At 42.8% G+C, this 144,179-nt stretch overlaps 5 protein-coding genes across 16 annotated transcripts; 1 reads left to right on the forward strand and 4 right to left on the reverse strand.

Annotated features, from left to right (window-relative positions):
* Window positions 1-5,872: 5,872 nt before the first annotated feature.
* si:ch211-114l13.9 (uncharacterized protein LOC796649 homolog) lies at window positions 5,873-15,568 on the reverse strand. Its single transcript, XM_060899604.1, has 3 exons — window positions 15,425-15,568; window positions 11,189-11,482; window positions 5,873-8,009 (listed from the first exon to the last, which is right to left on the reverse strand). Exons 2-3 carry the CDS (start codon window positions 11,469-11,471, stop codon window positions 7,828-7,830), a joined length of 465 nt encoding a protein of 154 aa, XP_060755587.1. The 5' UTR covers window positions 11,472-11,482; window positions 15,425-15,568; the 3' UTR covers window positions 5,873-7,827.
* A 3,525-nt stretch (window positions 15,569-19,093) lies between these two features.
* Window positions 19,094-20,242, reverse strand: nxnl1 (nucleoredoxin like 1). Its single transcript, XM_060899605.1, has 2 exons — window positions 19,840-20,242; window positions 19,094-19,409 (listed from the first exon to the last, which is right to left on the reverse strand). Exons 1-2 carry the CDS (start codon window positions 20,235-20,237, stop codon window positions 19,094-19,096), a joined length of 714 nt encoding a protein of 237 aa, XP_060755588.1. The 5' UTR covers window positions 20,238-20,242.
* Window positions 20,243-29,246: 9,004 nt separating this feature from the next.
* colgalt1b (collagen beta(1-O)galactosyltransferase 1b) lies at window positions 29,247-63,985 on the reverse strand. 7 transcript variants are annotated; one of them, XR_009650583.1, is made up of 13 exons: window positions 59,782-60,217; window positions 46,161-46,271; window positions 45,943-46,060; window positions 43,996-44,130; window positions 43,020-43,224; window positions 41,593-41,712; window positions 41,373-41,449; window positions 40,730-40,836; window positions 39,900-40,032; window positions 39,469-39,596; window positions 39,045-39,251; window positions 37,093-37,204; window positions 35,161-35,247 (listed from the first exon to the last, which is right to left on the reverse strand). XR_009650583.1 is itself a non-coding variant. In XM_060899272.1 (12 exons), the coding sequence occupies exons 1-12, from the start codon at window positions 63,615-63,617 to the stop codon at window positions 35,031-35,033; spliced, it is 1,602 nt and encodes a 533-aa protein (XP_060755255.1). In that variant the 5' UTR covers window positions 63,618-63,985; the 3' UTR covers window positions 29,247-35,030. The 7 variants fall into 7 exon arrangements, 4 of the variants coding, with proteins under 4 accessions (XP_060755255.1, XP_060755253.1, XP_060755254.1 ...); XR_009650582.1 differs by having other exon boundaries at window positions 35,173-35,247; window positions 36,950-37,204; XM_060899272.1 differs by lacking the exons at window positions 37,093-37,204; window positions 59,782-60,217 and adding an exon at window positions 63,611-63,985 and having other exon boundaries at window positions 29,247-35,247; window positions 46,161-46,308.
* A 15,557-nt stretch (window positions 63,986-79,542) lies between these two features.
* Window positions 79,543-95,266, forward strand: LOC132866482 (nuclear factor 7, brain-like). 6 transcript variants are annotated; one of them, XM_060899275.1, is made up of 7 exons: window positions 79,543-79,612; window positions 79,908-80,536; window positions 89,358-89,453; window positions 89,728-89,949; window positions 91,774-91,796; window positions 94,160-94,278; window positions 94,391-95,266. In XM_060899275.1, exons 2-7 carry the CDS (start codon window positions 80,138-80,140, stop codon window positions 95,041-95,043), a joined length of 1,512 nt encoding a protein of 503 aa, XP_060755258.1. In that variant the 5' UTR covers window positions 79,543-79,612; window positions 79,908-80,137; the 3' UTR covers window positions 95,044-95,266. The 6 variants fall into 6 exon arrangements, with proteins under 6 accessions (XP_060755258.1, XP_060755259.1, XP_060755260.1 ...); XM_060899276.1 differs by having other exon boundaries at window positions 79,549-79,612; window positions 80,029-80,536; XM_060899277.1 differs by having other exon boundaries at window positions 79,576-80,536; window positions 89,734-89,949.
* A 6,256-nt stretch (window positions 95,267-101,522) lies between these two features.
* LOC132866831 (uncharacterized) lies at window positions 101,523-123,935 on the reverse strand. The gene is made up of 7 exons (XM_060899606.1): window positions 123,787-123,935; window positions 123,330-123,626; window positions 122,309-122,641; window positions 121,340-121,399; window positions 117,223-117,324; window positions 113,407-113,444; window positions 101,523-102,415 (listed from the first exon to the last, which is right to left on the reverse strand). Exons 1-7 carry the CDS (start codon window positions 123,824-123,826, stop codon window positions 102,044-102,046), a joined length of 1,242 nt encoding a protein of 413 aa, XP_060755589.1. The 5' UTR covers window positions 123,827-123,935; the 3' UTR covers window positions 101,523-102,043.
* Between the last annotated feature and the right edge of the window lie 20,244 nt (window positions 123,936-144,179).

Consider the following 144,179-nt stretch of genomic DNA (forward strand, 5'->3'; position numbering starts at 1 on the left):
GCTAGAATAGTCATTTAGCACATTAGCAATGTATAGAGTGGATTTCTGATTAGTTTAAAGTGATCTTCATTGAAAAGAACAGTGCTTTTCTTTCAAAAATAAGGACATTTCAGAGTGACCCCAAACTTTTGAATGGTAGTGTAGGTTCTCTCATTACAGTGGCACCTGTCAAGAGGTGGGATACTGCATATGAGACAGCAGGAGAACAGTCCGTTCTTGACGTTATTGTGTTGGACACCTTTCTGTTTTATTCAGCATTTTAACCTTTTCAGCAGTTTCTGCTACAGTCGTTCTTCTGTGGGATTAGACCATATGGGCTAGCCTTCGTGCCTCATGCGAATCATTGAGCCTGTGATGCCCGTGACCCTGGCGCTAGTTCACCCGTTGTCCTTTCTTGGACTGCTTTTGGTAGGTAATAACTACTGCATACCGGGAATCAGTGTTGTAGTCGAGTCCAAGTCATGAAAGAAACTTTCGAGTCCCAGAACAAGACTTCAACTGCACTGTGACGGTGTCTGTTACTGCCTTTATGTGAAAGCGTCTCTGCGACGGTGTTGGACTAACGTTACTGCTCGACTGCCACATTTTAGTTAAGAGGTTGCAGATAAAAAGCTTGTTCATCACTCAGCAAGCCCCGCCCACTATCAACAGAGCAAATAACATGAGAGAGGGTTAGCACCAGCTACTTCATTGCTCAACAAGCAAGCCCCGCCCACTACCAACAAAGCAATGAACATAGCATGTCATGACGTTGTCCCTGTCGTCTCTTCGATAGTTCTTCTACGTATGGAAAAAACAGCAGTGCGTGTTTTTGTTTTTTTCCCCACCGTACGAGAAGTCTATAAGCAAAGCGGACAATCCTAGCAGCGTTCTCTCCAGGCATTTTAATGCTATTAACGTTAGTTTGTTCCTGAACGTGATGTATGAACAGGTGAACGTGCATTCTCTTGCACAAAATTAGTATAAAAAATTTAATGTAGATGTAAATATCTTACACCAAATTATTATGGTATATTTACAAAAAATCCCAGTCATCGTCTTCAACTTGCGAGTCCGAATCACAAGTCCTTAAAATTAGGGCACAAGTGGGACTTGAGTACTACAAGCCCGCCGGGAACACCTCACAAGATGTGCCGTTTTGAAGAGGCTCGGACCCCGTCATCTCGCCATGGCGATTTGTCAGCGTGACTCAGATCCTTACGCTCGCCATTTTTCCAACACATCAGCTTCAAGAACAGAACAGACTGTTCTCTTTCTTGCTGCCTAATAAACCCCGCCCCTCAACAGGTGCTGCTGTAACGAGAAGATCAATGTTCTTCATATCTGTGAAGAATCTCAGTCATCCAGGTACATAGTAATCTGTGGTTGGTTGAAGAGAGCAACTGGACTTGCTTGAAGATTCTTGAAGACGTTTCGCTTCTCATCCGAAAGGCTTCCTCAGTTCTGTCTGACTAATAGGGAGTATCCGGTATTTATCCTCTCATGGATCATCATAGAATCCGAATCAGAATGCTGATGGCTGCATTGTAGGTGGCTGATAAAAGATGTCACAGACACCCACCTCTGTTCAGTGATGGTCGTTCCAGGTTGACAAAAATGAACGATCCTCTCTGGCTAAGATGTCTGCCAGTTTTCTGGAAGTCCTCTCATACTCCCGCACCAGTCGAAGGGAACTCATCCCAAAGTGCATAGAAACATACAGTTGTGTTCAAAATAATAGCAGTGTGTTTAAAAACGTGAGTAAAGCTCAAAATCCTTATAATAGTTTTTATTTCCATGCATTGGGAACACTGCACATTATATCCTACATCAAAACATGAAGAAAAATGTATCAATATTTTAATTACTTTACAGAAAATGAAGAAAAATGAACATTGGGCTGTTCAAAAAAATAGCAGTGTCTGCATTTTTCATTACAAACTCCAAATATTTACTGTATAAACTGAAAAAATCTTAAGGATTTAGTATTCCTGTGAATCACTAAACTAATATTTAGTTGTATAACCACGGTTTCTGACAACTTCTGGCACCTGTGAACAGGTATTCCAGCCCAGGATGATTTGACAACATTCCACAATTCCTCTGCATTTCTTGGTTTTGCCTCAGAAACAGCGTTTTTGATGTCACCCCACAAGTTTTCTATCGGATTAAGGTCCGGGGATTGGGCTGGCCACTCCATAACCTTCATTTTGTTGGTCTTGAACCCTGATGCTGCTCGCTTACTGGTGTGTTTGGGGTCGTTGTCTTGTTGAAACACCCATTTCAAGGGCATTTCCTCTTCAGCATAAGGCAACATGACCTCTTCAAGTATTTTGATATATGCAAACTGATCCATGATCCCTGGTATGCGATAAATGGGCCCAACACCATAGTAAGAGAAACATTCCCATATCATGATGCTTGCTCCACCATGCTTCACTGTCTTCAGAGTGTACTGTGGCTTGAATTCAGTGTTTGGGGGTCGTCTGAAAAACTGTCTGCGGCTCTTGGACCCAAAAAGAACAATTTTACTTTCATCAGTCCACAAAATGTTTTTCCATTTCTCTTTAGGCCAGTCGATGTGTTCTTTGGCAAATTGTATCCTCTTCAGCACGTCTTTTTTTTAACAGTGGAACTTTGCGGGAGCTTCTTGCCGATAGATTAGCTTCACACAGGCATCTTCTAATTGTCACAGTACTCACAGGTAACTTCAGACCGTCTTTGATCACCCTGGAGCTGATCGTTGGCTGAGTCTTTGCCATTCTGGCTATTCTTCGATCCATTCGAATGGTCGTCTTCTGTTTTCTTCTACGTCTCTCTGGCTTTGCTGTCCATTTTAAAGCACTGCAGATCATTTTAGCTGAGCAGCCCATCATTTTCTGCACTTCTTTACAGTATACGTTTTACCTCTCCAATCAATGTTTTAATCAAAGCACGCTGTTCTTCTGAACAATGTCTGGAACGACCCATGTTTCTCAGGTTTTCAGAGAGAAATGGATGTACAACATGTGCCGGCTTCATCCTTAAATTAGGGCCACCTGACTGACATCTGTTTTTTCACAGAATGAATGACCTCACTAATTAAACTCCACACTGCTATTATTTTGAACACGTCCCTTTCACTTAATTATTCGATTACACAGACTCAGGAGCATGCATATCATGAATGTTGGGTCTGTTGGTTTTCTATGACTCTACTACACCTACTGGTAAATTATTTGCCATGTAGTAATATAATTTCCACCAAAAACAGTGATTGATCTGGTTAGTCGTGTTGGACTGCTATTATTTTGAACACAAGTGTATCTGTGAAGAATGGATTTGTCAACCTGGAACGACCATCACTGAACAGAGGTAGGTGGGTGTCTATGACATCTTTTATCAGCCACCTACAATGCAGCCATCAGCATTCTGATTCGGATTCTATGATGATCCATGAGAGGATAAATACTGGATTCTCCCTATTAGTCAGACAGAACTGAGGAAGCCTTTCGGATGAGAGGCGAAACGTTTTCAAGAATCTTCAAGCAAGTCCAGTTGCTCTCTTCAACCAACCACAGATCAATGTTCTTCGCCTCTCAGTGGATTTAATGCCATGGTTGATCAGTGTATATTTGAGAGAGGAGTAAGCGGTTTAGGGTTACTACTACTGCTGTTTATACAGTATGAGCGTATAATCTACACCATATATTTGTCAGATTCTTTTATACAAAGCAACTTCAGAAATACAAATACAGAATCCAGTCCAAGCGTAGAATTTTGTTCTGATAGTGAAACGTGAGCTACAGAACCAGGCGATATATCAGGTGTGTTTTCAAGAGCCATGAGATTATTAAGTTGATTAGAAAACATAAAAGAACATTTAGAAAGTGACCAGTAGAATGAAAGTTTACTGAATACCAAGGTAGGTTGTTGTTTGTTAATCTTAACCTGATCCTAATTAACGCTTCATACAAGACTTGGGACACTAACGCTACGTTCACACTGCAAGGCTTAATGCTCAATTCCGATTTTTTTGTGAAATCCGATTTTTTTGTGAGGTCGTTCACATTAACAAATATATGCGACTTGTATGTGATCCTCAGTATGAACGAAAAGCGACCTAAAAGTGTTCCGCATGCGCATTGCAGGATACGACGACGTCACACGCAGTGAGCATGGCCAGTGTTTACGGAAGTAAAACCGCCCGGTTGCGGTATGACCCATCCAATCTAGCTTGAATAGCTGCATCCCCCCAAATGGAAATCAGCTCCCTAACCTCTGCATCCTTCCATTGAGAAGATTCAGAACCTTCACAGCCCGAAGCGTCCCTCGCATTGATGTCATGCGCAGGGGCGCAGATACGTTTTTTGAACTGGGGGGGACAAAGCTGCCAGCAAACCAACCCCAACCCCGATATGCCTGTCAAACTTGTTGTGGGTTACCATAGCAACCAAGCTCGAGCTCGCAACTTGTGCAGTCTGCGCAGCTCAACCAACCGAATATCAGTCTTTGTTTTGTTTTATGTGAGTTGTTGCAACTATGTATGTACTGCTGTGCACCTCAATAAACCGAATGGTAATTAGTCTTTTGATTTTTCCGTGAGGTTTGCCTTATGCAAAGAAAGACAGCATAGACGTTTTTTCCTCCCTATAAGTGGGGGGGGACCGAACGAAATGAATTTAAATCTGGGTGGGACGAATCCCACCCGTCCCACCCTCTATCTGCGCCCGTGATTATGCGCCATGTTGTTGTAACTTTTTTTGAGAGACCCGCCGCCTACTTCAGCGCAGAATAGTGATGTTTGTGGCTTGTTGATGACGTGTAAGTCGGATGAATGCGACCTGGCGGTTCAGACTGAAGTCGCATATGAAAAGAGCGGATAGGAATCGGAATTAGGACCACATATCCAAACGGCCTGGGTCGGATTTGAAAAAATCGGATCTGTGTCGTTCATATTGTCAATAAAAGATCGGATACAGGTCACATATGGGCGAAAAGATCGGATTTGAGTCACTTCAGCCTGCAGTGTGAACGTAGCCTAATACACATCACATCTAGGTATATAGATTATAAAGCCACCTTTATTTTATTTTTAACAATTATTTAGATATTAGATGTCAAGTCCACCACACTTTGATTGATATCTAGCTGCCAGAACGCAACCGCATCTGCTGTAGTTTCGACTGGATCTCAGACATGCTATGGAGCCAAACTTACATCTGGACCACAAATTAAAAAGCAGCACAGGCTTGGTTCCCTCTGGGCCTCGTTTTGTCTCAATGTACACAACATTTACAAATGTACATAAAAACGTAATGATATGGCTGATACAGGGGTCTTTATCAGCTAGATGGTATTTACTGGACCTTATGTCGCAAAACTCAGGCCCTATTTGTCCTGGACATCTCTGTTGTACCAGTAGGTGGCGCTACGAACAATTCTGCTTGACGAGTCGATTATTTAACCACAAAAGAAGGAAAGTGGAACAAATAAACCATGAACCACCACACATATTAATTTACACTGACCAATCGGGCCTGTTTAACGCCAGAAGATATTTTGCTAATAGTGTTAAACGCAGTCATATAATTGTGGAAATATTATTTTATCAGGAACACTGATTGTGTATCTGAGAAAGCTGTGTTAGTTTGAGCAATACGTCAGCCTTTATTACTGACTGTTAGTGTGAATTTAAAAATAAACAACTCGGCCCTTACTGCTAAAACATCTTGAAATTGAAAAGCGCGGCGCTCAGACTGTTCCTGAATTGTTCTTGTCCTTTCAAATCCATTTATTTTTCTTTGTTGAATCCTTCATGCTTCTGTTGGCTTGTGTCACTGATTAAATAAAGAAAATCTCTCTCTTACACACCAAAGGACTGAATCACAGACCAAGCAGGCTACAAGTGACGTCTTTAAGAATGTAGGATTTTTTATTATTTTTATTTTAGCTTTCCATAATACACCAGAACATCACAAAACATCTTTTGCTGGTTTATTGGGACATGATCTGAAAGGGGTATACTGTACAAGCTGCCATTTTATTGATCGTTTGCTGCCGTATTTTATTTCACAGCGGGTTAGCGCTGTCGCCTCACAGCAAGAAGGTCCGGGTTCGAGCCCCATGGCTGGCGAGGGCCTTTGTGTGCGGAGTTTGCATGTTCTCCCTGTGTCCGTGTGGGTTTCCTCCGGGTGCTCCGGTTTCCCCCACAGTCCAAAGACATGCAGGTTAGGCCCCGGTCACACCGCCCGAACTTTGCTGGAGCATTCCTGGAGCGGTGAAAAAAATTCATCACCGCTCGTAACCGTTCACCACCGTTTAACAAAAGTTGGCCCCCGTTAAAGCAACGCCGTATACGCTCAGCCACCGCTGATGTTTCTCAAGGGGCCCTCCTACCGCTCCGAAAGTTTTGAGCTGCACAAAATATTGCGAGCGGTGAGGAGGGGGCAATTTTCTGCCCCGGCAAAGTTCACCCCCGCTCCACCAACACCCAGTCAAAGTTTGGCACCGCTAGACACAAGTTCGTGGACACTTGGGTCCGCTAGGCCAACGCAGAAATCTTGAACGCTGGACCACCACTGCTTCGCCAGCGTTGCCCGGGCGGCGATTAAACGTTGCACAAACTTCGGTGTAGCGGTTGTAAGCGTTTTACGAGCGGACACGGGGTTGCTGGAACAGTGTCGGGCGTTGAAGCAGCTATCCATGGCGGCGATGAACTTTGGTTTGGCGTTGGTATAGAGGTGTCGGAGCGGGACCAGAATTTGGCTATAAATACGGGGAGAAATGGACCAGGAGCTCATTTGGAATCGAGCTGCCGTTGAGTTCAGACCTCATCTATATCGAATTTGCTCAAAGTTACAGTAAAACTGTATCACCATGGATGCTGAGAGACTTGCTATGATTGGTGCACTAGTCCAGCAGCAGAATCAGAACCTCCTCAGATTGCAACAAGCTGTTGACAGAAGGAGAAGAGAGAGAAGAAGGAGAGACAGAGTTGTGTGGGTCAGACAGTGAATACTGAGAAGGCCTGAACATGGACTGTATGACAAGCTGATGGTGGAGCTTCTATCAAAAATCTATCAGAACTTGTATCAAAACGATCCGTTCAGCTCCGTAGTCACAAGCGGTATGCCGCTAAACCAACTTTATACCCCCGCCGAGCCAAAGCCCGCATGCACAGAACACCGCTATACCAACACTCGCGTCACCGCTAAACCAACGCTCGCTACCGCTAAACCAACGCTAAAGCAACGCTGGCTTCAGCGGTGCACCGCTAAGCCAATGCCCGTGTTTTCGATTTTTTTCCCATTTTGTGCGCGGTGACGAGCGTTGTTGAAATTCGGCCCCCCCTCCCTACCGTTCAAGGAACGCTCCAGCAAAGTTCGGGCGGTGTGACCGGGGCCTTTGGTTAACTGGTGACTCTAAATTGAGCGTAGGTGTGAATGTGAGTGTGAATGGTTGTCTGTGTCTATGTGTCAGCCCTGTGATGACCTGGCGACTTGTCCAGGGTGTACCCCGCCTTTCGCCCGTAGTCAGCTGGGATAGGCTCCAGCTCGCCTGCGACCCTGTAGAAGGATAAAGCGGCTAGAGATGATGAGATGAGATGAGAACTTTCACAGCACCGTGTTTGTGGTTCGATGTTCTGTGCTGCTGGTGAAGTAAGTTCAGTTTGGAATGTATCTAAAATATATCATAGTTTAAAAAAAAGCAACTAAACAGCAGGCAATGAAAACATGCACACAAATCTAAAAATTACAAGGAATGTTACTCGTTATAAAAATAAGAGTGACAGAAAATTATTTTTGGTCACACTGTCACCTAATAATCTTTTTTCTCCTGAATTAAAAACACACCAGATGAAGACGTTCACTGTGGAGTGCTGGTGTAGTTTATGTTCACTGGACCGTTAAATGTTCCTCCAGACAGAACAGGAGCAAGAAGGGTGCTCTGGCCATCAGCTGAGATGTTCAGTGAGACTCCACCAGCCTGAGAGGAAGAGGATGAGGAAGCCACACCCACACCGCCCGCTGTTCCTGCCTGGACTCCGCCTGAGCAAGAAAACGTACATGAGTTTTATTCATTTAGAATTTTCTGGAGTAAATAAAGGGGGTTGGAGTTTGGGTTTTTATTAGCAAGTTTTGTAAAAATGTATTGATAAATTACCATTTATTAAGAAATGAGTTTTAGAAAGTTACTCAGGCCGTCAGTGTAATATGGAGTCAATTTTAATCCATTCAATTTTTCAAGACTTGTTTCTTTAAAGCTCGACTGCCTTTTACGGTGGATTCAGACCAGGATAGTTCGATAGTTCACTTGCTTTGGTCCGAACCAAATGTTTTTTTTATTTTTTCATTTTGGTGCGGTTCGCTTTCACACTGTACATTTTAGTAAGCGGACCAAAATCTGTCAACAAAGCCACGCGCCCTGAGGTCGTTCAGCTATTGGTCAGAGACGACACGCGCACAAAGCGTCAAGTTCAAAAGTAGCCATGGAGGCTTTCCGTGCTGTTATTCTTTTTAACGTCATCAAAGCTAAATGTTTTTTCCAGTTTTTACTGTTTTCACAATTGTGCGATTACTATGCTGTTGTACAAGTAATTTATCAACGACGACTTCAAAGGGCAAGGCGGCTACGGAGGATAGCGCTGATGAGCGCACATCATGTTGTGACAGTTCTGGCTCTTCACGCAAGTCGCTAGTACCGCCACTTTTTGAAAGAATGTCCCTGATTTTAATGTAGGTCTGACGGAGTTTCTTCACTTTTAGCCGACATTGTTCTGGGGAGCGCGTGAACCCCTTCTCCTTCATTTTTTCACTGAATACAGCAAACACGTCGGCATTTTTGTGTGTTCTCTCCAAAAGCTCAGATATGTGGACATCTGCCCATATATCCACAAGGGTGCGCGTTTCTTCCTCGGCCCACGTTTGCCCCCTACTCATTTTTTGTACTTTGTAGTCGAGCCTACCACTGGTCTGAATGGCTGAACGACTGTTGTAAGGTTCCCTTGACAACCAAAACAGTGTTTGCACTTTGCGGTGGAGTGTCAAGACTCTGTTTCCCATAATGCTCGACAAACGACGGAAGCTCCCGAGGTACAAAAAAGCAAAACTGTCGGATTAGGTCCGGTCTGCTTTCACACCTCCAAAAGATCCGCACCAGGGTTCCTTTGGTCCGGACCGAGTCTGACCTTGCAGCTCGGTCCGCTTGTTTGGTCCGGACCAGAGTTCGGTGGTTTGTATTCAGACCAACCCAGAAGGTCCGGACCAAGGGAAATTTGGTTCGTTTGGTCCGGACCAAACAACGTAGGTGTGAATACGCCCTTAGATTTTTCAAGTGTAGGTCATAAAAAGAATTTTCCCGACACCCAATTATTTTTGTTTAGTGACCAAAAGCTACTGAATTCGATTCACAGACTTCCAATTTTATTAGTTTTTTTTTTTAAATAGAACAATTTATCTCCACGTGGCCCTAAATTCTCAGCTGTTTTTTCCTGCTTCACCATGACGCAATTCAAGACACTACGTCATGCATCACGTGGTGGGCTTTCCCCGTTCACGCAAGGCATTGTGGGATACAAATTTGAAACAGGAGAGAAAAATAGAGGACGTGAGTGTGCGAATGAACCCCAAAAGAAGAAGAAGAAGGTAAACCTGCGCATGTGCAATTTCATGCACATTATTTGCTTTAATCCCCTCAAATTAAATAACTTCCCAGCCACAGAATGGCCTGATATTTTGTGAGATATTACAGAAATAAACAGATATCACAATCACCACATTTCAGATGGAACTAAATTTCACTGGTTTTATGAAATCGAAAGGCCGTCTCGCTTTAAAAATAATTAATGAATTAATGCGATGAATAAGTAAGTATAAGGCATCCGTGCTTCATATTAAACATTTGTTCATTATGCCTATTTGGTTGCCACGAAGTTCTTAAACCTTTCTCATAAAGACTGTAAAACACTCCGAGCTGCATTTTGGGGGAGGCCGTGCAGAGAAGCAGCTTTGGGACCAAAAGGTTGCTGGTTCGATAGCTGAAGTGCCCTTGAGCAAGGCACCGAACCCCCAACTGCTGCTCTGGTAGTGTTTTACATTGCTCCAGATAAGATACGAGCATCCGCTAAACACCTACAAAGTAATTTTACGTGTATAAAAGGTGCTTTACGAAGAAATGTAGTATTTGAAGTATTATTGGTGTATTAATACACATCTGGCAAGCCTGACTCACGGTTATTATTCAGAACATCCAGAAAGATTAAAAAGAAAGAATATCAAAGCTGAATTATCCATGTACAAGACTTTTTTACTGAGTCACTTCTTTCTGACTTCACATGCTTTAGTAAAAATAAATAAATTATTAAAATAGCATCTTTAAATGGACTGGATGAAGTGGTTTACACTCCAAGTCCATCTGCGTTTCAATAAAGAACCATCTCCAGTCCTTAAACACAGATTTATGAACTGGCAAAAACACTTGTGAAATATAAATAACAAAAAAATAAATAAAATACAGTATAATGTCATTATTGTTAAAGGCAGGGTAGGTGGAGGTTGTTTTTTTTTTTAGAAACACTTTTTGTTATATTTCTTGAAATTCTCTTTACATCCTGAGACCAGTGAATAAATTATGTTCTGACAATAAAAAGAAAAAAAATCGATCATGTTACTCGGCCTGAAAGAAATGATTGGATGGCCTGCCTACCTGCCTGTCTACCTGTGTGAACTCTACCTGTGCACTGATTGGGCGTGACTGGAGTCTTCCACAAGGTGCGGTAGACGCTCTGCTAAAGCTAGTGAGCTAGTCAACAGCTGGGAGTATGAACACGAGCCATGTTCATTGTTTACATTCATGATGTTAGATGTTCTACATGAGGTAGTTGGATATGACAGTGATACACAAAGCTCCTCCCCCAACACTCTCTCTCTCTCATGGACTCATCCTGCAGCAGTAGTCAGGCAGTGCACGTTCATATGTTTTGGAGGGAAGCCTGAAGGGAGGGGGTGGGATTTTTCGAGGGGATACTGTCAAAATCTCGCTTAGTCTTGCTAAATCACCTACCCTGCCTTTAAAATGATGACTACGCAGTTCACTGCAGTTCAGTCAGGAAATGTCAATCAGAGATGCACTAAACTCTGCAGTGATCAGATGGTCTGATGCAGAATATTACATGCTTTGGACATTATCTGCTTAATCAGCTGTATTTATATCACAGTAACATGATTACCTCCTGACCCTTGACCCTGCAGTTTCCTTTGCAGCTTACTGGCGAGGTCATTCTTTCCTAAGCTTTCAAGAACCTGTACAGTGATGTTGGCAGCTTCTGGGTCACCATACTGATCCACCATCAGGTCCACAAGATCTTGTTTATCAGCATTCTCCAGTCTGCCGCGGGGAATAGATGTAAAACCCTGCACATTGTTTTCCATCAAGGACCATTTAAATTTCTTAAATTCATTCTTGAACAGCTCATCCAGGCAATTCAGGATCAGGTGGCTGATGCGGCACATTTCTCTTCAGTCTGAGATGAGAAGAGAAGAGGAGCGGTGAGGTGAGGTGAGGAAAGGTCAGTGTATACGTCAGGAATAAAACATGAGGAGGCATGCTGTTGATCAAAAAGGTGATTATTTTCTTATAACAGTGTTTTATTCCTCATATACAGTGTCTTGCAAAAGTATTCATCCCCCTTGGTGTTTGTCCTGTTTTGTCGCATTACAAGCTGGAATTAAAATGGATTTTTGGAGGGTTAGCACCGTTTGATTTACACAATATGCTACTACTATAAAGGTGAAAATTGTTTTATTGTGACACAAATAATAATTAAGATGAAAAATCAGAAATCTGGAGTGTGCATAGGTATTCACCCCCCTCCAAAGTCAATACTTTGTAGAGCCACCTTTTGCTGCAATTACAGCTGCAAGTCTCTTGGGGTACAGTATGTCTCTATTAGCTTAGCACATCTAGCCACTGGGATTTTTGCCCATTCCTCAAGGCAAAACTGCTCCAACTCCTTCAAGTTAGATGGGTTGCGTTGGTGTACAGCAATCTTCAAGTTATGCCACAGATTCTCAATTGGATTGAGGTCTGGGCTTTGACTCGGCCATTCCAAGACATTTAAATGTTTCCCTTTAAACCACTCCAGTGTAGCTTTAGCAGTATGTTTAGGGTCATTGTCCTGCTGGAACGTGAACCTTCATCCCAGTCTCAAACCTCTGGCTGACTCAAGCAGGTTTTCCTCCAGAATTGCCCTGCATTTAATGCCAGCCATCTTTCCTTCAGTCCTGACCAGCTTTCCTGTCCCTGCAGATGAAAAACATCCCCACAGCATGATGCTGCCACCACCATGCTTCACTGTAGGAATGATGTTCTCAGGGTGTTGGGTTTGCGCTACACACAGCATTTCCCATGATGGCCAAAAAGATCAATTTTAGTCTCATCTGACCAGAGAATCTTCTTCCATGTGTTTGGGGAGTCTGTCACATGCTGTTGGGCAAACTCCAAACGTGACTTCTTAAGCAATGGCTTATTTCTGGCGACTCTTCCATAAAGCCCCTCTCTGTGGGGTGTACGGCTTAAAGTGGTCCTATGGACAGATACTCCCATCTCTGCTGTGGATCTTTGCAACTCCTTCAGTGTTATCTTTGGTGTCTTTGTTGCATCTCTGATTAATGTCCTCCTTGCCCGGTCTGGAAGTTTTGGTGGGCGGGGCCTTCTCTTGTCAGGCTTGTAGTGGTGCCATATTCTTTCCATTTTGCTATAATGGATTTAATGGAGCTCTGTGGGATATTCAAAGTTTGGGATATTTTTTATAACCCAACCCTGATCTATACTCTACAGCTTTGTCTCTGACCTGTTTGGAGGCTCCTTGGTTTTCATGTTGCTTGCTTAGTAGTGTTGCAGAGTCAGGGTCCTTCCAGAACAGAGTGATTTATACAGACATCATGTGACAGATCATGTGACACTTTGATTGTACACAGGTGAATCTTAATCAACTAATTATGTGACTTATGAAGTGAATTGGTTGGAGCAGCTCTTATTTAGGGGTTACATGTGAAAGAGGGTGAATACCTATGCACACTCCAGATTTCTGGTTTTTTTTTTTCAACTTAATTATTGTTTGTGTCCCAATAAAACAACAATTTTCACCTTTAAAGTGGTCGGCATGTTGTGTAAATCAAATGGTGCTAACCCTCCAAAAATCCATTTTAATTCCAGCTTGTAATGCAACAAAACAGGACAAACACCAAGGGGGATGAATATTTTTGCAAGACACTGTACAACAGCAAGCTACATTCCCTGAAATGTTTGTTTTTCACTTGAATGTTGTTCATTTGAATTTATCTCTGTTTATTTTTTTCCATCACCAAAAGTTGGCATTTTAACAGGGTAAACTTTTTCCTCTGTATGATGCGAGTCAGAACAGGAACAAACTTGTTTTGTGAACATACCACAACATAAAATCTCATCTCATCTCATTATCTCTAGCCGCTTTATCCTGTTCTACAGGGTTGCAGGCAAGCTGGAGCCTATCCCAGCTGACTACGGGTGAAAGGCGGGGTACACCCTGGACAAGTCGCCAGGACATCACAGGGCTGACACATAGACACAGACAACCATTCACACTCACATTCACACCTACGGTCAATTTAGAGTCACCAGTTAACCTAACCTGCATGTCTTTGGACTGTGGGGGAAACCGGAGCACCCGGAGGAAACCCACGCGGACACGGGGAGAACATGCAAACTCCGCACAGAAAGGCCCTCGCCGGCCACGGGGCTCGAACCCGGACCTTTTTGCTGTATTTTATTTATAATTAAAAATTGCATTCATTGCTAAATTTGCTGTGCTATAAGAGGAATAAAACAACTCTGGATGTGCTTTTATAGGAAAATAATCAACTTCAGGTGGTAACATTAACGTGACCAGACGTCCCGATTTGACCGGGACAGTCCCGATTTTGAGTTGCGTGTCCCCAGTCCCGACAAAGGTCCGTCGGGACGCTGAAATGTCCCGGTTTACACCAAACACTAACAAACTGTCCCGGTTACAGCGATCATATATAGCCAATGAGGTGTCAATAAAGCTTCTAGCAATTCAGCAATGTGCGTGTGCGCAGTCAACCTTACAATGTATCTATTTGTACAATGTTGCAATATAGAGGTCGCATTATAACGTTTTTTTTCGCTAGCGGCTGTCAACTACTACGCGACAATGCTGAACGGATGAGCGCTGGGCGGAGATGTTCGTGCACTTCAAGAGTAGGGAGATTCCTTACAGCAATGTCAGCCAGCTTTGCCAGTTTGCCATGTGCCTACCTGGCACCAGTGCTCCAGCTGAGCGAATATTTTCACTCATGAGCAACACCTGGACTGACAAGAGGAATCGCATGACCATGCCTACTCTCGAAGCCTTGCTCATTACCCGGGCCAATTTCAACAATACTTGCTCGCAGTTTCCCAGCAGGCTCTCGGGCAATAAAGCACTACTGGAGCAAATTCACTCATCATGTAAATATATGCAATAAAATGGCGTCTTCTTTAGGGTGGGTGGGTTGGGTGGCTGTGTTTCTGAAACATTTTTTGTTGTCTTTCATCTGTTTCATCTGTCTTTAATCTGTATCACAGATTGTCTTGACTTGTTCGATGCTGTTGTCAACTCAGGGTTCACGTTTTCAAAAGAGTTAATAGCCGACACTGGTTAAAATTAAACAGAGACATTTTGGGTAAAGGTTCGGAGGTGACAACGATTAGGCTCATGCGCTCAATCCTGTTACAATGCATAGCCTATTGTTTAAAAAAAAAGTTCATCACATGAAATGTTGATGTTAATATGCAAGCAATGCATTTTCTTGGCGTTTTCACAAAGGTGAAATAAATCAGTTGAAATGTAGGCTATTGGCCTATTCCCTATCATCACATCTGTTGTCTGATTTTCTTACTTTAACTGAATTGTGATAGAAGCACATGTAGATAACAAGAAAATACTTGATTATTCTCTGAAATGTTGATAAAAGTGAGCTTCTACAAAATGATGAAAGCACGTGTCTGAGCCGGTTTGAGCCGCGCATGCTTACATCAAAACGCGTGTGCGTGCACGAGTATCACGGTCACGCGCAAAGTGTCCTGGTCGGGAAATCTGGTCACCCTAGGTAACGCAGCTTCACTCGTCGTTGATTATTTTCCTTTAACAGCAGCACACAGTGTTTATTACTCACATCTTTCATATTTATCTTAATGTTTTTTTAAGTTGTTTTTAAGCAGATGGTTGTCAAATTATCAGTATAATGAGTAACCTAACCTGTACAAAGAGTTAAAATCAGTTTCATTATGGATCTTAATCACAGCAGCTGGAAATCTCTCTCTGATAAAATGCATTATAAACTGTCTATAAAGTCATAACTTTAGAAAAAGATACGATACTTTTCCAAAGTTCCTGTGAATAACATCACTGCAGGCTGCTTACCTCAAAAACCGGGGAGCCAACTGGCTTAAAGAATACTTTCAGTTTCGCTTTCTTCGCCAGGTATACTGACGCCATGGGCTGCGTTCCAAACAAAAGGCTCCTACCTTGTTGCCTCAGGTATGTTTATCATCAGGCAGGTCTTTCTCTTTTGGAACGACCGTTTAGGACAGCATTTACGGTAACGCGTGACGTCAGCACGCCGTGCAACTAAACCAAAGGGTTAGCCTCTTCGGCTAACAAATTATACATCACAAATCATGTCAAACAAATGTATCTGGTTACATTCACAGGGTGATCATATAGTACAACGTTTATTTATCGGAAACTTTTCAAAAATCGAAGACAAAAAAGCCCAAAACCTTTTATTTATTTGTGATTATTAATAAATCACTTTTCTGTGGTGTTCAGTCCGCCATTTTGTTTCCCCTGGTTGCTTGAGAGAGCTGGCGCACAGATTTATGGGTAATATAAAAGGGGCGCGTTCATTTTGTTTGGTCATAAAAGTAGCTGTTAGGAAATGCTAAAATAATAATAATAATAATAATAATTGCTTGAAAGTCGAGTTATAACACGACTTCTTATAAAGACAGAGTTCTCATTATATATATGTTATTTGCCAGCTGGGAGGTCCGTATGGTGAAATACGGTGACCGAGGTGTTGACAGTACTGAGCGAGGCCCTCTGGGCCGAGGTCACGGTATTTCACCATACGGACCGACCTTAAGCTGGTAAATAATATATTTATTTTTTTCTTTACCAAATTCTAGCAGAAAACGAGAGCGCCCGAAAGGGGAAACCGAGCCGAGGCGGTCGCCATTTTGAATCCTCATTCACGACTGTAATGCAAACTGCTTCCTCCTCGGTAAGCCTCGGTCACAACCAGCCGTAAGCGCTCCTACGGCCGGTCTACGTGCAAAAAATGCAAGAAACGCACGAAGGGCGCGCGTGTGACATGCTGATTTTCGAGCTGCAGACCGGCCGCAGAGGTTCTTTGTCATGTCAAACAAACTCTACGGGTGCTTACGTTTTTTTCAGGTTGCAAGACAAACTTACGGCCAATGTGCGTCTTTCTCCACAAACAAAAAAAACCGCAGCGATTTGGGAAACGCCAAAAATCGCACGGCCAAAAAATCGTACGTCCGGTTGTGACCTAGGCTGTATACAAGTGCACTTCCATGGCAGGAAAAAAATACATTTTGCCGCCTATGTCGTCCCCTATTTATACAAATAGGAGTCATTCAGGATTCAGCAATGTTTTTGCTTGGCGTTAGCAAGTTACAGGTTTTTAGCTTTCTCCTGAAATGTTTTCTTTTATTTCTTCTTCCTCAGGGTAGTAAAACTCGCATTCACTGTGAAGACTGTCGTTATCGCTATCCATGCTGTAAAATTAATGCTATTCTCCTGAGAAATGCAGGCAAAAATTTATAAGGTTTTTGATAATCTTATAAATAAATCTTATAAAAAAGATAGATAAATGTTGACAACAAATGCTACTATGTTTGTTGTTGTTATGAATGAGCGAGTTGCCAGAGGTCTGTAACCGGGGTCTGTACCGTGGGATACGGACCTGCTCGCCAGCCAATCAGAGCGCAGGATTTGATGGAAACTGCACCGTGAAAAAAATAAAATGATGTATTATCATGTTTATGAAGTGTGCTCTCTGCCCTTTTAATTTGTAAAAAGCTCTTTTCAGCCGTAAGCAACGATAACTAGCATGTTAGCATCATTAGCTAAAAGCTAAACCATTCAGATGCTTGAAACCCAAGTTATAACCCTATAAACATGTAAAATTCAAGTCTTTATGATTCATGAAGATCTTCATGAGGATTATCACTGTGCTTCTGACTTTTGTAATAATAAAAAAAAATGTGCTTGATTTATTATATTTTATACAGATCGCCTTTATCGATATGTCCAGGAGTGACGTTGCTGAGTCTGCGTCAAGCTTCATTTCTTCACCAGTAATGGATTAACCATCCTGGAAAATCACCGCCAGTGTTTATTCAGGTTTCACTGAATTTCTTGTTAAGATTTTTCGATGCACATAGTGATCTGTTTGTTTTTGTTCACAGGAGAATTACCCGGCTGCGCTGGCTGGGTGCTTAAGCCGGTATCTCACTAGGCTGCGACAGCTTGCGACAAATTGCAAACGTCATTCGTGAGAGAGTTTCAAAAGTGTCTTGAAACATTTACGGGGATTCTCAGTTTCCTCACATGAGTCGCAAAGTGCCGCTCCTTCGTCACTGAAATTTTGAACATGTTCAAAAAATTTGTGCGACAAAATTTCTCTCAAAATAGCTGCAAATGCGTCGCTGGTGTCGCAAAGCCGTCGCGAACCCTTCTCAAGTCAGTTTCCGTAAGACTTCCTCTACTTCCCTGCCTGCCGAGGGAAAGCCGTGCTGCGACAGCCTGCGACTAGTTGGAGACACAACAATTGCGGTAAAGTATGCGAATATCAATTCAGTGTGATTCCAAGTGAAAATTGTCGCTAATTTGCATATTTTATCGCAATTGTTGTGTCTCTAACTAGTTGCAGCCCAGTGAGATACTACCCTAACATTTTTATCATCTCTAAATATTTTTACTAGTAAGAAATGAAAAAAAGAAAAGAAAAATACCAGACTATTGGACCTTTATGTTATGTGCTTGCTTCAGCTTGGGTCAGAGTAATTTCCTGTTACCGTATAATCTTGTTGTTATATTTATATTATTTATCAAATCCTTGTGTAATAAAGAAATTAAAGTTCATCACTGCTTACTGCTTAAAAACCCTCAATAAAAAGTTTGCGTTGTGTTCATAGTTAATGTTAACCAGTCTTTGGTGGCGATGGAGCATTTTCACACAGAAAAGCAGGTTAGATATTTCTGTATTTATGTTACTCTGTCTAATTTCTTTGCATTTTATTTTCTATTTCATGCTGTTTATTTTGAGATTTAAATATTTGTGGAGTAAATGACCTTAGCAATACAACAAGCTTTTCAAATGTACACGTGTATCATTAACACAATGCATATTATATTTCATTCATTCATTCATTCATTCATTCATTCATTATTTAACAATTATTCTCTGAAGATGAAATGAATATCGGTGAATAATAACTGAGGTGAAGTCGAGGTTATAATTCACCGATATTCACTGGGCCTGAGGCAGATAATTGTTTTAGTAGAAATACACAGGTGATTTTTTTTAATCATATTTAAAACAGTTATTCATTTCAAACCTCAAAATCTTCATGTGAATGTAATAACAGCACAGCGCAAGCTTGTGTCACTTCTCTACGCCGAGTCGCATAAAATACCTTGTTTTGAAATTGATGAAATAAACCTCAATTCCACCTTACCTTTGAATAGTTTTAGACCAAACTTCAGAGCATCTTTAATGCTTTTAGGAACAGCGTTTTCTTTCATCATTTGGAATCCTTCCTCACTTACAGTGACAAAGTGATCGGCCGCCATCTTGCCGAGTTGCTCGAGGTGATTATCGAGAAATAGTCTGAATCTCTCGACCAATCAGAGCGTGCAATTTTTTATAATCACCTGCATATTTATACTAATTTCTCTTAATATCTGAGCACAAATTCTAATGTCGCACAAAAGCTTCTCTGTTCATCAACCAATCAGCAGCTGAGTCCAGTGTGAGGCTGTTAATCTGCAGTTTTTATTCCATCAACCCCAAGGTCCTCCTCCATCATCATTATCATCGTCTCCATCCTGCTCCTTTTTCTTCTTCTTCTTCGTGTCCTCCACTTTGTATTTCTGGCGGCGGATGGCATCGGTGAAGCTGCGTCTCTTGCTCTCGTCATACTCCTCGTTCATCAGGAAGTTGCGGTCGATGAGCTCAGCGGCTTCCTGCCAGTTCTGGAAGCAGTGTGTTCCCAGAGAGCAGATCTCCATCACGGCATTGGGACAGAGAACCGAGCAGTCAGGACGCAGAACCACCACCGTGGGAACGTCCTCCACCTCGAACATCACCTCCAGCTCTCTGTCAAAGACAATACACACACACACACTTACTCCACTTACACTTTTTGGTTTACAAATCTAAAAACCATTTCAGCTTAAAAACATTCTGTGATTGTTGTTGTGAGGTTATTTTTATAATAATGGAAATTTAGTTGTGCTAAATTGTGGGTGAAGTCACATGACTAGATTTTGTCAGCAATCTGCAGAACATTTGAATGTCGCGTGACTTCATGCAAGTCTTCATACAACTTGTACATTCAGCAATTTATTGTTAAATGTGTAAGACTCATTTGTAAAAAGCATCGCCGGATAAAGATTATTGTAAAATGGAAGAACAAGCATCACACTGAACACTTGCTCTACAACTGAAAAGGATTTAAAACTGTATGATGTTTTCAGGAAACACAACTCGTGCACTCCATACTAGCAGGTACCCTAGGCACCCGTACTTCCTGTAAGGGTCCTGGAAGGATAGGAAGAGGCAGCGTTTGGGAAGTTCCTTCAGGAACTTGTCCTGCTGCTCCTCTGAGGCATCGAGTGAGATGTAGAGCAGGACGAGCTGAGCTGAGCGCTCTACGTAGAACTCGTCTGTCAGCTTTTTGAAGAAGTCTTTGAGTGTGGGGGCGAATTCCTGACACTTCTCACAATCCCCTGAACCGAAGAACAGCATGAGGATTCGGTTCTGCAGGCGCAGGATGATCTCACGCTCAGTGTCCAGCTCATCACGGTCTTTATTGTTTTTCACCAGAACTTTGTCGAAGAAGAGATCCACCATGATGGGACCTGACAGGACAAAATGACAAAAAGGAGAAAGGTTTTCATTTAGAATTCCCACCTGATTTTGCATGAATTCTGACCACTTACCTCTGCTCTCATAGGAATTCTAGCCATTATCACCCACTTCCCTAGGAATTCTAGCCACCTGTCTGCTCTCACAGGAATTTTGACCTTTCCCACCCACTTCCTTAGGAACTCTGACCACTCCCATCTACTCTTTCAAGAATTTTGACCGCTCCCACAGTCTCTTGCAAGAATTCTGGCCACATCTACCTGCTCCCACAGGAATTCGGGCCATTCCTACCTGCTCCCACAGGAATTCGGGCCATTCTTACCCGCTCCCACAGGAATTCTGACCATTCTTACCCGCTCCCACAGGAATTCTGACCACCCCTACCCGCTCCCACAGGAATTCTGACAACCCCACCCGCTCCCACAGGAATTCTGACAACCCCTACCCGCTCCCATAGGAATTTGGACCACTCCTACCCGCTCCCACAGGAATTTGGGCCACTCCTACCCACTCCCACAGGAATTCGGACCACTTCCATCTGCTCCAACAGCAATTCTAACCACTCTCACTTGCTCTCTCAAGAATTCTGACTACTTACATTTGTTATGACAGGATGTTGACCACTTCTACCCACTTTTGCAGGAATTCTTTCCACTCCCACCCACTCTTGCAGGAATTCTACCTACTCTCGCCCTCTCCTGCTCACTCCTGTCGGTATTTTGATCAGTCCCACCTGCTCCCACAATTATTTTTGTATGTACCTGTTCATGATATTTTCTGATGAACCAAGTTGCTTTTGTTTCCCAAAATGAGTAATTTATACCATATTGACTCTTCCCAAGATAAAGCAGTTACTAAAGATGAATAAATCAGGTAAATGTGCCACACGGAACCGCACTAACTCCTGATACACTTTAATGTTAACGACCGTGACCTTTCTTTGTCCCTGAGCTTCATATCTGACCACATGGAAGTGAAAACCATGAACTCCTGCTACTTTTATCTCAGGTCCTGATGCACACCTCTATAAGGTACGTCACTGATCAGAGCCTAATTGATGTATTTTCATCATAATGATCCTGGTATCAAAGTGCTTGTTTGGAGCTTGACAAAATAATCATGCACTGTCTATGAAGTATTAAACTATGTGGTGACAGAAACTGTTGAATTACTGTTTACTTCAGTTAAGAATCGCTCAGCAATATTTTATGAAAACAACACTTTTCTCTGGGCGGCACGGTGGTGTAGTGGTTAGCACTGTCGCCTCACAGCAAGAAGGTCCTGGGTTCGAGCCCCGGGGCCGGCGAGGGCCTTTCTGTGCGGAGTTTGCATGTTCTCCCCGTGTCCGCGTGGGTTTCCTCCGGGTGCTCCGGTTTCCCCCACAGTCCAAAGACATGTAGGTTAGGTTAACTGGTGACTCTAAATTGAGCGTAGGTGTGAATGTGAGTGTGAATGGTTGTCTGTGTCTATGTGTCAGCCCTGTGATGACCTGGCGACTTGTCCAGGGTGAACCCCGCCTTTCGCCCGTAGTCAGCTGGGATAGGCTCCAGCTTGCCTGCGACCCTGTAGAAGGATAAAGCGGCTAGAGATAATGAGATGAGACACTTTTCTCTTTGAAATCTCTTTATAAGGGGCTTTAAAAACAACACTCATTGCAATGTCATTATCTATTACTGACACAGCATGATGTTAACAGTGTAATAATTATTTCTTGTCACTGTCATACCAATACATCGACACTCCATTAGTGTTAACACACATCGGAAGTAAGTTTCCGACCCTGAATAAGAGTAGCATATACAGTAATTGTGATTGTTGTGACATTCTGCTTTAGCAGTATATCACACATTCCTGTTGCTGAAGTGACCTCATGTTAGTTTAACACATCTACAGTACGTTATACACACCTGCAGTAAACCAGGCAGGGTGTTAGACATGGTTCTAGTGCTGTAGTCAAGACCACCGAAACCGAGACCAAGTCATGACCGAGACAAGACCAAGACTTTGAGGGGCGGAGATTAACTCAAGACCAATGCAGGGCGAGACTGAGTCAAGACCAAGACCAGAGCAGTGTGTGTGTGAAGGGGTAGCATACATGTCAACCTATACGGAATGTCCGTATTTTATATGGATTTGATTCAATAAACGTAGTATACAGGCGTACAAATAAAGTTATATGGATTCTTTAAAAAAACTTCAATATTGATTTAGAGCTATAATCAATTCCCACGATGATAAAAGAGCGCATAACATTTACAAACGTACTGTACACCACAGACAGCCAGTAAAGAATCTTATGAAATCACACGTTATCTTGTGGTAGCGAGACTTCGTTCCACTTTTGATCATACGCACACCGCATTGCGAGAATCCCGCCAACCGGGAAGTAACATTTTGTTTGAAACGCGTATTTCCACCTGAGCAACTTTCACTAGCGACTGAAAAAATTCTGAATGGGCACTCCGGCAAGATCAACACAGACACTTGCTGTGACATGCAGCCTCGTGAGGTATTGGTGCAGAGTGCTAAAAAAGCTGTCATGGAGTACAATTCAGAACATTAGAGTGACACTTTGTGTTTTTGTCAAACATTGGAGCTTTGTATTCATTCTGAAGGTTTGTTGTTATTAATATTGAATAAAAAGTAACTGGGATATATCATTGTTAATTATCATTCAAATTTTAGGTAAATTATTTTAATTTGCATCTTATACAGATTTTATAAGGGAAATACAGATTTTGGAGGTTGGTTATACAGGTTTGATTGACCAAAGGTTGACATGTATGGGGTAGAGAAGGGGCAATGTCCGTTGACAGTAATGAAAGTTTCGAATTAGCAATGAGTCATGTTATTGGTCACATTTGAAGCAGAAGTTTGACATCCAATCACAGTAATGATGTTCACAAATAAATCAGACCATGTACAGGCAGTTTAGTGAAATCCCCACAGTTGTGGTCTTGAAATAAAATCCCAAGTCCTCTTTGTCCAAGACCGAGTAAAAATGTGGTTGATTCCGATACAAGACTGAGACCTTCAAAAAGTGGTTTTGAGATCAAGACTGGCCTTGAGTACTACAGCACTACATGGTTCCTCAAACACTAATCTGATTCACAACAAGCAGCTTTGTACCAGCTACGGCTCCTAATGACAACACAGATAGCAGCCAGGACATTTTAGTGAGCTGTAGATGAGAAATACATTCTCAATTGATCTCTCTCTCTCTCTCTCTCTCTCTCTCTCACCTTTTATATATGTCGATCAGTGGAGACGAGTGTTCCTCACAGCGTTGATGAAAAATGTGCTTTTTCCTGTTTTGAGGATTAAACACGATCAACAAGAAGTTGGTTCAATCAAGGCAGTGGACAAAGTTCATCATTACCCATATTCTCTCTCTGTGTGTGTGTGTGTGTGTGTGTGTGTGTGTGTGTGTGTAAATCTCTCAGTGATGAGCTGTCCCTGTAAGCTGCAATGGCTGAAAATAAACACAGCTTTAATCCGAGAGAGAGAGAGAGAGAGAGAGAGTTAATAATAAAGGAAAAGAGAAGACAGAGGCTGGTGAAGGAATGGCTGTTTATAGCTGCTATAACATAAGTGAGAACAGTAAGTTGAATGTAACTATAAACAGATAAAAATGACATTTCTTAAATAAATTTAAAAAAATGTACAACCCCGATTCCAAAAAAGTTGGGACAAAGTACAAATTGTAAATAAAAACGGAATGCAATGATGTGGAAGTTTCAAAATTCCATATTTTATTCAGATTAGAACATAGATGACATATCAAATGTTTAAATTGAGAAAATGTATCATTTAAAGAGAAAAATTAGGTGATTTTAAATTTCATGACAACAACACATATCAAAAAAGTTGGGACAAGGCCATGTTTCCCACTGTGAGACATCCCCTTTTCTCTTTACAACAGTCTGTAAACGTCTGGGGACTGAGGAGACAAGTTGCTCAAGTTTAGGGATCGGAATGTTAACCCATTCTTGTCTAATGTAGGATTCTAGTTGCTCAACTGTCTTAGGTCTTTTTTGTCGTATCTTCCGTTTTTTGATGCGCAAAATGTTTTCTATGGGTGAAAGATCTGGACTGCAGGCTGGCCAGTTCAGTACCCGGACCCTTCTTCTACGCAGCCATGATGCTGTAATTGATGCAGTATGTGGTTTGGCATTGTTATGTTGGAAAATGCAAGGTCTTCCCTGAAAGAGATGTTGTCTGGATGGGAGCATATGTTGCTCTAGAACCTGGATATACCTTTCAGCATTGATGGTGTCTTTCCAGATGTGTAAGCTGCCCATGCCACACGCACTAATGCAACCCCATACCATCAGAGATGCAGGCTTCTGAACTGAGTGCTGAGAACAACTTGGGTCGTCCTTCTCCTCTTTAGTCCAAATGACACGGCGTCCCTGATTTCCATAAAGAACTTCACATTTTGATTCATTTGACCACAGAACAGTTTTCCACTTTGCCACAGTCCATTTTAAATGAGCCTTGGCCCAGAGAAGACGTCTGCGCTTCTGGATCATGTTTAGATACGGCTTCTTCTTTGAACTATAGAGTTTTAGCTGGCAACGGCGGATGGCACGGTGAATTGTGTTCACAGATAATGTTCTCTGGAAATATTCCTGAGCCTATTTTGTGATTTCCGATACAGAAGCATGCCTGTATGTGATGCAGTGCCGTCTAAGGGCCCGAAGATCATGGGCACCCGGTATGGTTTTCCGGCCTTGACCCTTACGCACAGAGATTCTTCCAGATTCTCTGACTCTTTTGATGATATTATGCACTGTAGATGATGATATGTTCAAACTCTTTGCAATTTTACACTGTCGAACTCCTTTCTGATATTGCTCCACTATTTGTCGGCACAGAATTAGGGGGATTGGTGATCCTCTTCCCATCTTTACTTCTGAGAGCCGCTGCCACTCCAAGATGCTCTTTTTATACCCAGTCATGTTAATGACCTATTGCCAATTGACCTAATGAGTTGCAATTTGCTCCTCCAGCTGTTCCTTTTTTGTACCTTTAACTTTTCCAGCCTCTTATTGCCCCTGTCCCAACTTTTTTGAGATGTGTTGCTGTCATGAAATTTCAAATGAGCCAATATTTGGCATGAAATTTCAAAATGTCTCACTTTCGACATTTGATATGTTGTCTATGTTCTATTGTGAATACAATATCAGTTTTTGAGATTTGTAAATTATTGCATTCCGTTTTTATTTACAATTTGTACTTTGTCCCAACTTTTTTGGAATCGGGGTTGTAATTACTGGAAAATGCATGTGATATAAAAGCATTAAAACACTTGGGGCATGTTCTATCAGAAAATAATTAACATCGGGGTGGTAAGTAACATCCACTTCACTGATTATTTTACTGTAACAGCAGCACACACAGTGTTTTATTCTTTATGTGCATTATATCTAAAAGCAATCACTTCTGTAATGTGTACACTGATAAAACCCATCCAGTTGTGGTCAGAAGTTTACATACAGCGACATGAATGTCATCTTGGATATGAATGTCATGGCAATATTTGAGCTTTCAGTAATTCCTTTGAACTGTTTTTTTTTTCTGTGGCAGAATGATTGTACAGCAAACAGCTTTCATTAAAAAACACTTGAATTTGGTGCAAAGTTTTAATTTATTTTGGGTTTTCTGAAATCAACACAGGGTCAAAATTATACATACAGGGTCAGAAATTTACATACTGTACGCTCACTTAGATTATTAATTCAGAGGTGCTGAAACTTCCAAAATGTCTTTTATCTTGCCAAGGCCGAGGTCTCTTAACTTCCTGTTAGTGATCATGATTGACTACAGCTGGTAGCTTCTCTGTGCCTTCATAAAAAGGGTTTGTTTACAGCACTCATTGGATTGACCAACACACAATACAATGGGGAAGTCCAAGGAGCTCAGTGCAAATCTGAGAAAGAGGATCGGATCACAGATATACACAACTCTGGAATGTCTCTTGGAGCCATTTCTAAACAACTGCAGACCCCATGATCAGTTCAAACAATTGTCTGCAAGTTATTGAAGAAGACGCCTTTATTTGTCACATGCACACTTCAAGTACAGTGAAATTCATCCTCTGCATTTAACCCACCTGAAGCAGTGAACACACACACACACACTCAGAGCAGTGGGCAGCCACACCAGAGCGCCCGGGGAGCAATCAGGGGTTCGGTACCTTGCTCAAGGGCACCTCAGCCCAAGGCCGCCCCAAGTCAACCTAACTGCATGTCTTTGGATTGTGGGGGAAACCGGAGCACCCAGAAGAAACCCATGCAGACACGGGGAGAACATGCAAACTCCACACAGAAAGGCTGTCACCGGCCACTGGGTTCGAACCCAGACCCTTCTTGCTGTGAGGCGACCGTGCTAACCACTACACCACCGTGCTGCCCATATTGTGAGGTGTAGTCACTTTGCCAAGCTGCTTTGCTTCAAGAAAACCCAAACTGTCACCCTCAGCTGAAAGGAAACCACCATGGCACAGCCCTGCCATGAACTGGAAGCTGATGGATCACTGTCTACAGTTCAGTATATTTTATATCACCATGGAATAAAAGGCTGCTATCCAATAAATAACCCTAACCCTAACCCTGCTCCAAAATTGACATCTTCAAGCTTAACTAAAGTTTGAAGCTGACCACACGGACAAAGAAAAAGCCTTCTGGAGGAAAGCTGTATGGTCAGATGAGACAAAGATTGGCCACAATGACCACCATGTACAGAGGAACACTGTACCAGCTGGTGGTGGTGGTAGGATCATCATGCTCTGGGACTGTTTTGCTGCCAGTGGAACTGGTTCATTGTGCAAAGTGGATGGAATAATGAAGAAGGAGGACTACCTCAGAATTCTTCAGCATAAACCATCAGAAACTTGAACATGACTTGGGAGTTACAACAGGACAATGAACCCAAACACGCATCAGAGCTGGTTGTGGAGGATAAAGCAGGCGAACATTAAGCTTAAAACAAGTCCTGACTTCAACCCTATTGAAAATATATGGAGTCGATGCAAAGGAAAAAAAATTAATTGAACTCTGCCAGTTCTACCATGAAGAATCATGAAATATCCAACCAGAATTCTGCCAGAAGCTTGTTCATGGTAAACAAAAATGTTTGGTCAAGGTGAATCTTGTGAAGAGACATTTTACCCAAATATTAGGTGTGCTGTATGTATAATTTTGACCCTGTGTTGGTCTTCTCTTCCTGAGGCGGGGCTTCACTCGGTGCTCAAAGACACACAGGGAAATTCTGATGTGTGTCTTCATGTCTGAGACTGGCCTTAACCGTCTCTGTGGAACATACACTCACCGTACACTTTATGAGAAACACCTGTACATTTATTTATGCAGTTACCCAATCAGAATCAGCCAATCATGTGGCAGCAGCACAATGAATAAAATCATGCAGATGCAGGTCAGGAGCTTCACTTCACATCAAGCATCAGAGTGAAGTAAAAGTGTGATCTCTGTGTAGGTATCATGCCGCCATTTTGTCTCTGGGGACTACAAGTCCCAGTCCTCTTCCGCGTGACCTACGTCACGCGTGGGCGGGATCATCTACGTCATCCTCCAGGAAGGCATAAACCGCCTGGAACTTCTGCTCTTTGTCTCTCGCGTCCGGTTTCCGAGGAGTCTAGATGCATAAAGAGATGCTCTCAAACCCGAAAACACTTCTTTCTTGCAAGATTCACCATCCAGCGCATTCTGTGCCTAACCACTGGCCAAGGTAAAAGTCCAGAATAGCGCGATCTTTAAACTCAACCTGAGTTACAACCAGTTTATTCGTATTAGAAGTGACGTCACGACTGCAGCCCAGGCAGTTAAAAGTTAAGAAGCGATTGAATCCTTTTTAACTCAAAAGCGCTGTGCATCTTATTCTGATCAGAGACTTTTCCTCACGAACACTGAAGTTCGAATCAAGAATCCTCTGCCTTCACGGAAACGACCCAAGTGCTCCACCGGACCCAAGAAGACTCTGCACTTTCTACACGGGCGGCTCACGTGCTTCATGAACAGCGAAGCTCTGCAACGGCGAACATCTTCTTCATATCTTGCTAAAGGCAGGATTAAGTAAGATTTTGGCATTTGGGCATAATTAAGATAGTCTTAGGAATTTGCTTTTATTGGAATAATGTGAATTTAAACCCAGGTTTATCTGTTACACTGTTAGACACGCAGCGTGTTGATTTATTTTGGTTCTATGTTCTCTCAATTGTTTAATAGATAGGCTGTGCATGCTCCTCTCTGACTAACACTTTGATTTCCTTATCATACATTTTGACCTTATCAAGGTTTCAGTGAGTTTGGTAATGTTATGAGTGTGGAATCTTTTTGTTACTGAGAAAACACGTGCTCAACAGGCCTGACCAGGCCTGATACACTTTAGACAGCTTCCCTTTGTCTTTAGCAATACGTGCTCAGTAGGCCTCACCAGGCCTAACAAACACACTTTAGCTAGGCCATAGGGCCTTTCACAAACACACACTAGCAACACAAGGCTAATCTAGGCCTCCACCACGTGTAGTTAGCTACACGAGGCTAAACACATGGTCAAGTCCTTCCCACACACACACACACAAGCACACATTAGCAACAGAGCTAATCCTTTGTTCTATTTAGATAACATTCCCTTGTTTTAGCTAGCAACAAGCTAGGCCATACACACACCCACACCATATCATATTTGTATATATTGATTATCCATTTTTATCTGTTATAATAAATCCATTTATTATCAAAGCTGTGTGTATTCATCTTGTTGGTGTGAACAATATCTGAAGTCCCCAATCTCTCAAAGAATTCAAAAAGGTGCATACAAGTTATGTAATATGGTAAGTGATCGTAATAATTTGGAAATATACCATAATCTAGCTGTTTGGTAATTTATCCAGGATTAATGGTATGATTCATTGAACGATTCACTGAACGATTCACTAAATGATTCACTGAATGATTCACTAAATGATTCACTGAATGATTCACTTCAAATGAGACTGATTCTATGGTATGATTCAATTCAAATGAGTCAAAGTAAACGATTCAATGGGATTGATTCATTTTAATTATTAACCTTCAAATTTAATGAGACTGATTTAATGAGCTTGATCACTTAATTTCAATAATTAACTGATTGCACCTACATCTGTGACATGGCTGTTGGTATCAGATGGGCTGGTAAGAGGGTTTCATAATTATACAGAATTACATGGAGCTTTACACAGTCTTTACATTTTTTAAATAAAGATTCCCACCATTAATTCCTCGGCCCTCCAATATATGGTAAATCACACCATGGGGTTGAGAAAGATTTGAACACTCACACACTGTACAGAGACACTGAACACACCGTTAGCTGAAACGAGCAATAAATTAATCTACAAGCAGAAAAAAATTTCACATGCATATTTCACATGACGCTGTTGTTCTCAACTGATCATCAATTACACCTTATACACCTTTATACCTGGGTCATGATAAGTAGAATAGAATAGAATGCAATTATTTTTATATCATAATAAATGATGAGAAAAGGTAAGTGATTATATTATGAGCTTGTGACAAAAATGACAGTCCATGTCTTGTTTAATTTATCCTTAAAAGCCTATAAAACTGACTTCAGATCAGCTGAAAACATCACCATCGGCCGGAACCATTTCTCACATCATCACTGTGTAACACGGCGTTCATCAGAAAGTCATGTTTTAAAGGCACTTCTCTGAAATGATGATAAATCTAAAAAAAAGGTAACAAATGAAAAAAAACTGAACAAGTTAAAAAGGAATATAACATACATCAAATACATCAGCCAAGTTTTAAAAAAGAACTTTAACTAACGTTAATAAAATATTTGACAAATGCAAATAGAAACACATCTGAGAAGTACTGAAATGTTTTTACACTTGAACTTTTTTAAAAAGTTTTTTTTTTTTTTTGGGGGGGGGGGGGGGGGCAAGAACACATCGAACCTGCTGATACTCAGTTTCCTCTCTGAAGTGACATTTTACTTAAGAACCTCTGAATTGATGAAGTCACAAATGTAATTAATTACAAAATAAGGAATTCAATCATAAAATTCAAACAATTGGGTTCAACAAAAAGCAATAAAAAAGAATCAGAGTAAACACAAAGTTGTTTTACAAACATTAACAATCATCAGTTATGCGGAAGTTTTATAAAAAGTACATTATGGTATTCTGTTAGCCCTGTGATGACCTGGCGACTTGTCCAGGGTGAACCCCACCTTTCGCCCGTAGTCAGCTGGGATAGGCTCCAGCTTGCCTGCGACCCTGTAGAACAGGATAAAGCTGCTAGAGATAATGGATGGATGGATGGATGGTATTATGCTTTCACTAATAGCTGAATTTTGGTTAGTAAAACAGCCGAGCTCTCCAACAGCCAACATCAAGCATCTGAGAAATTTTGAAATGTTTCTACACTTAAAAATTTAAGTTTTTTTAATGTTTTTTTTGGGGGGGTCGGGGAGACCAAGAACACCAAGAACAAGAACACACTGAACCTGTTTAAACGCCATCATTCTTACTCTCTTAAAAAAAAAGTTAGCATATGAAGACACCGAGGAGCAAATTCTGACCAATAAACTGCATCAGCTCCCTCAAGACGAGCTCCTTCAGAAACCACAAACGTAACGGTTCTGAAAAGCGCTTCAGTACACGAGTGGATCACGCCTGAGCTGTATGTCAAGTATTTCACTTCAGTCCTCAAACAAGTCCAGTCCAGAAACAAGTTGTGACTTATAACGAGATTTTTTTTTTTAAAACGAGCTTTAACGGGATTTCAACCCAATCCACCTGAATACCCTGTTAACATTAATCCTGAACACCAGCAGATCTTCAGTTCTGGACCAGCAGCATACTTGAACTGTAACAGAACTGAAAGGGGGGTAAGTCCAAGCCAAAAAGACCCAATATATAGAAAATTGGTTGCAGCAATATTTTTATTTTAATGGTGGAAGTTACTGATGAAAATATATGTAAATCTAAATTAGTTTTCAAAATTTCAGCTTTCTAGATCCAGAGGTTTTTTATTTATGCAATTTTGAAAAATTAATAAATTAGACTTGAATGTACCCCCTACTGTAAATCCTCGCCAGGGATTTTTGGGGTTTTAAATGCATTTTTCTCAGCTTCTCGGCTACACAGAGGTTTGAAATTTGGTAAATTAACTCTCTATATGTTGCTAATCTGGTAGGAAAAAACAGAGCCTTCTATCTAGAAAATCGTAACCATAGGTACTTCCAAAAAATGCTAAAAATTAAGAAAAACGCACTTGCAAGTGGGGTTTAGGGCCCTAAAAATACTCGGAAAAAAATGTGTTCATCTCCTATCACTACCTGGTCTTATTATAAACCAGATTGCCTGGTCACTTCTATAATGGGAGCTCTCTAGATAGAGTATTTACAGAAATATGGCAGATTCACTTACATACCCCACAAACAGTATCATATCTTTAAGACCCTGAATGGAAACGAAGCCCAGGAAGCCCAGGTCTGCAACTTGGTAAATAGTTTCATTAATTCAATCACTACAAACATGTGAAGTGTCATCTTGTTGTTATTTATGCATCGTTCTCTTTTTTCAATCCCTTTTTCAATTCTGGTCTAATTTCAGTAATTTTCAAAATGACCTAGTTCATTAAATACACAGAATAGGGCCCCGGAATTTATCAGTTCATATTTCACCAGTATCTATTACAATAAGCTCTCACAAAGAAAATGAATCTGGTGCTGCAACCACCATCTGGTCATCTGCATGGACCGACCCAGGAGCAACAGTCCTGATCTATTTTGGATCAAATCTCAAAACATTTTTGGAGGTTTATGATTCGATACAGCATATAAATGATACGGAGCTCAGAATTCATGACATGCTTTCAATTCTGACTGATCTCTCATACAGAAATAATTATATTACAGCTTTTTATATTTTAAATAAATTATCCCATTATACACTGCAAACCTGCTCCCATTTCAACAACATCCTTATTTAGTGTCCCATCAGCCCATTTTAACACGTATGGTCGCCACATTTACTACCTTACAGGTGCACTAGGTAGGATTTAGTAGATCTGTTAGCAGAAATGGAATATAATATTGATAAGTATGAGAACGAGTCCTTTATATCCACATGGAGCACAGGTCCATGTCCACGGAGCCGCCCTGTTGCACCACTACAGTAGCTCAGAACAGACAAAGCTCCAGAGAGTTGCTTCTACATTTCATGTTTTTACAAACCTGAATCCAGAAAGGAAGATGAGGAAGAAGGATGAAGAGGAATCAGTGCTTTCTGGAGCTGGTGACCAAGTTTGAGATCCCAAATTATAAAAAATGGAGGATCGTGTTTATTATTTAGCATGAGAAAACGCAAGAGAGAGTGAATGTAAGTACTGGAGCACCTGACAGCCACAGTACGGTCTGATACACACTTGGAAAGGGAAGGGTGAGGGCGGGGCATTCGGTTGGTTGCGATCAACTGAATCCTACATAGTGGACCTTTAATGAGTCACCTTAAATATACACGACATCTCGATCCCAAACACAGTGGCTCAGCCTGAACACTTGAACATGTTTAATGTCTGAAGCTCGGTTCATTACTTTTGCATGAGAACTAATTAAGTGAACATGAAACAAAAGCGCTTATCTGCTTGTTAACTCGTGACATAACGACTGCATTTCCGGGTCCATGCTTTGTGTTTTCAACATGCTGCGGTGTTGTAGGCCTCGGTGTTTGAATGGCATCCAAAATACGATACAGTTGTCATTCTACTGCTTCCCTTACTCTGAGATTATAAGGTTGATGAGATTGATTACACCACCTGGGAGAAAAGAAGAAGCTAAAGCAAGCGCAAAAAGTCGCTGGGCGACTTGTACATCAGTGGCTCATCAGATTGGAAATGAGGGCACATGAAGAAGGAAGATGTTCACTGAGAATATAAAATAAGAGTATTATTAGAATAGAAAGTAAATAATAATATACTCTCATTTATTTCTTTCAGATTTTTCAAGTGTAGGTCATAAAAAGATTTTTCCCGACACCCAGTTATTTTTGTTTAGTGACCGAAAGCTACTGAATTCAAATCACAGACTTCCAATTTTATTAGTTTTTATTTTAAATAGAACAATTAATGAATTTATCTCCACGTGGCCCTAAATTCTCCGCTATTTTTTCCTGCTTCACCATGACCCAATTCAAGATACTACACCATGCATCACGTGGTGGGCTTTCCCTGTTCACGCAAGGCATTGTGGGATAGAAATTTGAAACAGGAGAGAAAAATGGAGGACGTGAGTGTGCGAATGAAATGTGAAAGAGTGACTACAGTAACGGAAAGAAAGTGAGAAGAAAAGACGTTATGTTCTATACGAAGGAAAGGAAACGCAGGACCAAACTAATAAATATGGCACTCAGCGAGCACCTCGGTGTGATCAGCTGTTCGTTTAGCGACAGAATGATGGAACTGTCAGTGTACGCTCAAAGGGAAACCTGTAGATGGCAGTAATGCAACACTGTGGATGCCAGCTGCCGTAAAACCCAAAAGAAGAAGAAGGTAAACCTGTGCATGCGCACACGGACTTCCTCTGTCTGCCTGACTGCGCCAAGCGAGCGATTTCATGCACATTATTTGCTTTAATCCCCTCAAATTAAATAACTTCCCAGCCACAGAATGGCCTGATATTTTGTGAGAGATTACAGAAATAAACAGATATCACAATCGCCACATTTCAGACGCAACTAAATTTCACCGGTTTTATGAAATCGAAAGGCCGTCTAGCTTTAAAAAATTAATTTCTTATCATTTCTTTGGTCACAGCACCATGAACGAAGCTTTTACGCATTTTACAAGATATTAAACTTTCTATCAAGAATGCAGACAAAAAGAAGCAGTGACAGTGAGGAGGCTTGAAGGAAAGCATTGACTCACTTTTCATATTTATAAAATACAATATCTCCAAAAGGAGAGTTTAAAATGGAAACCAAAGTGGCGGGAAGGTGGGACACAAACAGAGGAGATCAGTGATTGGTTATAAGCATAAGCCAGGTGTTACACGGTGATGGTGAATGGAGAGAACCTGCTTTCTAAACTCGTATACCAGCGGCTGTGATGTGAGCTGGAGAGCCGGATGGAGTTCAAGTGTGCTGAAAAAGTCGCTAGATTTGTTGCTAGGCTCTTTTTGAATAGAAGTTTCTAAAGGGGACTAAAAAGTCGCCAAATCTAGCAACAAAGTCTCTGTTGGCACCACTGAAGCAGCGTCTGGACCCGGAAATGGATTCTGACTTCAGACTTAACAAGAAGATTGAGCCAAACATTATATTTTAAGGTGAAAATGTGTACTAGAGGCTTTACTTGCTAGCGGCATTACGCAGGAACCAACTTCAGACATCCAACATTGTGTAGACTTTTTTTTAAACTATTGCTGAAAAATATCTCCTTTTCTTTTGGTCCTGAAATTTTGGACCCTCTACATCTCCACATTCACAGCAGAACTCTCTAAACCACAGAAATCAGACTTTTCATTTTCGTTCAAACATCTGAACATGTTAAAACTGTCCTGTCTCACATTTAGCAGGACTGTGAATAAAAAAAAAAAAAACTTTTAGCAAACAAACTCGTGAGTTACCCGATGAGATTCCGTTAGTAAACAGTATCTGATTTTCAGCGCAAAATCACTTCAGTTCCATTGTTTATGCTACACTGATTTTGCTGTTGAGGTGGAATGTGTTCCTCACATACACACTCCTATCCTTGTGCGTTTTGCTCACTAGCACCATCTAGTTGTGGGGAAAAGTTGTAAAGGTTTCCTTATTCTGTGTCAGAGGTCAGAGGTAGCGTGCGAGTGCATGGCGCGGTTCTTTTTTGAATTTTCTCGGTCCCAGTCGGTGCCTACGGTCTCGTTGTTCCATACGGTAGACGTCTCCGTGTCGCTGATGTAGCCCGGATCACCCGTGTAGTGCGTGGGGTAGATGAGTAAAGGCTCAACGGAGAACGCCCGGAGATCTCTCACCTCATAGTGAGACATGTAGTCCTCCCTACAGAGACAAGTTCATTTATTAATAAATTTAAGATCTAATGAAAAGTGATAATAGAGAAAAATAATGCTGTCTGAGACCTAGCGATAGCAACAATCAAATAATAGTGTCGTATATACAGTGCTGCTTGATATTTCTGCATAAATATGACCTAAAACATCATCAGATTTTCACACAAGTCCTAAAAGTAGATAAAGAGAACCCAGTTAAACAAATGAGACAAAAATATTATACTTGGTCATTTATTTATTGAGGAAAATGATCCAATATTACATATCTGTGAGTGGCAAAAGTATGTGAACCTTTGCTTTCAGTATCTGGTGTGACCCCCTTGTGCAGCAATAACTGCAACTAAACGTTTGCAGTAACTGTTGATCAGTCCTGCACACCGGCTCGGAGGAATTTTAGCCCGTTCCTCCGTACAGAACAGCTTCAACTCTGGGATGTTGGTGGGTTTCCTCACATGAACTGCTCGCTTCAGGTCCTTCCACAACATTTCCATTGGATTAAGGTCAGGACTTTGACTTGGCCATTCCAAAACATTCACTTTATTCTTCTTTAACCATTCTTTGGTAGAACGACTTGTGTGCTTAGGGTCGTTGTCTTGCTGCATGACCCACCTTCTCTTGAGATTCAGTTCATGGACAGATGTCCTGACATTTTCCTTTAGAATTCGCTGGTATAATTCAGAATTCATTGTTCCATCACTGAATGCATGATACTACCACCACCATGTTTTACAGATGGGATAAGGTTCTCATGCTGGAATGCAGTGTTCTCCTTTCTCCAAACATAACACTTCTCATTTAAACCAAAAAGTTCTATTTTGGTCTCATCCATCCACAAAACATTTTTCCAATAGCCTTCTGGCTTGTCCACATGATCTTTAGCAAACTGCAGACAAGCAGCAATGCTCTTTTTGGAGAGCAGTGGCTTTCTCCTTGCAGCCCTGCCATGCACACCATTGTTGTTCAGTGTTCTCCTGATGGTGGACTCATGAACATTAACATTAGCCAATATGAGAGAGGCCTTCAGTTGCTTAGAAGTTACCCTGGGGTCCTTTGTGACCTCGCCGACTATTACACACCTTGCTCTTGGAGTGATCTTTGTTGGTCGACCACTCCTGGGGAGGGTAACAATGGTCTTGAATTTCCTCCATTTGTACACAATCTGTCTGACTGTGGATTGGTGGAGTCCAAACTCTTTAGAGATGGTTTTGTAACCTTTTCCAGCCTGATGACCATCAACAATGCTTTTTCTGAGGCCCTCAGGAATCTCCTTTGTTCGTGCCATGATACACTTCCACAAACATGTGTTGTGAAGATCAGACTTTGATAGATCCCTGTTCTTTAAATAAAACAGGGTGCCCACTCACACCTGATTGTCATCCCATTGATTGAAAACACCTGACTCTAATTTCACCTTCAAATTAACTGCTAATCCTAGAGGTTCACATACTTTTGCCACTCACAGATATGTAATATTGGATCATTTTCCTCAATAAATAAATGACTAAGTATAATATTTTTGTCTCATTTGTTTAACTGGGTTCTCTTTATCTACTTTTAGGACTTGTGTGAAAATCTGATGATGTTTTAGGTCATATTTATGCAGAAATATTGAAAATTCTCAAGGGTTCACAAACTTTCAAGCACCACTGTACATTAACTGGCCACTTCATTAGGAACACCCGTACATCCACCTGCTGTTTTATTTTCTGCAGTTCTGTAATCAGCCGATTCCTCGACAGCAGCACGATGCATCAAATCATGCAGATACAAATCAAGAGCTTCAGTTAATGTTCACAATGTTCAAACATCAGAACGGGAAAAATTGTGATCTCACAGTGAAGCGTGACTTTCTCTCACTGTGGTATGGGTGTTGGTTTGATCCAGATGGACTGGTTTGAGTATTTCAGAAGCTGCTGATCTCCTGGGGTTTTCACACACAACAGTCTCTAGAGTTTACACAGAATGGTGCAGAAAACAAAAAAAACACTGAGTGAGCGAGCGACAGTTCTGTGGGTGGAAACAAATGCCTTGTTGATAAGAGAGGGTCAGAGGGAAATGGACAGATTGGTTTGGGCTTTTTGTCAGGAAGGATATAGTAACTCATATAATCACTCTTTATAGCCGTGGTGAGCAGAAAAGCATCTCAGCATGCAACAGCAGAAGAACACATTGGGTTCCACTCCTGCAGCCAAGAACAGGGATCTTAGAATCAACAACAAGTTCCTATTAAAGTGGCCGAGGAGTGTATTTATATACATTTCACATTTTTTTTTGAGAACTTCATTAACCCTCTGGGCTCTGAGGGTATTTTCTGGCACTCTAATGATTTTGGTTTGCTTTGATTTTGTTGTCAATTTCAACAAATCTAAGCAGTGTTTTCAAAGTCATATGACTTTTTTGTTTTCAGCACAAGTTCAGCTACAATAATATCTCTGTAGTCTGTATGTCATGATTGTACTTTTTAAAAAATAACAGATAAATGAAGATGTTGTAAAAAGCAGTTTTAGAACTGTGTTGGAATGTGTGAAAAAAACATGACCTTACCCATTGTGTTGAACCGTTTTGGTCACTTGAGGTGATTCTGTTCAGTCTGAGGAATGGATCAAGCACAAAAACTTAAAGCTGCTCCTTTGATTTGGACAATTAACTGGCTGTCAAAAAAAATACGTCCTATTGTTTTGGGATAAAGGGTTGGCAGTGGGAGGGGTATTCAATGAGAAGGGTAAAAAAAATTCCATTCCATTCAATGAGAAGAGTGAAAACCCCTCCCACTGCCATCTCTTAATCCCACCAGGTCAAGTCCCAATGGGTAAGGTCATGTTTTTTCACACATTCCAATCCAGTTCTAAAACTGATTTTTACAACACCTTCATTTATCTGCTATTTGACTTTATTTTGGTATTTGACTCTATTCAGTCCGTCTTGAAATTAACTCTTGTACTATTTTACTCAGTTCAGAGCCACAGTCAACTCTGTTACACAATTACTCTGTAATTTTGCTCCCAGTCCAACTCCAAATTTTACTCTCTAAAGAGCAAAATGAACTATTTTGAGGAAAATACTTTTAACTCTGGAAAAATTGCTCAGTCATGTTTCCTGTATATGCACTAGAGTGCACAACATATCAGCCGATCTGCTCATCAGAAATAGAAGAAATATTTACACTTGAGTTGATCTGTGGCGAGATTGAGTCGAAGTTAAAAAAAAGGCACCGTTCATCATCAGTATTGCAGTTCTCAAGATTGAACTGAATCGCTGTCCTGAATCATGAAGCGCATAAAATCCGTGTGCCATCTCGAAACAAGTTTTACCTCCAAATAAGCTAAACTATGTCTGATATATTTTATCCTGTTTACGCTGGGCGTTCCCACGGTGAAAGAGAAACCAATCAAAACCGAAAGAGTGAAAGTGATTATCATGCCGTTACCATGTGAAGTCTTTTTATGAATGCGTAATTGCGCGCTCAGCGCTCCGACTCCGGTGTGACTGAGGAAGGTGACAAGTTTTACATTTCATCTAATTTAGGTCATTTAAAAACTATAATATTATTTGGCAGTGGGCACATAGGAAAGTGTAAAGAATAAAGGTTCTGTCACTATGTTTATCATGCTTGTATGATGACAAACTTGCAAAGATATTTATCTAAATACATGACCTACTCACTCTAAACCTGCTGAGCTTCACCGGAGAAGCTCTCGACCCCAGAGGGTTAATACTCATTACAATAAGCTAAAAAACTCATCCCTTTTCACCATGACACAAACAGCGAGTGTGTTAAACTCTTACACTGGGTGCTTGTCGTACATGATGGGCAGAAACTCGTCTACAGGAAGCATTTTACTCAGAGGCTCCGCCCTCAGCAGCTTATTGGCTCCTTGTAATGAGATCATGTAGCCCAGTGTCCAGTAGGAATAGTCGGCCTCAACCAGGTTGCGGATGTTGGGAACTGGTTTCTCCGGATCATCCACTTGCATCCTCTTCCTCCCGATGTAACTGTGTGTGTGTGTGTGTGTGTGTGTGTGTGTGTGAGAGAGAGAGAGAGAGTTTACTGTTCATCTAATTAGAAGATAAGACACTCATTTTCTCTCATTATCTCTCCATTTCCATCCCTCTAATTATTCAGCACTGTGTAATTTAACTCAATTGCACACTCAAGTGTCATCAGTTCCAGTGTGTGTGTGTGTGTGTGTGTGTGTGTGTGTGTACTCACATTAAATCCCAGTCGAGTCCTTCTGCCTCCACTTCCTGCATCAGTTTCTGCAGTTTCCTTTTAAAGAAGACCTCAAAGCGCAAATCGTCTTCTATAACCAGAGACTTCTGTAGTCTTCTCTCTAATATCTAACACACACACACACACACACACACACACACACACACACACACACCTCTAGTGTTGGAATCCTTACTGGAAAATAGCCGAGCTCTGCCCTGTACATTCCCTTCCTGGTGGAAATGATCCCATAATCCTGTTCACCAGACTGAAACTAAAGCAGCTCAGAGTCTTTTCTGTAATTCTGGAGACCAGGACTATTTTCATGCGGGTCTTATTTCCCCCCCCTCACACATACACATTCTAAAAACCATCAAAATCTCCTCCCCATCAGTAAACACACACGCACACACACACACACACACACACACCTCAGTCCAGATGTTGTAGTGGGACAGGAAGCAGCCAAGTTCTCCTTTAGTCAGCGGCCTGCCATGATACGGATCACTGTAACCCGGCAACATGCTGATCCCTAACGCACGGATCTGACTGTCATTCAGCGCCCTGACAGAGAGAGAGAGAGAGAGAGAGAGAGAGAGATATCAGACATGATATATACACTACTGTTCAAAAGTTTGGGGTCACTTTGAAATGTCCTTATTTTTGAAAGAAAAGCACTGTTCTTTTCAATGAAGATCACTTTAAACTAATCAGAAATCCACTCTATACATTGCTAATGTGGTAAATGACTATTCTAGCTGCAAATGTCTGGTTTTTGGTGCAATATCTCCATAGGTGTATAGAGGCCCATTTCCAGCAACTCTCACTCCAGTGTTCTAATGGTACAATGTGTTTGCTCATTGCCTCAGAAGGCTAATGGATGATTAGAAAACCCTTGTACAATCATGTTAGCACAGCTGAAAACAGTTGAGCTCTTTAGAGAAGCTATAAAACTGACCTTCCTTTGAGCAGATTGAGTTTCTGGAGCATCACATTTGTGGGGTCGATTAAATGCTCAAAATGGCCAGAAAAATGTCTCGACTATATTTTCTATTCATTTTACAACTTATGGTGGGAAATAAAAGTGTGACTTTTCATGGAAAACACAACATTGTCTGGGTGACCCCAAACTTTTGAACGGTAGTGTACATGTGAAACATTCCACATGGACACTTATAAGATGCGAGACAGATTCACACGAATGAGACAGGAGATTTAGCAATCAGCTGTGTGTGTGTGAGACAGAGAGAGACAGACGTACTTGCCATCCACTGCATTTACGATCTTGCAGGTGATCTCCTGCTCCCACAGCGTCCTCAACATTCTCTCTCTCCGATCCGGACGCCTCAGCAGGTTAATCATGAACACCTACAACACCAGTCCTGTAAACATCTCCAAAATACCCCCCACTCCCACCCCACCCCTCCACACACACTGAAAAAAACTGAAAACTGAATTTGAGGAGAAAATTACTCAATACTAGTGAAATTAACTTGCTGCACGGACAGATATTTTAACTTGATAAGTTGGATGCAATCTAGAACTGGGTTTAATCGTCTCAGAATTGACGTCTTGTATTCTTCTAACAGGAAACACTAGATCGTTTCAACTATTTTCAAGATATTTTCACTTGCTAAGATAATTTTTTTGCAGTGCACAAAAAAAAAATACACAGCCTTTTATGTTTCTGAGAAACTGCAAAAGCAGACACCATATAAACAATTACATGTTTTTTTATGATCATCTGCTGTACAAGTCCCTGTGCATGAGCCGTTACTATAGAAGTGATCATGTATTAGAGCGAGTGCGTTAATATAAACCTGCACTACTGTCAGAGCTGCTGTTCTAGAGAATTAATCAACACCTTCTGACCAATCAGAAGTGAATCAGAAACTCAGTCTCACCTCATCGAAGCCCAGTTTATCAGGATGTTTAGGAGGGACGGAGAGATGTGCCGAGGGTTCCACCGGAGAACCACGCACTGAGAACACAGAGACGGAGCACTGTATATACCGTACGGCACACAGTTACAGGAAAGTAAGACCATTTACGTGTTTAATGTAAAAAAGGAGACAGAAGTCTTGTTCCTCTAAACCCATGAGACAATCCTTCACATGGACTCACCCATGACCTCGAGCAGAGTGTGCAGGAAGTTCTCAGCCTCGTCTCGCAAGGAATTACGGCCGTGCAGCGGGACAGGGAAGTGGCCGTAAGTCTCTCGGTTACACAAGTACATCTGAACATCTGGAGAAGGAGAAGAAGTTTTCCAGAGTTTTCCAGATTGGCTTCAAGTAACAGAACACTGATAGTAGAAAGTGTGATAATGAAACAGAATCATAAATTCTGCCACAACGGAGAAGCCGAGAGACGCAGCACTGCATCCGAAACAGAGGAATGAGTAAATAAACACGTTCATTAATAATTCTGGGAAATAAAGCATTAAGTGTCAGCTTAATGCTGAAGTGTACCTTTAAGGTGAGGGACTGGAGCTAATGCTGATGTGACAGGGTGTGCTGTTGTAGGAAAATAATCAATGCCAGGCTGGTGTCACATGACCTGACATGAAGCTGGTAGAAAAGCACACTTCAAGTGTTTTATTCCTCTTATATCACATTGATGCTTTTGTGGAACAGTCAAGAAACATGTAAGTTCTTGCTCTTGCTGACATTACAGCAGGCTTTCTGTCTTTATTCTCTCACATGAATAAGACAAAAAATAAAAACAAAAATGAATAAATAAATAAAAACCCATGCAGCTTGTTCCTCATGTTACTGAGAACCTGCAAAGAAACATAGAGTCCTCTCTCTCTCTCTCTCTCTCTCTTTCTCTCTCAGCATTAACACACTTGTGGTATGTTTCAAAATGGAAATCCTCATCCTGATGTAGTGACACACCCAAACAGACATTTACACACACACACACACACACACACACACACACACACACACACACACACACACACACACACACGTCAAAACTTTATCTTTCATAGTAGGCATCATAACTCGTTGTGTTTGACACATTTATCAGTAGCAGTCCTCTGTAATATCACACGTTAGTATAAAACATTCACAGACGTAAAGAACAGGGCGGGGTGTTGGCACAGACGCCCCGATTCCATTCCAATCCAATCCAGTTAACAAGCTAATGATTTGATTCAGTCCGATGCTATCTGATTCCGATTCAGTCAGAATGAGATGAAGTGCTATGTAGAAAAAGGTAACCAACAGAGTGGCATTTAAAGGGGGGATATGCGTATTGGGGAAGCCATGGCCTAATGGTTGGAAAAGCAGCTTTGGGGCCAAAAGGTTGCCGGTTCGATTCCCTGGATCAGCAGGAATGGTTGAAGTGCCCTTGAGCAAGGCACCGAACCCCAAACTGCTCCCCAGGCTGCTCTGGGTATCTGGATACGAGCGTCTGCTAAATGCCATGAATGTAATGTAATGTTTCGTCCTGAAGATGTCAGAAAAGTTCCAGCTTCACCTCCGATACTCGAGACTCTTTCCAAACAATTCTTTCACAATCTTGCGCAGACACACACACACACACACCTGCCATGCGGGCGGAAAAGGCGAACACGATGACATCATCAAAGGCCCAGGTGTAGTCGGGGTGTGGGGGGTAGAAGGCCAGCTCGCTGGAAGCTTGTTTCCTCAGATCCAGCAAGAAGGTGGAGTGAACCATGGGGACGGGGAAGCAGCCACGCCTCTCCCGATGCCTTATGGGCATGTAGTCTGGGGTGCGTCTGTAGTAGCCCTGTACACACACACACACACAAACTTGTACTTCTATCTTTGTAGGGGCTCATTAACATAACACATTCCCCCGCCCCTTACCCTAACCATCACAACTAAATCCCTAACCCCGCCCCTTACCCTAACCATCACAACTAAATCCCTAACCCCGCCCCTTACCCTAACCATCACAACTAAATCCCTAACCCCGCCCCTTACCCTAACCATCACAACTAAATCCCTAACCCCGCCCCTTACCCTAACCATCACAACTAAATCCCTAACCCCGCCCCTTACCCTAACCATCACAACTAAATCCCTAACCCCGCCCCTTACCCTAACCATCACAACTAAATCCCTAACCCCGCCCCTTACCCTAACCATCACAACTAAATCCCTAACCCCGCCCCTTACCCTAACCATCACAACTAAATCCCTAACCCCGCCCGTTACCCTAACCATCACAACTAAATCCCTAACCCCGCCCCTTACCTTAACCATCACAACTAAATCCCTAACCCCGCCCCTTACCCTAACCATCACAACTAAATCCCTAACCCCGCCCCTTACCCTAACCATCACAACTAAATCCCTAACCCCGCCCCTTACCTTAACCCTCATTCTAACCTGAACCCTAAAACTGACTATTACCCTTCAAACAGCCCTTTGAAGAAGTGAGGACCAGACAAAATGTCCTCACTCTGTTAGTAAAAAAAATGCTTTCTGGTCCTCAATATGTAACAAGTACACACACACACACACACACACACACACACACACACACACACACTACCTGAGAGGTCATTCCACACCAGAAGTTGGAGTACGCAGCTCTGGACTCCAACATTGGTGCCACAATGGTTTTATTTTCCTTCATCAGCTTCCACAGGATGTCAGGGTTCGTGAGAAGATTATCACAGTCCACTAACTAGAGAGAGAGAGAGAGAGAGAGAGAGAGAGAGAGAGATGTAAATAACACCCCATATCCAACAGGGGACAGTGTACACAACTGACCTGCGGCTCTGTAATGCTTATACACACTCGCCCTGTCGTGGTCTGGAAGCGGCTTACAAACACACGCAGTCATAATAACAGGAGTTCGGCACACAGTGAACATCATACAGCAAACTGCATGTCACACACAGGACAGATTATACCCCTCTGCACACAGCGCTAAGGGAAAAAAGACGCTAATCAGAGGGTAGAGGTTCTGGAAATACTATAAAACTAAAACTGCTACCTATAGAGGACATGGCATGACATTTGACCCAATGTACACGGCTGGGTTTCATACAAACTGGATATATTTATGTGACTGAATGAACATGTTTGTGTTTATAGTGAGTTGAGGTCAACGACAGTTGAGAAGCCTAGCATCTGAGGTTGATATTTTTAGCGATAGCCACATGACACTGATGCAGCATAAAGATTTAGCCTGTAGTTAGTCTTTTTGATGAAAACGCATTGAGTCTTACTCCAGTCGACTGGTTTTTACTTTCAGTCCAGTTGAACAATGACACATCTTAGCAACTAGCATTAGAATTTATTATTAGAATTAAACAATCAATATGTTTGAGTAGTTAGCATTATCCTGGAACGGTAAGGAAATGTCTTCGAGGAGCCTGTGGGTTTGGCGTCACGTCTTATTGGCCAATGCTACAAGAAAATGCTAGCGGCAGAGAGCTAAAAGCCCCTAGCATACATCAGTGTAAAAGATGACTCCATGCTAACAGCAGGAATGATAAACACCACAGTGTACTATGCATTTTTAAAGAAAGCATGGCCCCGCCCACTAGTTTTCGATTGGTTCACAAAACCAAATCAAGGTTTGCGAATTAACAGGTCAAAGTTCACCACAAAGTGAAAGTAACAGCTGCGTGACGCAAATGCTCGTCTGTTCCTTTCAGTGAATCGGCTTTTCACCAGCTGAATTTTATTTGCGTTCAAGATCAAAAAGCAGAAAGTCATAGTTTTCGGGTGTCTCCTGTATCGCGACAGAAACAGCTAAACCTGAACTGTGGACACCTTCCGAACATTCTGAGTTAAAGGACAGAACTGAAGCTGTTCCAAAAGTTTTAGTTGCAATTCATTATCAACTGAAATATAAATGAAAACCAGACTGCATTTCCACAGGGAAACCGCAACGTGTGCCTGCTGAGCTGCAGCAGAGGGTCACCAACAGGAACCGAATCAGACATGAGACCTCATGCTCGAGAATCTGTTTTAAATGGCTGAGCTCACAGCGTGATTGGGCTGACACAGCAAACCATTAACATCGAGCATGCTAAAATACTAACTGCTAACATGCTAACAGCTACCATGCCAACATACTAATGCTAACATGCTAACATCTAATGTGCTAAGATGCCAATAGCTAGCATGCTAAAATGCTAACAACTAATATGCTAACATACTATGGCTAACATGCTAACTGATAGCATGCGAACAGTTCGCATGCTAACAACTAACATTAATAATTACTGCGAAGGCCTAAATGTGAACATACTATGGTGAACATGCTGACTGTGAGCATGCTAATTTTATCTTAACATTTACAGACATTTCCATACAAGATAAACTCAGTATAACAATTAAACTGGATGTTCTCCAGATGTTCTTTACTGTATTAGCAGAAAGATGAGTTTATCGGTCTTCGCTGTTCCTTCTGTAGACAGCTGTGGATTCAGCTCAGGGTTTCACTTCCATCTGAGAGCACTGGGGAACATTTTAAGTGACGTACCAGGAAATAGTCGGCCCACATCTGCCTCGCCGTGTCCAGTGCTGCTTGTCGTAACTTCATCACGTGCTCATAACGTAGGTCGGTCCAGTGCTTCGGGCCGTCCTCATCTTCATAACCGCTAACACAAAACCAGGAGGAGCACAAAGAGCTAATGTCAGTCTTCACTGGCGTAGACGTGTGTCTCAGACTAAAGTTTCCTTCATCAGTGTTTCTCTCACCTGGGCTCCTCCAGCGGTCTCCACTCCACATAGTGATACAGACGCTGCACTTTAACGAGCCACTCGCGCAGGACGGCCACCGTGTTGTCCGCATTGTGGTCCGTCGCCACCCTGCCACAAGCACAACCAGGACAGGAGTCAGTCAGATCTGAGAACAAAGCAAATTCGTGTTTATGTTTGGAATGGGCCTCCTGTCAGTCATTTTATAGACGACACGCCCTAACGCCCCTTTAACCCTTTGATGCAAAACATGGGTCAAAAGTGACCCGGCTGAGTTTTTATCTTCTATATCTTTGCAATAAATTAATTCCATCATTCAGTATTCAAGGTATTCCTCAATTAACTTGTTTTTGATCATCATACATCCTTATTTCATTTTTTCCTTTCTTACTTTTTGAATAAAACCCTTTTTGTATGACTACCCTTCTAATGCACAACATGGGTCAAAAACGACCTGCATTCATTTTCCAGGTTATTTCATGTATGGCTGAGTGTTTCTATGATATACTTTTGAAATAAATTCATTTTGTCATTTACTTTTCCAAATATGCAGTAAATATCTTGTTTTTTGTTTAGCACAAATCATCATTTTTATTTTTCCTTTCTTAAGTTATGAACAAGCACAGCTTTTGTAATTCTACATCAAGTTTACACACATGGGTCAGAACCGACCCGCATGCATTTACTACAGCGTTTGGTGGGAACTGTGAATTGTGCTTGTGTCAGACATTTCACAGCTCAGCACAGCGCCCTTTGCCCATCTTTTTTGATTGAAAATTGATGATGTTTAGGTTACCTTGAGAGTGAGTAGATTACTTGTCAGAAAGTTACAAGTAATTACTATTAGCTACCGAGCTGTTGACATATTCTACTTTAGTTAGCTAATTTTATTGTAGTTGGCTTAGCTAACGACATAGTTAATAAATAAATAACTGGCCCCATTCACTGCTAAAGTAATTACTTGAAACAAATTATTATTATAGTATTAAAACATTTAATTTTAAATCAGGCGGCACGGTGGTGTAGCGGTTAGCGCTGTCGCCTCACAGCAAGAAGGTCCGGGTTCGAGCCCCGTGGCCGGCGAGGGCCTTTCTGTGCGGAGTTTGCATGTTCTCCCCGTGTCCGCGTGGGTTTCCTCCGGGTGCTCCGGTTTCCCCCACAGTCCAAAGACATGCAGGTTAGGTTAACTGGTGACTCTAAATTGAGCGTAGGTGTGAATGTGAGTGTGAATGGTTGTCTGTGTCTATGTGTCAGCCCTGTGATGACCTGGCGACTTGTCCAGGGTGAACCCCGCCTTTCACCCGTAGTCAGCTGGGATAGGATACAGCTCGCCTGCGACCCTGTAGAACAGGATAAAGCGGCTACAGATAATGAGATGAGATGAATTTTAAATCACACTTGGATGACCCATGTGTAGTAATATAAAAAGTATTTTTGTTCATAAAGTAGGAAAGAAAAAAATAAATTAATGATTTGTGGTAATTAAAAGCAAGATATTTAAAGAATACTTGGAATATTCAATCATAAAATAAATTGATTTCAAAAGATAGAGCAAAGAAAAACTCAGTCAGCATGAAATAACCTGGAAAATGAATGCGGGTCATTTTTGACCCATGTTGTGCATTAGAAGCGGTGTGCATATGTTTTGCATCAAAGGGCTAAACAATGGCTGAAATCAGTAAGAAGCCCAGCACAGCCAGATAATTCTCCTGTGAGCAAAAAGGAAAATGCAAAACCAAACAACAGGAAATGCAGTAATTTAGTCCTGGAGATGAAAGTTTCGGTAGAACGCTCTAAACCGTTTGAATGACCTGCTTTCCATAACAAATGGATTCGATCCATTTTGTTTTTCATTACAAAAAATAAAGGACTGCACATGTGAACATCCTCATGTCGAATTTTGTGTCTTTATGGAGCTATAACTCTGCTTTTCAACAAATGAGTGTCCAAGTGTGATCGAAAATGATGTCATGACCATCCTTGCTAAAGCTAACTCTAGTCGTCATGAGGGGTGTTCACACGGCACATATTTGCATCAATGCTGCACCGATGTATTTTGTTGCGATATATCTTACACCGGTGTAAATTTTGTGGAGCGTTCACACGTCACAACCCTGCTTACTAGAGAGAAGCGTGTTAGCACCGGTGCAGCCCCACTTGCGTTCACACGGCAGTTTTTGCGACCGTGCTATACGATAGTAATAATGCGGAAATGAAATATGCGCATGCGTGAAAATGTACTTCCTTTTCCCGGTTGTCATGGCATCACCAAGCGCCAGGAAAACAACGTGGATGAAGACACCAGTGTTGCCAGATACTGCTGACGTTTTCCAGCCCAAATTATGTTCAAATCCGCTAAAATGCACTTAAAGCCGCCCAATCTGGCAACACTGGAAGACACGCAGTTCTGTTGTTGTTGATATTCGCCATTTTGGAAGCGCAAAATATCAGGATGCAAATTATGCAATGCCCGTATGTAATCAACTCTCCTCACGCGTAGCGAGTCTACCCCTGTAGCGTTCAGACGTCCCATTTTATATCGGTGCTGCCCTGCAAACTAGCATTTACTCCGGAGTAAATTTCTTAAACCACCTCCCGAGCAGGGTTAGATTTGCACCGGTTTAAGCAGCTTTACACCGGTATAACTTTGTACCGTGTGAACGCTCTACCGGGACAGCCCCGGTGCTACACCGGAGTAAAAGTTGCCGTGTGAACACCCCTATGGATACTCTTGTTTGAATTCAACAAGCAAGGTTCTGGAGGAGGAGTTTTGTGTACATCTGTGGGAATGGGTGGGGTCAAAGAATAAAAAAAAAAAAAAATCACTCAGATATTCTTGAACTTAAACATGAGCGACCTAATCGTAACTAATTTTGAGTAAACACACCTTTAAACCTGAAGCATACTGTATTCAACTCTGGGAAAAAAAAAAAAACCAGTTATTTTATTTGTCTGTTTTGCGTTCTGCATTCTTTCTGTTCCTGTAGACACCATACACAGGTTTGGAGTTTATCTGACCTACAGACATCTTCACTGGAAATCTGACAGAAATTTAACAATCAGATCAGAACGACTCGCACCGCGGTGAGGACGGCAAAATGATTCCCATCATACTTTATCGCTCGCTCACACACACACACACACACACACACACACAGAGGAACTTATGAGTCAGACGTCTGCATCTGTCCTGTTTGAATAACAGTGTCTCACTGCATGACGGAAAATTTTTCTCTAAACCCAAATATGACTGTTTATTAGAAACAGACATAAAGAGCAGGTCTGATTTTGTCTCCTTCATTCATGCACCAACTTTTTAAAAGTCGAATCACTGGTTTGGCAAAGTTTCCCTTCTGAAATTCTTCCACTGATCCCAGATAATGCCAACGTTCCCTGTGCTTTGACACCAAACATCTTTAAGTGTAGAGTGCGTCCCTGACCATCACATCTATATATCCCTGTTGAACATCTCAGTCTAGATTTATTCTCCTTCACTGGTCTAATAAGCTCCACTCTTTTCTTTTCTCCTCTTCTCTTCTGGAAAGGCTTTCCACTAGATTTTGGGGCGTGGCTGTCGGGATTTATGTTTATTCAGTTATTATCAAGAGCATTAGTGAGATCAGACCCTGATGCTGGATGTTGTTGAGGCTCCAGTTCCAGTTCATCCCCAAGGTCTTCAGTGAAGTTGACTTCAGTCAGGGTTTACACTTCATGTCTTCATGGAGCTCAGTGTGTGTTCAGGAGCATCGTGACGTAGAGGTCTGCGCGGGTCGGATTTTTCAGTCCCGCTCCCGCCCGCGCCCGCATTGTGCAGTCCCACTCCCGCCCGCGCCCACAAAGAATTATGATTTTCAGTCCTGCCCCCACCCGCGCCTGCCATATTTTGTCCCGCTCCCGCCCGCAAATCCCGCATGATGCAGACGTTCGCATTATTTCTCAGGAAAGTTCTTGTCTTGACACAGCGTGATGGTGCCCCGCCCCCTACTTTGAGTGGATTTGAGCATAAATATCTACAGCTCACGTTCACGTTTGTTATTATTTACCTTGTTTCTGAATTCAGCATGTACTGTCTCTAATAATAATAATTAGTGCTGTCAAGTGATTAAAATATTTAATAGCGAATCGCACATTTTTATCACATGAGAAACCATTGTAATTCTCTGATCAGCATAAAAAAGTGAATGGGCTTGCTTTGTACCATTTTTTTTTTTTTATTGCAAAGCAGAGCTAGCAAGAGAACCATGAGTGCACAACTCTAATCAGAGAGACAGGTTACACAGTGACGGTAGGCTTGACTCAATGCTATCCCAGAAATCCTTCCTGTAATATGCAAATTTGGCTGCCTCTGATTGGACAGCCAAATTTGCATATTACAGGAAGGATTTCTGGGATAGCATTGAGTCAAGCCTACCGTCACTGTGTAACCTGTCTCTCTGATTAGAGTTGTAGACTAACTCAAGCACTTCACTCATGGTTCTCTTGTTAGCTAGGTGTGAACTGTGAGTCATTAGCGTGATCAAAGGATTTCCCGTTAGGGTGATCAATGGCAAATTTAAGATGCTATTCCTCACTCAATCGGGCAATCTGAGGCCACGTTTACATTAGACCGTATCTGTCTCGTTTTCTTCGCGGATGCACTGTCCGTTTACATTAAACCGCCTGGAAACGCCGGGAAACGGGAATCCACCAGCGTCCACGCATTCAATCCAGATCGTGTCAGCTCCGGTGCTGTGTAAACATTGAGATACGCGAATACGCTGTGCTGAGCTCTAGCTGGTGTCGTCATTGGACAACGTCACTGTGACATCCACCTTCCTGATTCGCTGGCGTTGGTCATGTGATGCGACTGCTGAAAAACGGCGCGGACTTCCGCCTTGTATCACCTTTCATTAAAGAGTATAAAAGTATGAAAATACTGCAAATACTGATGCAAATACTGCCCATTGTGTAGTTATGATTGTCTTTAGGCTTGCCATCCTTCCACTTGCAAGTGGTAAGTGATATGCACTGGGATCACACACACAGCGGCTCAGTCCCGAATCACTGCTCGTGCACTTCACTCGCGCGCTCTGTGAGCTGCACAGGGCCGGAGTGCGCACCCTCCAGAGGGCACTCGCTGTTCAGGGCGGAGTGATTTGGAGCGCAGGATGCCTGCGGAGCCGAGCGTATCCGTGTATTGGTGTTGCTGTGTGCACGCAAATCGTGTATTGGTGTTGCTGTGTGCACACTAATCATTTTAAAAATGTTAATCTGATGATCCGCTGATACGGTCTAATGTAAACATGGGCTGACTCTCTCTGCAAATTTAGGCATCTTAAAATGTTTTTATTAATGCCAAATAAAATATCCAGCACAAATTTTATATGATAGACAAATTAATAATTTATAAATTTTATTTCAAACACGTTTTTAGTTAGCGGGACTGCAGCTTATCACCGCTCCCGGCCGCGCCGCATATGTGCACTCCCGCCCGCGCCCACATATGTGCACTCCCGCCCGCGCCCGCAATGAGCTTTCAAAATTTGTCCCGCGCCGCACTGCTTTGCGGCGGGTCCCGTGAGTCCCGCGGGACTCCCGCGGGAGTGCAGGGCTCTATCGTGATGCTGGAACAGGTTTGGACTCTGAGTTCCAGTGAAGAGAAACTGTAACACTACAGAATACAGAGACGTTCTGCACAACTGCGTGCTTTAAACTTTGTGGGAACAGTTTGGGGAAGAACCACATATGGGTGTGCTGGTCAGGGTGCGCATACTTTTGGCTGTACATGCCTCTGAATAGCTAATATGACCACTGAGTGGCTGAAAATGTGAGGCAGCAAATGATGATGATGATGATGAAATAACAGAGTAAAATGATGATATGGTAACAACAGAGAGAAGATCAAGGCTGAGGAACTTGTGAAAGAAAAGAGCAGCAGAACCTGAGTCCTGTGATGTGTGGAATGTTGGGCTGTTTTTACAGAGAGAGAGAGAGAGAGAGAGAGAGAGAGAGAGAGAGAGAGAGAGACAGCAAGAGAGAGAGAGAGGGAGTGAGAGAGAGAGTGCAAGAGAGAGGCAGAGAGAGAGAGGCAAAGAGTAAGAGAGAGAGAGAGAGTGAGAGCAAGAGAGAGGCAAAGAATAAGAGAGAGCAAGAGAGAGAGAGCAAGAGAGGGGCAGAGAGAGAGAGAGCTAGAGAGAGAGAGCAAGAGAGAGAGAGCAAGAGAGAGAGAGCAAGAGAGAGGCAGAGAGAGAGAGAGCAAGAGAGGCAGAGAGAGAGAGAGCTAGAGAGAGAGAGGCAGAGAGAGAGATAGAGAGCAAGAGAGAGAGAGCAAGAGAGAGAGAGAGCAAGAGAGAGAGACAGAAAGAGCAAGAGAGAGAGCAAGAGAGAGAGATAGAGAGAGAGAGCAAGAGAGAGGCAGAGAGAGACAGAGAAAGAGCAAGAGAGAGAGAGCAAGAGAGAGCAAGAGAGAGAGAGATAGAGAGAGAGAGCAAGAGAGAGAGAGATAGAGAGAGAGAGCAAGAGAGAGAGAGATAGAGAGAGAGAGCAAGAGAGAGGCAGAGAGAGAGACAGAGAGAGAGCAAGAGAGAGAGAGAGCAAGAGAGAGACAGATAGAGAGAGAGCAAGAGAGAGAGAGAGAGAGAGGCAGAGAGAGAGACAGAGAGAGAGAGCAAGAGAGAGAGAGAGCAAGAGAGAGACAGATAGAGAGAGAGCAAGAGAGAGAGATAGAGAGAGGCAGAGAGAGAGACAGAGAGAGAGCAAGAGAGAGAGAGATAGAGAGAGAGAGCAAGAGAGAGAGAGATAGAGAGAGAGAGCAAGAGAGAGAGACAGAGAGCAAGAGAGAGGCAGAGAGAGAGACAGAGAGAGAGCAAGAGAGAGACAGATAGAGAGAGAGCAAGAGAGAGAGATAGAGAGAGAGCAAGAGAGAGAGCAAGAGAGAGGCAGAGAGAGAGCAAGAGAGAGAGAGATAGAGGGAGGCAGAGAGAGAGAGAGAGAGCAAGAGAGAGAGAGATAGAGAGCAAGAGAGAGACAGAGAGAGAGAGCAAGAGAGAGGCAGAGAGAGAGACAGAGAGAGAGCAAGAGAGAGAGAGATAGAGAGAGTATTATATCCGGAATGCTGCCTCTGTTCATACTGAGACTCGTTATTTTCTCATCTTGTACTCTGGTGTGAATTTCACAACTAGATGGTACACACACACACACACACGCATACACACACACACACACGCACACACACACACACACACACACACACACACACACACACACACACACGATGTTATTTTGTATTCTGAAATGTTCATGAAATGTACTTCCAGAAAATTCTAGACAAAACAAATCACTGACTCCAGCACCATGAGGCTGAGGGAAAGATCTAACGGAGCGCGCGCACACACACACACACACACACACACACACACACACACACACACACACACACACACACCTCATCTCTTTCATCTTATTATCTCTATTCCAGTTTGTTTCTCTCTCACTCTTTCAATCTCACACATTCCTGAAGGGAACTTCGGTTTTTTTTTGCTCTCTTTTTTTTGAAGGCACCTGGATACCATAAGCTTCCTCTAAAAAAACTCTCTCTCTCTCTCTCTCTCTCTCTCTCTCTCTCTCTCTCTCTCTCTCTCCAGTAATATTGTGCACTTTTTAGATGATTCCTCATCACACTCTACGAGATCCTATACAATAAACAGTCTCTCTGTGATAGTGCGTGTCTTCATGTCGGATTATATGATGAAGATCCTCTAACGGTAGACCTGTGATTAAAGAACACAACTACATTCAGTTTACGTCATCAATCAGCGTGATCTTGATATAATGAAGAGATTTTTAATGTCCATTAGCATCTTTCATTTACATTTCTCCTTTGCTGTCACTGTATCTGTAACTGTCCTGCGAGTCTGCTGTCGTCCTATTGGTGGATTTTAGACGAGTGTCACAGCAGCGCTCACACACTGAGATTTTAATCAAATTTCTCACTCTCAAAACTTTGTCTTCGACTGTTTTTGGTCACAGTGACACAAACTCCGTCACATTACGGTGTTTTCAAACCATGAGCTCAAATCACGACCAAAGTATTCCTTGTTGCGATTTTGGCCATAAATTTATGCTGGATGACAGCATACTCTATGAGCATCAAAAGGAGTGCTGTGGTTCAATGAGACATGCCCATGAACACAAACACGACAGAAAGTTTACCTCCTGACTAAGACATACAGCTCTTTAAAATAAAGCCGTAAATTCCAGCGCTGGGCGGCACAGTGGTGTAGTGGTTAGCGCGGTCGCCTCACAGCAAGAAGGTCCTGGGTTCGAGCCCCGGGGCCGGCGAGGGCCTTTCCGTGCGGAGTTTGCATGTTCTCCCCGTGTCCGCGTGGGTTTCCTCCGGGTGCTCCGGTTTCCCCCACAGTCCAAAGACATGCAGGTTAGGTTAACTGGTGACTCTAAATTGAGCGTAGGTGTGAATGTGAGTGTGAATGGTTGTCTGTGTCTATGTGTCAGCCCTGTGATGACCTGGCGACTTGTCCAGGGTGAACCCCGCCTTTCGCCCGTAGTCAGCTGGGATAGGCTCCAGCTCGCCTGCGACTCTGTAGAACAGGATAAAGCGGCTACAGATAATGAGATGAGATTCCAGCGCTGACCTCACATGCCTTCGACCTCCTCTTGCGTTAAATACGGTGTGTGAGAAAGTGTGACGCAGTGAAGGAGACGCAGCCTGTGCCACCTCAGCACTCGTCTCTCTGTATAAACACTTGGAATTTAAAGATATTTACTGTACACAGATCTGGCCTCAGGACCTACAGCACTAAGAGTTATCCTGAAATAAACACAGTGTGATTCAAACACTGACCTGAAACTGAGACGTGTCAAACATGTGCAGACCTGCAACGGCTTCACAATCATGTACAGCGGTACTTGAAAGTTTGTGAACCCTTTAGAATTTTCTATATTTCTGCATAAATATGACCTAAAACATCATCAGATTTTCACACAAGTCCTAAAAGTAGATAAAGAGAACCCAGTTAAACAAATGAGACAAAAATATCATACTTGGTCATTTATTTATTGAGGAAAATGATCCAATATTACATATCTGTGAGTGGCAAAAGTAAGTGAACCTCTAGGATTAGCAGTTAATTTGAAGGTGAAATTAGAGTCAGGTGTTTTCAATCAATGGGATGACAATCAGGTGTGAGTGGGCACCCTGTTTTATTTAAAGAACAGGGATCTATCAAAGTCTGATCTTCACAACACATGTTTGTGGAAGTGTATCATGGCACGAACAAAAGAGATTTCTGAGGACCTCAGAAAAAGCGTTGTTGATGCTCATCAGGCTGGAAAAGGTTACAAAACCATCCCTAAAGAGTTTGGACTCCACCAATCCACAGTCAGACAGATTGTGTACAAATGGAAGAAATTCAAGACCATTGTTACCCTACCTAGGAGTGGTCGACCAACAAAGATCACTCCAAGAGCAAGGCATGTAATAGTCGGCGAGGTCACAAAGGACCCCAGGGTAACTTCTAAGCAACTGAAGGCCTCTCTCACATTGGCTAATGTTAATGTTCATGAGTCCACCATCAGGAGAACACTGAACAACAATGGTGTGCATGCCAGGGCTGCAAGGAGAAAGCCACTGCTCTCCAAAAAGAACATTGCTGCTCGTCTGCAGTTTGCTAAAGATCACGTGGACAAGCCAGAAGGCTATTAGAAAAATGTTTTGTGGATGGATGAGGCCAAAATAGAACTTTATGTTGTAAATGAGAAGCGTTATGTTTGGAGAAAGGAAAACACTGCATTCCAGCATAAGAACCTTATCCCATCTGTGAAACATGGTGGTGGTAGTATCATGGTTTGGGCCTGTTTTGCTGCATCTGGGCCAGGACGGCTTGCCATCATTGATGGAACAATGAATTCTGAATTATACCAGCGAATTCTAAAGGAAAATGTCAGGACATCTGTCCATGAACTGAATCTCAAGAGAAGGTGGGTCATGCAGCAAGACAACGACCCTAAGCACACAAGTTGTTCTACCAAAGAATGGTTAAAGGAGAATAAAGTGAATGTTTTGGAATGGCCAAGTCAAAGTCCTGACCTTAATCCAATGGAAATGTTGTGGAAGGACCTGAAGCGAGCAGTTCATGTGAGGAAACTCACCAACATCCCAGAGCTGAAGCTGTTCTGTACGGAGGAACGGGCTAAAATTCCTCCAAGCCGGTGTGCAGGACTGATCAACAGTTACCGCAAACGTTTAGCTGCAGTTATTGCTGCACAAGGGGGTCACACCAGATACTGAAAGCAAAGGGTCACATACTTTTGCCACTCACAGATATGTAATATTGGATCATTTTCCTCAATAAATAAATGACCAAGTATAATATTTTTGTCTCATTTGTTTAACTGGGTTCTCTTTATCTACTTTTAGGACTTGTGTGAAAATCTGATGATGTTTTAGGTCATATTTATGCAGAAATATAGACAATTCTAAAGGGTTCACAAACTTTCAAGCACCACTGTATTCACAGAGTACGGCGTGTACGAGCTGCAACGTGTCAAACTGCGCTACTGTAACAGCAGGAGAATAAAATAATACAGCTATACAGAGCAGTGCGCGGTGATCATATAATATACAGACTATAACATAGCCATGTTCGTTATCTATACCAATCAGGGAGGGTGAAGGATATGATGTGTTTCCTCTAAGACACGTGAAACCGGCTGACTGCATCTTTTTCGAACTGCTGCTCAGGCAACACTTGGAGGAACCGCCCACCTCTGCACATGATTGGCTAGAGTCACTGTAACTGACAGGGTAGAGAGAGTGTGCCACCCCTCGCTTCCTGAGAGCACGGCCAATTTTACTCTCTTGAGTTCCCGGCCACAGACGGCTATGGCATCATTGGGATTTGAACTCACAATGTCCAGATGACAGGTTTCTCTGTTGTGCCACTCAGGATCCCAGATGAACATGTTTGAGTGACAGCCGTGTTACTCAACCAACTCAGGTTTGGAGATTAAACACACCGAATCGACAGCTGCTTTAGTTTGGGAAGTAAATGTGTAAAAAGTGAATCTTTTTGAAATGAGATGATCAGTTGATCCTTCAGATGACACCGAAACAAACAAACTCGATGGATTGTGATTCGAATTTAAGACTTGTGTAAAGTTCTGAGGGAAAACATGGTCTAATGGTTCAAGAAGGAGCTTTTGGACCAAAAGGTTATTGGTTTGATTCCCTGGACCAGCAGGAATGGAATGGCTGAAGTGCCCTTGAGCAAGGTACCTAAGAGCGTCTGTTAAATGGCATTAATATAATGTAATTACAGGCCAGTTATACACGCCAACACAACATGATGATGTCGCTCCATGTCTTTCCACAAACGTCTCCTCACCGTATCAGCCATTACACACAACGGGCCCCCGTCAATGAGCTGTTACTATAGAAACCATAACGTATTCGAAAAAATAACGACAAACCTGCGATGACTGTCAGCACTGCTGTTCTAGAAAATGAATCAACACTTTCTGACTAATCACAAGCCAGGATTCAGCAGCGCTGTGGTGTAAACTGTTCTACTGGAGAGATGATCATCACCACATAACTATTTTATCCATAAATTACAATTTAAAGTTTTTTTTCCTGCTGCAGCAGATCGTGTATTAAACTGTATCTCCAGTGAGGCGAGGAGAACATTACTCTCACTCAGTCAAGCGCAAAACTCATTCACCGCCCTGATCCCAGTGTGTCACCTCACCACATTCCTTCTCACTACACACACACACACACACACACACACACGTTTATTGTATATTATAGTGTAGCCTGCTATAACAACATGCTATTATCACCATTATAACAACTCACAGTTATTTGTACCAGTTTGTTTTGGTAAATTATCTACATTTCTTTTTTTACAAACATGCAATTTACCTCAAACTGTGATCTGACCGTGCTGCCCTGTCTTCAAGTTTTTTAGCTGTTCAAATAATAAGAAAACCGAACTCAACCAAACAAATAAATACAAACTGGGGAGGGAAAACAGTCCTGCTCTTTGGTGTGATTTGTCTTGAAAATAGATGTTGTGAGGGCTTTTTTTAAAACCTTTTTCTTTAAAGTGAAATGATGATGATGATGATGATGATGGAGCATGTAACAGATGTGTGAAGATGATGAAGAGAGGAACCACCACTAGGGACAAAAGTTACAGAGTCTTTAGACTGAGTGAGTGAATCCTGACAGGGCTGATGATGTTTCACCAGGCGGCTCTTTCTCTCCAAAAAAAACCGAGTGGAGACGAACAGAGCCGAGAGGAGCCGAGAGAGAGAGAGAGAGAGAGAGAGAGAGAGAGAGAGAGAGAGAGTCACACACAGCGGGGGAGAGAGAGATTCAGACACAGCAGAGAAAGAGAGAGAGAGAGATTCACACACAGTGGGGGGAGAGAGGGAGAGAGAGAGAGAGTGTCACACACAGTGGGAGAGAGAGGGAGGGAGAGAAAGAGACAGGGGAGGGGGGAGAGAGATTCACACACAGCAGAGAAAGAGAGAGGGGTGAGAGAGGGGAGAGAGAGAGAGACAGAGGGGAGGGGGAGAGAGAGGGGGGGAGAGGGAGGGGAGAGAGAGAGGGAGAGAGAGAGAGAGACAGAGGGGAGGGGGAGACAGAGGGGGAGGGAGACAGAGGGGGAGGGGGAGAGAAAGAGAGAGGGGGAGAGAGAGAGATTCACACACAGCAGATAAAGAGAGAGAGAGAGAGAGAGAGAGAGAGAGAGAGAGATCTGCAGTTATGAACAAACTGATTGTAGAACATCTGGACTCGTCTCAACTCTCTCACTCACTTCCTCCCCAAAGCTCACTTTACTCCTCCCTTCACTCTTTATTCCTGTCCCTTATACAGAATGGTGAATGGTTGCGTCCCTTATACAGAATGGTGAATGGTTGCGTCCCTTATACAGAATGGTGAATGGTTGCGTCCCTTATACAGAATGGTGAATGGTTGCGTCCCTTATACAGAATGGTGAATGGTTGCGTCCCTTATACAGAATGGTTGCGTCCCTTATACAGAATGGTGAATGGTTGCGTCCCTTATACAGAATGGTGAATGGTTTCGTCCCTTATACAGAATGGTGAATGGTTGCGTCCCTTATACAGAATGGTGAATGGTTGCGTCCCTTATACAGAATGGTTGCGTCCCTTATACAGAATGGTTGCGTCCCTTATACAGAATGGTGAATGGCTGCGTCCCTTATACAGAATGGTTGCGTCCCTTATACAGAATGGTTGCGTCCCTTATACAGAATGGTGAATGGTTGTGTCCCTTATACAGAATGGTGAATGGTTGCGTCCCTTATACAGAATGGTGAATGGTTGCGTCCCTTATACAGAATGGTTGCGTCCCTTATACAGAATGGTGAATGATTGTGTCCCTTTGCAGTAATGAGAATGTTTCATGATTTGCAGAGATGCACAGAAACCTCTAGAAACATCAGAACACCATCATGCTGCAGACTCATCCAGAGAATGAAGAGAAGAAGAAGATGATGATGATGATGATGATCTGTTATCTGTTAAATCATGATGGCACGCGCCAGACTGCACTTCCTGTTCCGTGGAGGAAATAAAGAAGATGTGCACTCACCACACAGCCATGCGGTCCTTGGGGTAGCGGAGGCGCTCGATGGTGCCGAGGACATGCGGGAGCGAGTGCTCGGAGTTCCGGCACACCAGCGCGAGCAGCACGCGCGGAGCCAGCAGGGGAGACTCGGGGCTCCAGCGCTCCTCCGGGAAATACCCCGACCCGGGCCCGAGCACCAGCAGCGCCGAGGCGGCGGACAGCAGCAGCGCGACCCGGGCCATGGCGACACCGGCACCGGCACCGGGAGCCTCCTGTCCGTATCCTGAGATTCCGCCAAGCGATGTTAAAGCTACACCCTGATTACTGCGCCGTTTCAATGCGCATGCGCACAGTCAGATCCTAAAGGGGAAACGTTTATTCAACATGTTTCATTCATCACCAAAACGCTGCTCTGGATCGCACAGTAACCCATCACAGCACTGAAGCGCCTCTGTTCCTGGCTACAGGAGGATATTATGTCGCGAACTATCAGAGCTGTCCCCGCCCCTTTATGAAGGTCTAGATCCGTCCAATGAGAATGTGCCAGAAACTTTTGAGGGCGTGGCTAAAGCAACGGGGCGGAGTAGTAGGCTGTCTAACAGCATCTGCACACAGATGTGGAGATGTTTTTTTTTTTTTTTTTGTTCTTATAAACACTATATATGCCTTAAGATAAGATAAACTTTATTCATCCCTCGGTGGGGTTCGAGCAGCTCACGGATAGAAAAAAGAGTCAGGAATAAACAGAAACAAAAAATAGAGTGCAATAAAAGTATAAAAATCTATAGGAAAATATATATATATATATCTATGTATAAAAATAAAAATGTAAAACACGGGCCATGTACATAATATACACAACTAAATAAGAATGGAACTTAAATAAGAGTCATGCTTCAACTGAAATAGAACATAACACTAATAAAATACTTGCAACTGAAATAGATATATTGCACCAGGTAGTGAATGTTATTGGACAGCATAACATAGATAAAGAGGATGGAATGTGTGTGTAAAGTAACCAAAGAAATGTCAAAAACACAGGCTATGAACATAATTGTACAAAAAAAAACAATAAGAGTGAGACTTAAGTAAGAATCTCATCTCATCTCATTATCTGTAGCCGCTTTATCCTGTTCTACAGGGTCGCAGGCGAGCTGGATCCTATCCCAGCTGACTACGGGCGAAAGGCGGGGTTCACCCTGGACAAGTCGCCAGGTCATCACAGGGCTGACACATAGACACAGACAACCATTCACACTCACATTCACACCTACGCTCAATTTAGAGTCACCAGTTAACCTAACCTGCATGCCTTTGGACTGTGGGGGAAACCGGAGCACCCGGAGGAAACCCACGCGGACACGGGGAGAACATGCAAACTCCACACAGAAAGGCCCTCACCGGCCACGGGGCTCAAACCCAGAGCCTTCTTGCTGTGAGGCGACAGTGATAACTGCTACACCACCATGCTGCAAATAGTAATATTATTGCATCATTAAATTGTTGTTTGTGAACACCACAATAAACTTTATAACCATATAACCATGGGACCATGAGTTTCTCAACAATTTTATTTTACAAACTAACCATAGTTTTTATTACTCGAGTTTGTTTTGGTTTAAAGAGAAAAAAAAATCCAGAATCACAAAACACCCCAAACTAGCCAGATGTGATGAAGATGTGAAGAAAAGACTTGTGGTGGAAGAGAGCTATGATTTTAGATGCACAGTGTAAAGAACACAATGAAGGCATCCTGGAAACAGTTTGTATCTGTTCTATTTGGATGAAGAAAAAAAAACATCCAAATGGTTGTGTGCTTTACCAAAAAACAATTGACCAAAATCTGCCACGCCACTGTTTCAAAGAGTAAAGAGTCACCACTCAGTGATTAGAGACAAACTGAAGGCCACATTTATTGTGAAGTCCACGTTCATGTCTTCATTCCTGAGAGTCTCTCCATCTCCTTCTGTAGGCTGCTAAGAACCCATGTAAGAAAAGATCATTTGTCTTTACAAATACAATAAATTAACAGTACATCCATATTATTTTATGGAATTTATAGAAATTCCAGAAACTAGCACTGATGAGGGATTCATCAGGTCTCCATCAGGTTCAAGAAGAAGAAGGCTTTATTAGGTCACATGTACAGTACACTCAAGCACAGCAGAACTCATCTGAAGCACACATACCCAGAACAGTGGGCAGCGATGCTACAGCACCCAGGGAGCAGTTGGGGGTTCGGTGCCTTGCTCAGGAGCACTTTAGTCATGATACAGAGGGAGTGGAAAGTGCTGTCCTCTCCCATGTTTACTGCCAGTCCCGGGAATCAAACCAGCAACCCTTTGGGCCCAAGGCTGCTTCGCTAACCTTCAGGCCATGGTTGCCTCCCAGTAATGAAGCAAACAGAGCAGTGTCAGAAACAGAGGTACAGAAGGAGTCCAGTTCTGTCCCCTGAGGTACAGTCTACACTAATGTACCCCTAGGGCTCATTACTGGACCTCAAGGTCACTGTTTGTACTGTTTTAGAGCCAAAAACGTACAAATACGTTTCCAGTCTGTATATAAAGGGTACAAATAAATACCTTACAGAGTACTGATCCAGTGACAAGCTGTTGTGCCCCTGAACGTACAGTAATGTAGTTTATTTTCTAAGAGGGTAAGCTTTTTTTTTTTTAATGAGATGCTCAAAGTTGCACACACTAGAGGGCGCCATAATACTCGCATTCGGACATATACACACCTACTTTAGTTGAGTTTTAATGGAAACAGAAGCAGATTGTGGGTTTTTTTTCACCATAAAATATACAAACGAGCAAAATAGACCTGGAGGCCAAACAGTTTGCTCTTCACCTCGTTACTAGTTTAGATCAGTGAGGGCTGGAGGTTATTCACATGGAGGAAGTCCAGTGTTCTTCTGTCACACTGAATGATGAAGTGCTGAGGAGGTGTGTGTTTCACAAAGCTCTAGATTATCAGCTGCATAAATAAATTCAGAAAGAGGGACAGCCATAGGCTACAATGACCACACTCCCACATCTGAGACACACATCTGCTCCAGTCCCAGATGTTCTGTGAAGGGAATGAGAATTACACGCATGGAGATGAAAGAGAAACTCTCAGTCTAATTCTGTTCACAGCGTTAAGATCAAAACCCCTGGACCAGATGTTTCAGATGACAAAGGTACAATGGCCCCCCTCTGGATGGCGCACAATACAACTGCAAATGCTACGCCCCGCCCAGGTAGGAGGAGCTGGATCAAGTCCGACTCCACCCCCTGGACTTTGTGATTGGTTCTGCTACATATTTGATTCGGTTGATATTAAGGTGTAGTGTAGTTTACGTAAGATCTATCTATCTATCTATTTATCTATCTCGGAATAAAGCTAATGTTTAAGACTGACACACATCCTTGATTTGAGATTTGATTTGATTTGATTTGTCCAACCACTCCACAAGTCCAGAACTCGTTTCCGGTCCATTAATGGTTCCAGATTAACTCTAAACTGATGTATTTCTGTCCAAATGACACTGAGATTATAATTTCCATCCATCAGCACAATGTTATGTGATTTCAGATCAGCTTTAATATCTAAAACTCAGCCCTGATCTGGCAACCCTGCTCCCTGAGCGCTTCCTGGGGAGAAAAAAAAAAAAATCTCTTCCTTCATCTGACATTAGGTTTCGTTTTTAGGGAAAGAAAACTCAGACACTTTATTTCCTTTTCAGCGTTACTTTGTTTACCTCTCACATCTTGAGGTTCCTCTGAGAAGGATCTGAGCTCTGTCTCACTGCCATTATTATTATTATTATTATTATTATTATTATTATTATTATTATTATTATTCACACCCTCCATGGCGTCCTCTCTAGAAGATGATCTCTCATGCCCAGTGTGTTTCAAGATCTTCCAGGATCCTCAGCTCCTCTCCTGTGGACACACTTTCTGCCGCAGGTGTGTGGGATATGACCCTGCCTTCTCTGCCTTCTGCACTCGAGCATGTCCCGTGTGTCAGCAGGTGATCTGGCAGGAACCTGTGCCCAACCTGACTCTGAGTAACACCTGCAAGTCTTTTCAGAAGGAGAAGGAGAGAGAAACAGAGGAGGAAGATGGAGGGATTCAGTGCGTACTGCACGGAGAGAAGATCCTATTTTTCTGCAGGGATGATGAACAGGCCATATGTTCTCGATGCAAGAAACAGAATCACCTGTTACACAAAGTTCAACCTCTTGCACACGCTGTACACCAGCGAAAGGTGTGTATCCTGCTTGCAGCTCCTGCTTCTGAGAGCAGATCTTTTAAATTCCTTTTGGTTTTCAGGTAAAGCTTTCTTTTATGGAAATAATATCAAATAGTGTTCCTTTAATCTTTAAATAATTTGACCTTTCTGGAACCTTAATGTTAAGGGATGTTCTCCAGATCATCCAGGGTTAGTGCAAAGTCCATCCTTGTACCACTGTTTGGCTGGAATTTCATCTGAGTTGAACTAGTAACGTACTGTAGGGGACCATTGTGCTGTAAAGTTCTCAGAATGATTCTGACTTGTTGGACTGAAACTCAACATTCCCAGAATGTTATGAGTTGTTTCCAAAATACGAACATTGAAAACATTCTGTGTTTGATGAATGTGTGTGTGTGTAGCACCTGCAATGATAAAAAAAAAGAACAAAAATGTTTAATCCGCCAAAGCAATCATGAGACAGAGCTATAAGAGTACATTTCATCTCTGCAGGACCAAATCAAAGTGGCTCTCCGTCCAGCTGAGAAACTTTTGGAGTCTCTAAGGAATGGCACGGCACTGGAGTGTAAAATCAACAAATACATTGAGGTAAGGTGTAGACGTAGAACCTGCTTCTGAGTGTCACGGTGAAACGCCTGAGGATTAAAGGGGTTTGTTGATCAGCTGGTTATTCAAGTTCCCTTTGCTAAATTATAGCTTTCAAAGAATGTTTCATCTCCTCCTCTTACTGTTCCTGATTTGCTTTTCAAATACCTTGGCGTTCACATCATGAATGCTTTATGTTTTCTGCTCAGGCTCCACCTTTACCGTGTCTCCTGATCGTTGTGCTACACCTGCGTCTTGTGCTGCTGTAAACAGTGTCTCAGGGTGAAGAATAAAGCAACAACCAAAGCAATCAGTAATCATTACGAGCGAAATATTTTATTGATAATTTTAAAAAGCTGCAGCCGACTAACGTACTCATGCACATAAACATGATTAGAAAGATGATGAAAGGAAGTTTCAAGAGGGGGAAAAATGAAAGAAGGAAACAATGATCTCGATCAGGAACATGACTTCAGTTATATCTTAACAAACAAGTGTTTCCAGGCAAAACAAACCTCACCTGCCAGCACTTATTTTATACCTATATATTGATAACGGTAATATTTCTCAATCATCAGCTGTCAGGTTATAGTCCTATGAAAATCCATGATCTTGATTTTGACATTTCAGGGTCAGTCAAGGTCAAAGGTCATGGTGGCAACTGAAAGCCCACATGCGACTTCTTCTATGTCGATAATGGTAAACATCTGGCTTTCATGAACCATTTTAAAGTTACAGCCCTTTAAAAAACCATGACTTTTAGTTTGACCTTTCAAGGTCACTCAAGGTCAAAGATCATGGTGCCAAATGAAAGCCCATATGGGAGTTCCTATATGCTCATAATAGTAAACATCTGTCTATCAACAACCATTTTGAGTTCTCATCTCATCTCATTATCTCTAGCTGCTTTATCCTGTTCTACAGGGTCACAGGCGAGCTGGATCCTATCCCAGCTGACTACGGGCGGAAGGCGGGGTTCACCCTGGACAAGTCGCTAGGTCATCACAGGGCTGACACATAGACACAGACAACCATTCACACTCACATTCACACCTACGCTCAATTTAGAGTCACCAGTTAACCTAACCTGCATGTCTTTGGACTGTGGGGGAAACCGGAGCACCCGGAGGAAACCCACGTGGACACGGGGAGAACATGCAAACTCCACACAGAAAGGCCCTCGCCGGCCACGGGGCTCGAACCCAGGACCTTCTTGCTGTGAGGCGACGGCGCTAACCACTACACCACCGTGCCGCCCACCATTTTGAGTTATAATGGAAAATATGTTATTTTGACTGAAAGGTTGACCTTTCCAGTGACCTTCACCTTGACCCGATTACCCCCAAAATTTAATCAGGTAATCTACAGACCATTGCCCACCTACCCTGAAAATTTGAAATCAGTTGGTGCAACCGTCTAGACACTAGATTGTTAACAGACAGACACAGAAACAAACAAACAAATGAACCACACTGATTACAATACCTCGCCTGCAACGGAGTAAGCATGCGAAACATCTGCAAAACTGAAGACATAATTAAGTTTGTCAGCAGACAACAAGTAAAATACCAAGCACACTTCACTCGTCAGCCCAGTCACACCCTGACAAACAGACTCCTCTTCAATGACAACAAGAACAGCAAAGCAGGAAGATCAGTCATAACACGAGGAGAACAAGTCGTTAGAGCGAGACAGCCTTTCGATTTCATAAAATCGGTGAAATGTAGTTCTGTCTGAAATGTGGTGATTGTGATATATGTTGATTTCTGTAATATCTCACAAAATATCAGGCCATTCTGTGGCTGGGAAGTTATTTAATTTGAGGGGATTAAAGCAAATAATGTGCATGAAATCGCTCGCTTGGCGCAGTCAAGCAGACAGAGGAAGTCCGTGTGCGCATGCGCAGGTTTCCATTGAGCGTGCACTGACCCAGTTCCATCATTTTGCCATCAGACGAGGAGCCAGTCATAACAACATTCGCATTGCAACTTCAAGTTGTGACAGAAAATATGACGGAGCCAATGGATGCTATGCGTCAGATGCTGGTTAGTCTCTCGTAAATATTGTAATTAGTGAAGAACATGCTGCAATTGGCCCAAATCTGTATCTTTTTGAGGTGAACTTGAGCCGGGTCACTCATCTCACCGAAGCCCGTTTTTCACTGAGCGTATTCTTGCCAATATTCGTTAGTTATAAAGAAAATTATGTATTGATTTCACAATGTAAATATTATTCCTGTGCATTAGATAGTTTACATAGAAGGTCTTTTTTTATCGTTGCGATGATGAAGAACGCTGAGTGAAAATGTGTGTAATTAGACTGTACACCTATATTGCACAACTTCTAGTGAACAACCTCTCGATTCACTATCATACTCATCTCATCTCATTATCTGTAGCCGCTTTATCCTGTTCTACAGGGTCGCAGGCAAGCTGGAGCCTATCCCAGCTGACTACGGGCGAAAGGCGGGGTTCACCCTGGACAAGTCGCCAGGTCATCACAGGGCCAACACATAGACACAGACAACCATTCACACTCACATTCACACCTACGCTCAATTTAGAGTCACCAGTTAACCTAACCTGCATGTCTTTGGACTGTGGGGGAAACCGGAGCACCCGGAGGAAACCCACGCGGACACGGGGAGAACATGCAAACTCCGCACAGAAAGGCCCTCGCCGGCCACAGGGCTCGAACCCGGACCTTCTTGCTGTGAGGCGACAGCGCTAACCACTACACCACCCTGCCGCCCCGCATCCTAAACTGTAATATGAAAATAAAGACATTTGTCAAAGTAGTTATATTTTAAATTCTTTCAACTGATCTGTTCTGTTTTTGTATACTTATTCCATCATAATGGACCAGAACCGGCCTCAGGCATCTCGTGGGTGGTCACGAAGGAAAGAAATATCAGGCATATTCTATTCAAAACCTCTACTAGTGACACATAGATGAAGAAAAAGTTTGAGATGGATTCCAAAGGACTCATCAGAGACTAATCGGGGCAAACTGAAAACAGATGGGAGTGATCATGACACACTTGGGAAACAATCAAGAATGGGACGTGGGAGGAGACAAGACCGGAACCAAAACAAAACAATCATGGCAACATAAACAAACATTAAGAAAAAAGTAAAAGTCTTTCTCGTTCCAGAACCTGGTCTTCCCAGGCAGTCTCCCGTCCCAGTATTAACCAGGCCCTTAAGGCGGCACCGATCTCCGCTTTTGTAGCCGTCAGTCTCTTGCCAGTGGGGATCAGGTCCTCTGGTAACTGCAAGAGCTTGACTCCTCACTTGCATATGTACTGCAGCGTGCCTTGCCAGACAGCAGTAAGGCAAGGCAAGGCAAGGCAAGTTTATTTCTATAGCACATTTCATACACAGTGGCAGTTCAATGTGCTTTACAGAAGTAAAAGCAAAACAGTAAACAATAGAGAATAAAATTACATAAAATAAATGGGAAAAAATATAATAAGAATTAAACAATAGTAGAAACAAAATAATAAAATGAAGTAGAAGTTCAAATAGGGGGAGAAAAAAACAGCAGAATAAAATAGAATAAAAGTTAAGTAAAATTTGAAACATGCAGAAACTGTAAAAGTACAGATTATAAAACATGTAAAGAAGACAATATTAATTATTTAACAGAAAGCATCTGAGAACAGCTTGGTCTTTAGTCTAGATTTGAAGCTGCCAACAGCAGGAGCATTTTTAATGTCCTCTGGCAGTTGGTTCCATAGCTGTACTGCATAGTAGCTAAAAGCTGCTTCACCACACTTTGTTTTAACAACACGTTTTAATCGTAAATTTTTCTGTTGCGATCTGGTAGATCTGATTGGGTTAGGCCGCTGCAACATATCAGAGAGGTAATTGGGCCCTGTACCATTTAGAGATTTGTACACCAGCAGCAATGCTTTAAAGTCAATTCTGTAGCTTACTGGAAGCCAGTGAAGGGACCTTAGAATTGGGGTAATGTGCTCTGTTCTTTTTGTTCGTGTGAGAACCCTAGCCGCTGCATTTTGAACCAGCTGAAGTCGTTTGATGGTCTTTTTTGGCAGGCCTGTGAAAAGGCCATTGCAGTAATCAACCCTACTAGAGATGAAGGCATGTATTAGTTTTTCCAGATCATTTTTTGACATAAGTCCTCTTAGTTTGGAAATGTTTTTAGGTGATAGAATGCCGTTTTAGTGATTGCTTTCATGTGACTGTCAAAGTTTAGCTCGCTGTCAATGAAAACACCAAGATTTTTAACCATTTCTTTAGTTTTAATCACTTTTGTGTCAAGAATAGTGGTAATCCTGAGTCTTTCATCTTTTTTTCCAAATAGAATTACTTCTGTTTTATCTGTGTTCAGCTGAAGAAAATTTTGTGACATCCAGTTGTTGATTTGATCGATGCACTGGTAGAGACATTCAAGGGGGGCATAATCATTAGGTGATAGAGCAAAATAAATTTGGGTGTCATCTGCATAGCAGTGATACAAAATTGAATTGTTATTGATAATTTGCCCAAGTGGGAGCATATAAAGGTTGAAAAGTAATGGTCCAAGAATCGACCCCTGGGGGACACCACAGGTCAAGGACATTGACGTTGAGGAACAATTTCCCATGGTAACAAAGAAGCTTCTATCTTTTAAGTATGAATTTAACCAATTGATAACTTTACCAGTCAATCCAACCCAGTGTTCAAGTCGATATAGCAGTATGTTGTGATCAACAGTATCAAAAGCTGCACTGAGGTCCAGTAATACCAGGACCGATGTTTTGCCTGCATGAGTATTAAGACGTATGTCATTTATAACTTTAATCAACGCTGTTTCAGTGCTATGATTGGCACGAAAACCTGACTGAAAATTATCAAAACGGCTGTTTGATATCAAGAAGGCAGTTAATTGATTGAAGACAATTTTTTCAAGGATTTTCCCGATGAATGGTAGATTTGATATTGGCCTGTAGTTATTTAATACTGAAGGATCCAGATTATTTTTTTTAAGTAGGGGCTTTACAACGGCTTTTTGCAGGGACACAGGAACAACGCCAGTCTCTAGGGATGTATTTATAATTTGAAGCACATCTGTAATTATAAGATGAAGAACAGACTTAAAAAGTTGGTGGGCAGAATGTCCAATTCAGATGTTGAGGAACTGAGATTTTGTACAGTTTTTTCAAGAGTCTCATAATCAATTAAACAAAATTCTGACGTTGTGTTGAAGTTATCTATCTGTGTCATTGGTGATTGCAGTTTTTCAATTTTTTGCAGCTGAGATATATTATGAGCAATATTCTGCCTTATTTTATCAATTTTACCTTTGAAGAAGGATGCAAACTCATTGCATTTATTAACTGAGAGAAGTTCAGGTGCTAATTGTGGAGGGGGATTAGTTAGCTTCTCTACTGTTAAAAATAGCACACGGGCATTGTTCATATTCCTGTTGATGATGTTGGAGAAGAAAGACTGTCTTGCTTTACGAATTTCATAATTATAATTACAAAGCATCTCTTTATGGATTTGATAATGGATGTGAAGTTTAGATTTGTGCCATTTTCTTTTAGTCTTTCTACATTCTCTCTTTAGCAGTTTAACAGCCGGGTACTGCTTCCATGGTGCTTTCTGCTTATCATTGACTCTTTTGATTTTGAATGGAGCAATATCATCCATAATTTGGGTCATATTTAAATTAAAAATTTCCAGTAAATCATCTACAGAGTCTGACATTTTGGTTGAGTTCTGAGAGAGAGCTTGCTCAAAGAGAACACATGTGTTGTCTTTTATGACTCTCCTACCCATTGTCGTTGAGCTGTTCTGAATGTGAGGAGACATAGAAACATCAGAGAAAACACAGAAATGATCAGATAAGGCCAGGTCAACAACAGTAGTAGAAACAGTAAGACCCTTTGTGATGACGAGGTCAAGGGTATGACCACGAGAGTGGGTCGGCCCCTGTACATGTTGTACCAGGTTAAAGTTGTCAATAAGTGCAAGTAGTTCTTTGGCATAAGTGTTTTCAGTATTATCTACATGCAAGTTAAAATCCCCAGATATAATAAGACAATCAAACTCTAAGCAAATGACTGACAACAGTTCACCAAACTCTTCAAGAAAGACTTTGGCTGAATGTCTCGGAGGCCTGTAAATAGTTAATAATAATATGTTAGGAGAGCATGTAACAAGTGCACATAAGTGTTCAAAGGACATAAAATCACCAAGTGAGGATTGTTTACATTGAAAAGAGACTTTTAATATATTTGCGATCCCTCCACCTTTCCCTTGTCGGGTAACACTCAAAAAATTAAAATTTGGGGGAGCTGCTTCAATAAGGGTGGTAGCACTATTTGCTTGATCCAGCCAAGTTTCAGTTAGAAGCAAAAAATCAAGATTGTGTTTGCAGATAAGATCATTAATTAAAAATGACTTGTTTAAAAGTGATTGTTTAAAAGCAGTAGGTACCATTTTTATGATGGTCTTTGGTATGACCTGACCATGAGTAGAACTTGTGATCTCCTAGTCAAGAGGTGGACATGCAAAGCACTAGGCCAACTCACGGTCAAACAAACATTAAGAGACGCAGAAATGAGCTTCAAGTTGAGAGCTGTAGCCTGCAGGACATCATGCATCATTCTGTAACAGATTTTTATTTTTTTTTTAATTGCAACAGTTGGCAAATTGCCGTAGTATAAGAGAAATAAAGCACTTGGGGTTGTACTGTTTTCCCCCAAACTCCCTGAAGGGTTAATTTGAGAAGGATAGGTGAAAATAATGACACTATTTTAGTTCTACAGGTAGAATGGTAATAATCAGGAGGGTAATATTATAGCATATTGTGGGTAAGTTTTATAGCTATAAAATTGCAAACAGTTGGTCTTTCTGTCTTTCCATCAGACCCGGTAGTCTTCGACCCAAACTCCTCCCACATGTCTTCGTCTGGTGATCTGGTGTGTGTGAGCCACTCCGTTCGCAGGTTTTACCCCCGCAATCCCCTACAGAGCAGTGATAACCATTTGGTTCTATGTTCAAAGGCCCAAAATGCCAGGTTCAACTGCTGGGATGTGGAGGTGGGAGACAGCAAGTGCTGGACCCTCGGTGTGTGTCAACGCTCAGCAGCCGAGAGAAAGCACACACAACCTTTGATCCCTCAGTATGGGTTTTGGGGTCTCAGGAGAAATGGAAACTTCTACAATGTCTTGGGGTCTACTCTGTTTGGGTTAAGTAAACCTCCGAAAACGGTGCGGGTGAAGCTGGTACAGCTCAATGTCAACAACTGGAAGCTGAGCTTTTTAGATGCTAGAAACAAATCTGAAATCGCGTGTATCAATGATATAACCTTCGGGAGGGATTTCTTTCCATTTCTGATCCCAGAGGAGAAAAATGCCCCGCTGCGTATTGTTCCTGTAAATGTAAACATGACCATGGAGAAGAGATTCAGCTTCTTAGAGATGCACATGGACATGATTTGTTTATATATACTTGGATTCTCCGTGGTGCTTTTTATCCTTTTTATGCTTTTGGTGGTCACATTTGCAAAAATAAATTGAGAAAGTGAAATTCAGAGAATTGTTTGTGTTGCAATTGAAGAAGCACCTTATAGGAATATATTTAAATATTCAAGTTAAGACAGATCAACAAGGCTTCTAAAAACAAACAAATAAAAAAAAAACATGCTTCTAGAGCCACACAATAAAAATCAGGAGATCAGTACAGAGAGCACGATAAAAACCACGGTTTGGTTCAAATTAATCACAATAGAAGCAGAGAACCTGTACATACTGCTTGGATACCACATCGTTTCTGTTAAGTGTATTTATGCTCATTTTGTATATCCATCCATCCATCCATCCATTATCTGTAGCCATTTATCCTGTTCTAGAGGGTCGCAGGCAAGCTGGAGCCTATCCCAGCTGACTACGGGTGAAAGGCGGGGTTCACCCTGGACAAGTCGCCAGGTCATCACAGGGCTGACACATAGACACAGACAACCATTCACACTCACATTCACACCTACGCTCAATTTAGAGTCACCAGTTAACCTAACCTGCATGTCTTTGGACTGTGGGGGAAACCGGAGCACCCGGAGGAAACCCACGCGGACACGGGGAGAACATGCAAACTCCGCACAGAAAGGCCCTCGCCGGCCACGGGGCTCGAACCCAGGACCTTCTTGCTGTGAGGCAACAGCGCTAACCACTACACCACCATGCCGCCCCTCATTTTGTATATCTTATATTTATTTACTTATCACCTTTCTTAGCTCTCAGGTACTTGCTAGGTAAGGGTTTTTTTTTGTCTTTTTTTTGTACCTTAACTTTTTGCACCTTTGGGGCCAGCACAAAAGAAATTTCATTGTGCCTTAACAATGACAATAAAGAATTGGAACTTGAATATAGGCAATGATGAGACACTGTAATTTTGCATAATTGTGCTGATCACAGGATATTATGATATTATGTATGATATTGACACCGAAGTTTCATAACAGATTTAAGCTTTCTGAAAAAAAAAAATCATGCAGGATTTTCTAGCTTCAGCAGGTAAAAATGTACCAGGATTTAGTTTACTTAGAGCCATGATGTTCTCTGTGTTGTACAATGATAATAACACGAATGATTTGTTCATTATAATGACATTAACTATGTGTATAATTGTCTGTGTTGGGTCAAATTTTATTATATGTAGATTATGATCAGAATATGAATCAGAATCAGTAGGTTAAATCAGGATATATGTAGGTATATGTAAGTTTAGTGAAATAGTAATTCTTAGCTTATTCTGTGTCAAAATTTAGTTTGAAATGACCTTAGGTCCGGCTGGACATTGTTTGGGAACATTTTGTTTATGAATGTGTATTTTGAACAGAGAAGTGTCTGAAGGTCTGTTTTAGTGTCAGCTCGACCCATACACACTCTGAAATGGTAGAATTAAAGTTCATGATCATGTTAATTCATTCAGTTGAACCTTAGGTCATAGCTTCATAAAAGCTATGAAATATACTGAAATATATTGAAATATACTATTGTAGTGATTAATGTTAGTTTTATAGGTCCCGTAATTAATGAATGCATTCTGTGATTAATGTTAGTTTTATAGTTCTAGATTAGTTCCATAATGACATTATAATTATAATTAAGATCTTATGATTCTAAGGATTTTTAGTTTAAAAGCATTAACCTAATTTAGTTATGAGTTTAATCCTGTTAGTTGTTCAATTGTTCTCTCTCTTTCAGGCATATTCTCATTGTTCTGGTGGTTAAGTTGTTCTTATTTTTCTTTTATGTTTATTCTCTTATAACATTCCTTGTTTTAGCATTATTAAAGACATACTGTTATTTGTTATTTTACTCATGATGGTGGAATCAAGATGTAATTTACTGACTTAGCACACATTCATGTGTTAAGAATTATTCCTGTTAATTAGTAAGATCCTTTCTGTGCAAACTAGTGTTTTTTGACCTTCTTCGTAGGCAAGAAGGTCAATGAGGTGGGCTCATTGACGCACATGAACAACGTCCGGTGCGCTGCTCGGCTGCGAACCGCGTCCTGAACATGCTCTCGCTTTAAGTTTGTCTCAAGTTTGTTTGTTTGTTTGTTAATGTGCTTGTGTCGTTTGTTTTGTGTCTAAAATGGCACTCGTCACGTTTGCCCACTTACGATGTTAAAGATGATTTATCCGTGGATTATATTGACTCTAATTGGGATTACCATCATTGGGCAACTCCCTGCTCACTCAAAGTCTTCTGTTGTACCGGAGAGAGAAATGGACTTAATATCCGACTGGGACCGTCGCCCCAACGCAATCTACAGCCGTGATTCCCTGCTTGCATTTCGCCACTTGCCACCTTCGCCACCCCCGCCGTTCCTGAGTGACATCCCCGTTGAGCTGAGAAGGCCCATGCGCAGGAAACGAGGCAGGAGAGGTGGAATACGGAATCGGCTCAGACAAAGGTACACCAAACCTCCGCTCCCAGCAATCATTCTCAGCAACCTTCGGTCTTTGAACAACAAGATCGACGACCTCCGAACCCACGCAAGGTACTGCTCCGAATTTCGTGAAGCTTCGCTGTTGTGTCTTACAGAAAGCTGGCTGCAACCCAACGCCCCTGATTCTCTTTTCGAGATAAACGGATTTACTCTGATCCGGCTCGATAGAGACAATAACTCTGGGAAAAGCAAGGGCGGTGGGATTTGTGTATACGTGAATGATCAATGGTGCCGCCAGTTTACCGTTAAAGACACGATATGCGACTCAAACGTTGAGATGCTCTGTTTGACATTGAGGCCTTTCTACCTGCCCCGTGAGTTTGGATGCGTGCTTCTCTGTGTGGTGTACGTACCACCTAGCGGCAAGGCTTCGATCGCCGCAGCCACTACTGCGGACTATGTTTACAAACTTTTACAGAAACACCCAGACGCGCCTGCCATTATAGCAGGGGATTTAAATCACTGCCAATTGGACGCAGTTCTACCTGGCTTCTATCAAGTAGTCAAAGGTGAAACGCGGAAAGACAGACTATTGGATAAATGCTATGTGAATGTAAAGGATGCTTATGGATCTAAAATCAGACCCTCTATTGCTAATTCCGATCACAATGTGGTCCACTTAATCCCGACATACAAATCCAAATTGAAACGCTGCAATGCAGTAGAAAGAGAAATACGATGCTGGTCTCCTGAAGCATGCGAGGATCTGAGAGCATGTTTTGAAATAACAAACTGGGATATATTCCACGACCAGAACTCCTTAGATGTCACCACTTCAGTCATCACGGATTATATTAACTTTTGTGCACAGTTAGTTATCCCCAGTAAACGTATAAAGATCTATCCCAATAACAAATGATTTGTATCCAAGGACATTAAAGACATAATTAACAAAAGAAAAGCAGCTTTCAAAAGCAAAGACATGATTAAATGTAAACAATTGGAGAAGGTTTAAAAAAACAAACTAAGGGAAGCTAAACAGGTACATAGAGATCAGCTGGAAAATAACTTTAAAGAAAAAACCCCCAAAAGACTCTGGGACAATATGAAAAAAATAACTGGAATGTCATCTTCCAACAAACCCATTGTGACTGGTAATGAACTCATGTTTGCAAATGAACTGAATGACTTTTTTTGCAGGTTTGATTCTTCTTCCCACTTCAGTGACTGTGAAAATATAATCAACACCATTAACCCGTCCTACTCTGACAGAATCCTCATAACTGTCGAGGAGGTTAGGGGCGTCTTCCAGCGCAATAATACAATGAAAGCCTTAGGGCCTGACCACAGCAGTGCTCTTATATTAAAAACATTCGCCAGGGAACTAGCCCCGGTATGGCAACCCATTTTTCAGCAGTCCCTGGACACCCATTACATCCCACTAGCATGGAAAACATCTCACATTAAACCTATCCCCAAAAAGAAATGTCCTAAAGAACATAATGACTATAGGCCAATAGCCCTCACATCAGTGATCATGAAGTCACTAGAAAAAATCATAGTCCAACATTTAAACAGACAGATGGGGGGACTTCAAGACCCCTACCAATTTGCATATAAACAAGGCCGTAGCACAGAGGATGCAGTGGTTGCACTGATACATATCATATCTAAACATCTAGATAAATCCAACACATATGCCAGGGCACTTTTTATTGATTTCTCTTCAGCATTCAATACTGTTCAGCCAAACTTGCTTCTGTCTAAAATGATTAAGTTTCATATAAACCCATATATTATTTACTGGTATTTTTCTTTTTTAACAAACAGGGTCCAGCTAGTTAAGGTTAATGACACACTTTCTTCTCCCATCACCACCAATGTTGGAGTTCCCCAGGGCTGCATAAGCTCTCCCAGGTTGTTCACCCTGTATACCTCGGACAGCACCACCAATGTGCCAAATCAATATCTTTTTAAATATTCAGATGACTCAACATTAGTCACTCTTTTCACAAAATCAGATGATGACTCTTTGTACCAAAACAATGTGGACTGGTTAATTGAATGGTGTGATATTAATTACCTTATCATTAACACAGTGAAGACAGAGGAGGTCATCTTTGGAAAACCTCCTCTCCAACTTTCCAAAGTTAAAATCCATAACTCAGACATTGCTCAAGTCCCATCCTATAAATACCTTGGTGTCATGATTGACCAGAATCTGACATGGACTGACCATATAGAATTCACATGTAAAAAAATACAACAACGTATATATTTCTTGCGAAGACTAAGATCTTTTGGTGTCAGCGACCAAATAATTTTTTTGTTCTTTACATCTGTGATCCAGAGCATTATGCTTTACTGTAGTACAGCTTGGTATAGCAGCCTCTCTGTCAAGGATAAAGCTAAACTCCAGCATCAAATAAAAATATGCTCTAAGATCATTGGGCAGCCCATAGCACACCTATTTCAGGAAGCTCACAATAAGAGTATGCTCAGACTGGCCACATGCATCTCCACTGATGCTACGCACATCTTACACCAAGAATATCAATTATTACCTTCAAATAGGCGCTTCAGAGTTCCCTTCTTCAACCGCAATAGACTTAAACATTCTTTTATACACCAATCAATTCTTTTACTGAATCTGCAGCATGTACCAGCGAGCGTTTAATCCAATGTATTACACATGGTGAAAATTTCCCTCATGTTATGTATGGCTGTTTTTATGTATGTCTGTATGAAGGTATGTGTCCTCCGTCTTGCCTTTACCCCTGACTATGGTGGTGGGTTATTGTACTGTTACTGTGATGTTATACGTGTGTGTTGTCCTCAAGCGAGTCTTGTTCAGGGATGCAAACCAAATTTCAGTGTAAACTGACAATAAAGTATTATCGTATCGTATCGTATCGTAAGACATTATCTATGTTTAACATTCCAAACTATTCCACGAAGAATCAGACATAATATTGATTATAAGCCAAAACTCTGATATCTATCTGTACCTTACTGTCAGCAAATATGTTTTTATATTATGATTGATTCAAGATCATTACACACTTACACATAGACACACACCCATTACACACACACACACACACACATGAAGACAAAACATAAACACAGAAACACTATAAGATGCTTCCAAAAATGTTTTCATTGGGACGAAGTGACTGAGCGAATAAACTGGCATGTGAACAACTCTCACGTGTTCCCTTGTCTGTTTGAGCTGTTGATTCGTCCACCTCGGGCCCGAGGGAAAGGCGTTCACGAAGGAATCCAGGGTCTCTTTCTGGGTGAACCCCAACAGTCTGAAAAGGAAATAAAAATAAATAAAAAATTGTCCTGTGTGAAATTTTGTTCTCAATTCATCCTAATGAGCACAGCACACAAACACACATTCTTGTACTTCTATCATTGTGAGGACTCTCACTGACCATGCATTCGCTATCCTCTTACCCTAAATCCCTTACCCCACCCCTTACCCTAACCCGAACCTAAACCTCATTCTAACCTGAACCCAAAAACTAAATCTTAATCCTCAAACAGCCCTTTGACTGGACCAAAAAAGTCCTCACTTCCTACAATTGTCCTCTGTAGGTTGTGTGTTCCGGTCCTCAATATGTAACAAATACAAGTACACACACACACACACACACACCTGCCATCAGAAGTATCTCTGACCATGTTGAGCAATCTTTTTAGACTTCCTTTCATGAAAACTGTACATGTTTATTAAAATGTATTATTCTATCCACATTCAGTGGATATGAGCAATTGTGTGCTCTGATTGGCTACTCTACTACTAGGATAACAACTCATATACCACGAGTAGAGAAAAACAAAATGGCAGAACGCATCAAGTCAGATATATCACTTTGTTATTAAATATTTAAAAGAAACAGAAATAGCTGAAAGAATAGAGTTTTGTTTTCCCCCCCAATATCTCCGGTTCCACACTCCAGCCCAGTCGGTGGTGCCAAACTGCCAAAAACCCTAAGTAATAAGAAGAAAACGGCAGAGCGTATTGCTGAACCAACTGAGGATGAAATAAAAACTCTACTCGAAAACATCCATCCCATCCATCCATTATCTCTAGCCGCTTTATCCTGTTCTACAGGGTCGCAGGCGAGCTGGATCCTATCCCAGCTGACTACGGGTGAAAGGCGGGGTACACCCTGGACAAGTCGCCAGGTCATCACAGGGCTGACACATAGACACAGACAACCATTCACACTCACATTCACACCTACGCTCAATTTAGAGTCACCAGTTAACCTAACCTGCATGTCTTTGGACTGTGGGGGAAACCGGAGCACCCGGAGGAAACCCACGCGGACACGGGGAGAACATGCAAACTCCATGCAGAAAGGCCCTCGCCGGACACAGGGCTTGAACCCGGACCTTCTCACTGTGAGGCGACAGCGCTAACCACTACACCACCCGACTCAAGAAAAAAAAATACAAAAAAAACAACAAACTATGGAATAAAAGTATCTGATGGTAAGAACATATCTTTATTTATTTTTCAAGAATTATTATTATAGTATTTTTCACAAATTGCTCCTGTCATTTCACCAGATTGTTTACATTCTAAGTGGAAATGATTTTGTTGGATGTTTTGTATAAAGTTTTTATTGATCAAATTTGCTAAAAATAAAAATACTCTGTTTCTCAAAATCCAGTGAATGTGGACAGAATAAAACATTTATTCCACTCAATCTCGCCATACATGGATTATAGACAACTCTGTGCTACGTGCCTCGTCAGCTATCAGCTCATGTACGACTTGATTTCGTGGAATAACTGTGAATTATAGCTAACTACATATTACGTTTCAAATATGAAAACACTCATAAATTCAGAGACTTTCTGTTCAGCACAGGAACGCCTAAAACCTGCTGCACTGTGTGGCCTAAGCAGCAGTTGTGTTAATTATCACCTGGATACCTCCTTTTGTGCTTGTGCACATGAGCTGAAGTGACGTATGAAACAGTATTTACAACAAAACCTGCTGTCAAACAGCCCTTTCTTCTTCTCGCCTCATACACATGCAGAATCTCACATGAGCGTCATACCTGCTGAACAGCTTGTGACTTCAGTCGAACCTACAGGTAGGCGATCCTGTCCTCCAAAGCTGGAAAGAGACTCCATTCATCTCTCTGTCTTCTCTTCTGCTGCAGTCTGTGTATTCTTATGGACATTCTAGTGGTTTTGGGGAACTCTGTGGAGCTCTGTGTCGCTGTCAGTGGTGCAGAGTTACAAAGATAATTAAATAAATAACTACATACAAAAGTTCAACAATGACTCAAATAACGAGTCTGAAGCAATTCTGCATGTGGTAACAGTCAGATCAGTTGCACAGCTTTTCCATGCTTCAAAACATTACAGTAAACATTTCTTTTTCAGAAGGAAGTCATTGCATAAAACGACACTGAAGCAACGATACACAGCTGCAGCGATCCTGCCTTTTCACTTTCTGTCCATTCCTTTGTTTCTTTTTTTTTTCTTTTGCACCAATTACATTCAGATCCCAACCCAGGAGGCGGTCTCTATCAGGGAGTCTTCAGTGTTTTCACTTTCCCAAGAGCTCTCATAACATCATCTCTCCATCTGCCTCGGATTTCTGTGTCTTCTCCATGGCGTCCTCTCTAGAAGACGATCTCTCATGCCCAGTGTGTTGTGAACTTTATCAGGATCCTCAGCTCCTCTGCTGTGGACACACTTTCTGCCACCAGTGCCTCAAAAAACACTGGACTGTAAACACGGCTCGGACATGTCCGTTGTGTCGCAGGGTGTCTCTGCAGGAGTCTGTGGACAACTTGGCTCTGAGGAGCACCATCGAGTCCTATCAGAGGGAGAAAGAAAAGGAGAGGAAAGAGCGAGAGAGCGACGGTGAAGTCAAATGTTCTCGACATGGAGAGAAAATCCAGTTCTTCTGTAAAACCGATGATGAGGTCATATGTTCAAAGTGCAGGAAAGATGGTCACAGATTGCACAGAGTTCAGCATCTCGCACACGCTGTACGACAACACAAGGTGAGAAAGACAGGCAGAGAGAGAGAGAGAGACGGACAATGGGTGTGGTTGTGCAAACAGTGAGGGTAGGGAAGGAAGTTTTGTGTGATCTGTATGATCTTATCTCACCCAGCCATTTCACAGTTTTAACAGCACAACTCAAGTGTAAAGCAACATTGTCTTTCTTTCTTTTTTTTCTAACCCTTTGCCTTCTGCACTGTACTATCTATCCACATATTATTACAGATTACTGTCAGCTGCCTGATTAACCTTGTTGTACCATAAAGGAAAACTCCACCCTGACACACGGTGAATACCGTATGTTTATATACGGAAGTATTTGTGGTGTGTTTCGTTATTCTGGTGCCATTCCTCAACATCATATTAATGAGGAATCCAGACTAGTACTTGTGGAGACTTTGGAATAAATGCTGGACTCAAAGTCCCAGAATGCAATGCAGCTACAGGTGTGTTCATAAGTATTTGGACAGCGTCACAATTTTCAGAATGTTTCCTCTGTACACCAGTGCCAAAAGATCTGAAATGAAGCCATGAAGATGTGATTGAAGTGTAGGCTTTCAGTTTTAATTCAAGGAGTTTAACAAATACTTTGCCTTAACTGTTTAGGAATTACAGCCATTGTTTATACAATCCCTCCATTATCACAGGCTCAAAAGTAATTGGACAAACAAACGTAATTATAAACATAAGCATTGTTTTTTAATACTTGGCTGCAAGGGGAAACCATGGCCTAATGGCTAGAGAAGCAGTTTTGGGACCAAAAGGTTGTTGGTTTGATTCCCTAGACCAGCAGGAATGGCTGAAACCCCCAGCTGCTCTGGGTATACTGTATGTTGCTCTGTATAAGAGCTTCTGCTAAATGCCTGTAATGTAATTCCTTTGCAGTCAGTGGACTGCAAAGGAGTTTGTAGTCAGTTCCAGACATGAAGTCTGGACTCCATCGCTGGTTTCCTCATTTGAGATGCTCTTTACTATAGCTGCCTTCAGTTGAGGTTGTTTGTGGGTCTTTCTGCCTGCAGTTTTGGCTTCAGTAAGTGAAAAGCAGCTCAGTTGGGTTGAGGTCAGGTGACTGACTTGGCAATTTAAGAACATTCCATTTCTTTGCTTTCAGAAGCTTGTGAGCTGCTTTTGTAGTATGTTTGGGTCATTATCCAGCTCCAGGTGATCTGGTTTCCTCCTACAATCAAAATACATGCAGATCAGGTCACCTGGTTTCTCTAAATTGCCCATATTGTGTGAATTTGAGTGTGAATGGCTGTTGGTCAGCTGGGATTGGCTCCAGCTCCCTGCTACCCTCCATGGATACGTGGTATAGATAACAAATAAACAAATGTATCTGAACAGAAGGTATAGCTCTATACGGTTCAGAATTCATCCTGTTACTTCTGTCAGCAGATATCACATAAACACCAGGGACCCAGTTCCTTTACAGCCATACACGCTCATGTTCACCATGTATGTCTGTGAAGATTCTCAGTCATCCAGGTCATAGTAAACTGTGGGTGGTAAAAGAGAGCAACTGGACTTGCTGGAAGATTCTTGAAGACGTTTCACCTCTCATCTGAAAGGCTTCTTCAGTTCTGTCTGACTAATTGGGAGTATCAGGTATTTATCCTCTCATGGATGAAAAGCAATCCTAAGGTGTCGTTGAGTCCTCCTGTTGGTGTGGGTCACTGGGGGCTGGGTGTGAACGGCCTAGAGAGTCATTGGGGTGACTAATGGATTGTTGGTTCTCTCTGTCCTCCTGTGAGTCGCTGAAAACAGCTGGGCTTTGGTGTGCATTCAGTTGTCTGGGAAGTGTGCCAAGGGCTGCATTGTAGGTAGCTGATAAATGATGTCTTAGACCCCCACCTCTGTTCAGTGATGGCCATTCCAGGTTGACAAAAATGGCTTCTTTAACTCCTCGCTCATACCAATGATCCTCTCTGGCTAAAATGCATACGTTGCAATCCTGAAATGAATGTCCTTTGTTGTTAAGATGAAGATAGACAGCAGAGTCCTGGCCTGAGGAACTGGCTCTCCTGTGTTGAGCCATGCGCCTGTGAAGCGGTTGTTTTGTTTCCCCAATATACGAATCCGTGCATTCCTCACTGCACTGAATTGCATACACTGCATTGTCCTGTTTGTGTCTGGGTATTCTGTCTTTAGGGTGGACCAGTTTCTGCTTCAGAGTGTTACTGGGTCTGAAATTGACCGGAATGTTGTGTTTGTAGAAGATCCTTCTGAGTTTCTCAGATAGACCAGAAATGTAGGGAATGACAATGTTCTTGCGTTTGTTCCTGTTATCCTCCTTGTCCGTTATGTTACTTTTTCTGCTCTTGAAGTAAGCCCAGTTGGGATACCCGCAGTTCTGAAGTGCTTTCTTGATGTGATTCTGCTCCTTCTCTTTTCCCTCTACCGTTGTAGGAATGTTCTAAGCCCTGTGTTGCAAGGTCCTAATGACCCCCAATTTGTGTTCCAGTGGGTGGTGTGAGTCGAAGAGTAGGTACTGCTCTGTGTGTGGGTTTCCAGTAGACCTCGATGCTAAAGCTTCTGTCTTGTCTAATGTGTACATCACAATCCAAAAAGGCTAGATTATTCCCACTGACGTCCTCCTGAGTGAAATTGATGTTGATATCCACTGCACTGATGTGCTTAGAGAAGGCTTCCACCTCATGGGTTTTGATTTTAACCCAGGTGTCATCCACATATCTGAACCAGTGGCTGGGAGCAACTCCTGAAAATGTGGTCAAAGCTTTATGTTCCACTTCTTCCATGTATAGATTGGCCACAATAGGGGACACCGGTGAGCCCATGGCACATTCATGCTTCTGTCTGTAGAAACTTGCATTAAACTGGAAATAGGTGGTGGACTCTGCTGTCTATCTTCATTTTAACAGCAAAGGACACTCATTTCAGGATTGCAACATACACATTTTAGCCAGAGAGGATCGTTGGTATGAGCGAGGAGTTAAAGAAGCCATTTTTGTCAACCTGGAACGGCCATCACTGAACAGAGGTGGTGGTCTAAGGCTACATCCACATGACAACGGCAACGAGATGTTATTTAAAAAAATATTGCGTCCAAATGGGCAACGATCAGTAAAATATCAGGTCCATATGGCAACGCAACGCTTGCTGAAAATGATGCAATACACATGCCACACCTCTAGGGGCGCTGTAAGATGGTCCCTTCGGAGACACCAGAACAATAGAAGAAGTAAGGACGCATGCACATAAACTATTATGCGTGAGACTTCATATTAGCCACAAAGTCAGAAAAATCTGTTCGTAAAATTACATTATAATGACCAAATACAATGAAAAGTATTTTTCCAGTCTCACCTGTGAAAGGTAATCCCATGTGATCTCGTTTGGATGGTAAACCTGTTGGTACAGTTAAACGCAGCACATGAATGAGGCATCTTTATTCTCCGCTTTGACCCATCCAATATGGCGGCGAGGATGACGTATGATTCTACGCGGAAGGCGGCGTCTTTAATGGTCCGGAATAAATTGAATGCTACACATTGATGGATTAATTTGTTCTTCTACACCCTTTTTGAGGAATGTATTGTAGGACTTAAACCAACATCTGAAGAGGTGAGATTGCTCCTTTTTTTCCCTATTTTTGCTGGCGGGATTGACTCTGCCTTAAGGGCTATTCTCTCTCTCTCTCTCTCTCTCTCTCTCTCTCTCTCACTTTGCACCATTACACAATAAATATTCACAGTGAAAATATTTTGTAAGCGCGTTTCATGAACCAAGTTATAGGATTTGTTGACAACTTGCATCGAGTTCGTTACACTTCTACCCGGCGTGAAGCACTCACAGTCATGTGGTTGTGACGTCATCGTAAACAAATCCGTTCTACTCATCCAGACAACTCCGCAATGGCGCTGTTGCCAGATCTTTCCACTCTGGAACCCATTCTCAAAAGATTGCGTTTTGGGGCACCCAAAACGCCGGTGCCGTGTGGACGCCAGGCTGAAACGATAAACAATTGTATCGGATTCACCTGAATCTGTTGCCGTGTGGACAGGGCCTAAGACATTTATCAGCCACCTACAATGCAGCCCTTAGCACACTTCCCAGACAACTGAATGAACACCAAAACCCAGCTGTTTTCAGTGACTCACAGGAGGACAGAGAGAACTAACAACCCATTGATCACCCCAATGACTATCTAGGCCATTCACACCCAGCCCCCAGTGACCCACACCAACAGGATGACTCAACAACACCTTAGGATTGCTTTTCATCCATGAGAGGATAAATACCTGATACTCCCTATTAGTCAGATAGAACTGAAGAAGCCTTTCGGATGAGAGGTGAAACGTCTTCAAGAATCTTCCAGCAAGTCCAGTTGCTCTCTTTTACCACCCACAGTTCACCATGTTTGATGTGGTGTACTTTGGATCCTGATCCCTTCCTTTCCTTCTCCATACGCTTCTCTTCCTGTCATTCTGGTACACGTTAGTTGTGGTTTCATCTGTCCAAAGAGTCTTATTCCAGAACTGGGCAGGTTTTCTAGCAAAGTCTAATCTGGCCTTACTGTTCTTGAGTGTTACCAGTGGTAGACTTGATTGTGTCTCTTGATTGTAGGGGGGAGGGAGGGGGTTCAGCCGAATGATGGCCTCGTTCATTTGCATCGACATCTCTTTGGACCGCATACTGAGGCCCTGTCCACACGGCAACGGATTCAGGTGACTCCGATACAATTGCTTATCGTTTAGGCCTGGCGTCCACATGGCACCGGCGTTTTGGGTGCCCAAAACGCAACCTTTTTGAGAACGGGTTCCAGAGTGGAAAGATCTGGCAACGTTGCCGTTGTGAAGTCGTCTGGATGAGTAGAACGGATTTGTTTACGATGACGTCACAACCACATGACTGTGAGTGCTTCACGCCGGGTAGAGGTGTAACGAATATCACCAGGATATCACCAGGAAAAAGCCTTACAGAGCACTAGTGAGAGTGAAACACGAGCTTGGATATTATTATTATTATTATTATTATTATTATTATTATTATTATTATGTTGAGTGTTAGTTCACAGTAGTAATGCAAGAAGCAGAATAGTGACAGTAATAGTGAAGCAAAAACATGCAATTGTACAAACACTGCAGCTCTACAGCAAAATATTCATTTATGAAATGGTCTGATTCTTAACACCAGTAGTGCCAATGATCTTCTCATTGCGATGCGAGTTGTCAACAAATCCTATAACTTGGTTCATGAAACGCGCTTACAAAATATTTTCACTGTGAATATTTATTGTGTATTGGTGCAATCCCGCCAGCAAAAATAGGGAAAAAAGGAGCGATCTCACCTCTTCAGATGTTGATTTAAGTCCGACAATACATTCCTCAAAAAGGGCGTAGAGGAGCAAATTAATCCAATTTATTCCGGACCATTAAAGACGCCGCCTTCCGCGTAGAATCATACGTCATCCTCGCCGCCATATTGGATAGGTCAAAGCGGAGAATAAAGATTCATGTGCTGCCTTTAACTGTACCAACAGGTTTACCGTCCAAACGAGATCACATGGGATTACCTTTCACAGGTGAGAAACAAATTAATCCATCAATGTGTAGTATTCAATTTATTCCGGACCATTAAAGACGCCGCCTTCCGCGTAGAATCATACGTCATCCTCGCCGCCATATTGGCGAGGTCACAGTGGAGAATAAAGATTAGCTGCATTTAACTGTACCAACAGGTTTACCGTCCAAACGAGATCACATGGGATTACCTTTCACAGGTGAGACTGGAAAAATACTTTTCATTGTATTTGGTCATTATAATGTAACTTTACAAACAGATTTTCCTGACTTTGTGGCTAATATGAAGTCTCGTGCATTATGCGCATGCGTCCTTACTTCTTCTATTGTTCTGGTGTCTCTGAAGGGACCGTCTTACAGCGCCCCTAGAGGTGTGGCATGTGTATTGCATCGTTTTCAGCAAGCGTTGCGTTGCCATATGGACCTGATATTTTACTGATTGTTGCCCATTTAGACGCGATATATTTTTAAATAACATCTCGTTGCCGTTGTCGTGTGGATGTAGCCTGAGAGTTCCCATGAACATCTGCCAAATGCAAATTCAACACTTGGAATCAACTCCAGACCTACTATTTGGTTAATGTGTCATGAAATAACAAGGAATCCAGCCACACCTTGTCATGAACCTGTTTATCAGTGAATTTTCCAATTACTTTTGAGTCTGTGAAAATGAGAGGGATGATGGCTGTAATTCCTCAGTGGTCAGTGTGACATTTTTGTTAAATACCATGAATTTAAGTGAAAACTCTACACTTCATTCACATCTTGATTGCTTCATTATAAATCCACTGTGGTGGTGTACAGGGGCAAAATTAATGAAATAAATTATGGCAGAGACTCAGCTTGGCTAGTTGGCAATCTACACGATGATGAGCGCGATGTCATTGATTGGTATTAGGATGAAAGTTGAAGCTTTGTAAGCTCATCTGTTTGAGCAGATTGTACAGAAGACGAGGTGAGAAAGCTGGACAAACTAATGGACTGAAGTTCTGTTGCATCTCTTTAGGTAGAGATGAAGTGAGGGCTTAAATCTCACTGCAGCACTATCCAGTGGCAGTCCATTGGTACTGGAGGTAATGTAGGAAACCATTAAAGGTGCTGACTGCAAAGTCATCTGAAATTTTCACATTTTTAAAAATTGTGCATGGCATTTTCTTCTGTCCCACAAGAACAATATCATGTGGGCGAGATGTGATCATTTTGATCACATTTTGAGGGTCACTTTCCTCTGTTTTGGGACCTTTCTCCTCCCTCTTAAGGTAAACAGGACGGTCCTACAGAAACATGAAACAGCTGAACGTTAGGAGCTTTAACTAATTAGCATAATTATGGAACTGTGTCACACCAATATGATGACATGTGGAAAACATCGTGACTCTGCATCGACCTTGAGTTGCAGGGATGTAATTTGTGGTTAATGTTCATGAATAGATCTGTGAAACAAAAGACGAATATATCTTTTCTCTGTTTCTGCTTTTGTGCTCTCATTTCTTTCTCTGTAAGATCAAAACATGAGGTGCATAACTCCATACTCCGACTCACCAATCCAAGACAAGCACTGCAAATTCTTTGTCAGATTTCACGCCTATTTCATCCTTCAGTCAATTCTAGCACTGGGGCTACGTTTACACTAGACCGTATCTGTCTCGTTTTCTTCGCGGATGCACTGTCCGTTTACATTAACCCCCCTGGAAAAGCGGGGAAACGGGAATCCGCCAGTGTCCACGTATTCAATCTAGATCGTATCAGCTCCGGTGCTGTGTAAACATTGAGAATACGCGAATATGCTGTGCTGAGCTCTAGCTGGCATCTCATTGGACAACGTCACTGTGACATCCACCTTCCTGATTCGCTGGCGTTGGTCATGTGACGCGACTGCTGAAAAACGGCGCGGACTTCCGCCTTGTATCACCTTTCATTAAAGAGTATAAAAGTATGAAAATACTGCAAATACTGATGCAAATACTGCCCACTGTGTAGTTATGATTGTCTTTAGGCTTGCCATCCTTCCACTTGCAAGTAATAAGTGATATGCGCTGGGATCACACACACAGCGGCTCAGTCCCGAATCGTGGCTTGTTCACTTCACTCGCGCACTCTGTGAGCTGCGCAGGGCCGGAGTGCGCACCCTCCAGAGGGCATCCGCTGTTCAGGGTGGAGTGATTTGGAGCGCAGGATGCCTGCGGAGCCGAGCGTATCCGCGTATTGGTGTTGCTGTGTGCACGGCTAACGGTTTTAGTGTAAACGCGAATCATTTTAAGAACGTTAATCTGATGATCCGCTGATTCGACGTAATGTAAACGTAGCCTGGATCTGTCCCTTCACAACAACCTTTTGGTTTCCATTGCTTTTCTGGTGCGCTTTCTCGCTGCTTCGCTTTCATATTTTCCTTTTCTTTTCCGCTGGGTTTTAGCTGGTGGAAGAGCGGAGTCCGTCATGTTCACCCATGCCGACTTGTTTTGGTTAAAAGTAGGTCAAACACACCCCACTGTGGTCATGTGATATTGCTGTTCACTTTCTTCGGCAATCTCCGGAATCGTAAAATGTGGGACGCATTTTATTTCGGTAAAACGTTTCCACACAGGATACACGGTGTGTGTGTGTCGCAGCAAAACATATTGAAACTCCAACAGCAATAGAAATAGAACATTTTTGCCCAGAATTCAACTTTGCAAGAGAAACTTTAACTAGAGTAAAAAGAGAGCAGCTTGATGATGAAAGACATTTAAACGAAAACAGAACAAAACAAAAAACTCAGAATTGCATTATAAAGTAAAATTTGGATGGCGTTGAAGATCACATGGTAATTATAAAGCTTAATATGTGAGTCATTAATGGTGAATTTTTCCTTCAATGAGTTTTTGCCAATTTTTAGATGCAATTTTTCAGCTATTTTGTATTTCTTATATACAGGGGGCTGCAAAAGTAGGTATACAGTAATGAAAAACAAAACGTTTGCACAAAACATTAGCATTAAATGAAACCTAGTACCACTATTATAATACTGGTAATACTGGAATAATCCTTACTGTATACCTACTTTTGCAGCCCCTTGTATTCATTCACCTGATGCTTTAATAAGTGATTTACGGTTGAATGTCCACCTGAGCCACTGATGTTAAAAGATATTTATCTTTTGTAATGCAACATCTTTCCGAGTGACAATGATTTTATTCTTACATCCATATCAAGCTTTAATGCAACAGACAATGTAGCAGCGTTTCACTCGAACACTTGATTTGCTTGTGTTCTCATGTCCCTGATCATTCATCTTTCGTCAGGACCGAGTTAAAGCTGCGCTTCGTCCAGCTGAAAAAGCTTTGCAGTCTTTAAAGAATGGCACGAGTCAGCAAGCTCAAATTGCCAAGTACATTCAGGTAAAACATCATCGACTTATATTTCAGGAAAGAAACAGCCCTACTCCAGTTTACACAGTTTGTGAATACTTGTTTCGGGCTTGTTGGTTTTGTTATAGAAGTAATAAACACTGTGTGTTAACTTTTTCCCTCTTCAAGTTATTAAGACAAAAAAAATGGCAGCTTGTCACTTTACTAAGATACAAAACATAAACCCTCATGGGACTGAAGATGTCAGAAAAATTAATGACACTTTCTTGCCTTCTACATATCTTTCTCTCAATTTCTCTGTCAGTCTCAGGCGGAGCAGGCAGAGAGGCAGATAAAAGCAGAATTTGAGAAATTTCACCATTTCCTCAGAAAGGAGGAGGAGGCCAGAATGAGAGCACTGAAGAAAGAAATGGAGAGAAAGAGAGGAAATGTGGAGGAAAGGATAGAGCAAGAGATACTGCTTCTTTCTGAAAGAGTGAGGGAAGTGGAAGAAGAAATGGAGACGGAACATGCCACATTTATGCAGGTAAAGTTGCTGATACTGTTAGGGTTCAATTAACTGGTGTGTCAACACAGCAAGTTACATCTATTATGTCTGAGTTGTGGTACATTGGGCACAACTAAAGGACGTCTACTAAACACTGTTATTCACAGCAGAAGAGAATATTTTCCACAAGGCATTCAGTTACAGCTGTACTGCCTTTCAGATTTTTCAAGTGTAGGTCATAAAAAGAATTTTCCCGACACCCAGTTATTTTTGTTTCGTGACCAAAAGCTACTGAATTCGAATCACAGACTTCCAATTTTATTAGTTTTTTTTTAAATAGAACAATTAAAGAATTTAAGGCCAAGTGATGCTGAATTCTCTGCAATTTTTTCCTGCTTCACCATGACTCAATTCAAGATACTATGTTGTGCATCACGTGGTGGGCTTTCCCCATTCACGCAAGGCATTGTGGGATACAAATTTGAAACAGGAGAGAAAAACTGGAGGACGTGAGTGTGCGAATGAATGTCAAAGATGGACTACAGTAACGGAAAGAAAGCGAGAAGAAAAGATGTTATGTTATATACGAAGGAAAGGAAACACAGGACCAAACTAATAAATATGGGCGCTCAGCGAGCACCTCGGAACTGTCAGTGCACGCTCAAAGCTAAACCTGTAGATGGCAGTAATGCGACACTGTGGATGGCAGCTGCCGTAAAACCCAAAAGAAGAAGAAGAAGAAGGTAAACCTGCACATGCGCACACGGACTTCCTCTGTCTGCTTGACTGCATGAAGCAAGCGATTTCATGCACATTATTTGCTTTAATCCCCTCAAATTAAATAACTTCCCAGCCACAGAATGGCCTGATATTTTGTGAGATATTACAGAAATAAACAGATATCACAATGAGGACTGAAATTTCATCTGTGCTGTATGTCGAGCATGTATAGCATATTTGACAATAAAGTTGACTTGACTTGACTTGAAAATCTGAGCCCTCCCAAAGAGCCAGGAAGAGGGGTTATATCATCTCAAATGTAATTGATAAATACGTCTGTGGTTTTTGTGCATCTGGTAATGTTCTCCATCCAGCTGCATGACAATTAATACTCAGAGTTTTGGGATGTTTTGTCATGAGTTTTTTCATGCCCTTTTCCAATCAACTCAAACAAAACAACCAGTCTTTACAACCGTGGAATGCAGAAAAGCATCTTGTGGAATGCAGAAACACATCTGTTGCATTAAAGCATGTTGAACCATGAGGTGGATGAGCTCCATCAGCTGAAGACTGCATTGGCTTCCACTCATGTCAGTCAAGAACAGGAATCTGAGGCTACAGTATTCTGGTTATTTGTGTTACAGAAGCCTTTCTGCCCAGCTGAACCAGTATGGTCATTCTCCTCTGACCGTCATCATCAAAAAGGCATTTCCACATGCAGAACTGCAGTTCACTTTTTAAATTTTTTTTAAATAATTCTGCACAAAAGACTGCTGTGTGTGAAAATCCCAGGAGATCAGCCATTTCTATAATACTCAAACCAGCCCATCTGGTACCAGCAACCATGCCACACTCACATGATGACATTTTTCCTCCATTCCGATGTTTGGTGTGAACATTATCTTGACCTGCATGATTTTATGCATTATGCTGCTGCCAAGTGACTGATTGGTTGTATAGTTATGTGAATGAGCAGGCGTACAGGTTTACCTGTTAAAGCGAACGGTGAGTGTACAGTACGTCCACAATAAACACAATAAGAGCAAATTCAACACTATTCATTGAACACCTGAACTGAAGAGTAAATATGATTTTTTTTTTTAACAGGGTGTAACATGTAATTTGGGTTTTCTTGTCTTTCAGAATTATAACTTTGTCCTGCAGAGGTATGGGTTGTTGTTTTTTTTATATGCTGTAGCCTACAGCTCAGCACTTTCCTGTTCCTGTTTCCTGTTCCTGTTTTCCTCATGTGCTGCTCAGGCTTGACCTTTAAAACTGTCAGTTACTTTTGTTTGCCTGTTTTATCTATTCCATGCCTTGCTCTGTTGTTACACCAAACAGTATATACTTTATGATTTGTCCAAAGTATTTGTTAAATCTTACATGTTAAAGCTGCAATTCTGAGCTCTGTTCTCATGTTACTTTCTTCTTCCTTTTTTTGTTTTCTTTCTTTCTTGTCTCTTGTTTTTCTGGCTTCGTTTTTTAAAAAACTAGTTCGATAAATATAAATGAATGCTGCATACAACCCCAAATCAGAAAAAGTTAGAAAGGTATGGAAAACACAAATTTAAAAAAAAGAAAGAAAGCAGTGATTTCTAAATGTACTTTGACTTGTATTTCATTGCAGACAGAATGAACCCAAGATATTTCATGTTTTATTAGTCAACTTAATTTCATTTGTTAATATACATCCATTCCTGCATTTCAGACCTGCAACACAATTCAAAAAAAGTTGTTACGGGGCAATTTAGGGCGAGTAATGAGGTACAACAAGTATATAATGATGTGAAACAGGTGACTGTAATCATGATTTGGTAACAATCATGCCAATCTCCAGTTTGTCAACAAATGCATGAGAAAATTATTGAAATGTTTAAAAGCAATGTTCCTCAAAGAAAGAGAAGAAGGGATTTGGATATTTCACCCTCTACAGTGCATAATATCATTAAAAATTCAATGAATCTAAAGGAATTTCATTGTGTAAAGGACTCAAGCCTAATCTGAACCCCCGTGAGTTCCGATCCCTCAGACGGCACTGCATCAAGAACCGTCATTCATCTACAGCTGATAGAACTGCATGGGTTCGGCATTACATTGGCAAACTTTTATCAAGCTACAATACAGAGTTACATCCACAAACTCCAGTTAAGACTTTACTGTGTAAAAAGGAAGCCTTATGTTAACTGTGTCCAGAAATGCCGTCGACTTCTCTGGGCTCAGAGGCATCTAGGATGGACCATCACACAGTGGAGACATGTATTGTGGTCAGATGAATCAGTATTTCAGGTCTCATTTACAAGAAATGGATGCCATGTGACAAAGAGGAAAAGGACCATCCAGACTGTTACCAGGAACAAGTCCAAAAGCCAGGGTGTGTCAGGGTATGGTGTTGGGTCAGTGCCCTTGGTAAAGGCACCTTACACTTCTGTGATGGAGCATTAATGCAGAAAAGTACACTGAGATTTTGGAGCAACATCTGCTGCCTTCAAGACGATGTCTTTTCCAGGGAGATTTCAACAAGACAATGCAAAACCACATTCTGCACACGTTACAACGGCATGGCTGTGGAAGAAGAGGGCGTGTCCCCTCTGTCCCCAATAGAGAATGTGTGGAGAATTTAGAAATGAAAAATATGACAGTGACGACCCCGTACTGTTCTACACCTTAAGACCTGTTTACAGGAAGAACGGGACAAAAGTAACACCTGAAACACTTCATCACTTGGAGTCTTCAGTCCATAAACATCTCTGAAGTGTTGGGAGAAGGAACGGGAACATTATAAAGTGGGAAACGCTTTACTGTAACAACTTTTTTTGAAATGTGTTGCATGAATCAAAATTAAAATGTGTTTATTTTGAAAGAGAAAAAAAATTATTGAGGTAAAACGTCAAATAATGTGCTGTTGTATTGTTTTGAATGCAATCCAGGTCAAATATTATTTACAAATGACTGTTTTTGGTTTTAATTTCAATTTCACGGGCGGCACGGTGGTGTAGTGGTTAGCGCTGTTGCCTCACAGCAAGAAGGTCCTGGGTTCGAGCCCCGGGGCCGGCGAGGGCCTTTCTGTGCGGAGTTTGCATGTTCTCCCCGTGTCCGCGTGGGTTTCCTCCGGGTGCTCCGGTTTCCCCCACAGTCCAAAGACATGCAGGTTAGGTTAACTGGTGACTCTAAATTGAGCGTAGGTGTGAATGTGAGTGTGAATGGTTGTCTGTGTCTATGTGTCAGCCCTGTGATGACCTGGCGACTTGTCCAGGGTGTACCCCGCCTTTCGCCCGTAGTCAGCTGGGATAGGCTCCAGCTTGCCTGCGACCCTGTAGAAGGATAAAGCGGCTAGAGATAATGAGATGAGATGAGATTTCAATTTCACCACACTATCCCCACCTTTTCTGATTTGTGGTTTCACTTTCTGGAAAATGTTCACTACAAAAATGAAAAAAAGTTTACATCCTGTTATTTGTGGCTCTCATGTGATAAGATCTTGTAATATAATGCTTGGTAAATTTCCTGTTTGTGTCTGTGTGTGTTTCAGAGCTCAGCGCACAGTGTTGAATTCAGAGTTACATTCAGAAAATCTCATCAACATGGCTGAGCATGTAGGTAATCTGGGATACCGAGTGTGGGAGAAGATGATGGACATCTTTCTTTACTGTGAGTAACACTCTAAGGATGGGTTTTAACCCAAGATGGTGTGATAATGTGGAGTCAGATAAATCACCAGGCAGCATTAATCCCGCTTGACTGCTTTTTTTCTTCTGTCCAGATCCAGTCCTCCTGGATCTGAACAGTGCTCCTGAGGACTTTTTCATATCAGATGATCTGGCAAGTGTTGGAAAATCATTCTACATCCGGCCAAATCCTATTCCATTTCATGGGAACCGTTTAGTGCTGGGATCTGAGGGCTACAGTGATGGTTTCCACTGCTGGAACATCGAGGTGGGAGACAGTAAGCACTGGACTCTCGGTGTGTGTCAACGTTCAGCAGACATGAATTTGATACGACCTTTGACTGCTGAAACAGGCTTTTGGGGTCTCAGTAGAAACGGGGAATCCTACATGCTCCTGACATCCTGCAAATACTCGTTCCGGATACGCAAGAAGCCAAGAACAGTACAAGTACAACTGGGATGGTGGTATACCTTAGGCAACCTGAAAATAAGTCGGATGGTGAGATTTGTGGATGTAAGTGATGGATCTGTGATTGCGTGTTATACTGGAATTCCCAGCGGTGTGCTGCTGTTTCCATTCCTGATTCCAGAACAGCGTTTTTCTTATCTGCGCATTACTCCTGCTAATCCAGCCCTGGTCATCGAGCACACAATTGTAGAGAGACAAAAAAGTCAGATACCTGTTTATTTAATATATTCTTTCATGGCGGGTTTTATCATTTGTATGTTATTGTTTGGAGTGAAGTGAGTAAACGAGTGAGTGAGAGTGAGTGGGTTTTTAAAAAAAAAGGCCTTCAACGTTGTTAAATTTTGGCGTAAACTAACTCTTATTTAGAAGCATGTTGTTAAAAGCCACTTCTAATGCAATACAAAAAGCTTGATGTTTTATTATTATTATTATTATTGGAAAACCATGGTTGAGATATGAATTGTACATGAACGAACCTAAATAAATACATACAGAATAAGTTTACATTGTACCTTATTGTTAAGCACAAGTACGACAATGACACATCACTTTTACTTTTGTTCAAGTAGTTTAACATTAATAATGAGCTATTGATAATCAGACATCAAGGTAATTCAGACCAACAGATAACTCAGGCATTGTCTGTTTATTATTATTATTATTATTATTATTATTAAAGAATATCTTGATAGTTATTTTCATTATAGCCAACAAAATATCTGTTCATAGGCGTTATTAGTAACGGATCTTTTGAGTGTTCAGTAGTGATGGAAATTTTGACTAAACACCGCACCGCTTGTTGCATTTCTGAGGGTAGAAGACAGCAAAGAGTCAGTCTCAGAGTGAGAAAGTTGATTTCATTGTTCATTTTAAAAAATAAATAAAAATCCCACCTGTGCCAGGCCCAACAACACAAGCCATTACATCGGCAAGCAACTTTCAGTACTGACTGCTTTGTGTTTTAAACTAAATAAAGGAAACCAACCAACTAGTGAGGCTCAACACAGACCCACTATTTTCTGAGTTGCTCTTGATTGAACATCCTGCAAGACATTATTACAGTGTGCTGATTCTTTTTATTTTCATTAAGTCATTCAAATATAAATTTGGCTTTTATTTCAGTATAACTGTCCAAACACTAAACAAAAGAAAGACCCAAGATACAACCAGAGAGACTGTGAAGACTGTTAAATCTAAAACATATTCAAATAAAATGAATATATTCTATTCAACTGCCAAAACCAGATGGTTGGTAAACAAAGAAACAAACAAAACATTGGATTATTGGTTACACTGAACACAGCATCTTTCTCAAATGAAAGGTTGCTTTACAAAGTCGAGAATTACACAAGCATAACACATATTAGATTTATTATAGCTTATTTAGAAAAGCTATGAATTTAATGGATTTGTTACACATTCTGTACTATAAGAAAAGCTACTATTAGGTATTTCAAGTTATTGAGAAAAAAATTATTTTATAAAGGCAGTAGAGAAAGCACACTCTGGTGGTGATCAAGAATTATTGTTCTTTTATTAAATTAATTATCTCAAGAAATTAATATAGGAGTCATTACATGCCACATCACAGAGATCAAAGAACATTAAGTTTGGAGCCTCTGATAGAATACAATATAAAAAAACAATTAATTAAGGTGCTGAACATACAACCCCAATTCCAAAAAAGTTGGGACACTGTGTAAAACATAAATTTAAAACATTTTAAGATTTGCAAATCTTGGAAACACTATATTTCATTGAAAATAGTACAAATACAACATCTCAGATGCTGAAATTGAGAAATTTTATTGGTTTTTTTGAGAAATATATGCTCATTTTGAATTTGATGTCAGCAACATGTTTCAGAAAAGTTGGGACAGGGTCAACAAAAGACTGAAAAAGATGTGTAAATCTAAAAAAACTAATTTGGTTAATTGGCAACAGGTCAGTAACATGATTGAGTATAAAAAGAGCATCCCAGAGAGGCAGAGTCTCTCAGAAGTAAAGATAGGGAGGGGTTCATTGCTCTGTGAAAGACTGCGTGGGCAAACAGTGGAACAATTTAAGAATAACGTTCTTTAATGAAAATTTTCAAAGAATTTGGGGATCACATCATCTCTGGTCCATAATATCATTAAAAGATTCAGAGAATCTGGAGAAATCTCTGTATGTAAGAGACAAGGCTGAAAACTGACAGTGGCTGCCTGTGATCTTCAGGCCCTCAGGAGACACTGCATTAAAAGCAGACACGTGTCTGTAGTGGAAATCACTGTATGGGCTCAGGAACACTTCAGAAAGCCATCGTCTGTGAAAACACTTCATTACTGCATCCACAAATGCAAGTTAAAACCAGATATAAACAATATCCAAAAACACCGCCCCCTTCTCTGGGCCTGAGATCTTTTACGATGGACTGAGGCGAAGTGGAAAACTGTCCCGAGGTCTGACGAATCAAAAGTAGAAATTCTTTTTAGAAAATGATGGACACCACGTGTTTGGGTGATCAGTGGGGATTGTGGGTAACTGTGCAGTGGCGTATACAGTGTTTGGGGGATCAGTGGGGATTGTGGGTAACTGTGCAGTGGCGTATACAGTGTTTGGGTGATTAGTGGGGATTGTGGGTAACTCTGCAGTGGCGTATACAGTGTTTGGGTGATCAGTGGGGATTGTGGGTAACTGTGCAGTGGCGTATACAGTGTTTGGGGGATCAGTGGGGATTGTGGGTAACTGTGCAGTGGCGTATACAGTGTTTGGGGGATCAGTGGGGATTGTGGGTAACTGTGCAGTGGCGTATACAGTGTTTGGGGGATCAGTGGGGATTGTGGGTAACTGTGCAGTGGCGTATACAGTGTTTGGGGGATCAGTGGGGATTGTGGGTAACTGTGCAGTGGCGTATACAGTGTTTGGGTGATTAGTGGGGATTGTGGGTAACTCTGCAGTGGCGTATACAGTGTTTGGGTGATCAGTGGGGATTGTGGGTAACTGTGCAGTAGCGTATACAGTGTTTGGGGGATCAGTGGGGATTGTGGGTAACTGTGCAGTGGCGTATACAGTGTTTGGGGGATTAGTGGGGATTGTGGGTAACTCTGCAGTGGCGTATACAGTGTTTGGGGGATCAGTGGGGATTGTGGGTAACTGTGCAGTGGCGTATACAGTGTTTGGGGGATTAGTGGGGATTGTGGGTAACTCTGCAGTGGCGTATACAGTGTTTGGGGGATCAGTGGGGATTGTGGGTAACTGTGCAGTGGCGTATACAGTGTTTGGGGGATTAGTGGGGATTGTGGGTAACTCTGCAGTGGCGTATACAGTGTTTGGGGGATCAGTGGGGATTGTGGGTAACTGTGCAGTGGCGTATACAGTGTTTGGGGGATTAGTGGGGATTGTGGGTAACTCTGCAGTGGCGTATACAGTGTTTGGGGGATCAGTGGGGATTGTGGGTAACTGTGCAGTGGCGTATACAGTGTTTGGGTGATTAGTGGGGATTGTGGGTAACTCTGCAGTGGCGTATACAGTGTTTGGGTGATCAGTGGGGATTGTGGGTAACTGTGCAGTGGCGCACACAGTGTTTGGTTGATCAGTGGGGATTGTGGGTAACTGTGCAGTGGCGTATACAGTGTTTGGGTGATCAGTGGGGATTGTGGGTAACTGTGTAGTGGCGTATACAGTGTTTGGGGGATCAGAGGGGATTGTGGGTAACTGTGCAGTGGCGCACACAGTGTTTGGGTGATCAGTGGGGATTGTGGGTAGCTGTGTAGTGGCGCACACAGTGTTTGGGTGATCAGTGGGGATTGTGGGTAACTGTGCAGTGGCGCACACAGTGTTTGGGTGATCAGTGGGGATTGTGGGTAACTGTGCAGTGGCGTATACAGTGTTTGGGTGATCAGTGGGGATTGTGGGTAACTGTGCAGTGGCGTATACAGTGTTTGGGGGATCAGAGGGGATTGTGGGTAACTGTGCAGTGGCGCACACAGTGTTTGGGTGATCAGTGGGGATTGTGGGTAACTGTGCAGTGGCGCACACAGTGTTTGGGTGATCAGTGGGGATTGTGGGTAACTGTGCAGTGGCGCACACAGTGTTTGGTTGATCAGTAGGGATTGTGGGTAACTGTGCAGTGGCGCACACAGTGTTTGGGTGATCAGTGGGGATTGTGGGTAGCTGTGCAGTGGCGCACACAGTGTTTGGTTGATCAGTGGGGATTGTGGGTAACTGTGCAGTGGCGTATACAGTGTTTGGGTGATCAGTGGGGATTGTGGGTAACTGTGTAGTGGCGTATACAGTGTTTGGGTGATCAGTGGGGATTGTGGGTAACTGTGCAGTGGCGTATACAGTGTTTGGGGGATCAGAGGGGATTGTGGGTAACTGTGCAGTGGCGTATACAGTGTTTGGGTGATCAGTGGGGATTGTGGGTAACTGTGCAGTGGTGTATACAGTGTTTGGGTGATCAGTGGGGATTGTGGGTAACTGTGCAGTGGCGTATACAGTGTTTGGGGGATCAGAGGGGATTGTGGGTAACTGTGCAGTGGCGCACACAGTGTTTGGGTGATCAGTGGGGATTGTGGGTAACTGTGCAATGGCGTATACAGTGTTTGGGGGATCAGAGGGGATTGTGGGTAACTGTGCAGTGGCGCACACAGTGTTTGGGTGATCAGTGGGGATTGTGGGTAGCTGTGTAGTGGCGCACACAGTGTTTGGGTGATCAGTGGGGATTGTGGGTAACTGTGCAGTGGCGCACACAGTGTTTGGTTGATCAGTGGGGATTGTGGGTAACTGTGCAGTGGTGCACACAGTGTTTGGGTGATCAGTGGGGATTGTGGGTAACTGTGCAGTGGCGTATACAGTGTTTGGGTGATCAGTGGGGATTGTGGGTAACTGTGCAGTGGCGTATACAGTGTTTGGGGGATCAGAGGGGATTGTGGGTAACTGTGCAGTGGCGCACACAGTGTTTGGGTGATCAGTGGGGATTGTGGGTAACTGTGCAGTGGCGCACACAGTGTTTGGGTGATCAGTGGGGATTGTGGGTAACTGTGCAGTGGCGCACACAGTGTTTGGGTGATCAGTGGGGATTGTGGGTAACTGTGCAGTGGCGCACATAGTGTTTGGGTGATCAGTGGGGATTGTGGGTAACTGTGCAGTGGCGCACACAGTGTTTGGGTGATCAGTGGGGATTGTGGGTAACTGTGCAGTGGCGCACACAGTGTTTGGGTGATCAGTGGGGATTGTGGGTAACTGTGCAGTGGCGTATACAGTGTTTGGGTGATCAGTGGGGATTGTGGGTAACTGTGCAGTGGCGTATACAGTGTTTGGGGGATCAGAGGGGATTGTGGGTAACTGTGCAGTGGCGCACACAGTGTTTGGGTGATCAGTGGGGATTGTGGGTAACTGTGCAGTGGCGCACACAGTGTTTGGGTGATCAGTGGGGATTGTGGGTAACTGTGCAGTGGCGCACACAGTGTTTGGGTGATCAGTGGGGATTGTGGGTAACTGTGCAGTGGCGCACATAGTGTTTGGGTGATCAGTGGGGCTTGTGGCAGGGGCGATTTCTCAGAGACAACAAGAGAAGCCGAACTTCCCCTAAAATTCTCTCCCCAAACTGCGGCATCTACGACGTTGAATTCTCATTAAAACAATAACTTGCATAACATAATATATGCCCAAGATTGTATTTACCTTCATAACTATCCCTACGTCATCCTGTAACTTATTTGAGTGATGTCTGACGAACTTGCAGTTCGCTACGAGAATCACCTTTGCTGTCAGGCTGTAACCTTTCTTATTTCAATGGGCTCTATGGACTGGCAGCCGGGTATCCATTGCAGTCTACGAGACGGCTCTGAACAGCCAATTTCGGCTAGTTGTTATTGGTTAAAATCGACAAAATCGTCACTTCCGGGGAAGCCGGGTATCTCTGGGGGTAAACGGGACATGGGCGGTCCAAGAAGTCGGGCTGATAAAGGATTATTGGAGGTGGTGTTTGAAAGACATGAGGAGGGGGCGGTCGCTGTACTTCGGTGTCGAACACGGAAGCATGATCAGTCAGTCCCTAGCGGATGTCGAGAAAGTGTAGTCGTGTGCCAAAGTGCTGTCCGAATTTCTTTTCATATAAACGTTTCTTCTCATTGATGTCTCTGTACATTACTCTGTAAATAAATGTAAATATTACTCGTTGTGCTCCGTTAACTTTCATCCATTCTATCAGTTTGATCATTCGTGAATTCACTCGTTTATTTCATTTGTAGTTCAATCAACGTGGTTGTAGGCTAGCTTGAGCCTTATTGGGATCTGCAGTGCTAGCTGCTAACAGCTGGTATCTATCTGCTATAATGGCAAAGTACGGCCAGTCATTTTGCCCCGCCCCCGCCTTGTGCTCCGTCCGGTGCGGTAGTGATGTCCCGTTGCTCGCGCGCCACAGCAGAGACCCGCGCGACCTTCAGCCGGTACAGTCGCTGTTCTTTTACCACCTCCGTTATTCTCATCTTTCCGGTGCATTCTTGATTTTTCCATTGTGTCCTATTTTGCCATATCAAACACCCAAAATGGTATCGTATTATTCATATTTAAGTGAATAATCAATTCAGTCATCATAACTTGGCATTTTTAACCCAAACAATCAAAAAGAGGAAATTTTTTCAATATTTTCAAAAAATTTTACAAAAACATTTGAATTGTAATAAAAAAAAAATTCCACAGCAGAGGCCAGATAAAGCAAGACGCTATCTTTATTCTTATTAAACATGATAAAAGAAACATTGAGTGTTAGGTAAATGCAAAAAAAAAAGTAAAATTAGAAAATTTATTTTTTGACCATAATGTCCCAAATGAGAGACCAGTTTCTGAGACAGACCCACATAACAACAAATTGACTCATGACAAATAACAAATAATTGAAAAATTGTATTACATAGACCTAAAACTGAGCTTCCCCTATTTCAAAGCCCACCAGCCGCCACTGGATTGTGCGTAACTGTGCAGTGGCGTATACAGTGTTTGGGGGATTAGTGGGGATTGTGGGTAACTGTGCAGTGGCGTATACAGTGTTTGGGGGATTAGTGGGGATTGTGGGTAACTCTGCAGTGGTGTATACAGTGTTTAGGGGATCAGTGGGGATTGTGGGTAACTGTGCAGTGGCGTATACAGTGTTTGGGGGATTAGTGGGGATTGTGGGTAACTGTGCAGTGGCGTATACAGTGTTTGGGTGATCAGTGGGGATTGTGGGTAACTCTGCAGTGGTGTATACAGTGTTTGGGGGATCAGTGGGGATTGTGGGTAACTGTGCAGTGGCTTATACAGTGTTTGGGGGATTAGTGGGGATTGTGGGTAACTCTGCAGTGGCGTATACAGTGTTTGGGGGATTAGTGGGGATTGTGGGTAACTCTGCAGTGGCGTATACAGTGTTTGGGAGATTAGTGGGGATTGTGGGTAACTGTGCAGTGGCGTCTACAGTGTTTGGGGGATTAGTGGGGATTGTGGGTAACTGTGCAGTGGCGTATACAGTGTTTGGGGGATTAGTGGGGATTGTGGGTAACTGTGCAGTGGCGTACACAGTGTTTGGGGGATCAGAGGGGATTGTGGATAGAGGAATAGTACAGTAATGTGCAGTTTCTTCAGTACCAGAATGGCATCTGTGGTCTTTAGTCTCCTCATAGTGGTGAATCTAAAAAAAAAAAAAAAAAAGAAGGAAACTGTCTTAGAAATCCAGAGATAAATAAACATCTGCACATCTCCCCTACTTCCTTCTATTCAGCTACACTATGATGTTGGGGTACATGTTTATCTGTGGTGAAATGTGTTTATTGCCCTTGGCAGTTTTTTCAAACTTATTATGTGGAGATTTGGATTTATGCATATGGGGCTTTTGAATGGTATAAGGAACAATAAGGTATTTTGTGGTAAATTCATTTTCTGTCATTCCTCATCAAACATAGGTTACATCTTCATGACATGTCCACACTTCTAGATCATTTTTATTTATATCACTTAGGCTATGTTCATATTACAGTTTTTTTAGGATTATGTGGACACAAAAAAATCATCATTTTAAATCAGACGTGAGACACTTTGAAACTGATTCTTGATTGTGTACATACGTATCCGAACAGTGGCCCTGTGACATGAGTAAGAACTGCCTGGTGAGAATTCACATGGCTTTTCTCAATACACTTTAAAGAGGGAGTGCTCACTTGATTCTGGAGAAAGATTGTTGATATTTGAACTCAACAGCCAAACAAATACACACCTCCCTTCAGTGCTCCTTCAGAAGCTCCATCCCCCAAATTCATGGATATACATTACCAAGGCAATGACACTAACAACTGGCCTAGCTGACCAAAATATGATATTGCAGAATCCAGTAGCATGGCATTTTGAATTTATGCATCAATCCAAATAATCTCACTGTGCTAGCAAACTTGTGCTTTTAGGCCTTTGTGCCTATAAAATCCTTCACAAATGAACAAATACCATGATCAAGTCAAGTCAAGTGGATTTATTGTCATTTCAGCCATGTACAGTACACAGTGAAAAAAACATTCCTCCAGGACCATGGTGCGACATAAAACAACATAGAACTACATGCGACTACACAGAAATAAATAAGACTATACAGACCTACACAAGGGCTACATGAAGTGCACATATGCAAACATCGCAAGACAGCACAATACTGGTATGTGGCAGCAAGGGTGTGGTTGAACATCGGCTGTAAATGGTGAGGAGTCAGGTGGGACCAGCAGGTAATGTGATGAGGTACACCTGTGTCTAATTACTGGCTGTCTATTAATGTGTGCCTGTGTGTCTTTCAGGCAGCCAGAAATGAAAGAGAGAGCTGTGTCACCCCGTCATGTGCGCATGTGTGCCATAATAGTAAGTGTCACTGAAAAGTGCCAATAAAAGTTCAAGTGCACCTTGAATTATAGCACCTGCTTCCAGTTCCTCATTGGCCACTCCCACAAAGTTGTGACACTGGTGCCAAAACCTGGGACTGAGGAATTAATGCTGCCATAGAGTCTGAACCAGTCAGAGAGCTCCTCCAGACACTCACAAACAACCTCCAGTGCCAGCACCAAGCCCTTGTTGCGCTGTTCATGGATCATGGGCAGCACTTCTGGGCTCATAGTATGCTTGCTGGCATACTATGAAGTGGGCTGGCCATTTGTGTTCACACAACAGCCCCAAGACGCCTGCCGAAAGTGGCTGCTGGTAGGTGAGTGCGGCGTTGAGACCATCATCAAGTGAGTGATACTGGAGCAATTCGTCGCCCAACTGCCGAGCGAAACGTCAATGTGGATCCAGTGTCACTGAGCGGTGTCACTGGAGGAGGCAGTCTGGCTGGCAGAGGACCACCTAACAGTGTTTCTGGGAGCAGGCACTCCTGCAGCTTCTCATCCTCGCTCTCTCTCTCATTTTCACTTTCTCCCCTCCCTCTCCCTCTTGCTTTCCTCTCCTCACCCCTCCCCTACCCCAGCCCCATGGAAATGGGGGCCAATTCCTCTGAAACCCAATCCCTGTGCACATGTCTGTTCTTGTGTTTCTTCTCTCCCTTCTCCTTCTGTGTCTGTGCTGCTGTTAACCCCCTCTCTTTCTCCATAGGTGGACTCATCCATGCCCACCAGATCCGGGAGCGAGCCCGGGCAGGTCTGTTGGTGAGGAGGGAAGGTAGGGAATCAGCACTTCCGCAAGAAGGTGGGACTATTGATTCACATTCCTGATGCACTGCAGGCTTCCCCTGATCGAGCAGGAGTGTACAGAGTCACTGAGTATTCAAGGGGGTACACATCAGGCTTTGATGGATTATGGTTGTAATCAGACCTCCATGCATTAAAATCTGATTCAATGCGGGGCACTGGGAAATGCACAATTTGTGAAAGTCAGACGTGTGCATGGTGACATTCACAGATATCTGCTAATGCCGGTCACTATTCAATTCCAGGGAGAAAAGCACAGTGTAGAGGCAGTGGTTAGTCCGAGCCTCACCCATCCACTTATCCTGGGAACAGATTGCCCAGGGTTTAAACCATTAATGAAACAGATAGTAGTGGATGGGTCCTGCAGTAGTAGGTCACGGAGGAATATCTCCGCAACATTAGCTGGGGAGGCGGTCCCAGGCCTGTCTGTATCAGCTCCATGTCATGATGACATGGAGAGTGGGGAGGGCTCTGCTCTTTCTCTAGGGAATCCTGTAGGGGATTTCCCACTGGAGCAGGCACATGATGAGTCTCTGAGACACTTTTGACCAAGTGAAAGTAATTGATCCTCCAACCTAATGTTGTGCTTTCCTTCCCATATTTTTGTATTATTAAGGATAGGTTATATCGAGTGATGCAGGACACTCAGCCCAGGGAAGAGATAACACTGTCGTTGGTCCCAAAGCACTGTAGGGAACTTTTATCGTAAAAGTTTGATTATGATTGGCTCATCATAATCCTATGGCTGAGCACTTGGGGCTGGATAAAACAGTAAATTGTTTCATGGCTCATTTCTATTGGCCAGGGATTTGCACTGATGTCTGAAGGTGGTGAGTAGCTTGTCACAAATGCCAGCTGGTAAATCCAGCAGCCACACCAAAAGTGCCATTGCTCCCATTACTGTTAATTGAGATCCCTTTGAAAGAATTGGCATGGATCTCATCAGGCCATTAGATTGATCTGCACATGGGTATGGCTTTATGTTAGTCATAGTGGATTATGCAACGTGATACCTAGAAGCAGTGCCTCTTCGCAATATCTCAGCATGCAATGTTGCAGAAGCACTTTTCCACATTATCTCCCGAGTCGGGATTCTGAAATAAATCCTGACCGATCAAGGCACTACTTTTATGTCAAACACACTACGTGAATTGTACAAATTATTGGGGATTAAATACATTTGGACCAGTGCTTATCATCCACAAACAAACAGGCTGGTCAAAAGATTTAACCAAACACTTAAAAACATTATCTGTAAGTTTATTCATGGGGACACTAAAAACTGGGGCAGGTGGCTAGACCCTCTGTTGTTTGCAGTGTGCGAGGTCTCACAAGCCTCCATCGGGTTTTCTCCATTTGAATTGCTGTACGGGTGCAAGCCCCATAGTGTCTTGGCCATCATTAGAGACAATTGGGAAGAGGGGCATTCTCAAAGTAAAAATGAAATTCAACGTTTTTGACCTGAGAGCAAAGCTCTATGCACTGAGTCACATAAGCCAGGAGAATTTGGTACAGGCCCAAGAACATCAATCTTGCCTGTACAACAGAAGGGCACGGCTAAGGGAATTTGCACCAGGAGATAAAGTCCTCATTTTACTGCCCACTTCAAGTTCAAAATTACTCACCAAGTGGGAAGGGCCCTTTGAGGTCACATGGCAAATTGGGGAGGTCGACTATGAGGCCAAGTGTCCAAGAGGTGACATGACAAATTTACCACCTCAATCTCCTGAAACCATGGAGAGAGCAGGTCCCTATGGCTCTGGCAACAGTAGTTGCAGAGAGGGCAGAGCTGGGACTGGAGGTAAGTCTAAAAAGTGTAGCCCAATTCAGCCTGGTCCCCTGTGGAGAAAACCTCTCACTGTCCCAGAGAGCACAGGTTATTAGTTTGCAGGAGGAATTCTGCAATGTGTTCTCACCTCTCTCTGGTCACACTGACCTCATAGAACACTAAATTGAGACTCCCCCAGGGATGGTGGTGTGCAGCTGCCTACATCGGCTCTCTGAGCACAAGGAAAATGTGGTTTGGGATGAACTCCAGGCAATGCTTAAGATGGGAGTAATTGAGGAGTCGCACAGCGACTGGAGCAGCCCAGTGGTCTTGGTTTCCAAGACCAATGGGTCAGACCGGTTGTGTGTGGACTATAGAAAAAAGTCAATGTGGTGTCTAAATTTGACACATATCTGATGCCTTGCATTGATGAACTGCTCGATCGCTTAGGTATGGCTCGCTTTTACTTGACACTGGATTTAAGAAAGGGATATTGTCAGATCCCTTTGACTCCATTATCCTGCGAGAAAATGGCCTTTTCCACTCTGTTTGATTTACACCAATTTGTCATCCTTCCTTTTAAGTTGTTTGGGGCACCAGCAATGTTTCAGTGTCTCATGGACCGAATATTCCATTCCCACCACGCATATGCGAGAGTCTATTTAGATTACATCATTTATAGTCATGATCGAGAGCGGCACTTACAACATTTCAGGGCAGTGCTGAGGTCGCTGAAGTGCGCTGGGCTCACAGCGAAGCTGAAAAAGTATGCAATTGGATGGGTAGAAGTATAGTATCTGGGCTTCTTCATGGGTCATTGGCAGGTGTATCCCCAAATTGATAACACTGCAGCTATTGCAGCCTGCCCAAGACCTAAGACCAAAAAGGGGGTGAGGCAGTTCCTGGGGCTGGCTGGCTAGTATAGGTGATTCGTGCCTAACTTTTCGGATGACACTAGCCCACTGACTGACCTCACTAAAAAGTGGGCACCAGATCCGGTCCAGTGGATGGAGCTGTGTGAATGGGCTTTTGCTCAAGTAAAGGCGGTTTTGTGTGGGGGGCCCACTGCTGCATTCTCCTGACTTTTCTCTCCCTTTTGTTTTACAGACCGACATGGACAGAGGGCCATTTTGTCCCAGGTGGTGGAGGGGGAGGAGCGTGTGGTGCTGTACATCAGCCGCAAGCTCGCCATGTGAGAGTCAAAGTACAACACTGTGGAAAAGGAGTATCTGGCAATCAAGTGGGCAGGCCTTACTCTCCAGTAATACCTGCCTGAATGCCCATTCACCTTCTGTTCTGACCATTCCCTGCTCCAGTGGCTCCATCGCATGAAGGATGCCAACATACGGATCACTCATTGGTATTTGGCCCTTCAACCCTTTAAATTTGTGGTGATCCACAGGCTGGGAGCGCAGATGGTGGTGGCAGATTGCCTCTCCCACCGGGGGGAGTCAGCTGCTAGTCGGATGGCTTCCCGGCCTGAGTTGGGCAGTGAGGGTATGTGGCAGTAAGGGTGTGGTCAAGCGTCGGCTGTGAATGGCTAGGAGTCGGGTGGAACCAGCAGGTAACATGTGATGAGGTACATCTGTGTCTAATGACTGACTGTCTATTAATGTGTTTCTGTGTGTCTTTCACACAGCCAGGAACAAGAGAGATAGCTGTGTCACCCCATTGCATGCGTGTGTACCTAGCGTGCCATAATAGTAAAAGTCACTGAAAGTGCCAAAAAAAGTTCAAGCATGTGTTGAATTACATCGCCTGCTTCCAGTTCCTCACTGACCACTCCCACAAAGTTGTTACATGGTAATTCACTTGATACTTGAGGAATCAATTCAAGTAAAATCTGAAAGGAACCTTGAGTTCATGTAATGTTTGAAACAATTGGCAGATATGGATCACTTGCAGTTCTGACTGTAAACTGACTGTCAAATATTTAATTTCACAATGAAAATTGTAATTTGAACATAGCTGTCAGTAACCAGGTTGAGAGCGGCAGCTCGAAAGGAACTTCTAACATGGACTCTCAGAACTACAACTCCCAAAATCCACAGCGCCTTTTGTCACCCACCTATTAATTACACCTGTCTCTCATTCCTCTAATCACCCAGACAGCACATAAGCCCCTCTCACACACTTCACTAATGTGAAGTATCTTTCAGTGTTCACTCCTGCTTACCGAGCTGTTAACTCTTTCTGATTGCTTTCTAGTTTCTGGACTTCGTTTCTCATTTACTGACCTCGCTCTCTAGTCCTGTCTGTTTGCTCTGTTTGCTCATCTATCAAGCCCTGCCTGTATTTTTGACTATGTCTCTCGTCTCACGATTCTGCTTGGATTACAGTTTGCTTCCCCGCTCTCCCCTGCACATACATCCATAAGTGTCTGCACCCTGACACAATACTTTGCCTTCATGGATGCAGCAGAGGCAGCAAAGAAGACTGCGTTGAATGCTCAGGGACGCTTACTGGGAGAACATCAGCAAATGCTGGCTGACCTGAACACCCAGATGGCCCAGCTCACTGCAGTGATGCCACAGGCCCTCCTAACATGTCCTGAATCTTCCACTAGCTCAGTGAAATTTCTCCCACTTCCTGAGAAATATGCTGGCGATGCACACAGCTGTAAGGGATTCTTACTTCAATGATCTATGTACTTCTCGGCAATCCCAGCAATTTCTGATGAACAGAAAATCGCAAAGTTTATCTCACTCTTAATGGGCAAGGTGCTACAGTGGGCGAGTGCAGTTTGGAGAAGTAGAAGTGAATGCACCACGTCCTATGATAACTTTCTTGAAGACATAGAGGTCAGCGAGAATTTATTAACCATTAAGCAAGGTTCAAGAAGAGTTGCTGAATATGCATTGGACTTCCACACCCTCACTGCAGCCAGCGGATGGAATGAACTGGCACTGAAGGTGTTTTTTCGCCAAGGTCTACGTCCAGAGGTTCTCAGCGAACTAGCGAACTAGCGTGCCAAGATGAATGTCTCTCACTAGATTCCCTGATCAATCTTGCTATCCGGCTCGACCAACTAATCTCCTTTCGACCATCTCTGAAGGAGGAGGGCAAATCGGGTCTGACCTCTGATGCTCCAACACCCATGGAGGTCTCACATACATGTTTAAAATCCACCGAAAGAGAAAGAAGGCAGCAAGAGGGTCTGTGTTTTTACTGCAGGGATTCCAGACATCTCTTAACCCAATGCCCAGTTCGTCCATCTAGCACCTGCCCTGCTGAATCCCCTTCCAGCCCGTTGAGTCCAGTAATTTAATTCAGAGCTCAATCCTTCAAAATACCTGTATTGTTGAAGCTGCACTCCTTGACACATGCACTCTCTGCCTTTGTTGATTCAGGCACGGAAGGTTATTTCATCAATGTCTCAATTGTCCAGAGGTATAACCTAACCACAGACTCCCTGCAGAGCCCATTCAGCATCCGAACCATAGACAGAGGCCCAATAGGGGAGGGTCTCATTACTACTTGAACTGCTCCCCTGCACATCCAGGTAGGGGCACTGCACTCTGAATTCCTGTCACTCTTAGTAACTTCCACCGCTCATCACAATATCATTCTGGGTTATCCATGGTTGCAACTACATGACCCCCTGACCTCCTGGCAGCATAAGGAGATAGTCCAGTGGTCACCCGCATGTTTCCAAAATTGTCTCCTAAGATCTCAATTGAACGTCTCCTCCACTTCAGTAGAAAGTCCCCAACTTGACTCCCTAGAAAATATCTCTGAATGTTATATGGACTTAAAGGAGGTCTTCAGTAAAGGGAGAGCCTGTGGTCTCCCTCCTCACCATACATATGACTGCATGATCGACCTCCTACCAGGCACCTCTCCACCACGCAGCTGTATCTACCCTCTAGCCCAGACAGAACAAGTGGCGATGGAGGAGTATATTCAAGAAGCCCTTAAGCAGAGGTACATTCATCCTTCCATGTCACCAGCCTTGACTGGATTCTTTTTTTGTGGAGAAGAAAGGGGGAGGTCTTCACCCATGCATAGACTATTGAGGTCTCAACCAGATTTCAGTCAAGTATCTATATCCTCTGCCCTTGGCACCTTCGGCCCTAGAACAGTTGTGCTCCGCTAAAGTTTTTTTCTAAGGTGGATCTACGCAGTGCCTACAACTTGGGGCCACACCAATTTAATTAGTTGGTTCTCTGATTTTTTCAGGATATGAAGCGAGCGCGCGAAATAAAAATAAAAATAAAATCTAAAAAATGCTCTGATGGTAAAATTAGCAGTGGAAATAGAGGGCTTTCATAATACAGAAGCAAAACAAAGACAATACATTATTGTTACACATTTCATATGGCTCTTTTAATAGCTTATCTTATTTCTACCCATATGCATTAAGGGCTAGCTCTGGCTGCACGTCTTTTATCAGGCAAACCAGTAAACAGAGAGGCTAAATAAACGATTGAATTACAGTCAATTGAACATCTACAATGCACAGAAAAAAAAGATTTGACCAGGAGTAGGCTACTTCTGATGGCTAAATACTTCAAATGATTTTTTGTTTGCCCCTTACATCAATCAATGAAATATATAAATCAAACCCACCTCCACAGAGTTGTAGTCCAAGTTGGGTAACAAGCTCATGGCATCTTGAGTACAACTGTGCAAAGTTTTCCCCCTCTTGAATTTCGACACACCTGTCAAAGATTTTACGCTTCTGTTTGCTGAATATCTTAACAATCACAAACAGGCTTTGCAGGATTCCCCTCCACAGGCATGTTTCTTCCACAAGTCTTTATCTAAAGTGAAAGGGGTGATTTGATTGGTTTTCGACATCACGTGACCTCAACCTGCAGTCGATTCGATTTTTTTTTTCATTTTGCATTTTCTTCAAGCGGCGATTCCGAGAACCAACTAATCGAATTGGTGTGGCCTGGTCTAAATCCAAGAAGGGGATGAATGGAAGACTGATTTTAGCACTACTAGTGGCCATTTTGAATAGCAAGTCATGCCACATGGTCTTTCATCAGCACCAAGCGTTTTCCAGTGCCTAATTAATGATGTACTTCATGATATGTTGGGGAGATACGTAGTAGCCTATATAGATGATATCTTGATATACTTCCCAGATGAAAAGTGTCACCTCAAGCACATCAGATCTCCAGTACTCCAGCATCTTCTTGAAAACCATCTCGATGTCAAGGTGGAGAAGTGTGAGTTTTACCAGCATCAGATATCCTTTTTGGGATACATTATCAGTGCTGAAGGAGTCAGTATGGACCAAGATAAAGTATCCATGGTAACATCCTGGCCAGTACCTACCTCAGTCAAAGAACTCCAACATTTCCTGGGATTTGCCAATTTTTATTGTCGCTTCATTCATAACTTCAGCATTATCGCCTCCCCATTAACTTCCCTTTTGAAGAAGGGACCCAAGCACCTCCACTGGACACCAGCTGCCAAGGAAGCCTTCAACAAGCTCAAGACAGCCTTCACCACAGCCCCAATATTTCAACACCCCGACCTGGCCAGACTCTTTGTTGTGGAGGTGAATGCGTCCAAGACTGGGGTAGGGGGTGTCCTCTCTCAGCATTTTGATGAGAAGCCCAGGCTCCACCTGGTAGCCTTCTTTTCGAGGAAGCTCATGCCAGCAGACAGAAATTATGACATCGGAAACCGCGAGCTGCTAGCCATCAAGCTGGCACTGGTTAGAGGGAGTGACACATCCTTTTGTAATTGACTGATCATAAGAATCTTGAATATCTCAAGGCAGCCAAGAGACTCAACTCACATCAAGCCATATGGGCATTGTTCTTCACACGGTTTCATCTCACAATTTCCTACCATCCTGGTACCAATAATACCAAGGCAGATGCCCTATCTAGAATCCACAGCTCCTCTCCACATAACCCTGAACTTCATCACATCCTAGCACCCGAATGCTTCATCCAGGCCATTACTTGGGCTCTAGACAAGAAGATAAGAAACTCTCAGCCTACAACCCCTCCTGAAAACTGCCCTCCTGGCCTTATATATGTCCTGAATGACCTCAGAGGGAGATTAATCACTTGGGCACATGCCTCTCCAGCTACCGGTCATCCTAGCAGTCATCGTACATATCAATTACTACAAAACAAGTACTGGTGGGAGAACATGCTAGCGGACATAAATAGCTTCATTTCATCATATACAGAATGTGTCCAAGCCAAGGTACCAAGAGTTCCACTGGTAGGAAAACTGTGTCCTCTCCCAGTACCACAGAAACCCTGGTCCCACCTGGCCATTGACTTAATCACCGACCTACCCTAGTCACAAGGTAACACAACAATCATGGTGGTAATAGACATCTTCTCCAAAGCACTTTAACTGATCCCGCTACCAGACCTCCCCACAGCCTTACAAACAGCAGAACTGAACTTTCATCACATATTCAGATATTTCAGAATCCCAGAAGACATTGTTAATGACTGGGGTCCTCAGTTCATCTCTCGCATATGGTCTTGCTTCATGGAATGGCTAGGTGTCTCGGTGAGCCTTACCTCTGGTTATTATCCCCAGTCCAATGGCCAGGTGGAGCGAGCAAACCAGGAAGTAGGGTGCTTCCTCAAAATATTCTGTATGCGGAATCAGGGGGATTGGGCACGATTCATCCCATGGGCTGAGTATGCACAGAACTTGCTCAAACACTCAGCAACTCAACTAACACCCTTTCAGTGCATACTCGGTTACCAGCCGAACCTGTTCCCATGGGACGATTCACCCTCACATGTACAAGCCATAGACGAATGGTTCTCATGAAGTCAAGAAGTCTGGGAGGAAATTCACCAGCGTATTGAGTCTGTCAATGCCAAGTACAAGGAGTATGCTGACAAGCATAGAAGTAAAAATCTATATTGCTCTGTTTGCTCATCAATCGACCCCGCCTGTATTTTTGACAAAGTCTCTCATCTCACGATTCTGCTTGGATTACAGTTTTCTTCCCCGCTCTCCCCTGCACATACATCCGTAAGTGCTTGCACCCTGACTCAAAAGTTTTTAAGTGAATCACCTATCACTACCACACCACTGTTTCAAAAGCAACCACTGAATAATAAGAGATAAACCATACTTTCACAATTTCATTTAAAATAAGTCTCACAAGACAGACTGCCTCAATCTAACGTGGCATGTAGAACTGAGATAAAACTTAATATTAAACAGGAAAGTCCTGTTCAATGCTCAAATACTCACGTCTGAATGTTTTTCCATCAGATTTCTGTGTAAGGAACCTGTGAAAGAGAAAGTCATGTTTTTTGGGTTATTTACAAAAAAATCTCTTACCAATTCACCTGATAGGCAAATAGTGTCAGTTTAGGCTAAAAAAACATAAATAATAATATTTTTTCTCTTATATAACCAGCAATATATGTATGTGTGTGTGTGTGTGTGTGTGTTGCCCAGGTTGTGGGGGTGGTGAAGCTTGGATGTGCCAAGTTTAGTGAAGATCCGTCGAGAGTTTGTGTTGATAAATGTAACATGAAAGGCATTGAGGGAGGGGGTAGGTGGTAGCACGGGCGCAGATAGAGGGGGGGACGGGGGGGATTCGTCCCACCCAGATTTAAATTCACCTCGTTCGGTCCCCCCCACTTATAGGGAGGAAAAAATGTCTATGCTGTCTTTCTTTGCATAAGGCAAACCTCACGGAAAAATCAAAAGACTAATTACCATTCGGTTTATTGAGGTGCACAGCAGTACATGCAGTTGCAACTGCGCAGACTGCACAGGTTGCGAGCTCGAGCTTGGTTGCTATGGTTACCCACAAGTTTGACAGGCATATCGGGGACAGCTCCTCCTAGTTCAGGACCCCAACACGGCATGATGAAGGGTGCCAAAAGGCAGAAAACAATTGCATCGTTTAAAAAAAAAAAAGACTGTAAGTAAACTGTGCCTTACTTTATCATATCACCTTGCAATTTTTTGATAGTCAGTTCAAAGTAATGTCATAGTGAAAGTAAAATCGTACGGAGTAGAGATGCCTTTCTGGTAGCCTCCTTCTTTCGGTGGCAGCCTGTAGATACAGTGCTCAGAAGGCAGTTTTAATGTTTAATCTGGCGTTCCCTGCCATAATTTCAGCGAGCATATTGTTTCATAAGGAAACTTTGCGAAGAGTTGTTGACTGACTGCCGCTCACGCAACACACAGGCATAGGTAGAAAGTCAGGATGCACTGGTTTACACTTTACACACACACACGTAGCCCAGCCTCTCGCTATGTTTAACAGTTGGAACTTAGCGGTTTTAAAACTAGTTTTGCAGTTTTGCAATTTCTGTGCGTGATGATAATGTGTAAACTTTGGATTTCCATAGGCTATGTTAAAATGTTCTCATTGTCCTGGCCTGCAGGTAGTTCCTGGTGATGGCAGTGAGGGAGGTGAAATAACATGTATACACACTACCGTTCAAAAGTTTGGGGTCACCCAGACAATTTTGTGTTTTCCATGAAAAGTCACACTTTTATTTACCACCATAAGTTGTAAAATGAATAGAAAATATAGTCAAGACATTTTTCTGGCCATTTTGAGCATTTAATCGACCCCACAAATGTGATGCTCCAGAAACTCAATCTGCTCAAAGGAAGGTCAGTTTTATAGCTTCTCTAAAGAGCTCAACTGTTTTCAGCTGTGCTAACATGATTGTACAAGGGTTTTCTAATCATCCATTAGCCTTCTGAGGCAATGAGCAAACACATTGTACCATTAGAACACTGGAGTGAGAGTTGCTGGAAATGGGCCTCTATACACCTATGGAGATATTGCACCAAAAACCAGACATTTGCAGCTAGAATAGTCATTTACCACATTAGCAATGTATAGAGTGGATTTCTGATTAGTTTAAAGTGATCTGCATTGAAAAGAACAGTGCTTTTCTTTCAAAAATAAGGACATTTCAAAGTGACCCCAAACTTTTGAATGGTAGTGTGTGTGTGTATATATATATATATATATATATATATATATATATATATATATATATATATATATACACACACGCACACTATAATATATATATATATATATATATATATATATATATATATATATATATATATATATATACACAAAATGGAATCATTTGCTGACAGCTCAGTCCCCCCCAGTTCAAAAATCCTATCTGCGCCCCTGGGTGGTAGGTGGATGTTGTGCCCCCCAGGGACCTCCCAGGGCCCAAGCATTATTTTTTTTTATATCTGCAAAATTCCGGGTCATCCCCCGACCTACTTGCCAAATTTGGTGAAAATCTGTCGATAAATGGCGACATTAGCTCAACACAAACAAACAAACTTTGCCACTTGTTATCTAGAATATTTTATATATATATATATATATATATATATTGGGGCGGCACGGTGGTGTAGTGGTTAGCGCTGTCGCCTCACAGCAAGAAGGTCCTGGGTTCGAGCCCCGGGGCCGGCGAGGGCCTTTCTGTGCGGAGTTTGCATGTTCTCCCCGTGTCCGCGTGGGTTTCCTCCGGGTGCTCCGGTTTCCCCCACAATCCAAAGACATGCAGGTTAGGTTAACTGGTGACTCTAAATTGACCGTAGGTGTGAATGTGAGTGTGAATGGTTGTCTGTGTCTATGTGTCAGCCCTGTGATGACCTGGCGACTTGTCCAGGGTGTACCCCGCCTTTTGCCCATAGTCAGCTGAGATAGGCTCCAGCTTGCCTGCGACCCTGTAGAAGGATAAAGCGGCTAGAGATAATGAGATGAGATGAGATATATATATTGTGATGTCCCGAGAGGCTCTGTCATCGAAGGGCACTACATCACACGCAGATGGCTCCAACTTCTGGCAGCTATAACTCCATCTGGTGGTGGAGTTAGGAACTGCACCCCTCAGCACACAACCCGGCAGCACACCCTGTGGCCAATGAGGGCCTAATGTGCAAGAGGGCTTTGTGAGAGCTCAAAAGCTCTCAGTGTTCTGTGAAAAGGAGAGGAGTGAGGTTCATGGACTCCCGCTGCTGAGTGGAACCTGCTGGGCGGAATATCTGTTGGAAAACTTATCTGGAATTCTTACCTGAAGGATTTTGCACTGAAATACTTCCCTGTGTTACGGGCGACTGGGCTGCCATCGGGCTAAAGACTACAGGGATTGTTGACTGGACTCAAAGTAAGGCAGAAGATTTTGTTTGTTCTGGGAAAAGGATATTGGACTGAAGGAAACCTGCCTATAATTTCGTTGTTCTAAAGCCAGAGACATTCTTTGAGTTTGACTTTTGGGAATCCATTTTCGTTGGAACATTGAACTTTGAGTTACCTTTCCTTTTTGATTTCCTGGCATCACATTAAAAATCTTGATTTGTTTTAACCTTTGTGTCCGTGCACTGATTGAAGGGTCCTGCCGAGAGCCAGCCAGCCTCTCGTGAGATATATAATTTTTTTTTTCTATAATCCCAGGCCATTGTCTCATCTCATCTCATTATCTCTAGCCGCTTTATCCTTCTACAGGGTCGCAGGCAAGCTGGAGCCTATCCCAGCTGACTACGGGCGAAAGGCGGGGTACACCCTGGACAAGTCGCCAGGTCATCACAGGGCTGACACATAGACACAGACAACCATTCACACTCACATTCACACCTACGGTCAATTTAGAGTCACCAGTTAACCTAACCTGCATGTCTTTGGACTGTGGGGGAAACCGGAGCACCCGGAGGAAACCCACGCGGACACGGGGAGAACATGCAAACTCCGCACAGAAAGGCCCTCGCCGGCCACGGGGCTCGAACCCAGGACCTTCTTGCTGTGAGGCGACAACGCTAACCACTACACCACCGTGCCGCCCCCAGGCCATTGTTTTTGGATTTAATTTATAAATGAAAAGCAAATAAGGTTATGTTTTGTCATGTTATGTAAATAATTTGTAATGTTTTGATTCAAACCATTTTACCATTTGGTGTAAATAAAATGTACGGTGTTGTCTTATGCTTTCAGTTTGAAGAACAGAGTACTATTATACAGTAGTCTTTTGTTCGAATAGAGTACAATATACCGGTAGTACTATTAAGTACCTTGTGACTTGTTACACCTTTGCTTATAGAAGATCAGTCCTAATCCAACACTCAGCAGCAGAATCACACAGACAACCCCAGGGATGATGATGATAGAGGAACCTGGAGATAAGATCATAGGAGTGAAGAGACAGTGATGATGCTCCATCCAGGCAAACATGGATGATGCTTAAAATCACAGTGAGATCTCATTTTCTATCATAAACTTATCACTCTTTAGATTTTTCAGTAATGCTGTTTTTTTTTTTTCCATATGGAAATGGGGTACTTGTGCTTTTGGAAAAGATTGGTGTTATTGTTTCCATGCAACGACACTGCAGTCTTGGTCATTTGTCAACAGGGAAGACTTAGGGATGCTTTTTACTTTCGGTTGAAAGGCCATGCAGACCAAACCACAGGAGCTACAGACAGGAAACATTTATGTGCATGGGCAGTGTTGTACATGAATGCACAAAATCAAGATCATTCATTGAGTATGTGCATATTTTTGGTGAATGATGAACCAAACGAATCAGTTTGCAAGTAACGAACGTGTATGTGAGCATTGGTCACTTTGGCAAGAGTGAAGAGTCTAGGCAATAATTTAACTTTCATATTGTGATATGAAATGTGATGTATTACAATGTCTCAGGATCACACCTTGGAAAATTATGTGACCAATTCAAATGACTCGCGTGTTCCTTGTCTTGACCAGTGTTGCGGTGATGTGCTCCAATGCGCTGCTCATGACTCTATTGATTTGCTTATATCAGTGCAACAGACTTCAAGAGCTTTCTAATGAGAGGTGAAATTTGATATTTTAATTGCTGTTCAAATATTTCACTTTGAATTCAGAGCAGCTCATTTAAAAAATAGGACGAAATGAACATGAACGAGGCTAGTTCATTTCTGGGACTGTGAACTATGGAAGTGAACTAATTTATTTTAATCTGTGTGAACTGAACTTTGAGCTGGCATTTGTTAAGTTTGAAGTTGCACAACACTGTTCACAGGGAATATAGCAACACCCTAGCAACCACCTGAGCTAGAAGAGCAACTGGCTAGTAATACCCAAGCCACCACCTGGAATATCAGAGCAACCACCCAGCAACACCCTAGCAACTAACTTGGTTAGCATATTAACCACATAGCAACACCTTAACAACCACCTGTCATACCATGATAACCACCGAACAAACAACTCCTAATAACACCCCAATAGTAATATAACAATAATAGCATAGCAACTGGGTTAGTAGAGCCACAACATGTAGCAATACCCTAGCAACCAACTGGACTATCCATAAATACATTGTAACCTTTTAATATAGTACCATTTTAACATTTCAATGTGTTTAACATTTTAACATTAAAATATAAACTAAGGTTTTAATGTTTACCCATTACAACCTTCTATCTTTTTAACCTTTTACTGCTTTACTGTTAAACTTTTTAGTATTTCAATATCAGTGACAACAAAACACTGTTTTATTATTATTACCACCTCGCCCAGGATGGAGTCTAACAGGGGGCGAGGTATTGTTTTCAGACGGGTTTGTTTGTTTGTTTGTTTCTTTCCTTTCTTTCTTTCTTTGTTTTTCTGTAAAAGATGTTAACGGAAAATGGCTGGACCAATCTTCATGAAACTTTCAGGACAGATGGGCCCTGGTCTCAAATAGAACCTCCAAAATTTGGGGGTCATCTGGCCAAAGTCAAGGTCATGGTGACCAAAAAGGTAAAAAAAAAAAAAAGCTCTGAGCTCAGACTGCAGGAGTGCTGCCTCGGAAAGACTCCTCCCACAAACATGCTGATTGGATCACTACCTGCCTCATTTGCATACACTGCTGGCACTGAATGTTTTCTTGGTTTGTTTACATATCCAAAAGAAGGGGTTTTGGCCACGCCTACTTTTAAACCTCATTGATAAAAATTTGATTTATTATTATAAATATAAATGATAAATAAATGGGGCGGCACGGTGGTGTAGTGGTTAGCGCTGTCGCCTCACAGCAAGAAGGTCCGGGTTCGAGCCCCGTGGCTGGCAAGGGCCTTTCTGTGCGGAGTTTGCATGTTCTCCCCGTGTCCGCGTGGGTTTCCTTCGGGTGCTCCGGTTTCCCCCACAGTCCAAAGACATGCAGGTTAGGTTAACTGGTGACTCTAAATTGAGTGTAGGTGTGAATGTGAGTGTGAATGGTTGTCTGTGTCTATGTGTCAGCCCTGTGATGACCTGGCGACTTGTCCAGGGTGTACCCCGCCTTTCGCCCGTAGTCAGCTGGGATAGGCTACAGCTCGCCTGCGACCCTGTAGAACAGGATAAAGCGGCTACAGATAATGAGATGAGATAAATAAATGGACTAGACTAAAGAAATCGCTTTCAGACATGTTTATGCTTATTACAGAGGGAAAGTGCGTTCCACTGAGCTCTAGCGCCGGGCCATTTCTGGGAAATAAGAGTTTGGGTCATGGTGACAGTGTGTGTCAGTCTCGGTTTGGAGGTTTGAGTTTCCAAAACTGTAAGCGGTAAGAGTAGAATAATATAAAGTACAGACACTTGGTATATTTTACTTCTGTGATTTTTAAATTGTTTATTTTTGGATTACACTTCATTTTTGTGGCTACTGCCTCATAGAGTAAATATATATGCTGTATTTACTGTATGGACATGGGCTCAGAAAACTATTTTATTTATAAACAGCAGCCACATGGACCCTTAGGGTACCTATGTTTTTTGCAATATCTTCCTTCATATTCATCATAAGTGCTACCAGATAAGGTTTGTTTTGCTTGGCAACACTTATTATTATCTCCAATGCAAGTCTTAAACTCATTAGCAAGTCTTATCAGTCTCATTTCTGTCTGATGTGCCACCTGGATCCACTGCTCTGTCTTCCGTTGTTCTGGTGACATGCACCATAATTTAGAACCATGTTCATATATTAATGGAACAAAGAAAACACAAATAAGTAATATTGACTTACACTGGGCGGCACAGTGGTGTAGTGGTTAGTGCTGTCGCCTCACAGCAAGAAGGTCCTGGGTTCGAGCCCCATGGTCGGCGAGGGCCTTTCTGTGCGGAGTTTGCATGTTCTCCCCGTGTCCGTGTGGGTTTCCTTCGGGTGCTCCGGTTTCCCCCACAGTCCAAAGACATGCAGGTTAGGTGAACTGGTGACTCTAAATTGAGCGTAGGTGTGAATGTGAGTGTGAATGGTTGTCTGTGTCTATGTGTCAGCCCTGTGATGACCTGGTGACTTGTCCAGGGTGTACCCTGCCTTTCGCCCATAGTCAGCTGGGATAGGCTCCAGCTTGCCTGCGACCCTGTAGAAGGATAAAGCGGCTAGAGATAATGAGATGACTTACACTGACGCATTAATTTACACTATGGTTTCCTCTGAACTGGTGGATCTAAACAACTTCTTCCTTATCCAGCACTATTACCAGGTCAGGGTTCATGTAAACCCTACTGGTCCACGTCATCTTAATTGGAGCACAGTTTTATGCCTGATTCCCTTTCTGCCACATCTCTCCCATTTCTGGGCTTAGGAAACAACCATTCACACCTGTGAGCAATTTAAAGTAGCCAATTAGTCTAACCTGCATGTCTTTGGACTGTGGGGGAAACCGGAGCAGACAGAGGAAACCCACGCAGACATGGGGAGAACATGCAAACTCCACACAGAAAGGCCTCCATCAGTCACTGTGCTCGAACCCAGAACCTTCTTGCTACGAGGTGACAGTGCTAACCACTACACCACCATGCCCAGGGGCGCTGCCAGAAATTTTGGGCCCCATGAAAGATTAGAATTTTGGGCCCCCCAACTTTGCCCACCCTCGTCACAATTGCACTATTGTCATTATTTGACTTTTGATAGCCCATGGACCTTGAGTTTGTGACTTTATTACATTTTATGTATTAACCTACCAGGGACTAGATGAAAACTGGTCAGTGACTAATTCTGGTGCATTTACAATCACAAATGAAAATTCAAGATTTTGCCACATACCTTCTTGTACTAGGACAATTGGTATTGAAATGTGTGATGTGACTGCTAATAAATCATAGAAAAAGTTTTCTACCCAGCATCAAAATACCTATGGAAATCCCATGGATTGTTATGTGTTAGGTAGAACACATGCTTACCTCCTTCTCCAAAGGGGGGTTCAGTGGTTTGATAGGGCGGAGGTCCCACTGAGGCTGAATCTGTGCATATTTAGGGCACCCCATTAGTTATGAAACTGGTTATTAGCACTAGTTATTAGCACCAGCATAACGTAATATTTCATCTTCTTTATCACACAAGTCAGTTCAGTTATTAAAATGGAAAAAATGTCACTGTACAAACTGTAGAAGTGTTCTCTTGATAGGCTAATCCAACCACATTCATACTGTTCATTTACCATTCGCTAATATTTTGAACACACGTGAGCGATAGCTACCATTCTTTGGGAAAAACTGAGTGACCAGTTGCCTGCCTCTCCGGTCCCTCTCAGCTTTCAGCTGCCTTTCTTTACGTTTTTGACAGCCACTCTTCATATTTAGCGATCATAGACTGTACGCACTCCACTGCTGGCTGGCTGGCTGCTGCACCGCAGCACAGCAGCAAGTAGCGTTGCACTGATCAGCACACAGATTTAACGCATCGCGCTTCTACCAGAACTGGACCGTACCATTTCGCAAAAGGGGGAGGGTTAAATGACAATATGTTGAACTCAAGAAATAGACAACCGTGTTCAATTAGCTAATTTTACCAGATGGAATATTGCATTGTTCTTATTTCAAAAGTCTTATTAAAATCATTAAAAGCATATTATCAGCCCCTTAAAGGGCCCCATGGCAGTGCTGAGCCCCTAGAATTGTTCTAACCTTTCCCCCCCTGGCAGCGCCCATGCCCATGCCGCTTCAACTGGCGGATTTAAACTGGTGAAAGAAAAAGCGGTATTACTTTGTTGATGTTAGTTTTGTTCAGTATGTCTTAGTAAACATCACCATAAATAACGAATAACAAGAAACACTGAGTCGTGGTACCACTTAGACTACCGTAACTGTTTATTTTTACTGAGTTACTGTTTCAGTAATTTACTGCAATATGATGGGAAAAAAATTTCTCACCAGTAACTTGGAGCTGAATTTCTGTGAAGAGCGAGTGATAACGGACTGCAGTCCCTTTGATACGAACTGCACAGGAATAAACTCCTCCATCATCTTCTCTCACATCACTGATGATCACACTGAAAACGCTACTCCTCCCGTCATCAGAAATGGAGACTCTGCCGTTCTGATACGCTTCTTTTGCCCTGGTGAAGATCACTTCGGTTCCAGCGTAATCATCCAATTTGAAAAAGGACTTGATATTTGTTTCAAACTCTGTTGGATAGGAGCAGCTGATCATCACACTCTCTCCCAGATATCCGGTTACTGATTTTGTCTCACTACAGCATGGATCTGTCAATCACACAAACTGAATTAGTGTCGAATTATTTATCTCCCAGCTGGCATGAGTTCAGCTTTTACTGAAATGTAGGTTTATGTGCTTAATGTGATTCTACTCTTAAAGCAAAATTAACAGGATTGAATTAGAAATTTCCATCCATCCATCCATCCATTATCTGTAACCGCTTATCCTGTACAGGGTTATAGGCGAGCTGGAGCCTATCCCAGCTGACTACGGGCGAGAGGCGGGGTTCACCCTGGACAAGTCACCAGGTCATCGCAGGGCTGACACATAGACACAGACAACCATTCACACTCACATTCACACCTACGCTCAATTTAGAGTCACCAGTTAACCTAACCTGCATGTCTTTGGACTGTGGGGGAAACCGGAGCACCCGGAGGAAACCCACGCGGACATGGGGAGAACATGCAAACTCCACACAGAAAGGCCCTCGGCGGCCACGGGGCTTGAACCCAGAACCTTCTTGCTGTGAGGCGACAGTGATAACCACTACACCACTGAATTGAAATTTTATTTCACTTTATTTTATATTTCTGTTTATTTGTTTAAATAAATCAAGATGAAATTAGTTTCTAGATATGAGATCAGCTGTACCTCGTGCATTTATACTGGATTATACAAAAGAAAAACTAACAGCTAAATCTATCAGATGTCAAAGATTCTAAAATTTCTCACCACTTTTCACTTTCAGGTCAATGTTTTCACTCCACACTCCAGTCTCTCCATACTGATACAGTCCTGTATCCTGTAAACTCAGACTTCTGAAGATCAGTGAAATTAATCCATCAGTCTTAAACAGAGTAAATCTGTCCTTATGAACCGTGCTGACTGAGGCCTGAGCTGTTATTAACTCTTCACACACTGTTTTCATTTTGCAAAAATACCCAGTCGACCTGGGAATGACTGGCTTTTTGAAGTTAATTATGACACGACCTCCAGGGTAACCGATCACATCATTGCAGTGCACTGGACCTGCCAATCAAAATGGAAGCATTTCAGTCATTTCTCTGATGATAAACATCTCCAAATTCTCTCACTACTACAGTTCAGCATTCAAATAACTGCAGCACAAACTCATAATGGTTCCTCCTTCTCCACTCTGGAGTTCATTATTGAAAGTAGAAGAACTGACCTGACATCAGGTAGAAGGTGATGATGAGGAGGGTCTTCATTCTGAACTGAAGTCGAGCTTCACTGATGTTCACAAACAACACAATCCACGATTAAGAATATTTTGTGGAAATGAAAGGATGAAAAACATGCGTATGCTTGTGATTTCTACATGTCTTTGACTGCAGTTCTCTTGAATTTGGTCAGTTCCTCTTTGTGCAATATGTGTCTATGTGACTCAACCTCACAGTACGTCCCACTGACAATGACGAAACTCCGCCATCTCTCAGCTGATCAATTAAGAAATAAACAATTGTACAATGTCATACAAAACACTGTAAACACACCCTCCACCCCCGCCCCTATTTTGGGGTTGTTTTGGAAAAGTTGCTCAAAACCTGACAGTTTTGTGGCCTTTGACTGGTGATGAAATACTTCTTTTTTTTTCTCATTTCCTCTTTCATGCATACACTGATGTGAGTTTGCCATCTATTTCTCTGATGTATTTGTGTATATGATCTTCCCATCAGCACTAATGACCAAATACCTACAGAATCCCAACAGTACATTACAGGTAAAATATGTCTGGAATTATGTCACCACTATCTGATATTATACTGCCATTGGTGTCTGATAATGATGATGATGATAAACAACTTTTTTTTTTTTTGCAATCTCTTACATTCCAGATTTTAAATAAATCTTTATTTACTGATGGATCACATGCAGTACAGTTGAAACTCATCAAACTCTGTACAGCAGCTTGACCAGAAATGAGTGCCTGTGTGTTCAGCAGTTTTCTTGTAACTGAAAACCCTTTCTCTCAAGAATTGTCACATGATCAAGTATATTAAATTTATCCCCCCCCCGGACACACACACAAACCCCATTTCCACTCCTCGTGTGATAAAAATGTTCATGTATTCTGTATGTACACATATCCCTGAACAGATGAAAAGCACAAATTAATACAGGTTATACCGGTAAAAAAAAAAATACTTAAATAAATTAAAAAAAAAAAAAACATGGACATTGCACAAGCCATGGGTCAGATTCTGACAAACACAATTGTCAGTTAAATTATTAATGATTTTGTAGGAAGATGTAAATTGATTCTTGAGTTCATTGATGGTTTTGTTTGTTACTGCAGGACTTTCAGTGTCTGGTGAACAAATTACTGAACAAAAACTGAAAAAAAAGGCAGGTTACATGCAGTGGCATGCTTACCCAGTGAGACAAACCCATTGCTGTGATATCTGCTGAAATGTGAAGGTGAAGAGATGTGCAGTCTTTGTGAGAGGGTCACGCATCCAGACAAACAAGCAAACGGTTCTACAGTTAGAAGAAAAAGCCTTTATTTTTGTCACATACATTCAAGTACAGTGGAACTCCTCCTCTGCATTTAACCTATCTGAAGCCATGAACACACACATGCACATACAAGTGAGCAATGAGCACACACACATCCCCAGGGCAGTGGGCAGCTCTGCTACAGCGCCCAGGGAGCAGTTGGGGGTTTGGCGCCTTGCTCAAGCTGTGAAAATGCTTTTCTGTTAGGGTTTTGCTGGGATTCGAACCTGGTTCGTTGGTGTGATAATCCAGCAAACCCCCACTCGGCCACCAGGGGGATGACTCAAATGCAGAGGCGTGAGGCGGAAGTAGAAAAAGAATCAAAAGGTTTATTTAAACTATATACACTATATACAGGGCAAAACAAAAGACAAAAAAAACCAAAGAGTATAATCCAAAAGAAAAGCAAAGTGCAAAAATTCAAAAGCTAAGAAGATCAAAAAACACAGTACAAAGGAAACTGGAGATAAACATAACAGCACAAAGACTCCGTGACAAGAGGACTGAACTCAGGGGTATAAATAGACAAACTAATTAAGGACACAGGTGAAGATAATTAGGCAATTAACACAAACACAAAACACAGGAACAGTGGCGGCCTCTAGAGGCCAAAATAAACATGACATGAAAAGGAAATAACAGCGGCCTCTAGAGGCCAAAACAGTCCTAGTCCTAACAGGACCCCCCCCTCTAGGAGCGTCTCCTGACGTTCCCAGGGCGATCCGGATGGGCCGAATGGAAGTCCCGACATAGTTCTTTATCAAGGACATCCCGAGCAGGAACCCAGCAGCGCTCCTCAGGACCATAGCCCTCCCAGTCCACCAGATATTGCAACCCGCCGCAGACCCGGCGGGAGTCAAGCAGGCGATTCACAGTGAACACAGTCTGCCCCTGGAAGATGCGGGGGGGTGGGGGGTTCCTAGGGGCAGGGGCATACGTAGACGTCAGTACGGGCCGTAACAGGGAAACATGGAAAGTGGGGTTGATCCTCAGAGTCCGGGGCAACTGGAGCCGGTAGGAGACAGGGTTCACCCTGCGCACCACCTTGAAGGGGCCAATGTAGCGAGGAGCAAGCTTGTGGTTCTCCACCCGCAGTGGAAGGTCCTTAGTGGACAGCCAAACACGCTGCCCAGGGCGGAAAGCGTGTGCAGGTCTTCTATGGCGGTTGGCCTGAGTCTGGTTGGTTCTGGAGGTCTGTATGAGGGTCTTCCTGACCTTGCTCCAGGTCTTGCGACACCGTCTCACATATTGGTTGACCGAGGGCACCCCCGCGTCCTCCTCCTGGTCCGGGAACAGAGGTGGCTGGAACCCGAATTGGCACTGGAATGGCGACAGCTTGGTGGCCGATGACTGCAGGGTGTTGTGGGCGTACTCCGCCCATGGCAGCCAGGTGCTCCACGATGTCGGGTTATCCATAGCCAGGCCTCGCAGGGTGGTTTCCAGGTCCTGGTTGAGCCTCTCCGTCTGACCATTGGACTGTGGGTGAAACCCAGAGGAGAGGCTGGCAGTGGCTCCGATGACCTTGCAGAACCCGTGCCACACTCGGGAGGAGAACTGGGGCCCTCGGTCTGAGACGATGTCCTGTGGAAGACCAAAGACTCGGAAGACATGATTAAACAAAAGTTTCGCAGTTTCAAGAGCAGAGGGGAGTTTGCACAGTGGTATGAAGCGGCAGGCCTTGGAGAATCTGTCAACTAAGACCAAAATGACCGTGTTACCTTGTGACTCAGGGAGACCCGTGATAAAGTCGACTGCCACGTGGGACCAGGGACGCCGGGGAATGGTCAGAGGATGCAGGAGACCCTGGGGACGCTGTCGTGGGTTCTTGGTTCTGGTGCAAACCTCACAGGACAGGACAAATGACCTTACTTCCTTCTCCATGTTAGGCCACCAGAAGCGTCTTTTCAGGAAGTCCAGGGTCCTCCGAGCTCCCGGGTGGGCGGTGAGAGGGGAAGAGTGACCCCACTGGAGAACCTTGGCCCGGGCTTGATGTGGGACGTACAAGAGGCCTGATGGCCCCGTCCCAGGACCGGGGTCCTGGCGTTGGGCTCGTCGGACAGCCTCCTCAATACCCCAGCGGACAGGGGCCACAATCCGGGACACAGGGATAATAGGCCCGACTTCATTCTCCCTGTTAGTGGCAGAGAACAGTCTGGACAGTGTGTCAGGTTTGGTGTTCTTGGAGCCGGGGCGGTATGAGAGGGTGAAGTCAAACCGACTGAAAAACAGGGCCCACCTAGCCTGTCGAGGGTTCAGTCTCTTGGCTTGCTGGAGGTACTCCAGGTTCTTGTGGTCAGTCCAAACCAGGAATGGATGTTGTGCTCCCTCCAGCCAGTGCCTCCACTCCTCAAGGGCCAGTTTGACCGCTAGCAGTTCTCGATCCCCCACATCGTACCGGGACTCAGCAGGACTCAGGCGGTGAGAGAAGTAAGCGCAGGGGTGCAGCTTTCCTTCCGAACGTTGAGAGAGCACCGCGCCGACACCACTGTCCAAGGCGTCCACCTCCACGATGAATGGTTGGGAGGTGTCCGGGAGAACCAGAATGGGTGCCGTGCAGAAGCGGTCCTTGAGGTCTTTGAACGCCTTTTCTGCCTGAGGAGACCAGCCATAAGATCCACCTGTCCCTTTGGTGAGGTCTGACATGGGTGCTGCCACAGAACTGAAGTTCCTGATGAACTTGCGGTAGAAGTTAGCGAATCCTAAGAACCGCTGAACCTCCTTAACGGACTTGGGAGTAGGCCAATCCCGGACGGCCAGGGTCTTGGCAGGGTCCATTTGGAGTTGGCCTGTCCGTACAATAAATCCCAGAAAGGAGACCTCGGGAACATGAAATTCGCATTTCTGGGCCTTGGCGAACAGATTGTTCTGTAGCAGCCTCTGGAGAACCTGGCGGACATGGTGGCGGTGCTCCTGCACGGTCTTGGAAAAGATAAGGATGTCGTCGAGGTAGACAAAAACGTATAGGTTAATCATGTCCCTTAAGACGTCGTTGATTAGGGCCTGAAAAACAGCTGGTGCATTGGTGAGTCCGAAGGGCATCACCTGGTATTCGTAGTGCCCAGACGGGGTGTTAAAGGCAGTCTTCCACTCGTCTCCCTGTCGGATACGGATGAGGTGGTATGCGTTCCGTAGGTCCAACTTGGTGAAGACGGTGGCGCCTTGGAGCAGGTCGAAAGCTGTGGACATCAGCGGAAGGGGATATCGGTTGTGCACAGTGATCTTATTCAGGCCCCTGTAATCAATACATGGTCGGAGCCCCCCATCCTTCTTGCCGACAAAGAAGAAGCTGGCTCCAGCAGGTGAAGTGGAGGGTCGAATAAACCCAGAGACCAGGGCATCTTTGAGGTATTCCTCCATGGCCTTGCGTTCTGGCTGAGAGAGTGAAAACAGTCTGCCACGAGGAGGGGTAGTCCCAGGGAGCAAGTCGATGGCACAGTCGTAGGCCCGGTGCGGAGGAAGAACGGCGGCCCTGCTCTTGCTGAATACCTCCTTGAGATCCCAGTACTCTGTGGGAACTTGAGATAACTCGGTGAGATCAGGGGGCTCGGCAGGAGACACAGGAGAGCTAGAGAGCAGACAAGAGGCATGGCATGCAGGGCCCCATTCCACAACCTGGCTTGTTACCCAGTCTATGCGAGGGTTGTGGCGAGTAAGCCAAGGAAGGCCTAGAATAACTGGGAACTCAGGTGAAGGAATCAGGTGCAGGGATATTTCTTCCTTGTGACCTTGAGACTGGAGGAAGACTGGAGAAGTAACTTGAGTGACTCTTCCATCACCTAACGCTTGGCCATCAAGGGCAGACACAGACAGAGGGACTTCAAGAGGTGCAGTCGGAATATTGATGCTTTGGGCGAAGTGAATATCCATAAAGTTCCCAGCCGCCCCTGAGTCTATCAAAGCTTGACAAGAGTGGACAGACTCACCCCAGGAGATGGAGACCGGGATGTAGATTCCTTGGCCAGGGAGTCCGGGAGAGAGGGTAGGCCCCGTCACAACCCTCCCTCGGCTGGACGGGGCGGTCCTTTTCCCAAGAGTTCGGGACATGATGCTCGGAAGTGACCAGGCTTGCCACAGTAGATGCAGCACTTGTCCCTCCTTCTGCGCTCCCTCTCAGATGCGGAGAGGCGAGTACGACCCACTTGCATGGGTTCTGGACAGTCACTGAAGGAGGTAGACGGTCTCCAGGTAGAGGTAGGGAGGCTGGGGGGGCTCAAGGCTTGGTGGCGTTCTCTCATCCTGTTGTCCAGACGAATAGCATGTGAGATGAGGGTTTCAAGGTCACTTGGGCATCCAATAGAGGCCAGACCGTCCTTGATGGGGTCAGACAGACCATGGTGGAAGGCTGACACCAGGGCAGTCTCGTTCCATCCACTTACTGCTGCGAGTGTTCGGAACGAGATGGCGTAATCTGCGACGCTTCCTCCTTGCCGGATGGACATGAGCTTTCGGGCTGTGTCGGTACTGATGTCTGCCTGATCGAAGACCCGAAGCATCTCTTCAGAAAACAGCTGGAAATCAAAGCACTCAGGTCCCTGTCTTTGCCAGATAGCAGTAGCCCAGGCTCGCGCCTTACCAGCTAATAAGGTGATCACAAAGGCAATCTTGCGGCGATCCGTAGTGTAGGTGGTAGGCTGAAGCTCAAAGGTGAGTTGACACTGGGTAAGGAACTCTCGGCACTCACTGTGCTTGCCGTCATACCTCTGTGGTGCAGGAAGGCTGGGTTCGCGAGGTGAAGAAGGCAGCATTGCAGGAGGCACTGGAGCAGGAGTGGGAGCTGGATCAGGAGCAGGAACTGGATCAGGAGCAGGAGATGCAGGCAGAGATGTCAGCTGTGCCAGGGTTTTCCCAATTTGCTGAAGCAGTTCCTCGTGGCGAGCGAGGGCCTCACGTTGGCTGGTGAGCGTACGTCCATGAGCGTCCATGGTCGCTCCGAAGCGTGTCAAAGCTGCCATAATTCCCTGAAGATTGGCCGGGTAGACAGTTGAAGCAGCCTCTGCTGAGTCGGTCATGACGGAGTCTTTCTGTTAGGGTTTTGCTGGGATTCGAACCTGGTTCGTTGGTGTGATAATCCAGCAAACCCCCACTAGGCCACCAGGGGGATGACTCAAATGCAGAGGCGTGAGGCGGAAGTAGAAAAAGAATCAAAAGGTTTATTTAAACTATATACACTATATACAGGGCAAAACAAAAGACAAAAAAAACCAAAGAGTATAATCCAAAAGAAAAGCAAAGTGCAAAAATTCAAAAGCTAAGAAGATCAAAAAACACAGTACAAAGGAAACTGGAGATAAACATAACAGCACAAAGACTCCGTGACAAGAGGACTGAACTCAGGGGTATAAATAGACAAACTAATTAAGGACACAGGTGAAGATAATTAGGCAATTAACACAAACACAAAACACAGGAACAGTGGCGGCCTCTAGAGGCCAAAATAAACATGACATGAAAAGGAAATAACAGCGGCCTCTAGAGGCCAAAACAGTCCTAGTCCTAACACTTTTCATTCACTCAACTCCCGTCACATTTTTCCTGCTGGTCCCAGGAATCAAACTGGTGACCCTTTGGACCCAAGGTAGCTTCTCTAACCTTCAGGCCATGGCTGACTTCTTGGCTGACCTCCTGGTTGCCTTCTACATTTGCTTAAGTCCCTGATACAAATGTTTGCATGTGTCATAATGTTCCTTTGGCTAATTAATTTAAAACATCTGAAGGAAAAATTGAGAAGCCACACTGATTATACAGTACACTGATAATACAAGGAGAGCAAACTGAAGTGAAAACATTTTGCAAATCAGATCTGTTCACTGACACAAAGATTTAAAATATTGTTCAGACATGTTATAGTCATGTTTCTAATTTTGCTCTCTGGTAAATGACAGATTGAGGGAAAAGTGAATAGAAATGAAAATATCGATGAGGATATCTATTATGGTACTCAACATTAAAGTCTCTCTGTGGATGTGTCTGAATGTATTTCTGTTATGGTTATTGTTCATAAATCAAGATCTGCATCCATCCATTATCTGTAGCTACTTATCCTGTGCAGGGTTGTGGGCGAGCTGGAGCCTATCCCAACTGACTATGGGCGAGAGGCAGGGTACACCCTGGACAAGTTGCCAGGTCATCACAGGGCTGATGCATAGAGACAAACAACGATTCACACCTACGGTCAATTTAGAGCCACCAATTATCCTAACCTGCATGTCTTTGGACTGTGGGGGAAACTGGCGCACCCGGAGGAAACCCACACAGACACGGGGAGAACATGCAAACTCAACACAGAAAGGCCCCTGTCAGCTACTGGGCTTGAACCCAGAACCTTCTTGCTGTGAGGCAACAGTGCTAACCACTACACCACCATGCTGCCCTAAATCAAGATATTTAACAATAAAAATAGTATGAAATCGGGGGACTTCCGGTTTGAAAATGTAGTGAGAGGACATGAGCAGAGAGGCTCCCAACTAACATGGATATTTTACCTTTAAGACCTTCATTGTGCTCTACTTTTTGACCACCAACAAGTACAGGAATGTAATACGGAAATGTTTGGGTGAAGAAATGTCATTGAAACAAAGCAAATGTCACAAACTGGTCTTATCCACTAACTGGGAAAAATGTTGGGAAACCTCTCCTGTTAGAAGGGATTAAAGAAGGCCTCACTGGAAGGATAATGAGGAGGGAAATCCTGCAGCTTGCCACTGTTAGGGAGACCAGCATAGGAATGTTTTAGTTTTCATGTTTTAGTACTTAGGCCCAATCCCAATTCTAATTTCTACCCCTTCCCCTCCGCCTTCCCCTCCGCCTTCCCCTTGGCCCTTCCCCTTGAAACTGAGCTACAAGGGATAGGGCTTGAAATTCAACCCTTACGTATTGGGATAGCCCTTCAACGATCGCATACGTCATCGCGTACCTCCGTCAGCGTTTACGTTAGCAAAACGCGACGCGTCATTGGCTGCGACCAGCCGCTACAGTCAGAGCCAGAAATCTCTGCTGGCAGGGTGTGATTTGTTAACTAACACCACTGAATGGGATATCTTTGGCGCTTCGTGCACCACATCCGACAGAATGAGGTGTCAGAACACTCATGTAAACAATAAAAGCGAGAATAACAGAACAAAACGTACGCAGTCAAGCAACCGAAAACAATACTCACTCCCAAAGCTTTTTAGCAGCAGCTTGGATTTCAGAAATCGCTGCTCATTCTCAGCTCGAAAGCGAATCAAGCGGCGTGTTTCCTCTGGATAACAACTTAAAACACGTAAATAATGGAGAAAATACATTTATGACAATCTTTCGCCGCGGGAACCGCCATCTTTCTGAAATCCGCATGAAATCTCGCTGAAATCCGCATGGCATTGTGGGAAATCACTCAAACCCCTTCGTTCGGAGTCAGCTCCAGGAAAATCTCCGTTTGGAGGGGTACAGAAGCCCTCCCCCTTCCCCTACCCCATCGCGTTAACTGGGATTGGGATACCCCTACCCCTTCACGTGAACGCGCAAAATGGAGGGGAAGGGCCAAGGGGTTGGTCCAAGGGGTGAAATGGGATTCGGCCTTAGAGTTCTTAGGGTTCTGCATAGTTTAGAGTTACGTATATGGGTTATACACGGTCTCTATGGTGCTTTCATTTTTTGATCACAAAGTAGTCCAATGTTGAATTGAAGGATGACAGAGGGGGATACTACAACCCCGATTCCAAAAAAGTTGGGACAAAGTACAAATTGTAAATAAAAATGGAATGCAATAATTTACAAATCTCAAAAACTGATATTGTATTCACAATAGAACATAGACAACATATCAAATGTCGAAAGTGAGACATTTTGAAATTTCATGCCAAATATTGTCTCATTTGAAATTTCATGACAGCAACACATCTCAAAAAAGTTGGGACAGGGGCAATAAGAGGCTGGAAAAGTTAAAGGTACAAAAAAGGAACAGCTGGAGGACCAAATTGCAACTCATTAGGTCAATTGGCAATAGGTCATTAACATGACTGGGTATAAAAAGAGCATCTTGGAGTGGCAGCGGCTCTCAGAAGTAAAGATGGGAAGAGGATCACCAATCCCCCTAATTCTGCGCCGACAAATAGTGGAGCAATATCAGAAAGGAGTTCGACAGTGTAAAATTGCAAAGAGTTTGAATATATCATCATCTACAGTGCATAATATCATCAAAAGATTCAGAGAATCTGGAAGAATCTCTGTGCGTAAGGGTCAAGGCCGGAAAACCATACTGGGTGCCCGTGATCTTCGGGCCCTTAGACGGCACTGCATCACATACAGGCATGCTTCTGTATTGGAAATCACAAAATGGGCTCAGGAATATTTCCAGAGAACATTATCTGTGAACACAATTCACCGTGCCATCCGCCGTTGCCAGCTAAAACTCGATAGTTCAAAGAAGAAGCCGTATCTAAACATGATCCAGAAGCACAGACGTCTTCTCTGGGCCAAGGCTCATTTAAAATGGACTGTTGCAAAGTGGAAAACTCTTCTGTGGTCAGACAAATCAAAATTTGAAGCTCTTTATGGAAATCAGGGACGCCGTGTCATTCGGACCAAAGAGGAGAAGGACGACCCAAGTTGTTATCAGCGCTCAGTTCAGAAGCCTGCACCTCTGATGGTATGGGGTTGCATTAGTGCATATGGCATGGGCAGCTTACACATCTGGAAAGACACCATCAATGTTGAAAGGTATATCCAGGTTCTAGAGCAACATATACTCCCATCCAGACGACGTCTCTTTCAGGGAAGACTTTGCATTTTCCAACATGACAATGCCAAACCACATACTGCATCAATTACAGCATCATGGCTGCGTAGAAGAAGGGTCCGGGTACTGAACTGGCCAGCCTGCAGTCCAGATCTTTCACCCATAGAAAACATTTGGCGCATCATAAAACGGAAGATATGACAAAAAAGACCTAAGACAGTTGAGCAACTAGAATCCTACATTAGACAAGAATGGGTTAACATTCCTATCCCTAAACTTGAGTGACTTGTCTCCTCAGTCCCCAGACATTTACAGACTGTTGTAAAGAGAAAAGGGGATGTCTCACAGTGGTAAACATGGCCTTGTCCCAACTTTTTTGAGATGTGTTGTTGTCATGAAATTTAAAATCACCTAATTTTTCTCTTTAAATGATACATTTTCTCAGTTTAAACATTTGATATGTCATCTATGTTCTATTCTGAATAAAATATGGAATTTTGAAACTTCCACATCATTGTATTCTGTTTTTATTTACAATTTGTACTTTGTCCCAACTTTTTTTGGAATTGGGGTTGTACTAGATTTGTTAGTTGGAATGTAAGAGGACTTAGTGGCCAAATTAAAAGAGCTCGAATTTTTGCTTACCTGAAAAAACTTTAAGCAGACATAATTTTCTTACAAGAGACACATTTATCATGAACAAACCAACTCAGATTACAAAAACCTTGGATTGGTCAAATATTCCCTTCCAACTTCAATAGTAAATCAAGAGGTGTGGCTATCCTTCTCCATAAAAAAGTTAGATTTTCTGCATCAAATATTATCACAGATTCAAATGGCCGCTATGTTATTATCTCAGGTTTACTTTTTCCAAACACCAGTAATACTTGTTAATGTGTATGCTCCAAACTGGGATAATGAAGACTTTATCAAGAAAATCATCTCTTCCATTCCTTCTCTAAATGCTCATCATTTAATATTTGGAGGTGATTTGAATTGTCTAATTAACTCTAATCTGGATAGATCAAATCCTACTTTAAAACCTATTTCCGCCATACTTTAGATAATGTAGCTCCTCTAAAAAGGAAAATGGTCAGAGACAAAAAATTAGCACCCTGGTACAATGATGACACTCGCACTTTAAAACAGACCACTCGAAAATTGGAATGTAAATGGCGTCAAACAAAATTGGTAGTGTTCAAATTGGCGTGGAAGGAGAACTTCCTGAAGTATAGAAAAGCTCTTAGTGCTGCGAGATCAACATATCTCTCCTCCCTAATAGAAGATAACAAAAATAATCCTAGATTCCTATTTAATACTGTAGCAAAATTAACCAGGAATAAGTCCACTATAGACACATGCACACCTGCAGTATGTAGTAGCAACGACTTCATGAATTTTTTTAATGACAAAATTGAGAATATCCGACAAAAAATTCAAACTACTAATTTAAGGTTAGACAATGAAAGTGACCTTGTAGTTAACAATATAACTGTATCAGATCATCAGTTAGAATGTTTTACTCCCCTAAAAGAAACTGAATTACTTTCATTAATCTCTACATCAAAAGCCTCAACTTGCGTATTAGATCCCTTACCGACACATCTATTCAAACAGATAATGCCTGGAGTAATTGAACCGCTTCTAAAAATAATAAATTCTTCTCTTATGATTGGCTATGTACCCAAATCCTTTAAACTAGCAGTTATCAAACCCCTGATTAAAAAACCTGACCTTGATCCCTGTCAGTTGTCCAATTATTGGCCAATATCAAACCTCCCCTTTATCTCCAAGATCCTTGAAAAAGCTGTGGCACAGCAGTTATGCTCATATTTACATAGGAATAACATCCATGAAATGTATCAGTCAGGATTTAGACCTCATCATAGCACAGAGACAGCACTGGTTAAAGTAGTAAACGACCTACTGTTGGCGTCTGATCAGGGCTGTGTCTCGCTGCTTGTGTTGCTTGACCTTAGTGCAGCATTTGATACCATGGATCATGCCATTCTTCTGGATAGACTTGAAAATGTTGTGGGAGTTAAGGGAATGGCCCTCTCCTGGCTCAGGTCTTATCTAACGGATCGTTATCAGTATGTTGATATAAATGGTGATATTTCTAGACATACCGAGGTAAAGTTTGGTGTTCCACAAGGTTCTGTCTTGGGTCCACTGCTTTTTTCTCTATATATGTTACCTCTGGGCGATATTATTCGTAAACATTGTATTAGTTTCCACTGTTATGCTGATGACACACAGTTGTATGTCTCTGCAAAACCTGATGAGAGACACCAGCTTAATAGAATTGAGGAATGTGTTAAGGACATTAGACACTGGATGCTTGTGAATTTCCTTCTGCTTAGCTCTGACAAGACTGAAGTACTTGTGCTAGGACCACATACAGCTAGAAGTAAGTTTTCTGATTACACAGTAACTCTGGATGGCCTTTCTGTTTCTTCACGTGCAGCAGTAAAAGACCTCGGAGTGATTATTGACCCCAGTCTTTCATTCGAAACTCACATTGATAACATCACCCAGATAGCTTTCTTTCATCTCAGAAATATTGCTAAGATAAGAAATTTAATGTCATTGCATGATGCAGAAAAACTAGTCCATGCTTTCGTTACCTCCAGGTTGGATTATTGTAATGCCTTACTGTCTGGATGTTCCAATAAGTGCATAAACAAGCTCCAGTTAGTTCAAAATGCCGCAGCAAGAGTCCTTACTAGAACTAGAAAATATGACCACATCACGCCTGTCTTATCCACACTGCATTGGCTCCCAATCAAATTTCGTATTGATTATAAAATACTACTATTGACCTTTAAAGCACTAAATGGTCTCGCACCACAGTACCTGAGTGAACTTCTGCTCCTCTATGACCCGCCACGCCTACTTAGATCAAAAGGTGCAGGCTATCTGCTGGTACCTCGTATAGTGAAGGCTACATCAGGGGGCAGAGCCTTTTCTTACAAAGCCCCACTGTTATGGAACAGCCTTCCAAGTAATGTTCGGGAATCAGACACAGTCTCAGCATTTAAGTCTAGGCTAAAAACATATCTGTTTAGTCAAGCCTTTTGTTAATGGTGTTTGAGGTAAAGGAGTAGATCTGGAGGGTCCTCAGACATAGAGTGTTTTGGTAAACTGGGATGTATGGATGCTGTCAGTCCCCACTCGCTTGCTCACTCGAGTTTGTTGACGGTGCAGTGGCTGGCTGCTTTATGTCCCGGGGCTCCCTCATGCCTGTGTTACCTTCTGGCTCTCTCCTTTTAGTTATGCTGTCATAGTTAGTTGCCGGAGTCCCTGCTTGTACTCGGTGCAATATGTATACTGTTCCTACTTATTCAGGTGACATTGGGCATACCTAACCACCTGTGTTTTCTTTCTCTCCCCCCCCCCACTCCAAATCTGTCCCTCTGAGTTACATGGAGTCAACAGGAAATCTTTTGGTGGAGATGGTGGGTACCTCGACTGGCTATCGTAGCCTGCAGGGAATCGGCCGTCAGACGTTCTGTCGCATGTCCCAGACCCGGTGAAATGTAACTGAATTGTCTTGGCCAGGCCTAAGGGTCCCATCTGCATCTCATCATTGCTGAGGAGTGTGCTCCCATCACCCAATCAAGCATCCAGCCAGAGCAGGTCATGATATATATTTTTTTTACCATATTAACATGCCATTGTGTGTCATGCCTGATGTAAAGACTCTCGTCTCTGCGAGCCTACCACACAGATTTAATACTTGTAATTTTTAGGGCATACCTAACAACATGTTTTCTTTCTCTCTCTCCCCCCCCCCCCCCCCCCATCTGTCCCTCTGAGTTACATGTTGATCCTGGGATTGAGATGCTAGCCTCTTCTGCCCCTCGGACCTGCTTGATCCATCCTGGTGCCCTGTGTCTGGTCGGAGTTTTATCGCACCGCTCCTGTGAAGGACGGCCCCATGAGGACAGTTGAGGGTTATACCTGTTAAAACTGTTAATATTATAGTCAGGCTGTCTATTGTTGCCCAAATGAGGATGGGTTCCCTTTTGAGTCTGGTTCCTCTCGAGGTTTCTTCCTCATGTCGTCTGAGGGAGTTTTTCCTTGCCACCGTCGCCACAGGCTTGCTCATTGGGGATAGATTAGGGATAAAATTAGCTCATGTTTTAAGTCGTTCAAATTCTGTAAAGCTGCTTTGCGACAATGTTTATTGTTAAAAGCGCTGTACAAATAAACTTGATTTGATTTGATTTGATTTGATATTTCAAAAATGGCCAAAGCCCTCTCTGCTTTCATGGCTCAAGTGGGATGTATTGACCCCTGGAGGTTTCAGAACCCCAGCAATAAGATATTTTCTTTTTATTCATATACCCACCAGTCTTACTCTCGAAAAGATTATTATTTTTATTGATAAATCCTTCCTCCCATTTGTTGCACACACAGAATACTCTGCCGTAGTAGAATCTGACCATGCTCCATTAATTTTAGATTCATCATTTTATCTCTCACATAAACCCTACACACAAAGGTGATTCAATTCCCTTCTGCTTGAAGATAAAAACTTTTGCAATTTGATAAAGTTATTGATGAATTTCTTATTGATAACCAAAAAGACAACATTTCTCCATCCCTTCTTTGGGAGACTCTAAAAGTTGTTCTTAGAAGGGAAATTATATCTTACTCCTCTTGACAAAATAAATTATGCAGAGAGAAACAAGATCAACTCCAACAATCAATTGTGGATTTAGATACTTGAAATTCAGTTACACCATCTCCTGAACTTATGAAACAGAGAATAAATTTACAAAAGGAGTATGACTTATTATCTACAGGCAAAACTGAAAGACAGTTATTACGGGCCTGTGGACTTCAGTATGAATATGGTGAGAAATCAGGAACGTTGCTAGCTCATCAAGTCAAAGTTAAATTTAATTCTCAACATATTTCGCAAATTAAAAACATATCTAATGAGTTGACTCTAATTCCATCTGAAATTAATGATGTCTTTAAAAACTATGATTCTAAATTGCATCAATCAGAAAGCACCTCCAAAACTATAAACATGGAAAAGTCATAGAGGATCTTTTATTTCCTAATATTGATAATGACCAACAAAGGAAACTCGATCAGGCATTTTTTTCTCCGTGCTCTCATGGAAGTCGGTCACATTTCTCTGCCTCTCCTTCCCTTATCTTCCCTGCTTCTGCTTCTCTGTCTCGTCTGTTTATTGTCTATACTTTTGAGAGACTCTCTCCACACTGCTCTCCAAACTAAAAATCATGGAATTGATAAACTGGTCTCTTCACGCAATTGACACAATTTTCTCGACGAGAAGCCTGGGTTTGGGGGAACTGGCCTGCCCTGCCGGAACATTCGCAGCTGACTACACGATGGATGCGTGGGAGAGGTGGCGGGTCGTGTGCCTGGCAGTTCTGTCTGTGGAGGACATTGAAGACATCTACCTATTTGGAACCATGATTACAGGACTTTTGCTGATTGGATTATGCATTGCCCTGGTGTATCGAGGAAATCAGAAAATGGTGACAGCTGTCCAAAGCCCCATAAAGCTGCGCAACATGATTGAAGCGGTGGGCAGAGCTGTCGGCACTCAGACTGTGGCTATTAGAACTTGAACCACAACATGGATAACATCATGGAAAAGCTTTTGGCTTTGCAAAGGAAAATGGATTGATTCGGAGACCAGAATGGACAAACAGAGTAGTCGTGTAAAAGAATGCGTCTACTCACCCCAAGACCAAACAATCCCAATCTTATCTGCTCTCGGCTCCCTCAGACAGCACTGGCCTTGGCCAAGGCCGTTGCTGGAACAACAACTCCCCCTGAAGATCACTGCAGTGAGACGCTCTTGCATTCCTTCCCCTACTTCCCACGGTCGCCGCTTCTTACCCCCAGTGTGACAAGCTGGGGGAGCACCGTCATGGCTGCAGACCGGACTGCTTGTTTGCGCTGGGTTACCTATACCTCTGCCCCTCCCCCCACCCCCTCCCCTGTTACCCCCTCCCATGAACGCCCCCACCCTCCCCCCTCAAGTCCCGAGTTTTCATGTTGTAAAGTGTAGTGTTATTTTGTGCTTATGTGCTGAGGTGTTTTTTTAATGTTCCCACACTGTACTCCCCACAGGAGCATAGTGTGGGGGTTGCTTTTTTCTCCTCTCCTCCCCTCATGTTACTCTGTATTTTTTATCCCTGTCTTCCTGTCTACTCCCCCTGTGTCAGTTGTATGTATGTGTATACTGTATGTACGGATGGGTTGATGGTTAATTTCGCTGGTACTTGTGACTATGTGACAATAAAGGGCTCATTCATTCATTCATAGATACAGTGGTGCTTGAAAGTTTGTGAACCCTTTAGAATTTTCTATATTTCTGCGTAAATATGAGCTAAAACATCATCAGATTTTCACACAAGTCCTAAAAGTAGATAAAGAGAACCCAATTAAACAAATGAGAAGAATAAGAACAACAACAACAACTTTATTCATCACATGCTTGTAAAATATCTCTCTGCATTTAACCCATCTGAAGCAGTGAACACACACTTGAACAAATACGTAAGCAATGAGCACGCACACATACCCAGAGCAGTGGGCAGCCATGCTAACAGCGCCTGGGGAACAGTTGGGAGTTAGGTGCCTCACTCAAGGGCACCTCAGCCCAAGGCCGTCCCATATTAACCTAACCACATGTCTTGCATGGGTTAGGTTAATATGGTTAGGTTAGGTTTGCATGAAACCAAATGGAGACAAAAGTATTATACTTGGTCATTTATTTATTGAGGAAAATGATCCAATATTGCATATCTGTGAGTGGCAAAAGTATGTGAACCTCTAGGATTAGAAGTTAATTTGAAGGTGAAATTAGAGTCAGGTGTTTTCAATCAATGGGATGACAATCAGGTGTGAGTGGGCACCCTATTTTATTTAAAGAACAGGGATCTATCAAAGTCTGATCTTCACAACACATGTTTGTGGAAGTGCATCATGGCACGAACAAAGGAGATTTCTGAGGACCTCAGAAAAAGCATTGTTGATGCTCATCAGGCTGGAAAAGGTTACAAAACCATCTCTAAAGAGTTTGGACTCCACCAATCCACAGTCAGAGAGCTTGTGTACAAATGGAGGAAATCCAAAACAATTGTTACCCTCCCCGGGAGTGGTCGACCAACAAAGATCACTCCAAGAGCAAGGCGTGTAATAGTCGGCGAGGTCACAAAGGACCCGAGGGTAACTTCTACCAAAGAATGGTTAAAGAAGAATAAAGTTAATGTTTTGGAATGGCCAAGTTGAAGTCCTGACCTTAATCCAATGGAAATGTTATGGAAGGACCTGAAGCGAGCAGTTCATGTGAGGAAACCCACCAACATCCCAGAGTTGAAGCTGTTCTGTACGGAGGAACGGGCTAAAGTTCCTCCAAGCCGGTGTGCAGGACTGATCAACAGTTACCGCAAACGTTTAGTTGCAGTTATTGCTGCACAAGGGGGTCACACCAGATACTGAAAGCAAAGGTTCACATACTTTTGCCACTCACAAATATGTAATATTGGATCATTTTCCCCAATAAATAAATGACAAAGTATAATATTTTTGTCTCCTTTGTTTAACTGGGTTCTCTTTATCTACTTTTAGGATTTGTGTGAAAATCTGATGTTGTTTTAGGTCATATTTATGCAGAAATATAGAAAATTCTAAAGGGTTCACAAACCCTCAAGCACCACTGTATGTATTAACATATAAAATAAATATGGGCTGAACATATCTCTTAAAGGTCTCATTGCATCGTTTTTTTTCATTAATTGTGTGGTGGTCTCTAGTATGAATGAATGCCCTGTGAGCCGGTTTTGGTGAAAAACATGCTGTGGTTCTCCTGTTTCAGGCTGTTCTAGTTTGGTGGAGGAGTGGGTGGGGAGAGAACGACAGGATTTCAGCTCTTGCTCATTAATATTCATGACTTGTAAACGTGTTACCTCTGATTGGCTAACAGCGCTGTGACGCTACCCCCAGTGCGTCAGAACAAGCGGATGTGGGTGTCTTTGTAAAAACTGTTTTGATTGGCTATTATGGTCTCGACATCGATGTTTTGACCAATAACAATGTAGATAACATGAATTTTACATCACATTCAATGAGATTTAAACAAAACTAAAGATGGCAACTTACAAATAATGTGTAAACATCGTTGAGTTAATAAAGTTTGAACAGCATGAAAGAACATACCCCAACCCCCAAAATTAATTAAAAAAAATTCTCAACAGATTTGGCATAATATAAAAAGGTCGTTTTTTTACTCAGAAAAAGCGGAAATCCATCGAAAAGTGGAAATCTCTATAGCTTGTGACCATGTCATGCATGCTAACGTGGAGAATATGAACATGCTATTTTGTAACAAAAACCTTCGAACAAAAAGTTCATGTTTTACTTACAGCTTGTGAGCTGGTGGTCGATCGTCTTGACGGTACAGATCCAGGTATTAAAAACAACCTCGAAGCAAAACCACTACTGAAGGCACCGAAGTTTGAAAAGTCACTGTGGTTGAAATGATCAGAACACAGTACTAATGTTGCATTATACTTCGCTGGTGGTGTTCCAAAGATAAATTCCAACCATTTCTTCTTCAGCTCTTCTATCTTGCAACGTTGCTCCGCTTAGGTTTCGTTTCTGTCGGCGGCTCCAGCCTGACTTTGGATGCTCGTAACTCAGGCAGGGGAGGTCCCAGCCTCCCCAAACTTGGCAGATAGCGACCTCTGCCCTCTCCCCAATGAACCCGTGCTGCCAGGGTGGGCTAGCCCCACGCCTCGGGACGTAATTTGCCCCGAGGTGAGCCGCAGCACTCCGCTTAGGTTTCGTTTCTATCAGCGGCTCCAGCCCGACTTCGAACGCTCGTAACTCATGCAGGGGAGCTCCCAGCCTCCCCAAACATGCAATGTTGATGTGTTACTGCCACAAATAACACAGGCACGAACTTATTCTGCCATGTTTTCAGCTTGCTGTTAGGTCCTCTTCGTGAGTTACTGATGAGATGGGCTCTGCTATCTCTCCTCGCACTCAAATCTGAACTTTCTTCCCGTGGGTGGTCGCAAGCCAAGGTGGGCAAGGCCATGAATACTAATTTTCGAAGTGACGTAAGTTCGTAGGGATTTTTCATATTCGCTCGTTTTTCCAACTATTTTCTTTCATAAGTTAATACAGGGAATGGGAGTAGAATTACATTTTCACATGCAGCATGCATATGCAACTCAGAGTGAACTATGGTATTTCAAAAAGAGCCAGTATTAAATGTTTTTGGTGGAAGGGCACCTTTAAAATAAAGTCTGAAAGATATTTCTGTCATTTCCATTACATTCATTTTGGGGTGGAAATTATATTTTAACAGGTTTTGGTATTTAAAAAAAGTGCATTCTGCTAAAACTAGTTTTACAGCCATCATATTATGTTTGCTAAAAGCACACAGTTAAATCATATTTGCACTTTTTATTTGGAATAATTACATGTAATTACAGCATTATTGGACACACACTATGAATATTTAGTGGCGTTTACTTTCTATTTCCTGGTCATTTCTGCTCATCACTCATGTCTAATATCTGGTGTTTCCATGGTAACCAGAGACATGACGATTTGAAGACGCTTTATTTTAAGGCAATGGGTTTTTTTTTTAAATTAATTTATTTATATTGTCGAAATGACAGTATGCCATTACTATGGAAATATGGGAGCTGTATAAAATAAAAATACACTTTAAAAATATTTTAAAACTCCATCCTTGTGACTTAAAAATTGAAGAAACTCCTCTACAGGTGTGTTTACTTCTGAACCCACTGGAGCAGAAAGAGTGACCTGCCGTTTCTGCGCATGCGTCTTCGTTCCAGTCTCCACGAGGTGTGAGAATGTTCTCATGTAGTAGTCGCGCGTGAATTTCTGAGGTAAATTCTCTGAATGTTTGTGCTGAAGGTAAGTTTATCTGACTGTTTCCAAAAGAACCGTTCTGGTTTAAAAATGCCGAAGGGTGAAAAGGTGTCTGTAATTAAAAATATAAAAGTGCTGTAAATTATTTGAAGAAGACTTCAGACTTTATTAATCATTAGCTTAGTCATGTTTTAGCTGTTTCAGACGTCCAGTTAGCTTAAACTGAAGTGATCATGCTAACTGGCTGGTAAACCTGTATTCTGGGATGGACACCTCAGTGTGTGATTCTGCTGATTTTTTTATTAAACATTTCCGCATATAAGATGCTGTTTTAATTCTGACTTAATATATTAGTCAGCAGTTTTATTTAATAACTAAACTGAAGAGTTAAAAATAATCTTCTTCTTCTTTTGGCTGCTCCCAATTAGGGGTCACCACAGTAGATCTTT

The sequence above is a fragment of the Neoarius graeffei genome, chromosome 18, assembly GCF_027579695.1.
Source record: "Neoarius graeffei isolate fNeoGra1 chromosome 18, fNeoGra1.pri, whole genome shotgun sequence".
Classification (NCBI taxonomy): Eukaryota; Metazoa; Chordata; class Actinopteri; order Siluriformes; family Ariidae; genus Neoarius; species Neoarius graeffei.

What these genes read in the sequence shown, in the direction of transcription:
- nxnl1 (XM_060899605.1), bottom strand. Translation starts at nt 20,237, where the DNA reads ATGCAAAATCAGGTGGGAATTCTAAATGAAAACCTTTCTCCTTTTTGT. An exon ending in TTCCAGGACCCTTACAGGAA is followed by an intron (nt 19,410 to 19,839) that starts GTACGGGTGCCT and finishes TGTCTTTGACAG; the next exon opens with AGAGCTGGAGGTGATGTTCG.
- LOC132866831 (XM_060899606.1), bottom strand. Translation starts at nt 123,826, where the DNA reads ATGAAGACCCTCCTCATCATCACCTTCTACCTGATGTCAG. An exon ending in AAGGTGTAACAAGTCACAAG is followed by an intron (nt 113,445 to 117,222) that starts GTACTTAATAGT and finishes TCTCTTTCACAG; the next exon opens with GTTCCTTACACAGAAATCTG. An exon ending in TGATGGAAAAACATTCAGAC is followed by an intron (nt 102,416 to 113,406) that starts GTGAGTATTTGA and finishes TTTTTTTTTTAG; the next exon opens with ATTCACCACTATGAGGAGAC.
- colgalt1b (XM_060899270.1), bottom strand. Translation starts at nt 59,999, where the DNA reads ATGGCCCGGGTCGCGCTGCTGCTGTCCGCCGCCTCGGCGCTGCTGGTG. An exon ending in GTAAATGCAGTGGATGGCAA is followed by an intron (nt 40,033 to 40,729) that starts GTACGTCTGTCT and finishes TCTCTCTGTCAG; the next exon opens with GGCGCTGAATGACAGTCAGA. An exon ending in ATGTACGACAAGCACCCAGT is followed by an intron (nt 35,248 to 39,044) that starts GTAAGAGTTTAA and finishes TTGTCTCTGTAG; the next exon opens with GGAGGACTACATGTCTCACT.
- si:ch211-114l13.9 (XM_060899604.1), bottom strand. Translation starts at nt 11,471, where the DNA reads ATGTGCCGCATCAGCCACCTGATCCTGAATTGCCTGGATGAGCTGTTC. An exon ending in GCAGGGTCAAGGGTCAGGAG is followed by an intron (nt 8,010 to 11,188) that starts GTAATCATGTTA and finishes TTTCTTGCTCAG; the next exon opens with GCGGAGTCCAGGCAGGAACA.
- LOC132866482 (XM_060899275.1), top strand. Translation starts at nt 80,138, where the DNA reads ATGGCGTCCTCTCTAGAAGACGATCTCTCATGCCCAGTGTGTTGTGAA. An exon ending in AACATGCCACATTTATGCAG is followed by an intron (nt 89,950 to 91,773) that starts GTAAAGTTGCTG and finishes CTTGTCTTTCAG; the next exon opens with AATTATAACTTTGTCCTGCA. An exon ending in TATAACTTTGTCCTGCAGAG is followed by an intron (nt 91,797 to 94,159) that starts GTATGGGTTGTT and finishes TGTGTGTTTCAG; the next exon opens with AGCTCAGCGCACAGTGTTGA.